At 47.4% G+C, this 126,978-nt stretch overlaps 5 protein-coding genes across 6 annotated transcripts in view; 2 read left to right on the plus strand and 3 right to left on the minus strand.

The window, feature by feature from the left end:
- rhobtb3 (Rho related BTB domain containing 3) overlaps positions 1–13,081 on the plus strand; it is a 30,266-nt gene extending 17,185 nt beyond the window's left edge. For both annotated transcript variants that reach the window (XM_079582250.1, XM_079582251.1), the window contains exons 9-12: positions 8,115–8,288; positions 10,195–10,361; positions 10,733–10,829; positions 12,683–13,081. In XM_079582250.1, the coding sequence (XP_079438376.1) occupies positions 8,115–8,288; positions 10,195–10,361; positions 10,733–10,829; positions 12,683–12,801 (557 nt within the window). In that variant the 3' untranslated portion in view covers positions 12,802–13,081. The remainder of the gene's footprint in view (positions 1–8,114; positions 8,289–10,194; positions 10,362–10,732; positions 10,830–12,682) is intronic.
- A 15,904-nt stretch (positions 13,082–28,985) lies between these two features.
- pcsk1 (proprotein convertase subtilisin/kexin type 1) lies at positions 28,986–48,527 on the minus strand. Its single transcript, XM_079582503.1, has 14 exons — positions 48,226–48,527; positions 44,086–44,190; positions 43,900–44,013; positions 39,694–39,840; positions 37,781–37,857; positions 37,074–37,162; positions 36,623–36,795; positions 35,966–36,178; positions 35,791–35,891; positions 34,999–35,232; positions 31,999–32,156; positions 30,986–31,119; positions 30,578–30,727; positions 28,986–29,597 (listed from the first exon to the last, which is right to left on the minus strand). The coding sequence occupies exons 1-14, from the start codon at positions 48,436–48,438 to the stop codon at positions 29,241–29,243; spliced, it is 2,265 nt and encodes a 754-aa protein (XP_079438629.1). The 5' UTR covers positions 48,439–48,527; the 3' UTR covers positions 28,986–29,240.
- A 6,742-nt stretch (positions 48,528–55,269) lies between these two features.
- kiaa1328 (KIAA1328 ortholog) lies at positions 55,270–73,660 on the minus strand. Its single transcript, XM_079582414.1, has 12 exons — positions 73,586–73,660; positions 73,278–73,313; positions 72,769–72,962; positions 70,525–70,607; positions 67,214–67,329; positions 63,343–63,995; positions 58,557–58,702; positions 58,124–58,339; positions 57,382–57,453; positions 57,050–57,120; positions 56,825–56,978; positions 55,270–55,474 (listed from the first exon to the last, which is right to left on the minus strand). Exons 1-12 carry the CDS (start codon positions 73,650–73,652, stop codon positions 55,282–55,284), a joined length of 2,001 nt encoding a protein of 666 aa, XP_079438540.1. The 5' UTR covers positions 73,653–73,660; the 3' UTR covers positions 55,270–55,281.
- A 490-nt stretch (positions 73,661–74,150) lies between these two features.
- On the plus strand, positions 74,151–85,546 carry tpgs2 (tubulin polyglutamylase complex subunit 2). Its single transcript, XM_079582265.1, has 7 exons — positions 74,151–74,318; positions 76,199–76,278; positions 77,879–77,966; positions 79,621–79,752; positions 82,204–82,311; positions 84,674–84,837; positions 85,325–85,546. Exons 1-7 carry the CDS (start codon positions 74,243–74,245, stop codon positions 85,529–85,531), a joined length of 855 nt encoding a protein of 284 aa, XP_079438391.1. The 5' UTR covers positions 74,151–74,242; the 3' UTR covers positions 85,532–85,546.
- Positions 85,547–90,649: 5,103 nt separating this feature from the next.
- aqp7 (aquaporin 7) lies at positions 90,650–104,608 on the minus strand. Its single transcript, XM_079582115.1, has 6 exons — positions 104,413–104,608; positions 98,942–99,068; positions 98,636–98,773; positions 98,446–98,564; positions 97,961–98,178; positions 90,650–90,862 (listed from the first exon to the last, which is right to left on the minus strand). The coding sequence occupies exons 1-6, from the start codon at positions 104,533–104,535 to the stop codon at positions 90,661–90,663; spliced, it is 927 nt and encodes a 308-aa protein (XP_079438241.1). The 5' UTR covers positions 104,536–104,608; the 3' UTR covers positions 90,650–90,660.
- Between the last annotated feature and the right edge of the window lie 22,370 nt (positions 104,609–126,978).

Genomic DNA, 126,978 nt, shown 5'->3' on the forward strand with positions numbered 1-126,978 from the left:
CCCCACCACACAGTCCCGGTCACACAGTCCCCACCACACAGTCCCCTCCACACAGTCCCCTCCACACAGTCCCCTCCACACAGTCCCCGTCACACAGTCCCCTCCACACAGTCCCCTCCACACAGTCCCCGTCACACAGTCCCCTCCACACAGTCTCCTCCACACAGTCCCCTCCACACAGTCCCCACCATACAGTCCCCGTCACACAGTCCCCGTAACACAGTCCCCGTAACACAGTCCCCGTAACACAGTCCCCGTCACACAGTCCCCTCCACACAGTCCCCTCCACACAGTCCCCGTCACACAGTCCCCTCCACACAGTCCCCGTCACACAGTCTCCTCCACACAGTCCCCGTAACACAGTCCCCGTAACACAGTCCCCGTAACACAGTCCCCGTCACACAGTCCCCTCCACACAGTCCCCTCCACACAGTCCCCGTCACACAGTCCCCTCCACACAGTCCCCGTCACACAGTCCCCTCCACACAGTCCCCGTCACACAGTCTCCTCCACACAGTCCCCTCCACACAGTCCCCGCCACACAGTCCCCTCCACACAGTCCCCTCCACACAGTCCCCGTCACACAGTCTCCTCCACACAGTCCCCGTCACACAGTCCCCTCCACACAGTCCCCGCCACATAGTCCCCGTTACACAGTCCCCTCCACACAATCCCCGTCACACAGTCCCCTCCACACAGTCCCCGTCACACAGTCCCCTCCACACAGTCCCCGCCACACAGTCCCCTCCACACAGTCCCCTCCACACAGTCCCTGTCACACAGTCCCCTCCACACAGTCCCCGACACACAGTCCCTGTCACACAGTCCCCTCCACACAGTCCCCGTCACACAGTCCCCTCCACACAGTCCCGGTCACACAGTCCCCTCCACACAGTCCCGGTCACACAGTCCCCGTCACACAGTCCCCTCCACACAGTCCCCTCCACACAGTCCCCGCCACGCAGTCTCCGCCACACAGTTCCCGCCACACAGTCCCCTCCACACAGTCCCCTTCACACAGTCCCCTCCAGACAGTCCCCGCCACACAGTCCCCTCCACACAGTCCCCTCCACACAGTCCCCGCCACGCAGTCTCCGCCACACAGTTCCCGCCACACAGTCCCCTCCACACAGTCCCCTTCACACAGTCCCCTCCAGACAGTCCCCACCACACAGTCCCCTCCACACAGTCCCCGTCACACAGTCCCCTCCACACAGTCCCCTCCACACAGTCCCCTCCACACAGTCCCCTTCACACAGTCCCCGCCACACAGTCCCCTCCAGACAGTCCCCGCCACACAGTCCCCTCCACACAGTCCCCGCCACACAGTCCCTCCACACAGTCCCCGCCACACAGTCCCCGTCACACAGTCTCCTCCACACAGTCTCCTCCACACAGTCCCCTCCACACAGTCCCCACCATACAGTCCCCGTCACACAGTCCCCACCACACAGTCCCGGTCACACAGTCCCCACCACACAGTCCCCTCCACACAGTCCCCTCCACACAGTCCCCTCCACACAGTCCCCGTCACACAGTCCCCTCCACACAGTCCCCTCCACACAGTCCCCGTCACACAGTCCCCTCCACACAGTCTCCTCCACACAGTCCCCTCCACACAGTCCCCACCATACAGTCCCCGTCACACAGTCCCCGTAACACAGTCCCCGTAACACAGTCCCCGTAACACAGTCCCCGTCACACAGTCCCCTCCACACAGTCCCCTCCACACAGTCCCCGTCACACAGTCCCCTCCACACAGTCCCCGTCACACAGTCTCCTCCACACAGTCCCCGTAACACAGTCCCCGTAACACAGTCCCCGTAACACAGTCCCCGTCACACAGTCCCCGTCACACAGTCCCCTCCACACAGTCCCCTCCACACAGTCCCCTCCACACAGTCCCCTTCACACAGTCCCCGCCACACAGTCCCCTCCAGACAGTCCCCGCCACACAGTCCCCTCCACACAGTCCCCGCCACACAGTCCCTCCACACAGTCCCCGCCACACAGTCCCCGTCACACAGTCTCCTCCACACAGTCTCCTCCACACAGTCCCCTCCACACAGTCCCCACCATACAGTCCCCGTCACACAGTCCCCACCACACAGTCCCGGTCACACAGTCCCCACCACACAGTCCCCTCCACACAGTCCCCTCCACACAGTCCCCTCCACACAGTCCCCGTCACACAGTCCCCTCCACACAGTCCCCTCCACACAGTCCCCGTCACACAGTCCCCTCCACACAGTCTCCTCCACACAGTCCCCTCCACACAGTCCCCACCATACAGTCCCCGTCACACAGTCCCCGTAACACAGTCCCCGTAACACAGTCCCCGTAACACAGTCCCCGTCACACAGTCCCCTCCACACAGTCCCCTCCACACAGTCCCCGTCACACAGTCCCCTCCACACAGTCCCCGTCACACAGTCTCCTCCACACAGTCCCCGTAACACAGTCCCCGTAACACAGTCCCCGTAACACAGTCCCCGTCACACAGTCCCCTCCACACAGTCCCCTCCACACAGTCCCCGTCACACAGTCCCCTCCACACAGTCCCCGTCACACAGTCCCCTCCACACAGTCCCCGTCACACAGTCTCCTCCACACAGTCCCCTCCACACAGTCCCCGCCACACAGTCCCCTCCACACAGTCCCCTCCACACAGTCCCCGTCACACAGTCTCCTCCACACAGTCCCCGTCACACAGTCCCCTCCACACAGTCCCCGCCACATAGTCCCCGTTACACAGTCCCCTCCACACAATCCCCGTCACACAGTCCCCTCCACACAGTCCCCGTCACACAGTCCCCTCCACACAGTCCCCGCCACACAGTCCCCTCCACACAGTCCCCTCCACACAGTCCCTGTCACACAGTCCCCTCCACACAGTCCCCGACACACAGTCCCTGTCACACAGTCCCCTCCACACAGTCCCCGTCACACAGTCCCCTCCACACAGTCCCGGTCACACAGTCCCCTCCACACAGTCCCGGTCACACAGTCCCCGTCACACAGTCCCCTCCACACAGTCCCCTCCACACAGTCCCCGTCACACAGTCCCCTCCACACAGTCCCCTCCACACAGTCCCCTCCACACAGTCCCCGTCACACAGTCCCCTCCACACAGTCCCCTCCACACAGTCCCCGTCACACAGTCCCCTCCACACAGTCCCCTCCACACAGTCCCCACCATACAGTCCCCGTCACACAGTCCCCTCCACACAGTCCCCGTCACACAGTCCCCTCCACACAGTCCCCGTCACACAGTCCCCTCCACACAGTCCCCGTCACACAGTCCCCTCCACACAGTCCCCTCCACACAGTCCCCTCCACACAGTCCCCTCCACACAGTCCCCGTCACACAGTCCCCTCCACACAGTCCCCATCACACAGTCCCCTCCACACAGTCCCCTCCACACAGTCCCCACCATACAGTCCCCGTCACACAGTCCCCTCCACACAGTCCCCGTCACACAGTCCCCTCCACACAGTCCCCGTCACACAGTCCCCTCCACACAGTCCCCGTCACACAGTCTCCTCCACACAGTCCCCGTAACACAGTCCCCGTAACACAGTCCCCGTAACACAGTCCCCGTCACACAGTCCCCTCCACACAGTCCCCTCCACACAGTCCCCGTCACACAGTCCCCTCCACACAGTCCCCGTCACACAGTCCCCTCCACACAGTCCCCGTCACACAGTCTCCTCCACACAGTCCCCTCCACACAGTCCCCGCCACACAGTCCCCTCCACACAGTCCCCTCCACACAGTCCCCGTCACACAGTCTCCTCCACACAGTCCCCGTCACACAGTCCCCTCCACACAGTCCCCGCCACATAGTCCCCGTTACACAGTCCCCTCCACACAATCCCCGTCACACAGTCCCCTCCACACAGTCCCCGTCACACAGTCCCCTCCACACAGTCCCCGCCACACAGTCCCCTCCACACAGTCCCCTCCACACAGTCCCTGTCACACAGTCCCCTCCACACAGTCCCCGACACACAGTCCCTGTCACACAGTCCCCTCCACACAGTCCCCGTCACACAGTCCCCTCCACACAGTCCCGGTCACACAGTCCCCTCCACACAGTCCCGGTCACACAGTCCCCGTCACACAGTCCCCTCCACACAGTCCCCTCCACACAGTCCCCGCCACGCAGTCTCCGCCACACAGTTCCCGCCACACAGTCCCCTCCACACAGTCCCCTTCACACAGTCCCCTCCAGACAGTCCCCGCCACACAGTCCCCTCCACACAGTCCCCTCCACACAGTCCCCGCCACGCAGTCTCCGCCACACAGTTCCCGCCACACAGTCCCCTCCACACAGTCCCCTTCACACAGTCCCCTCCAGACAGTCCCCACCACACAGTCCCCTCCACACAGTCCCCGTCACACAGTCCCCTCCACACAGTCCCCTCCACACAGTCCCCTCCACACAGTCCCCTTCACACAGTCCCCGCCACACAGTCCCCTCCAGACAGTCCCCGCCACACAGTCCCCTCCACACAGTCCCCGCCACACAGTCCCTCCACACAGTCCCCGCCACACAGTCCCCGTCACACAGTCTCCTCCACACAGTCTCCTCCACACAGTCCCCTCCACACAGTCCCCACCATACAGTCCCCGTCACACAGTCCCCACCACACAGTCCCGGTCACACAGTCCCCACCACACAGTCCCCTCCACACAGTCCCCTCCACACAGTCCCCTCCACACAGTCCCCGTCACACAGTCCCCTCCACACAGTCCCCTCCACACAGTCCCCGTCACACAGTCCCCTCCACACAGTCTCCTCCACACAGTCCCCTCCACACAGTCCCCACCATACAGTCCCCGTCACACAGTCCCCGTAACACAGTCCCCGTAACACAGTCCCCGTAACACAGTCCCCGTCACACAGTCCCCTCCACACAGTCCCCTCCACACAGTCCCCGTCACACAGTCCCCTCCACACAGTCCCCGTCACACAGTCTCCTCCACACAGTCCCCGTAACACAGTCCCCGTAACACAGTCCCCGTAACACAGTCCCCGTCACACAGTCCCCGTCACACAGTCCCCTCCACACAGTCCCCTCCACACAGTCCCCTCCACACAGTCCCCTTCACACAGTCCCCGCCACACAGTCCCCTCCAGACAGTCCCCGCCACACAGTCCCCTCCACACAGTCCCCGCCACACAGTCCCTCCACACAGTCCCCGCCACACAGTCCCCGTCACACAGTCTCCTCCACACAGTCTCCTCCACACAGTCCCCTCCACACAGTCCCCACCATACAGTCCCCGTCACACAGTCCCCACCACACAGTCCCGGTCACACAGTCCCCACCACACAGTCCCCTCCACACAGTCCCCTCCACACAGTCCCCTCCACACAGTCCCCGTCACACAGTCCCCTCCACACAGTCCCCTCCACACAGTCCCCGTCACACAGTCCCCTCCACACAGTCTCCTCCACACAGTCCCCTCCACACAGTCCCCACCATACAGTCCCCGTCACACAGTCCCCGTAACACAGTCCCCGTAACACAGTCCCCGTAACACAGTCCCCGTCACACAGTCCCCTCCACACAGTCCCCTCCACACAGTCCCCGTCACACAGTCCCCTCCACACAGTCCCCGTCACACAGTCTCCTCCACACAGTCCCCGTAACACAGTCCCCGTAACACAGTCCCCGTAACACAGTCCCCGTCACACAGTCCCCTCCACACAGTCCCCTCCACACAGTCCCCGTCACACAGTCCCCTCCACACAGTCCCCGTCACACAGTCCCCTCCACACAGTCCCCGTCACACAGTCTCCTCCACACAGTCCCCTCCACACAGTCCCCGCCACACAGTCCCCTCCACACAGTCCCCTCCACACAGTCCCCGTCACACAGTCTCCTCCACACAGTCCCCGTCACACAGTCCCCTCCACACAGTCCCCGCCACATAGTCCCCGTTACACAGTCCCCTCCACACAATCCCCGTCACACAGTCCCCTCCACACAGTCCCCGTCACACAGTCCCCTCCACACAGTCCCCGCCACACAGTCCCCTCCACACAGTCCCCTCCACACAGTCCCTGTCACACAGTCCCCTCCACACAGTCCCCGACACACAGTCCCTGTCACACAGTCCCCTCCACACAGTCCCCGTCACACAGTCCCCTCCACACAGTCCCGGTCACACAGTCCCCTCCACACAGTCCCGGTCACACAGTCCCCGTCACACAGTCCCCTCCACACAGTCCCCTCCACACAGTCCCCGTCACACAGTCCCCTCCACACAGTCCCCTCCACACAGTCCCCTCCACACAGTCCCCGTCACACAGTCCCCTCCACACAGTCCCCTCCACACAGTCCCCGTCACACAGTCCCCTCCACACAGTCCCCTCCACACAGTCCCCACCATACAGTCCCCGTCACACAGTCCCCTCCACACAGTCCCCGTCACACAGTCCCCTCCACACAGTCCCCGTCACACAGTCCCCTCCACACAGTCCCCGTCACACAGTCCCCTCCACACAGTCCCCTCCACACAGTCCCCTCCACACAGTCCCCTCCACACAGTCCCCGTCACACAGTCCCCTCCACACAGTCCCCATCACACAGTCCCCTCCACACAGTCCCCTCCACACAGTCCCCACCATACAGTCCCCGTCACACAGTCCCCTCCACACAGTCCCCGTCACACAGTCCCCTCCACACAGTCCCCGTCACACAGTCCCCTCCACACAGTCCCCGTCACACAGTCCCCTCCACACAGTCCCCGTCACACAGTCCCCTCCACACAGTCCCCTCCACACAGTCCCCACCACACAGTCCCCGCCACACAGTCCCCTCCACACAGTCCCCTCCACACAGTCCCCGCCACACAGTCCCCGTCACACAGTCCCCTCCACACAGTCCCCGTCACACAGTCCCCTCCACACAGTCCCCTCCACACAGTCCCCTCCACACAGTCCCTGTCACACAGTCTCCTCCACACAGTCCCCGCCACACAGTCCCTTCCACACAGTCCCCTCCACACTGTCCCCTCCACACAGTCCCTTCCACACAGTCCCCTCCACACAGTCCCCGCCACACAGTCCCCGCCACACAGTCCCCTCCACACAGTCCCCTCCACACAGTCCCCTCCACACAGTCCCCGCCACACAGTCCCCGCCACACAGTCCCCTCCACACAGTCCCCTCCACACAGTCCCTGTCACACAGTCTCCTCCACACAGTCCCCTCCACACAGTCCCCTCCACACAGTCCCCTCCACACAGTCCCCTCCACACAGTCCCTGTCACACAGTCTCCTCCACACAGTCCCCTCCACACAGTCCCCTCCACACAGTCCCCTCCACACAGTCCCCGTCACACAGCCCCCCGCCACACAGTCCCCTCCACACAGTCCCCGTCACACAGCCCCCCGCCACACAGTCCCCTCCACACAGTCCCCGTCACACAGCCCCCCGCCACACAGTCCCCTCCACACAGTCCCCGCCACACAGTCTCCTCCACACAGTCCCCTCCACACAGTCCCCTCCACACAGTCCCCTCCACACAGTCCCCTCCACACAGTCCCCGCCACACAGTCTCCTCCACACAGTCCCCGTCACACAGTCCCCTCCACACAGTCTCCTCCACACAGTCCCCGTCACACAGTCCCCTCCACACAGTCCCCGTCACACAGTCTCCTCCACACAGTCCCCGTCACACAGTCCCCTTCACACAGTCCCGTCCACACAGTCCCCGTCACACAGTCCCCTCCACACAGTCCCCTCCACACAGTCCCTGTCACACAGTCTCCTCCACACAGTCCCCGTCACACAGTCCCCGTCACACAGTCCCCTCCACACAGTCCCCGCCACACAGTCCCCGTTACACAGTCTCCTCCACACAGTCCCCGTCACACAGTCCCCGCCACCACATCCCAAAATAATGATTGACATTACTCATCCAAAATAACTTGAGTTACAATGATAACCAAAAGATCGGGACATTTTCATGACATTGTTTGGAATATTAAGAATGAGCCACCTTCAAGTACAGAAAGGGGCGGGGACTTGGATGTTGCTCTCTCCATGGAGATAATAACCCTCTGTTTGTCTCTCCTGCTCTGTGGCGCCTCCTGCAGGCAGCGTGCTCCCGGCCCACAGGGCGGTCCTCGTGGCTCGCTGTGATGTCATGGCAGCCATGTTCAGCGGGAAATATGCCGAGGCACGCAGCCGTGTGGTCCCGATCCATGGAGTGTCTCCCGACGCCTTCCTGTCCTTCTTAGAATATCTGTACACTGACTCCTGCTGCCCAGGTGAGGTACTACACTCTACAACTACTGTTACTACTGCAATAATACTACTACTGCATCTACTACTGTTACTACTGCATCTACTGCTACTACTGTAATATGACTACTACTACAACTACTACCATCCTTGCCAACATTGGGATGTGAAAACTAGGGAGATATTTTTTCATTGGTGTATTGGCCCAAGGAACAAAGTTCCTTTGCCAGGAGTTCATGTAATACAATGTTTCTTGCCTTGTACCTGATGAAGGAAACTTACTTGATATATAATATAAACTATTCTGTTTTTGCCATTGAGGACAAATTGTTGAAAAGAGCACCTGGTGGTGAGCTAGATCCCAAACATTTGGAGGCCCAAATGTTTTGTGAGGGTCTGTTGGGAACGTCTGGTGGATCCCTCTGTCTGTAGGGTCTTCAACTCCCATCTTTGGTGACATGGACATGTTCTCCTCTTCCATTGTCGATGCAGTTGCTTGCAGTTGTGGCTGTAAGGTCTCTGGTGCCTGTCGCGGCGGCGGTGGTGTCGCCCGGAAGTAAGGGATGCCGTCAAGCTGAAGAAGGAGTCCTACCTGGCCAAGCGTGCTGCAGCTTGTGCGGTCACAGAGGCAAAAACTTGGGTCTGGGAGGAGTTCGGTGAAGCCATGGAGGACTGTTGGTTGGCCTTGAAGAGATTCTGGCAAACCGTCTGGCGGCTCAGGAGGGGGAAGCCGTTTCCAGAGCGTGTTGTTGGTCTCCTCCAGGGCTGTCCTTTTTCACCGGTTCTGTTCATTACTTTTATGGACAGAATTTCTAGGCGCAGCCAGGGGCCGAAGAGTGTCCGGTTTGGGAGCCTCAGGATCTCATCTCTGCTGTTTGCGGATGATGTTGTTCTGTTGGCTTCAACAAACCAAGACCTTCAGCTGCTCTGGGGCGGTTTGCAGCCGAGTGTGTAGCAGCCGGGATGAGGATCAGCACCTCCAAATCTGAGGCCATGGTTCTCCACCGGAAAAAGGTGGCTTCCCCTCTTCAGGTCGGTGGGGAGTCCTTGCGTCAAGTGGAGGAGTTCAAGTATCTCGGGGTCTTGTTCACGAGTGAGGGACGGATGGAGCGTGAGATCGACAGACGGATCGGTGCGGCGTCAGCAGTGATGCGGTCGCTGTATCGGTCTGTCGTGGTGAAGAGGGAGCTGAGTCGGGGCAAAGCTCTCGATTTACCGATCGATCTACGTTCCCACTCTCACCTATGGTCATGAGATTTGGGTCATGACCGAAAGGACAAGATAGCGAATACAAGCGGCCGAAATGAGTTTCCTTCGTAGGGTGGCTGGGCGCACCCTCCGAGATCGGGTGAGGAGCTCAGTTACCCGGGAGGAGCTCGGAGTAGAGTCGCTGCTCCTTCACGTTGAAAGGAGCAGCTGAGGTGGCTCGGGCATCTGTTCCGGATGCCTCCTGGTCGCCTCCCGCGGAAGGTATTCCAGGCATGTCCTAGTGGGACAAGGCCTCGTGGGACTGTCTCCGAGTTGGCCTGGTGTCACCTTGGGGTCCCCCCAGAACAGATGGAGTGACGTGCGTGGATCGGGAAGTGCCTCGGACCTGGCCCCGGATAAAGTGGAGGAAAATGGATGGATGGAAATGGATATTCTGTTTTCCATTGAGGACAAGTTGTTGAAAAGAGTACCAGTAGAAGAGAGACCAGTGAAAAGTCGGACACTTGAGCTCAAAAGTGAGGACAAAGTGTAGGAAATAGGCTACAACTACTTTTACTACTGCAATACAACTACTACTACTGCAATACAACTGCTACTACAACTGTTACTGCTGCAATATTGCTGCTATTACAAGTACTGTTACTACTACAGTACAACAACTACTACTAGCAGAGGGACAGCTTTATTAAAGATTGCAGGATCTGAACCCTGTCCCGTGTGCAGCGTCTGTGCTCCAGGCGATGGCGGTGCTCGTCTGCGCAGAGATGTACCAGGTGAAGAGGCTGCAGCACCTGTGCGAGGTCTGCGTCTGCGCATATCTACAGAGCATGCCCAGTCGTGAGCTGGCGTCTACGGGCATCAGCGTGGTGCGGCTGCTACGGAGAGCCAAGGTCAGTGCCCACTCCTGAGATACTCATTCAGGTTCTCTTTTTAAAACGTGTAAAAACATTGATATCTCAACATTACATTTTTATCCCCATATTCCCCTATAGCCCTGTACCCCATGGGTCCCCATACCCCTGGTTGGGAAACACAAGTTTATACAATTTAAAATACTGTGTTATTGATTAAAGCTTTGAAGAAACATATAAAGCAGAAACCATTTTTATCAGAGGGACAGAGCGTTTTCATACTGTCCTGCACATATATCGACTGAAATGTTTGGTGGTAAAGGCATGTGTCCCACCTGTTGAGAACCACTGCTGTAACGTGATATAGAAATGGTCATATCTCTGTATGACATGAGTGTTTCCTGTTCCAGTGCCATAATGCGGAGCAGCTGTACATTTGGCTGCTGCACTTCATTGCCAACAACTACCTGATCTTCAGCCACAAGCCGGACTTCATGGAGCTGTCAGGTCTGGCAACCCTCCCTGCCCTTTAAAGGGACTAAACCGAGTTTAAAAATGTTAAAATGATGTATTTTCCTCCCCCTACATGTTCCAGCCATGTCCTGATGTGTAGAATGAGCTCAGACCTGTTCACCACAACTGCCTCTAAAATCCTGCACTGTCACTCAGAAAGGTGTTACTTCAGGTCTGAAGCGCCGTCATGCACGAGCTTAATATAGAAGGTGCAGCTACACATATGACCTAAGCTGGCAGTAGTGAGTACAAAATGGTGAACTTGCATCTAGCCCCTTTAAGTAAGGCCAACTAGGGCCTATTCTGTATTGCGTTTTCTACAGTGTTGAGAAAAAGTAAGCACACCGTGTGGAATTTCTCACATTTCTGCCTCAATTGGTCACTCAGTGTGGTCTGATCTTCATTAAAATCATAATAATGAATAAATAAATGTTCAGAACACATTTAGGCAGAAATGTGAGAAATTCCACACAGTGTACTTACTTTTTCTTGCCACTGTAAATGTCAGTGCAGAGGATGACCTGTGTGTGTCTCTGGTGCAGAGGATGACCTGTGTGTGTCTGTGGTGCAGAGGATGACCTGTGTGTGTCTGTGGTGCAGAGGATGACCTGTGTGTGTCTGTGGTGCAGAGGATGACCTGTGTGTGTCTGTGGTGCAGAGGATGACCTGTGTGTGTCTGTGGTGCAGAGGATGACCTGTGTGTGTCTGTGGTGCAGAGGATGACCTGTGTGTGTCTGTGGTGCAGAGGATGACCTGTGTGTGTCTCTGGTGCAGAGGATGACCTGTGTGTGTCTGTGGTGCAGAGGATGACCTGTGTGTGTCTGTGGTGCAGAGGATGACCTGTGTGTGTCTCTGGTGCAGAGGATGACCTGTGTGTGTCTCTGGTGCAGAGGATGACCTGTGTGTGTCTGTGGTGCAGAGGATGACCTGTGTGTGTCTGTGGTGCAGAGGATGACCTGTGTGTGTCTGTGGTGCAGAGGATGACCTGTGTGTGTCTGTGGTGCAGAGGATGACCTGTGTGTGTCTGTGGTGCAGAGGATGACCTGTGTGTGTCAGTGGTGCAGAGGATGACCTGTGTGTGTCTGTGGTGCAGAGGATGACCTGTGTGTGTCTGTGGTGCAGAGGATGACCTGTGTGTGTCTGTGGTGCAGAGGATGACCTGTGTGTGTCTGTGGTGCAGAGGATGACCTGTGTGTGTCTGTGGTGCAGAGGATGACCTGTGTGTGTCTGTGGTGCAGAGGATGACCTGTGTGTGTCAGTGGTGCAGAGGATGACCTGTGTGTGTCTCTGGTGCAGAGGATGACCTGTGTGTGTCTGTGGTGCAGAGGATGACCTGTGTGTGTCTCTGGTGCAGAGGATGACCTGTGTGTGTCTCTGGTGCAGAGGATGACCTGTGTGTGTCTCTGGTGCAGAGGATGACCTGTGTGTGTCTCTGGTACAGAGGATGACCTGTGTGTGTCTGTGGTGCAGAGGATGACCTGTGTGTGTCAGTGGTGCAGAGGATGACCTGTGTGTGTCTCTGGTGCAGAGGATGACCTGTGTGTGTCTGTGGTGCAGAGGATGACCTGTGTGTGTCTCTGGTGCAGAGGATGACCTGTGTGTGTCTGTGGTGCAGAGGATGACCTGTGTATGTCTGTGGGGCAGAGGATGACCTGTGTGTGTCTGTGGTGCAGAGGATGACCTGTGTGTGTCTCTGGTGCAGAGGATGACCTGTGTGTGTCTGTGGTGCAGAGGATGACCTGTGTGTGTCTCTGGTGCAGAGGATGACCTGTGTGTGTCTCTGGTGCAGAGGATGACCTGTGTGTGTCAGTGGTGCAGAGGATGACCTGTGTGTGTCTCTGGTGCAGAGGAGGAGCGGGACACGGTGGAGAGGCTGCGCTGGCCGTCCAGAGGTTACCTGCAGGAGCTCAGCGAGTATCAACAGAAACGGCGGAAACTGAGGCGGACGCGTTGCTGCATCATGTGACCCCGGACTAGCCAATGGGCTGCGAGTGTCCCGGTCAGGTGGACGCGGCCACAAATCGAACCACGACCGCCTCAAGATGGGACTGTGTCTTTTTAGCGCCTCAAAGACTGGAACATTATTCAGACTGAGACTTATCAGTGACTCACATGGTCATGTGACTTCAGGGGAACAAGGAAGAGGGACAAGAGGGAAGCAGGCAGACCTGTAGGGGGCGCACTGTGGCTCACAGACCTGTAGGGGGCGCACAGTGGCCCATAGACCTGTAGGGGGCGCACTGTGGCTCACAGACCTGTAGGGGGCGCACAGTGGCTCACAGACCTGTAGGGGGCGCACAGTGGCTCACAGACCTGTAGGGGGCGCACAGTGGCTCACAGACCTGTAGGGGGCGCACAGTGGCTCACAGACCTGTAGGGGGCTCACAGTGGCTCACAGACCTGAAGGGGGCGCACAGTGGCTCACAGACCTGAAGGGGGCGCACTGTGGCTCACAGACCTGTAGGGGGCGCACTGTGGCTCACAGACCTGTAGGGGGCTCACAGTGGCTCACAGACATGTAGGGGGCGCACTGTGGCCCATAGACCTGTAGGGGGCGCACTGTGGCTAACAGACCTGTAGGGGGCGCACAGTGGCTCACAGACCTGTAGGGGGCGCACAGTGGCTCGCAGACCTGTAGGGGGCGCACAGTGGCTCACAGAACTGTAGGGGGCGCACAGTGGCTCGCAGACCTGTAGGGGGCGCACTGTGGCTCACAGACCTGTAGGGGGCGCACTGTGGCTCACAGACCTGTAAAGAAATGTAAATGTGGAGATATCAATATTATGTTTCCATATAAACATGAGACATTTTATGCATAAAAATGGCCCAAATTGCTGATATTTTCAGCGATGAAATCTAAATAATGGACAGAGCATTTTAAATGTTCGATTTTGGGACTTTAGTTACAAAGATTTGCTCAGAGGGATTTTGGAATGAGCTATTTATGACTGGGGAAAAACATCTGTAAACATTGAAATTTCTCCTCTGTTTTGGCTACAAAGCTCCGTGACTCCGAGTCAGGGCCTGCAGAGTTTCTGAGGTGGAGCTGATGTTGAGAGATGGAGAAGCAGCCCGAAAGTTTAGGAATATCCGCACATACATGTGGATCTCCTTGGCTGCAGGCGGAGCTTTCACAAAGGAAATGACCATATTTGGATTCCCGAGTGTCACGTGGATACCAAACATGTCAGTATTTGGTTGAGTCAGTGCCTTCTGCTCCGTGTGAACTACCTACTACCGTGTTGTGGAACTCAGGGAGGCGTGTGCAGTGCACACGCATCAACCCTTTAGTCACGGAAGACATTTCCCAAGAATCAAAGACACGGGGAGGATCCTGGGGTTTGGAGATGATCTGAGACGACTGGATTTCTCAATACATAGATCGCAAAACACCTTTATCGCCATCAGACGTGACCAAGGGGCAGCTGAGGTGGTCAAGGGGACAGGCGAGGTGGTCAATGGAACAGGTGAGGTGGTCAATGGGACAGGCGAGGTGGCCAGAGGTCAAACAATACAATGGAACAGGCGAGGTAGACAACGGGACAGGCGAGGTAGACAACGGGACAGGCGAGGTGGCCAATGGGACAGGCGAGGTGGCCAATGGGACAGGCGAGGTGGCCAGAGGTCAAACAATACAATGGAACATGCGAGGTGGCCAATGGGACAGGCGAGGTAGACAACGGGACAGGCGAGGTGGCCAATGGGACAGGCGAGGTGGCCAGAGGTCAAACAATACAATGGAACAGGCGAGGTGGCCAATGGGACAGGCGAGGTAAACAACGGGACAGGCGAGGTGGCCAATGGAACAGGCGAGGTGGCCAATGGGGCAGACGAGGTGGCCAATGGGACAGGCGAGGTGGCCAATGGGACAGACGAGGTAGACAATGGGACAGGCGAGGTGGCCAATGGGACAGGCGAGGTAGACAACGGGACAGGCGAGGTGGCCAATGGGACAGGCGAGGTGGCCAATGGGACAGGCGAGGTGGCCAATGGGACAGGCGAGGTAGACAAAGGCAGAAGAGGTGGCTAACGGGGCAGACGAGGTGGCCAATGGGGCAGATGAGGTGGCCAACGGGACAGGCGAGGTGGCCAGGAGCGTAAATACCTCTTCTCATTGGATCATGGAAACCTCCGGCTCCTCCACCAGGAACCGCTGTTCTCCTTGTGTCACCGCGGGTCCTCAGTTTCCCATGTTTTGCTCTTTACCACATTTACAAAAGTGCTCCTCTGTCTCCAGGACACAGCCGAGAGGAGGAGCATCAGCCCACCCCAAAAATGTTCAACTCTGTAATCGCTCACGTCACAGAGCCACTGTGCGCCCCGGGAGAGGAGCAGAGGAGGAGGAGCAGAGGAGGAGGAGCAGAGGGGGAGGAGCAGAGGGGGAGGAGCAGAGGAGGAGGAGCAGAGAGGGAGGAGCAGAGGAGGAGGAGGAGCAGAGAGGGAGGAGCAGAGGATGAGGAGCAGAGAGGGAGGAGCAGCAGAGGAGGAGGAGCAGAGGGGGAGGAGCAGCAGAGGAGGAGGAGCAGAGGGGGAGGAGCAGAGGAGGTGGAGCAGAGGGGGAGCAGAGGAGGAGGAGCAGAGGGGGAGGAGCAGAGGAGGTGGAGCAGAGGGGGAGCAGAGGAGGAGGAGCAGAGGAGGTGGAGCAGAGGAGGAGGAGCAGAGGAGGTGGAGCAGAGGAGGAGGAGCAGAGGAGAGGAAGAGAGGAGGAGGATAAGGAGAAGCAGAGGAGCAGGTGGAGCAGAGGTAGAGCAGAGGAGAAGTAGCAGAGGGGGAGGTGGAGCAGGTGGAGCAGAGGAGAAGGAGCAGAGGGGGAGCAGGTGGAGCAGAGGGGGAGGTGGAGCAGAGGAGAAGGAGCAGAGGGGGAGCAGGTGGAGCAGAGAAGGAGCAGAGGAGAAGGAGCCGAGGGGGAGGTGGAGCAGGTGGAGCAGAGGTGGAGGAGGTGGAGCAGGTGGAGGACAAGCGGTAAAGTGTACATAGGAGGTTTTTCAGGTTGAACTCAATGCAATAACTTCCCTGTGTAATCATCTCCGTGGAAACGCCTCATTGTAGTGGTGGAGACACCTCGTCGTTGCCGTGGAAACGCCTCAGTTCCTCATTTTTTGTGTCAATGCTTTAAGCCTGATTTTTCTGGTGCTGTTTCCGCCTCAAGGCGGCGTCGCGGACTTCGCCCCACCTGCAGGGGGCGCTCTGGGCCGGGTCAGTTCACAGACACACAGTCGGCTCTGTCGGCCTGTGCCAAACCAAAACATGAACAATATCAGCCCAAAACATGTAAAATATCAGCCCAACCCATGCACAATATAAACCCCAAAAACATATCCAATATCAAACCAAAACATGTAAAATATCAGCCCAAAACATGCACAATATAAACCCCAAAAACATATCCAATATCAAACCAAAACATGTAAAATATCAGCACAAAAAATGTACAATATAATCCCCAAAACATGTACAATATCAACTCAAACAAAAGGGGATAGCAGTGCTCTCCTCTGACCCCAGGGGGCAGTAGTTCCGACTGTTGGTCTGTGAATATTCCTTACAAATGTCATAAACATGGATTTATAATAAAACTCTAGACACGATGTTGCCATGGAAACCCATAGGCTCTAATTCTAATTCTTCTGGCGGCCATGTTGTGATGGTCCGTTCTGTTTCAGAACTCGTGAAACTCTGTTATTGATTAGGATTTTCATTCATTGATTTTGATCATGTGACTTTTATAAATGAGTAGCTGAACCCTATAATAGCACGAAAATATATCGGAAACAAAGTTAATAAAGTCGTCCTTTTTTACCTTGATGTAAAATAAATGTCTTCAAATTGATGGATGAAACTTCTCTTTAGAGTTGTACGACATGTAGCTTAGCAGCTGTAGCTTAGCAGCTGTAGCTTAGCAGCTGTAGCTTAGCAGCTGTAGCTTAGCAGCTGTAGCTTAGCAGCTGTAGCTTAGCAGCTGTAGCTAACGTCCACACTGTCTGTGCTCCGGTCAGTGACTCGGCAGGGACTTTGGAAGGATCACATCTGCTCTGCTCATCTGCCCGAGCGGCTCTGACCTCAGGATCTTGACCTCAGCATCTTGACCTCACCATCTTGACCTCAGCATCTTGACCTCAGTCAGTGGAGAGGCAGAGTTTGATATGATACAGAGTATTGTATAAAAGTACATTTTCCATGAGAAATTCAATTCAAAAAGTGAACACACAGGTATTTGTACCTGAAATACACACAGTAAAACACAATGTGTTTTCTCATTTAACAATGATACAAAAATAAAAATCAGTACAGTATTCACAAAATTAAAAGAATACACAGAACAATTAAGTGTAGGTCACTTAGGTCGGTGTTTCCCAACCCGGTGTGCGGGGCCCCGGGGGGCAGTTAGCAGGGGGTATCGGAATTATCACAGATTAAAAAATTATTATCTTTTTCAATATTTTCCACAGGAAAGTTCATTTTGATTGATGTTTTTCAGTAACAGGTTTGAATTTGAGATTTAGTTTAATTTTGAACCAAACACTCGACTAACCGCTGAAAAATCTTGAGTTTCATTCATGACTTTGTAAAAACAGTGACAGGAGGTCTGTCCAGTGACTAACATGGCGGTTAGCCATGGGATGTTTCAAACTGTCTATTATAAGTACAATTACCTGTTTAGCTTTTTGAATTTATTTATTTTAATTTTTGGAGAACTTTTACTTTTTGTACATTTACAAAATATTCTAATTTTCTAAGATGTACACCAGCCAGAGGCCACATTTCTCAAAGTGATTTTTCCTAACACTTCTTTTTATTCATGTTAAAGAGACAGTCACAAGATGGCTGCCACAATTGCTACGGCAACAGCATGTCGTCTCTAGAGCTTTATTATAGATGTGTGTTGTAAACACTTGAACATCTGCACCTTTAATGGAATATTATTCAAAACAAACGCTGAAAAGTGAAATAAACCACGTTTTTGAAAATGCTGTGGCTTCTTTCTCCAACTCATGCCTGATTTTTTTTTTAAAGGATCTGTATCCTGCTATTTTAGCCATCCCAAAGTAAAGTATAGGCATTTATATGATATGTTGTACCTCTTCCGCTATGGACCACTATTTTTTGTGAGAAATATATGTATTTTCTGGGGGTATTTTCCAAACCCGGAAGACAAGACGCTTTGATTCAGTTAACTCCGCCTCCTCTCTCCGAGCTGATCTGCCCAAAATAAATATAAATATCACAGCAACAAGTGAAGTTACTTCACAATACAGTTATAAGGAGTTGACATCTGCAACACAGCTTCATAAATGGCTAACACACAAGCTAACACACAAGCTAACACACACGCTAACACACACGCTAACACACAAGCTAACACACATGCTAACACACACGCTAATACACAAGCTAACACATGCTAACACACAAGCTAACGCACAAGCTAACGCACATGCTAACACACAAGCTAACACACACACTAACACACACGCTAACACACAAGCTAACGCACATGCTAACACACAAGCTAACACACACGCTAACACACAAGCTAACACACAAGCTAACACACAAGCTAACACACACGCTAACACACAAGCTAACACACAAGCTAACACACACGCTAACACACACGCTAACACACAAGCTAACACACACACTAACACACACGCTAACACACAAGCTAACACACATGCTAACACACTAGCTAACGCATAAGCTAACACATATGCTAACACACAAGCTAACACACACGCTAACACACACGCTAACACACAAGCTAACACACAAGCTAACACACACGCTAACACACAAGCTAACACGTGTTTTGACTCACCACCGCTCTGTCCCGGCCTCTCCATCACATTGGTATGGAAGCCCGTTTCCGCCATGTTAAAAAAATAAAAGCCCAACAGGAAGTCGAAATTTCGAGATTTAAACTCGTAATTTCGAGATTTAAACTCGAAATTTCGACATTTAAACTCGTAATTTCGAGATTCAAACTCCTACTACAAGTTTAAATCTCAAAATTACGAGTTTAAAGCAGTACTAAGTAACTCTTCCCCCTAGAGGCCATAAGCGCAACTGCAGGTGTAGTAGCAAGTTACGATTTTTTAACTTATTAATTGTCTTGGAGAGTAAATACTACGCTGACAGGAAAGGCGAAGGGAGAGAGGGTTACTGTGCATCCAATTATACAACGGAAATATTTTTTTTCACTCTTGGCTGTAAATACTGTTTAAAGTGACGTTAGCCCGCAGCTAGCTTTGCCCGTTAGCCTGTTTGCTTCTTTTTCGTGATTACATTAGTGTGTATTGCTTTCTCCGCACCGGGGGCAGTCAAGTTGCAAACATGGTTTTCTGGCCAGAGACACCAGGGGGAGATGAAAGACCCTCCAATCATCCCATAAACACTTGTATTACCCCCACAGAGACTACGAAACGGATTTATTAAGGTAAATAAGTTACTTAGTACTGCTTTAAATCTCGAAATTACGACTTTTAAACTCGTACTACGAGTTTAAATCTCGAAATTATGAGTTTAAATCTCGAAATTATGAGTTTAAATCTCGAAATTTCGACTTTTAAAACTCGTAATTACGAGTTTAAATCTCGAAATTACAAGATTTAAACTCGTAGTACGACTTTTAAAAGTCGTAATTACGAGTTTGTTGGAGTCCATGATGGTCCAAATTATGTTGCCCATTTATAACAATAGGTGGCAGCATTACGTAATCTAGCACTACACTTGGCGGAAATTTAAAAGAAGGTTGACATCCTGTTTTGTTCAATAACATGGCGCGCGAGTTGGCGAAGAAGTACTTTGCAGATGCCTTTACGACAAACGAAATACTGCATTTACTTGAACATTCTCATGGAATCAACTTAAGCAAACGCAGTCTCGAGTGGATTTCGAGCAACAATGGCCTGTGGAGACATAAAAATAAAACAGATGTGGCTGAAGTGGCCGCATTCATTGAGCAGCAGCTGGAGACATCTGGACAATATCACGGCTATCGATGGATGCACCAAAAATGCTGGGTAAACAATATTGTGACCGACAGGGAGACTGTTCGTATATTGATGCGGTTATTGGACAGTGAGGGTGTTGATCTCCGGTCAAGAAACAGGCTACGAAGGAGAGTATACCACAGTAGGGGGCCAAATTATGTCTGGCACATAGATGGCTATGTCAAGATCAAGCCTTTTGGAATAGCAATCAGCGGTTGCATCGACGGCTTCTCCAGGAAGATGATATGCCTTGAAGCCTACAAAACAAACAATAACCCCAAAATAATAGCTGGCTACTTCATGGATGCAGTGGTCGCTGCGGGTGGCTGTCCAGCTCGAGTCAGGCTTGACTTGGGAACAGAAAATGGCCATATAGGAGAATTTGTGCGTTTTTTGCATTATCCTACAAACCATGAGACAGACCCTGTATCATTAGGTCCAAGCACGGGAAACCAACGCATTGAACGATGGTGGCTCACCCTACGAAGTGAATGTGTTCAATATTGGATTGAGCTCTTTGACAAACTAAGAGAAGATGGGCATTTTTCAGACACGTTTTTGGATAAGTCATTGATCCAATTCTTATTTTTGGTCATCATGAGTATTCACGTTCAACATTGTTTTGTCCTAACTCTTTTAATGATATGAGACACTGTTATTATTTTCACCCCATAACAGGTGTGTTCCATTCATATGTGTAAATCTATACTCATGTTGTTGTGTTTTATCTGTCATAGGACGAACTTAATGAGGTTGCACTGACTTGGAATAACCACCGTGTCCGTCAAGTCAACAATTCAAGATCACCCCATGGACGTCCATACATTATGTATGCAGTTCCACATCTGTATGGGGGTAGAGATTATTTGCACCCTGTACCTATGGAGAAAGTCTCGCTCTGCCTTGAAGAATGCTCCTTCAAAACATTTCCATGTGATGAAGATGTCTTCAAAATCTGTGTAGACTTGATGTGTGAGCATAATTTATATATATCAAATGTGTACAAAACTATCGACGTCTACATTCGGTTAAGAGAGCTTATCAATATTGAATTACAGCAGTGAATTACATTTTATGACACACTATACTACTGTAAGACCAAAAAATAATGCTCAAAACTGTTAGTGTGTGATTTGCGCAAGATACATGTTGTGAGTGGCAGATTAGCTCATCAATAAATGCAAATACAATATTTTGGTTTTTCATGTATGATTGCAAGGGAGCTAAAACCTCAGACAAGATCTCAAGAGACAGGATACAGAAAATGATACAATTCTGATCAGAATGACCACACCAAACAGAAGTACAGTACTTTTTTTAATCAAATGTTTTTAGGCTTCCTGCACATTTTAAAATGCATAAACATTGCCTACAAAAGATGTTTGTGCCTGAACAATGTCTTCAAATGTAGGCAAAATTGAAATGAAAACAAAGAGAAAAATGGACCAGCTAATGAACAGTGCAACTTAATGAAAACAATGACACTTTGTAGGTCTGTGATTCTCAAACAGGATATTTGGCTTACTCAAGTACCAATTTTTTTGGGGTCATCTGCAAATTACACAATTTTAATTGGAGAAAGTTAATAAATAATGATAAATAATACATTTATCTATGCTTTAAACAAGTCTTTCAGGTTTACAAATGGTCCAATTTGGGTCTATTTTAGACCCCTGTTGTCCTGATTGGATCTTGGTCTAGGCCTGAAATGGCACTTGGTGTGACAAGTATGAGAGCCACAGTTTTAGGCAAACTTAAACAGTGTTTATTAATGCAAAAAGGGTCATTTTATGTACATGGAAAAATTAGTGCACAAATGCTTTAAATGGTACAGAACGCTGAACATTTAAACCTCTTAACTTTAAGTTTGAACCAGTCATATACACAATATACTGGTTGGTTTTGGCTAAAGTTATGCAATATCCATAATCCAGATGTTGCTCTCCAACACACTGTTCATTTCATGGCGAAAATCAGGGTAACTGTCATAAGTGACCGGCAGCTCTAAAACACAACCACAAGTGTGAGCAACAGGTCTCCTCTGAAAGCCATTCATTTCTGTGAATGACACGGTAATGGCCTTTCCTGTGAACGCATCTGACCCTGTACAAAACCTGAGAAAACTGGACAGGTGCACCGGTCACACTCTCGAAGATATGCACTGACATATTTCATCATTTGTTTTTCACTGGCTTTTGGGTTATCTGGGTAAGTTATTGAGCTCATCATTTTTCTTGATGTTGGCTGTAAGGCAGCATAGGCACCTGCAATCCCTTTCAACTCGGACTTCACATCCTCAAGCACACTACTCCACTGCTCAATTATAAAAGCAGGCTCCTGAATAAGTTTCTGATGAGCAAGCTCCTGTAGTATTTGCTGTATGTTGCCTTCTGTTGGTTGTCTGCGACAGTTATGCATGTCAAGAACTTCGACTAACTCCTCCAAGTCAACATTTCCAAAATCTGAACAACATGACTGAAACATCACTCGCTCTGACTGTGGCACATACTTCAGAAAGGTATTTAATAGGTTGCTCTCAACACCACCAGTGATGGCTTGCTCAAGAATAACAGGAGCAAGTTTGACTGGAAGGTACTTTACTTTTTTCCAACCAAAAGCAATGATCCGACCAACGCTTTCCCATTCCTTTTGACCAAAGTCATGTCGTATGATTGGCACTTTGAAGTCCGTCCCCATGGTGCACTGCTCATAAAAGTCATTCCAAAACTCTGACAGCACATCCCTTAAAACACCGCCATCATCCATTGCTTTTTCTAGTTTTCCATCAGGAAGAATTACTTTAAACCCAATGGTTTTATCCACAAAACTTTCCTCAGAAAACACTTGGATTAGCTCTTTAAGGATCTGTCCTCGATGAACTGCAACAATAGTTTTAGGTCTTTCAGGTATGTATAAAACAGAGGGCAACAATTCATCATCAGTAAGAGGCAAAGTATCTTCAAGATCAGGTATGGCTTCCGTTTCTAAAAGACCCTCAGTGCGGACAGTAACAATCCCACTGTCCTCCAAGTCATTCACGATAAGTGTTATTTCTTGTTCTTGCAAAGTTTCACCATCATTATGACTAGGCTCAGTGGTAGCAACATAAGTCACATCCAATGTATTGACCTCCAAAGGAAAAGTATTGGCAGTGTCTGAGGAGTGTGGTTGCACCTCAGGATGAATAATGGAGTCAGAATCTGTGCTGAGGTCCTCCTCAAGAAGCAGGTCTGTGTCTGTCTGCTTCTTTTTGGTTTTCAAGTAAAACCTCAGTACAGGCAATTTGGTTCTTTCACACAGTTCCTCAACAGTAACATCATCAGGCAAAGGATGTTCCTGGAAGTCAGTTAAATCTATTTCAAAATCTGAACAATTGCCTTCTGCATTTACTCCACTGGGAAAAAACAGCTGTAGTGCTCTTTCTATAAGGTCTTTCTTTGTACTTTTCTTGGCCACACTCTCCTTTCGGGTTCCACCCCCCTTTTTAGTGCACATATGCACATAAGCCTGTTCTTTCTCTCTCAAATTCAGCCAACCCAGCTCAACTTTTCTGTTGTTTTTCCTACCACTATTTTCACCTTGCTTCTCTTTGTTTGCTGTAGTGTCTTTTAAGTTCTTAGTAAGCTTTCCTTCAAGTCTCTCAAAAAGTTTGGACCTGCGACTGCTCGGGTCTTGCTCTTGGCGACGACAGTATCCAAATACAGCCACTCGATCTCCATACGATGGTAGGTACTCCTTACTGGACTGGTCCCACAACACCAACGCCCTGTACAAGAAGGGCCAAAGTCGCCTCCACCTTCTGAGGAGACTGAGGTCCTTCTGAGGAGACTGAGGTCCTTCTGAGGAGACTGAGGTCGTTCGGAGTGAGCAGGCCTCTGCTCAGGACCTTTTATGACTCTGTGGTGGCCTCTGCTCTCCACTACGCTGCCGTGTGCTGGGTCCCGGGCAGCACAGAGCGGGACAAGAACAGACTGAACAAGCTGGTCAGGAGGGCCAGCTCTGTCCTGGGCTGCCCCCTGGACTCTGTGGAGGAGGTGAGGGACAGGAGGGTGTTAGCCAAGCTCACCTCCATCATGGACAACACCTCCCACCCACTGCACGGGACTGTAGAGGAGCTGAGCAGCTCTCTCAGTGGCAGACTGAGACACCCTCAGTGCAGGACGGAGCGCTACCGCAAAGCCTTCATCCCCACTGCTGTCAGACTGTACAATAAGACTGTGAAGTAACGCCGACTGTAACAAGTGAATTTCTCCTTTGTGAGATCAATAAAGGTTTATCTTATCTTATCTTATCTTAAGTTCTTCATCAGACATGAGCTTTATTACAGTCTGATCAATCTATAGAAAAATACAGAGAAAAAAAATAACAATGCTTATCGATTCTATCAGTGTTTGTATATGATTGTTCCGTATCATAATAGAATGTTTTGCCTACCTTCTCTTGTTCCATTCGCTGGATTATTTCCTCAGTCACATGTCTTGACCTTAAATAATCAGAGAGCTCTTCCATCTTCTGGCCTGTGTTCTCCTGCTGTGAAAAGTGGGTGAAATGTGAGCTTATTTAATGGCACTTTCACAGTTACATAATGCAGAACCATTGATTCTTGTACCGATTCAAAATTAATATGGAAAACAACTTAAAATGTAGAAACGGGAGAGTAATTACTGAAGTTTATTACCCACGTAGAACTTCCCTAATGATAATCTAGTTTGTAGTGTAAATAAACTGGGCTTCCTCCGACGGGTTCCCACCCCATACGTTATGTTTCCACCTTCCTATTAATTATTATAAAACAGTGACACCTAGAGGACGAAGTGTACAATTACCAGCAAAAGGCTCACGGACCATGTCTAATATTATTGTGGTTACCAAATACATGTGCTTGTTAATTTATAGTAGAACGTGTACGTATACTCTCAAAAAGTGTGTGCCGCATATTTTCTCGGTAAAGTGATGGCTTTGTAGTATGAAAGCTACATGCTATGCTAGCTCGCTACTCCGCATGTGGCGATCTTTGGGTTACTAAATACAATCACAGAATTTAACACAGGAAAATACAGCTATTTCCATATATAATAATAATAATATATTCAACATGCGGGTAATTCAGCGTTTGTTTTGCCGAGGTTGTCCACGTCCGTCTACGTCGTTGAAGCGGCAAAATTTGCGCATGCGCATTATGGTTTAAAAGTTGTAAATACGACATTACAACTCTTAAAAACTCGTAATTTCGAGATTTAAACTCATAGTTTCGAGATTTAAACTCGTAATTTCGAGATTTAAACTCGTAATTTCGTGATTTAAACTCGAAATTTTGTGTTTTAAACACATAATTATGACTTTAAATCTCGTAATTTCGACTTCCTGTTGGGCTTTTATTTTTTAACATGGCGGAAACGGGCTTCCATACCTTGTTGACTCGCGTTGGTTATAAAAGTTAATCCACTTTGAGAAGATTCACCGAACATCCATCAGAGACAGTCACAGAAAAACACTATTTTGGTGAAAGTGTCCTCTTCTTTAGGAAGGTTGAATAAAGTCCTGCACCTCTCGTAGCCAAACGCACTTTTCTCCGCGACATGATCGTTAGGTAAGAATAAAGAACAGGCGTGTCCAGAGTAGTTTAGAAAGAGCTCCATCTTCACATCCTTCAGTGCAAACATGACGTCTGTTCAGACGCTCAGGGGTGCGTTTGTTTTCAGCCTTGACCTGGAAGCGCTTCCTTTTTTTTTTTTTTAGGCAAGGCAACTTTATTTATACCGCGTATTTCGTACACAAGGCAACTCAATGCGCCTCTTTATTATTATTATTATTATTATTTTTTAAGCTGTTTTATAGATTAAAATCAGACTGTAAGGCACTACATTACAGAAGTTGTGCTCTTCCACGTCAGAGTGTCACAACAGGATTACTGAGAGCTGTGTAAATGAAGCCAAAAAACACTCTGGGGGTGTTTTTGATAAGGTACGGCCATAAAATCACTGGACTTTCATGTTTTTTTGTATTTTTAAACTCTAAAAACTCATAGAACCTTGGCTGGTATGCTTACTGGTATGCTCGGTAACTTTGGCCGTAAAAGTATCAGAAAATCTAATTATTACTATTTATTATGTCTAGTACCTGTGAAATGTATTTCAATTGAATTTCAATTTACTATTTAAATTATTATTAGTTTTTTCTAAAATACTAATTCACATCAGTAGGAGCTAATTATAGACTACCACCAGTTTGGGGATAGCCAGATGTTTTCCTCCTGAATCAGTATATTCTCATGTACATGTACACATGTATCTGTATAGACATAATATAATGATAAACCTTGTGCTCACTCCTCCCCTTTTATATTCATAACACCATTCAAGAGAGAAGCAGTGATGCAGCTCAGTCTCAGCGGAGCATGTTCCGTGTTCCGTGTTCCGTGTTCCTGCGGGCTGAGCAGCAACACGCCTCCTCCGTGCTCCAGGGCCTGTCAATCAAAGTCAGAGCTCTGATTAACAGAGGCTTTGAAAGCCTTTTTGTGGCTGGAAAAAATCTGTCCTTGTTTATTTGCCATGTTGTTTTCGATGTAAAATAGGCGATTTATAGCTTTTTCTTGATATAAATCACTATTTTGAATGACAAAATCTCAAATCGGTGCTTTCTCAGTAAGAGAGGGGCGGTTTCTCATCATCACATGTAAAAAAGTTCTAAACTGTGCTGAATGTCCACGGATTTTGGCTGTTTTTTTCAGACATTCTTGGGTTTGGCTACTGAAACCAGGCGACCCTGGGCCGCCCTGGCCTGTTGGCACCCCTCCCATTAAGAGTAGGACAATTCTGTTCATTTGCCCACCTGCAGGCATAAGGCCACAGTTGCAGATTGCTCCTTGGAAGTATTGATGGGCAGATGATTCCTCAAAGTGTGTCATAGACTTTCAGAATTGTGTCACAATGTATTGAGAGGCAAATCTTATCACACAGTTTTGGTGAGCTACATATGGTGGTGAAAAAGCATGACAGCAGTGAGCCTGAAAAAAGCTAACTCAACACTGACTGAGCTCATTTATTCTTGTTCAGAAAAGTGAACCCAGTCGTCATGGATGAGCTTGTTTTACAGCTGAAAGTGATCATTTAGAAAGAGGAAAACTAAAACAAATGATCTCCAAATGAAACCACTGCCCATGGTTTGATAAATAGAGCTTGGGCATTAGGCATATTTCACCTGACTCGAGCTCGTTCCTCTGGTTACAAACCGGGTGCTCTCTCAGACCTATGCGTATTTGTATATGTATGTTTTTGTGCTCATTTCAATATCTTACAAACTTATATTTGTAATCAGGGCAGATTCGCCTCATGTTCAAAGATTTGGGCCCAGGGAAGGTGCTCGAGACCGTTTTAAATCTATAAAACACTTTGCATTACATGTTAAATCAAGTTTGATTAGCTGTACGCTCTTATGCTTTGAGCTGGCCTCCTAATCACCAGTGCCATCAGTGCCTTCAATCTGCTTTTATCAAACCACTTGACTTGAGTCCGTTTTTACAGGAAACAGACCCTTGTCCGAGTTTGTCATGAAAAACCCATAGATTTTCTGTTTGCAGTTTATTTATTACGATAAATCTCACTTTTGTACAATAATAATCATCATTTACAGTAGAACAGATACAGAAACAGAAGTATTTCAAACAACTTTGGACCAAAATGTTAAAATCAAACAGAAAATGACAATAAATGATCTGAAAATTCACTTTTCAAGCTTCAGACTTAGAAACACGTCTGGGTTAAGGCTCTGACAGAACGATGTGCTTCAGCAGATTCAGCTGTTTGTAGTCCAAATCACAGAAATAAACTACAAACGTAGCCGTTAGCACAGTCATGAAAAGTGTGCACTAAAAAGTTCAGGCTGATGCTGTCTGTGATATTACCATAATATACTGTGTCTGTAATATTACGGTAATATACTGTAGTCTATGATATTACCATAATATACTGTGTCTGTAATATTACGGTAATATACTGTAGTCTATGATATTACGGTAATATACTGTGTCTGTAATATTACGGTAATATACTGAAGTCTATGATATTACCATAATATACTGAGTCTGTAATATTACGGTAATATACTGTAGTCTATGATATTACGGTAATATACTGTGTCTGTAATATTACGGTAATATACTGAAGTCTATGATATTACCATAATATACTGAGTCTGTAATATTACGGTAATATACTGTAGTCTATGATATTACGATAATATACTGTGTCTGTAATATTACGGTAATATACTGAAGTCTGTGATATTACGGTAATATACTGAAGTCTGTGATATTACGGTAATATACTGCAGTCTGTGATATTACGGTAATATACTGCAGTCTGTGATATTACGGTAATAAACTGTAGTCTATGATATTACGGTAATATACTGTAGTCTATGATATTACGGTAATATACTGCAGTCTGTGATATTACGGTAATATACTGTAGTCTGTGGTATTAACATAATGTTCCTAAATATGCCTTGCATACAAACTCATGCTACAGCAGTGAACATATCTATTTTACTGTTGAAACAAGTCCTTTATCGACAAACAAAAGACTTCATCTAAAACATAAATAAATAAACAAATAAATAATTGGCAAAAGAGGAATGAAAATGTGCAGCATTTGGAGCTCTCCGTGAGGCGCCTGGACAGTAACTCTCCGTGAACAGGCTGGACATAGACGTTCACTCACTGGCCGTGTGGATATTCAGTTTCAGTCAAATATAAGTGCTTTGTAAAGAAAGTGTTCCAGATCCCTCATACATCCACGGCTACAGCGCACATGCTGTGTGCTTCTCGGGGACCGGGGGAAAACGTAAACTCTAGCTGTAAAATGCACATGAACGCAGCTCAACTGGGGAAACATCTGGGGGAACTCGGGTCAAAACGAGCTTCCCGACGTCCACCTGACGCAGATATCAGCTGCTCTGTTCATTTATCGTCCAATGTGAATGCGAGATAAACACTGATATTTTCTAGTGTTTAGTGCAAGCTGTCATCAGAGAAACACAATTGTGAACCGGAAGGAAATTTCACATGATTTTTTACTAAGATCAACAAGCTAATGATTAGCTTTTGAAACGCTTAACCCAAATTTAAATGGTTAATAACGTTAAAACAATCACTAATCGGTAAGTTTTTTGATGACATAAAAATCCAATTTTTTCCATGTAAACAACGCATGACACAAACCAACTGGGACAACAGTGTCCCATCGCAGGAAAACGGGCTCCCAGGTCACAGGAACGCAGCATTAATCGATATTTTTGCACCACATTATTGAGTTAACGTCCATGTCCACTCCGTCCACACGTCTCATGAATTCATTTACATTTTTTTCCATAAATATCTCTTTAAACATCTTTATAAATCTTGGCCGTGTGGTCACATGTCGTCTCCGCCCAGCAGCCCGAGCAGCGCGCTGAGCAGCCGGTCGTCACGGTGACGGTAGCCGCTCTGGTAGAAGCGGTCGACGTAGCGGCCGTACATGGGGACGTAGCGCTGGTCGGGGGGCGTGTGCAGGCGGTTGAGCAGGTCCAGGGCCTCGTACAGCGCCTGAGGGGGGAGAGAGGAGGGCCGGGCGGACGCAGCCTCAGCGGGGGACTGTTGGCTGAAGGCTGCCTGCAGGAGGCGCTGTAGAGCCGCGGAGGGGGCAGAGCGCTCTCTCTCGGTGTTGGAGGAAGGGGCGGTCTGAGGGGAGTGGCTCTGGGGGAAGGCCTCTGGGAGGGGCTCGGTCGGCTCCTATGGGGGAGAGACACAGTTTATATATGGTCATGTCAAACACATCTGTATCACTGTCTTACATTATTATTCCTATATTAGTTCATCAATTTATAATACATTTGCTTTTTCATGGTCTCAGCATGAGTTCACTTCTCCAGAGCAAGTAGTTCCTTCACAGTTTATCCCTTTTCCTGCCAAGATGTAGCCCTCCGGTCACTCCCTATTGTAGCAGCGGGGTAAAAGCTGTCAACTTTCCGACTTTCCGATAAACCAGGGCAGAGCCAAGTCCGTACCCTGTTATCAAGAGTCCAAATAAGCAAATATCATTCTCCACCTTTGATTTTTCCGACCGACCGGACCGCTAGACAAACAATCCAATAACTCCACACATCCACCGAAGCTGTGAAAGTCCCGTCAGGGAAGACGACCTCCTCCCTGGCCTCACTTTGTGAAAAAACCTTATCAATTGCGCTGAGATTCCAGTTAATCAATTCCATAGTCTAGTGGTTCGAGAGGACAGCGAGCAGGTGGCCCAACAGAAACAAAACTCAAACAAAGACACTCGCAGAGGCAGGAAAAAAGCACGAAAGCCAGTTATAAAGCATGTCTGCGCTCGACAGAGACAGGAAGTACGAGTGAACGGTGTGTGTTTTTACTCCACAGTGAAAGGATTCAGCTTAGCAAGAGATGTAGCGATGAAGAAAGCATTTCCGACCTCAGGAGGAGCTGTATGGGCAGGGAGTTATTATTTTGTTGACTAGGTCGGGAATGGGGCCTCGCCTCAACCAATCCACTCTCCTGCAGTCAACCACAGTGTTCGCTTAGCCACACCTCTGTGCCCTGGTTATACCAGCCTTCCCATTCAACACGCTGCTAAGAACGCAAGGACAGTAATTCAAAGGTCATTCAAAGAAACAGCTCCAGGTCTGGTTTTGATGAGAACAACATTGTAACTTGGTGAAAAGTTTAAATGGTTCTGGCCTGTGATTGGCCCTCACCTCCATGTGCTCCACCCCGCGGCGATCGTTTTGGACGGGGTTGTAGGGTGTGTAGACCCGCGGGGTCTTCATGTGCTCCGGTGTCTCAGCGGTGCCATGGAGGATCAGCTTCCAGCTCAGAATACGGCCCTTATTTTCCATCCGGCCGGACTGGGGAGAGAGAAAGCAGTTAACCTCTGCTAGGAACCTGTCAGCGTTTGTTAGCCTGTATACATGTCTTTAAGTAACGTGAGTGTGTTAAGGCCGCCATCTTGGAGACCTCTGGCTGGTGTATATCACATGTCATGTATATCAGAATGTCAGCATGAAATTCCGCCATTGCCGTTTTCATCTGTATCTGGACTCAGAGCACTCTGATCATCTCTGAGTTGTGTTGAAATGACCACTTTGAGTGGGACCAGAACTGACCGTGTCTGTGACCTTCAGGCTCCAGGTGCCGCTGGGATCTTCTCCCCAGGTGTGGACCGACATGAAGAACCAATTCTTGAAGCCGCTGGATGAGGTGTCTCGCTCCCGCTCCGCTAGCAGAACTGTGGGAGTACCTAGAGGACACCAGGAGAACTACAGTCAGAACACCTAGAGGACACCAGGAGAACTGCAGTCAGAACACCAAGAGGACACCAGGAGAACTACAGTCAGAACACCTAGAGGACACCAGGAGAACTGCAGTCAGAACACCAAGAGGACACCAGGAGAACTGCAGTCAGAGCACCTAGAGGACACCAGGAGAACTGCAGTCAGAACACCAAGAGGACACCAGGAGAACTGCAGTCAGAGCACCTAGAGGACACCAGGAGAACTGCAGTCAGAACACCAAGAGGACACCAGGAGAACTACAGTCAGAACACCTAGAGGACACCAGGAGAACTGCAGTCAGAACACCTAGAGGACACCAGGAGAACTACAGTCAGAACACCTAGAGGACACCAGGAGAACTGCAGTCAGAACACCTAGAGGACACCAGGAGAACTGCAGTCAGAACACCTAGAGGACACCAGGAGAACTGCAGTCAGAACACCTAGAGGACACCAGGAGAACAGCAGTCAGAACACCTAGAGGACACCAGGAGAACTGAAGACAATCAGAAAGAACAATAATACTGAAGTGCTGTTACTTTGCCTCTGCCCAGGGACAACAGATGAAAACTAGCTAGTAGCATGTAGCTTGTAGCTTGTAGCTATCTCTGGTCTGTGCAACACATTTGTTATGCAATGTCCCTGTCAAAAAACTAAATAAATAAAATAAGTGAAATGCACAGTCGTACTCATCGTATGGAGGATGGGATAAATAAATGTTTAAATCTGTTGAGTTTGCACATTTGCTCCTGAACCTGCAGCAGAAGAAGCATCTCAACCTCTGTGTTCGGGAGGTTCAGAAGGGGTGAAGTGAGGGGGAGTACCTGCTCTTTTTTTTTTTTTTACCTGAGGGAGAGGTCAGCGTGATGTGCAGGTCACCCCGTCGCGTGTACTCGATGCTGGCTTCCACCTGAACATGCTCCAGCGATAGCACAGCGTTCTCCTGCCCCCTACAGGCGCGCGTCGGGATCTCAATGGTGATCTCCCCCGCTGCTTTCAGCTCCCTGCAGGCAGAAGAATGATGAAACTGTGGATAACCGTCTGTGTATGAAGCTGTGGATCACCACCTGTGTATGAAACTGTGGATCACTACCTGTGTATGAAGCTGGGGATCACCACCTGTGTATGAAGCTGTGGATCACTACCTGGGTATGAAGCAGTGGATCACTACCTGTGTAAGAAGCTGTGGATCACTACCTGTGTATGAAGCTGTGGATCACTACCTGTGTATGAAACTGTGGATCACCACCTGTGTATGAAGCTGTGGATCACTACCTGTGTATGAAGCTGTGGATCACTACCTGTGTATGAAACTGTGGATCACCACCTGTGTATGAAGCTGTGGATCACTACCTGTGTATGAAACTGTGGATCACTACCTGTGTATGAAGCTGTGGATCACTACCTGTGTATGAAACTGTGGATCACCACCTGTGTATGAAGCTGTGGATCACCACCTGTGTATGAAGCAGTGGATCACTACCTGTGTATGAAGCTGTGGATCACTACCTGTGTATGAAGCAGTGGATCACTACCTGTGTATGAAACTGTGGATCACTACCTGTGTATGAAACTGTGGATCACTACCTGTGTATGAAACTGTGGATCACCTGTGTATGAAGCTGTGGATCACTACCTGTGTATGAAGCTATGGATCACCACCTGTGTATGAAGCTGTGGATCACTACCTGGGTATGAAGCTGTGGATCACCACCTGTGTATGAAGCTGTGGATCACCACCTGTGTATGAAGCTGTGGATCACTACCTGTGTATGAAGCTGTGGATCACCTGTGTATGAAGCAGTGGATCTCTACCTGTGTATGAAGCAGTGGATCTCTACCTGTGTATGAAGCTGTGGATCACCTGTGTATGAAGCAGTGGATCTCTACCTGTGTATGAAGCAGTGGATCACTACCTGGGTATGAAGCAGTGGATCACTACCTGTGTAAGAAGCAGTGGATCACCACCTGTGTATGAAGCTGTGGATCACTACCTGTGTATGAAGCAGTGGATCACCACCTGTGTATGAAGCAGTGGATCACCACCTGTGTATGAAGCTGTGGATCACTACCTGTGTAAGAAGCTGTGGATCACTACCTGTGTAAGAAGCTGTGGATCACTACCTGTGTATGAAGCAGTGGATCACTACCTGTGTAAGAAGCTGTGGATCACTACCTGTGTATGAAGCTGTGGATCACTACCTGGGTATGAAGCTGTGGATCACTACCTGTGTATGAAGCAGTGGATCACTACCTGTGTATGAAGCTGTGGATCACTACCTGTGTATGAAGCTGTGGATCACTACCTGTGTATGAAGCAGTGGATCACTACCTGTGTATGAAGCTGTGGATCACTACCTGTGTATGAAGCTGTGGATCACTACCTGGGTATGAAGCTGTGGATCACTACCTGTGTATGAAGCTGTGGATCACCACCTGTGTATGAAGCTGTGGATCACTACCTGTGTATGAAGCAGTGGATCACTACCTGTGTATGAAGCAGTGGATCACTACCTGGGTATGAAGCAGTGGATCACTACCTGGGTATGAAGCTGTGGATCACTACCTGTGTATGAAGCAGTGGATCACTACCTGTGTATGAAGCTGTGGATCACTACCTGTGTATGAAGCAGTGGATCACTACCTGTGTATGAAGCTGTGGATCACTACCTGTGTATGAAGCAGTGGATCACTACCTGTGTATGAAACTGTGGATCACTACCTGGGTATGAAGCTGTGGATCACTACCTGTGTATGAAGCTGTGGATCACTACCTGGGTATGAAGCTGTGGATCACTACCTGGGTATGAAGCTGTGGATCACTACCTGGGTATGAAGCAGTGGATCACTACCTGTGTAAGAAGCTGTGGATCACTACCTGGGTATGAAGCTGTGGATCACTACCTGTGTAAGAAGCAGTGGATCACTACCTGTGTAAGAAGCTGTGGATCACTACCTGTGTATGAAGCTGTGGATCACTACCTGTGTATGAAGCTGTGGATCACTACCTGTGTATGAAGCTGTGGATCACTACCTGTGTATGAAGCTGTGGATCACTACCTGTGTATGAAGCTGTGGATCACTACCTGTGTATGAAGATGTGGATCACTACCTGGGTGGATCACTACCTGGGTGGATCACTACCTGTGTATGAAGCTGTGGGTCACTACCTGTGTATGAAGCTGTGGATCACTACCTGTGTATGAAGCTGTGGATCACTACCTGTGTATGAAGATGTGGATCACTACCTGTGTAAGAAGCAGTGGATCACTACCTGTGTATGAAGATGTGGATCACTACCTGGGTGGATCACTACCTGGGTGGATCACTACCTGGGTATGAAGCTGTGGATCACTACCTGGGTGGATCACTACCTGGGTATGAAGCTGTGGATCACTACCTGGGTAAGAAGCAGTGGATCACTACCTGGGTAAGAAGCAGTGGATCACTACCTGGGTGGATCACTACCTGGGTGGATCACTACCTGGGTAAGAAGCAGTGGATCACTACCTGGGTGGATCACTACCTGGGTGGATCACTACCTGGGTATGAAGCAGTGGATCACTACCTGGGTATGAAGCAGTGGATCACTACCTGGGTATGAAGCTGTGGATCACTACCTGGGTAAGAAGCAGTGGATCACTACCTGGGTAAGAAGCAGTGGATCACTACCTGGGTGGATCACTACCTGGGTGGATCACTACCTGGGTATGAAGCAGTGGATCACTACCTGGGTAAGAAGCAGTGGATCACTACCTGGGTGGATCACTACCTGGGTGGATCACTACCTGGGTAGATCACTACCTGGGTGGATCACTACCTGTGTATGAAGCTGTGGATCACTACCTGGGTATGAAGCTGTCGTCCTTCACAATGCACTCCCTCTTCTCGGGGACGTGGCTCCAGCCCCGCGGGTCGGCGAGGTCGACCAGCGCCTTGGCGTTGAGGAGGCCGAAGCCGAAGCGTGAGTTGACCATAAGCCCCGCCCCGTTCCTCTTCCAGCCCGGATTGGACGCCAGGGGATCGAACTCTGATGTCCACACGATCAGGTGCTGCAGGTCGCGCCATGTCAGCTCAGGGCTGAGGAGAGCGTACTGTTACTACTACAAATACTACTACTACTTCTACGTCTACTGCTAACACTACCACTGCTGCAGTTACTACTACTTCTACTATTACTACTTGTACTACGACTACATGTCCCACCAGGTCAGGGCTGGGGAGAGAGTACTATTACTACTATTACTATTACTACTACTAATATACAAAAATCAAGTTGGTTTGTATAGCCAAATATCACAACTACTACTACTACTACTACTGCTTCAATGACTGCTACTACTACTACTAATGCAAGGTTCCTCAAGCAAGAGCAAGGCTATGACAAAAATGTTAGTTTACCTGACATGCTTTGACTGTGTGGAGAAATACTACTGCTGCTGTACTACTACTGCGACTACTGTATTACGACTGCGACTATGACTACTACTTCTAAAGGGAGAAGTACAGTTACTACTACTACACAGGGATTTGCAGAGCGAAGAGCTGTACTACAGTACTGTCCTTCAGTTGAGTGTTTTAGGATCTAAAGTCATGCATCTCTGTAGTAACACAGTACTTATAAGTTGTACTTCTTACTTCATTTCCAGGGCCAGGGCGAAGATTCCAGCGGCGAGTGGCGCGGAGGCCGAGGTGCCCGTGTGCGTCTGTGTGCACGCGTCGTGGAGGTCGGCGCTCGTCTGAAACGTGACAGGAGAGACTGAGGTGACGGTGTGTGACCCAGCAGCAGCCGCAGGGCGTCGGGGGTACTCACGATGCGCTGGTCGCTGTAGTCGCCGCTGCTGTAGGCCGTGGCGAGCGTGCTGGAGCATTTCTCGGCGTACCATGGTGACAGGCCGTGCTGCGACGCGGAGGAGATGGACACGGTGTAGATGCTGTCTGTGTAGCCGTCGCAGTCACAGTTATCGCCCTGACGACCGCCGTTCCCCGACGCCCACACGAAGATCGAGCCTTTCCCGCCACGGCCCTACGTACACGGGGGAGGGGGTTAGCATGTCCGACAAATACTACTGTCACTGCCTTAGATCTTACTGCATCATCTTTTAATGCAAGTAATCCAATGTAATTGCTATGTCCCTTTAAATAAATAAAGAAGAAGAAGTAGTCTAGTAGTGAAATACACTGTTTATATCAACCTGAACGACGTTTACTAAGTAAACAGTTAACTAATAAGTTATTAGCTAACTGGTTGTATAACATTAGCTGATTTGTTATTCAGCTGGACACAGTTACCGGGAACGCAAACTAGTTCTAATTTGATCTGTTTGATAATGTCAGTAACAATGAAGCTGTTACTGAAACAGTTCCAGCTTCAGCCTCTGCTTCAGTCTTCACATTACAGTCACATGTGTTAGACACATGTCAGACATGTCTAGTTCTAGCTAGTTCTAGTTAGTTAATAAAAGGCTACCTTTTGTATGCCGTACTCAAAAGCCTTCTGCGCCAGCCGGCCTGGGCCCTCCACCGTCTTGCCGTCATCGTTGGGGCCCCAGCTGGCACTGTAGATGTGCACATGGTCCGGGTTAAAGCCGATGGAACTGGCCTCGATGGCGTCGGTAACAATCCCGTCCAGCATCCGGATGCCTGCGCCCAAAACATGTACAATTATTGACAACACCTCCCAAAACATGTACAATTAAAAAAGAACACTGCCCAAAACATGTACAACTATAACCAACACCCAAAACATGTACAACTATAGACAACAACATCCAAAACATGTATAATTATAGACAACACCGCCCAAACATCACCCAAAACATGTACAATTACAGACAACACCGCCCTGACCACACTCCGACATGCCCGGGCTGAATTAAAGCTGACACTTCGGTTCTAAAAGAGAGCAGAAATGTTCAAACCTCCCACTTTGGCGTTGTAGGCCACACCCACTCCGCACTTGTTGTTGTCGGCCTGCATGGCGATCTCTCCGGCGCAGCGCGTTCCGTGTCTGACAAAGGCACACACATGATGTCACTTCAGTGGTGAGCACAGAAAGCACACGGCCAAGCCCTTTCAATAGATACAATAATCATTATATATTATCATATATCGGTGCCGTGTTCAGCCGCTCATCCTCAAGGTCAGACTCTGGGCTGTGTCCAGAGGCGTCAGTAACAAAGTAAATGTACTCCAGAACTGTACTTCAGTAGAGCTGTTGATGATGTGTACTTTACTTGAGTAGTATTTGTGTTCAAAACGTATTACCTTTACTCCACTACATTTCTATAAAGGCTCCAAAGTAAGATGCCCATGTATTTGGTTTATTTGAAAGATGAACACTCTATGAACAGAAGGTGGCGCTGTGCAGATATGCTGTCAATGCCACGGACTCACAACAAGGAAGAAGCTTTGTTGCTTATTTAAACTGATTTATATTTTCTACTTTGAAGAGTACTCTCTACAGAAAATACTTTCACCTAAGTAATCATCTGACAAAGCAATGTTTTACCTTTATTTGAGTAACATTAGAGCAGTAGAATCTGTACTTTTACTCGAGTAATGAAATCAAGTACTCTGAGCAGCTCTTTGTGTCGCTGGTGTCAAAGCTTGTGTGAATGCCACTCACTTGTTTTCGTTGGTGGCGTCGTAACGAGGGAAAGGGTCCGGGTCGTTGTCGTTAAAGTCGTAACTCGCTGCCGGGTCCTGCACAAAGACGACACATGAACAACGGTCAGACGTCAGTGTGAACCAGAACCAGCACAGAACAACACCTCAGCTGTAAAATCAAAGCTCACAAAGCACAGAGCTCTGGAAACAACGCTGTCCTGAGTGAGACACACTAAAGACAATCCAGTCTTCCTCCATTTGTCTGGATTACAGATCAGGTTTTGGCTCATTCAGGTGAAAAGGTCAGTTTCCTTTAAGGCTCTAGTGATGGGTTTGAGTCACATGATCTTTTCCTGTTATGCTTAGAAGTAAGTAAGACTGACTCGAAAGTCTAAATGTAATTTCAAATAAAACGTCACTTTGTCTTTGAACGTATTTCTTCAGGATAGTCTTTTTGAGGCCGTTTATCTGAGATGGTGATGGTCTTACAGGCTTGTATTTGATGAAGTCAGTAAACAGTCTGTGTCCTCAGACTGCATGCCCGTTGTCTCCTCTGACTGCATGCCCGTTGTTGACTTGCTCTGAGGGAGATTGACTCCGGCCTCTGTTTCCTGTTCACTATTACGCTCTATTGCCCGTCACCATAGCAACCGCATCCCCACCCGTCTCCGTGGAAACAGGAGCGCCACAGTCTCCACGTCAACCCACTGGACTGCCACACTGTCCCTCTGTTTCTGTGTGTCAAGGCTGAAAAAGTCCGGGAATTTTCAAAGTTGGAAATTTGCAGTAAATAATGGGAATAAATAGGCATCAACAGGGAAGGAGTACAGCTGAAACCCGTTTCTGCACAGATATGTATAGCATAACAACATGATTGAGTGGTTATGGATGTTAGTTACTTGAGAAGGACAGCACCCCCTGTGGGTCGGTCTTGATTTTGTCTGTTTTCTTTGAATTGCCCTGTGTATGAATTGTGCTCTACAAATAAACTTGCCTTGCCGTACGTTACGTAGTTGGTGTAGATGTTGGTGTGCTCTACAATGTTTTGCATAAGTATGGGCCTCCCTTTAAGCTTTTGGCATTTTGCGATGCTATGGACCATAAACATATGTATTTAATTGAAATTTTATGTAAAAGACAAACACTAAGTGACACTATTGACAGTGGATTGCTGGACAGAGGGAGCAATGGCCGCCCGCGCGGGTAAAATGAAGCCATTCGAGGCTAGTCCTATAGCCGTTACTGCTGCCGCGCTGTTGTATTTAGTTGGAGCCAGCTTCCATATTTGGAATTTCCGAGTCACGTTTCCAAGGACACCAAAGAGCCAATCAGTGACAGAGTGATCAGAGTTTGTTCCCTCGGTGTCAGACGGAGAGAGAGAACGCGGGGAAGGCCGCTGCTCATTTCGTAGTTAGCGTAGACGTCTGTGTGCTCAGACTTACGTAGTTAGCGTAGACGTCTGCGTGCTCAGACTTACGTAGTTAGCGTAGACGTCTGTGTGCTCAGACTTACGTAGTTAGCGTAGACGTCTGTGTGCTCAGACTTACGTAGTTAGCGTAGATGTCTGTGTGCTCAGACTTACGTAGTTAGCGTAGACGTCTGCGTGCTCAGACTTACGTAGTTAGCGTAGACGTCTGCGTGCTCAGACTTACGTAGTTAGCGTAGACGTCTGTGTGCTCAGACTTACGTAGTTAGCGTAGACGTCTGTGTGCTCAGACTTACGTAGTTAGCGTAGACGTCTGTGTGCTCAGACTTACGTAGTTAGCGTAGACGTCTGTGTGCTCAGACTTACGTAGTTAGCGTAGACGTCTGTGTGCTCAGACTTACGTAGTTAGCGTAGACGTCTGTGTGCTCAGACTTACGTAGTTAGCGTAGACGTCTGTGTGCTCAGACTTACGTAGTTAGCGTAGACGTCTGTGTGCTCAGACTTACGTAATTAGCGTAGATGTCTGTGTGGTTCCACTCCAGGCCGTCGTCCAGCACAGTGATGACCACGCCGCGGCCCGTGATGCCGCGCTGCCACACAGGGATCACATGGAGGTCCAGTTTCGGTAGCGACGGCGACGTCCGAGTATCCTGCTGTAAAACAAACAAATATACAGAGTTTTAATGAAATCAGTCTGAAACTTCTGCTGCAAATCTGGACAGGAATAGGAGAGTAATCCTTTATTGTATCATACAGCCAAATATGAATGTGCAGGAATAATCCATGTTTTCACCTGCAGCGTCTGGCCTTAATTGAAAAATGTTATCAGTTCTGATGGAGAAGGTCACAGTACGGCTTTCTCTGTGATATTTCACCAATCACCTTATCTCCGTCTGTCCCGGGGTGTAAAGGCCACTCGGGACCAGACAGTCCAGACGAGGATCTAAGTGTGTGGCCTTCCTTTCTCCACGGAGGAGCGCACTGCGGCCCTATCTCGCACTGACACCAGGACAAAGCAGCGGAGAAGGTCGAGGCTTTGTGTTTCTGGGGTTCAGCTTAAAACATCCACAACAACCCTCCAGTGAGACACTCCTGACCAGTGGCCCTAAAGGTCAGAACTTCACAACGACCCTGTGAAGTGACCCTGGTCTGTCCCGGGGAAGGGATTTGTGAGGATGTTTATGGCACTTTTAGACGGCTCTTTGATGTGAACTGTTCAAACTGCACCTCATTTATGGAGAAAGTCGGCTCTTTGATTCTGTTTCCATCCAATTTTTACACAGATTTACATAATAATAATAATTGATCAATGGAGTGTCTCTCAGTAAATTCAGTTTCAGATGAGTTTTCTCGCAGACTTGATAGAACATCTATTGAACAGCTCTTTGAACTGATCCTAAAGGTCACTCAGAAGAATCCCATCACTCAGAAGAACAGTTCCCTTGGCTCTGTCTTAAATGTTGCCCCAGGCCCAGAGTGGTTCACACCGGCCCTGGCCACATGTTTACCATCTGCCTTTTACCCTTTTACCAATCAGTGAAAGCTAAGAGCTCTATTACTGTGCTGAATTTTGGACTTGGCTTATTGTTAATACTGTATCTCTGTTGTGGCTGGACCTATCCACATGAAACAAAGACTGTCCCAGAGTCCAGTGTCTTCTCTCCTAACTAAGGTCACATGACTGTCTCATAAAGGCGACCAGAAGTGGAGACAATATTTCAAACAATGAAAGGACTTTGAGATGAATGTGGCAGGTTTGGGAATCCAATCACTTCCAAATGATGATCAGGGGGACGTTTCATTCCAAAAAGCTCGCATTGTCACGTGGCGCCAACAGTGCATTTACCCGCATCATCAGACGCTGGGGCCAGTGTAAGACTCCGTCACGAGCAGCTCTGCATGTGCTGCTTCAGAGGATGACTCATAGAGAGAGGGGAGGGGGGGAAGAAGGGGGAGGGAGGATCATAGCTTCATCATCAGGAGCAGAATAAACACATCGAAACAAACGCAGCTGCAGCCACAGGAGCTTCCCGAACAAGCACTTTCTGAAAGCCCAGGTTAATGAGCGCCGTTTTTCTTTGACTGCAGTACAATAAATGTAACAAATGGATTGACTGCACAATGGAAATGTAACCACATTCAACACAGAAACTCAGCATCGACAACGTTACAGCAGAAACGGTTGAGCAATTTCTCCTTTTGTGCGATCAACACAATCTTATCTTCTGTTAATGCTGATCCCGCCGTTCACTTCGTCTCCGAACAATGTCCCATAACCATAACCTCTTGAGCTTTAGCTGCAGCAGCTAAAGTCATGGGTCTGACCACTCCTCATAGTTACACACACAACACGCCTCGCCGTGATATTGGGCTGTACAAGAACGACTCCATTTGATTTGACAATAAACTAACCAAGACCAACCAAGATTATTCACAATTTCCTTTACTGTCAACCTTTCAAACCGAAATACAGGGCGACTGAAAACGGGTGAACTGATTTCATGACGCATTGCTCCAGTTCTCATGCGTCGTTGTGGAACGAGTCTGTGAGCATTTGAAAGAGGAGTTTTCAAAGTTTTGAACACGATGGACTGGACGGAATGTGCCCCAAAACCTCAATAACCTTAGAGAGAAAATAACAACAACAATCAACTCTACTGGATCGTGATGTGCTGATACCAGTCTGGGATTCTGACTTGGCTGAAATCCAGGGGCGCAGATAGGTTTTTGAAACTGGGGGGGACAAAGCTGCTCAGGCATGACAACCTATCAAACTTAATTGCCCATCATTGCAAGACAATAATGCGTATTGGTACGGTTTCTAATCACTCACCAAGCATGCCACATGACGTATGAAAAAGCAGTCCTGACGTAGGCTACACAGTCTGATAACCAAGTAAACCAACAGCTCGCGTTTCGCATTTTGACACACGCACAGCCCAGTCAACACAAACACATGAGCGCAATACCGTTTCTCGCCGCATATCAAAGTGAATGGTCAAGGGAGGCGCTGTTTCGCACATTGCAAAATGCTTGCAAGATATTTTTCTTCATAAAAGTGAGGGGGACGGATCCAGGTGAATGAAAATCTGGGTACGTCATGTCCCCCCCGTCCCCCCCGCTATCTGCGCCCATGCTGAAATCGGTTCATTCTCTTTCAATTGCTCCGTACCTTTTCTGCTCCCAAGAGACAAGAAGCTATGTAAAAGACAGGAAACTATATAAAATATAAAAATGCAGGATGTATGTTAGTGCTTATTCGGGGGAAGTGGAGCAGATCATTCTCCCAGCCTGGAAACGATGTATCTAACATGTAGTGAATACCTGGACGTTTGAATCTCTCCGCTGTGTGTTTTTCCCTGATCATTTCTCTGACCTCTTCTCTCCCTTTGGTGCAGAGGATGACTCACTCTCCTCTGCTCTGATGGACACAGGAAATTCGACGCTCTGTCTCCAAACAGCGACAGCGTCAGAGAGCCATGACGGGATGTTTACAGAGTCAGTCATTAACCACGCTCGCTGAAAACTGAACTAACGACTCTCCGGCAGTCCCTGAGATGAAACGCTCTTCTCTCCCACAGACTGCTCTTAAACGGATTTTCACCTGTAAATGTCACTGAGGATTGAGGTGATTCACCATGCTTCCTCTGCGTCACTGACGAGAGCAGCTCTAACGGGCTTTAGAACAGCTCTACTGGTTCCAAGTTTTAGCGGTGTCTGCGGCAGAACATGAAGCAACAAAATGCTGTTTATAGTTTCAGGCCAGAGAGAACTTTACATCCTGGAAATGTATTACAATTTGCAATAAAGTCCTACAATTTTCTGAAAACCTTGCATCTAGACTGACAATATCCAGCTGTTTGTTTTAATATGGCATCTGTTTACACAGCCAGGCCTGTTGTAGAGGACGTTTGTGACCCAGTGCACACGTTTGGGATCTGCTCATAGCGACTGGACAGATTGGGATTTTTCCGTAAAAGTGATTATTCCCCGGTCACAGTGGGTAGCCTGAGACCGGATGGATTTATTGTCGGCGGCAGATTAACCCTTTAATCCACAGATGGTGATTATCAGATTAATCCAACATTTCCTCCAGATGTAACTCTGTGTCACTGACCACCCTATCTCTCCCTCCGATAACAGAACAATGACTCATTTATTTAAAATGACGCACAGAGGACTCCGCTGTGTTCCCCACGCCTATCCATTCACAAATACTGACACGCACGGAATCCCCCCGACAACACTCTGTAATCTACATATGGTCATTTCCTTCATGGAAGACGCCAGCCGCCAAAGTCGATGTTTCAATATCTAATTCCTTACCTGAATTATTGAGCTTTGAACTAAACCAAACCAAACTCTCTCTGAGCAAATCTTTGTTAACTAATATTTCAATCTAGCTCTGTCCATTATTTTGATTTTGTCGCTGAAAATATTGACAATTATGGTAATTTTTTTTTTCTATATCAAAAGACAAAAACTTACAATACATTTATTCCTCATCCATTCACCAAAAGTTTCACATAAACGTGCTTCAGTTTTGCCAAGATATGTAGTACTAGTTCCTCTTCACTGCAGAAAGGTAGAGGACTTATTCTGCTGAGTGAAAGGAGGTGTTATCGAGAGCTTCAGATGAATCTCTTCTGCCGTACTCAGTGAAGTTTCTGATAACTTCTAAGACATTGTGTTGTAGTATTTGCAGAACTTACCAGGTACCACTGCTGGCTCCACATGGGGTCACTGAAGAGCGTATCCACCGACTCCTGCCTCAGAGCGGCGCGTTTCGTCCGGCGCTTCTCGTACTGCTGCTCCGCCCACAGGACCTGAACACAAGGACCAGGCTGAAGCAGCAGTAGCAGAACAAGTATTCGTAGTATTTGCAGTGCAATACTCACTCGGTCGTCCTCAGACAGTCTCTTTGTGATGTGGATAGCGCCACGTTTCATTCGTCGCGGATGTTTCCGATGTTTGAACAGATAATGGTCTTCCAGGGCCCCAATCTGGAACAAGAGGTGCATAATGGCAACATATGTAAGATAGAGGGAAAATAACGAACAACCGCTACACTGAACGACCGCTACACCGAACAACAACCGCTACACCGAACAACCGCTACACCGAACAACCGCTACACCGAACAACCGCTACACCGAACGACCACTACACCGAACAACCACTACACCGAACAACCGCTACACCGAACAACCGCTACACCGAACAACCGCTACACCGAACGACCACTACACCGAACAACCACTACACCGAACAACCGCTACACCGAACAACCGTTACACCGAACGACCGCTACACCGAACAACCACTACACCGAACAACCGCTACACCGAACAACCGTTACACCGAACGACCGCTACACCGAACAACCGTTACACCGAACGACCGCTACACCGAACGACCGCTACACCGAACAACCACTACACCGAACAACCGCTACACCGAACAACCGTTACACCGAACGACCGCTACACCGAACAACCGTTACACCGAACAACCACTACACCGAACAACCGTTACACCGAACGACCGCTACACCAAACAACCGCTACACCGAACGACCGCTACACCGAACAACCGCTACACCAAACAACCGCTACACCGAACGACCGCTACACCGAACGACCGCTACACCGAACAACCACTACACCGAACAACCACTACACCGAACAACCGTTACACCGAACGACCGCTACACCAAACAACCGCTACACCGAACGACCGCTACACCGAACGACCGCTACACCAAACAACCGCTACACCGAACGACCGCTACACCGAACAACCGCTACACCAAACAACCGTTACACCGAACGACCGCTACACCGAACAACCGTTACACCGAACAACCACTACACCGAACAACCGTTACACCGAACGACCGCTACACCGAACAACCGCTACACCGAACGACCGCTACACCGAACGACCGCTACACCGAACAACCACTACACCGAACGACCGCTACACCGAACGACCGCTACACCGAACAACCACTACACCGAACAAGCGCTACACCGAACAACCGCTACACAAACAACCGCTACACCGAACAACCGCTACACCGAACGACCGCTACACCGAACGACCGCTACACCGAACGACCGCTACACCGAACAACCGCTACACCGAACAACCACTACACCGAACAACCACTACAACCGCTACACCAAACAACCGCTACACCGAACAACCGCTACACCAAACAACCGCTACACCGAACGACCGCTACACCGAACGACCGCTACACCGAACGACCGCTACACCGAACGACCGCTACACCGAACAACCGCTACACCGAACAACCGCTACACCGAACAACCGCTACACCGAACAACCGCTACACCGAACAACCGCTACACCGAACAACCGCTACACCGAACAACCGCTACACCGAACAACCACTACACCGAACAACCACTACAACCGCTACACCAAACAACCGCTACACCGAACAACCGCTACACCAAACAACCGCTACACCGAACGACCGCTACACCGAACAACCGCTACACCAAACAACCGCTACACCGAACAACCACTACACCGAACAACCGCTACACCAAACAACCACTACACCGAACAACCACTACACCGAACAACCGCTACACCAAACAACCGCTACACCGAACGACCGCTACACCGAACAACCGCTACACCAAACAACCACTACACCGAACAACCGCTACACCGAACAACCACTACACCGAACAACCGCTACACCGAACAACCACTACACCGAACAACCGCTACACCGAACAACAACTACACCGAACAACCGCTACACCGAACAACCGCTACACCGAACAACCACTACACCGAACAATCGTTACACCGAACAACCGCTACACAAACAACCACTACAACCGCTACACCGGACAACCGTTACACTGAACACTGTAGAAGTAGAACGTGGTTTCCTTGCACACTCTGGTCTTTGGGTGTTGACACAGTGGAATATCATCTGCATGCCCACTCCAAAGCCTTTGCTCTCAAACACCTGTCCAGTAGTGAATGATTGACTGGCGGCACGTTGGCCTCAAATGCATGTCCAGGAAAAGCTCACAGACGTCACTCCGGGCTCCGCCTCAGAGTACACCGCTCTGGGGGAAAAGCTCCAGGAAACAGGCTGCTCCACCGGGAAGCGCCGCGTCACGGAGGCTCAGGTAACGACCTCATTTACGCCGATACACTTTCTGTAAATCACACCACGAGTCTGGAGTATTCAGACTCGTGGGCGTATCATGAGGCGGGTTTTAAAACTATCCAGACTCACTTTCTCGGCTGTGACGTATCGTTCATTTGCTTGTCAGACTTCTGGTGACACAATCAGCAGATCCCCCAATAAGCCCCAATGTATGTAAAGAAAAACCCATCAACAACAATCTCTTTCAAATAGATTACGTTTTTTTCATCTTTGATTTACCTTAAATGCATGAAGACGTTGAATAAATGATTTTGATTTGATCAAATACTAAAACTTTTTTTTACTGTACGGACTAAAACTGAACAAAGAAGATCACATTTAGAAAAGACTAAAATGTAACAGACTAAAAAGCATTTTCAAAAAGACAAAGAGACAAAAACAACATTGACAGATTTATTGACATTAGTGTCTCAAATCAAAGACATTTACCTATTTCAAAAACATTTAACTTGTTTTTTTTTTGCAGTGTGGAACTTCAAAAATGTGCCTCAGTTCAGTTTTATCCTGATTTTTTTTTTTTTCTTTTAAGTTCCTTTTGGCCTTGTTCTACCCAGGTTTAGGAGGTTTTAAACTGGTGGAATGTTACTCTGCTTAATCTGCTTTAAGTTCACTTAATAAAATGCGTGTCCAGAAGACATTTCACTGCAGGTTTGGTGGAAGGTTGTTATTATTCTTTGAGTTTTAAAAGAGTTGTTTTCTTTTTTGTTTTTTTGACCTTTATTCAACCAGGGATATCCCACTGAGATCAATAGTGTCTTCTTCAGGGGTGTCCTGGTCCCAGAGGGCAACCTGTTGTACATGTTTTTAGTGGTAGGGGAAGCCTACACAGACATGGGGAGAACATGCAAACTCCACACAGAAAGGCCCCGTCCAGGTGAGAATCGAACCTTCCAGCTGTGAAGCACGAGCGCCAGCCACTGCGTCACCGTGTCGCCCATCGTCGGAATGTGCTGGAGAAGGCAATGCACAGCGGTCGCACTCTCCCATCATCAACACAACAGAGAATGAGCTGTGGCTGGGATCAAAGCTACAGGCGGAACACCCAAATATTACAGCTGGGAACTTCTCTTTAGAACGTGCATGTAAGTCGTGTTGAGGCTGACTTTACCGGACTGATCCTCGGGCGGGATTTAAAAACACTGATCAGATCTCGATTGTGTGATCCCAATTATAATAATAATAATTAAAATTCATTTGTTTCATATAGTGTGTTTCCGGACACTCAAAGATACTTTACTTTGCAGTCTTCGTTCACTCCATACTCGGTGGTGGTAAGCTACTATTATAGCCGCAGCTGCCTTGAGGTAGACTGACGGAAGTGAGGCAACCAGTCTGCGCCATCGGCCCCTCCGACCACCACCACTCACTCCCTCACTACATTCGCCCGGCTTCCTGGTGTTACCAAACGGTCTCCCATCCAAGTACCGACCAGGCCCTTCCCTGCTGAGCTTCCGAGGTCTGAGGGATCGGGCAGAGCAAAGATGATGTGGCCACGTTATGACGTTTCAACCTAAAACTTTTAAAGCACTATTTCATTTGAGTTTGAACCTCCAAAACACTGTGAAAAAAACAATTGTTCCGAATACTTTTTTGACGCAAACATCCTCAAGCTTCTGTTCCCTTTTGTGTTTAATACTGTGTTTACACAACAACCACCAAAGACTCTACTTTTAGCCCTGAAAAGCTCGGATCATGTTTCCTTCAGGAATAAAAGACCGACACATGTGGACACCGCCTGGACCCTGGAGCGCGGCGCTTCACCTGTTGATCCTCTCCAATGTGAGTGCATGAGTGCATGAGTAGAGTCGTCACTCACCCGTCGGACCAGGTCGTACTCGAGCTCTTTGGCGAGGGCCCGCGCCACAGCGAGGCCCCCGGGCACCTCCACGGCCCACTCGTTCAGGTACTGCCGGTCCGCCAGCGAGAGAGCGCGCGCGGGCTGAGGCAGGGGGGAGAGGAGCGCGGCCAGGAGCAGCGGCACGAGCCCGGCGAGAGGCGACACGAGCGCGGCGCGGCATCTCACTTCCATGTCAGGGACGGACGGACCAGCGGCGGGGGCGCACGTTCTATGCGCGGAGCGGGAGCGGCAGGAGAGCGCGGAGAACGACACCGGAGAGAGAGGCGCGGACCGGGAGCGGCGGGAGAGCGAGGTTCCGAAGCGTCGGTTCGGTCCGGTCGCAGAGCCAGGAGCAGCTGTGATGTACGTCCGTGTGCGAGGGCGCGCGACTCGAGAGTGCGCGTCTTGTGCTCGAGACGGGGGGGGGGGGGGGGAGTCACACGTCAAACTGTACGGAGGCGCTGACGTCAATCTGCGTAGCGCATCGATAATAAGTGAAGAGCCGAGGAGAGAGGAGGGAGGGGGGGCGCGGGCTAAAAATACCCCGGACAACCTCTGGAGAAGCTGCTGCTCCCGCTCAGAGGAGGCTGTGACGGAGCGCGACGCGTCAGTCCGGACAACTCACAGGTTTGAGTGAAGCGAACAGGCGGAAAACTGTCCATAAAACACAAACAATCACGGACACTTCCTTCATTAGGGTTACTTCTTTGAGTCGCCTAATGAAACACAGCATCCGCACTTAGGTTTGGGGAGGATTTGAGAGCATAAACTGAACAAGCTTCAGGCACACACAGCAGGGGGGTGGAAGGGCATCTGGCACAACAGGAGTTTCCCTGTTTTTAATGGAGTCACCCTGTGGTTTCCTGCAGTGGATCGATATCTCCGCCTCCTCGCCGACACTTCAGCACTGGACAGCTCCTGCGCACGTCACTGGAGCTGGAGCTGTGACCGCCGTGAAGCTGGCCCCACATCAACCGTACAACATAGGGCTTTTCCACCAAGGTGCTGGTTCTGGGCTGGTTCTGGTGCCGGGTTGGTTCCACACTGACTTGGTTTTTTCACCAAAATGAGAGCTGTGCCTATTGTCATAGCAACGCTTTGGGAAGTCAACATCAAAAATGGATAGTAACATCCAGGGGCGGGACTGGGACTGAAAAACAGCCCTGGACTCTGGTCAGCCTGGCCCAGATTAGCGTAAATGCGACACTTCCACAAATACATATGTGAACCTCTTACCCCCCCGCCTTAACCCAGAGCATTTTCTCCAGTTCGGCTTTTCCCAAATCTAAAAGCTTCTTGTCTGGAGAGCAACACTGTAACGCCTCATTTTATTGTTGCTTTTTCATTACTTTTTAGTGGCTTTTTTGGTGCGTTTTCGTCACTTTTTTGTCCCTTTTTCATTGTGTTTTCGTCTCCTGTTTTTCGGGGGGGGGGTTTCATGCTATTGTTGTTATTGCTTTGTCGTCACGTTTTCGTCACATGTTGTTTTTTGTCACTTTTTTGTTGCTTTTCCAGCACATTTTTGTTTTTGGATGCTTTTCTTTTAACCCCTTAACTCCCACCTGAACCGAGCACATTTTCTCCAGTTTGGCTTTACCCCAATCCAAAAGCTTCTGGAAAAAGCTGTGAAAATAGCAACAAAACTGAGACGAAAACAATGATGATGTGACAAAAAAGTGCCAAAAAATCGATGAAAAAGTGACAAAAATGTGATAAAAAATGGACCAAAAAATGACAAACAAAAAAAAGTTACAAAAATGCGTTATGAATTGTTCTTTTTGCTCTTTTTTGAAGGATGAATATTGGTTGTAAAGTAGTTTTATAATTATTAACCCACATTTCAGCACAATATGTCATGTAAGGCGAGAGAAGAGAAAAATAAAGTGTTTGTAAAGCCCTGGAATTTAAGACATGCTTTGCCTTGCTTAAAACAGCTGTACTTTTTGCTACTTTTTTATCCATTCATGATACATGAAAAGTCAAAACAGTTTCAACACATTGTTTTTCAGTAACAGGGTATTTGACCCAGTGAAACCAAAACGGATTTTATAAAATGAAAGCATTTTTAAAGTTATAATTATGATTTTTTCCCCCAAAAATCTTTTCAGGCATTTACCCCAGTCACCCCAAACCCATTCATTGTATTCCACAGCTGGGAGCCAGTAGCTGTTTGGTCGTGTTGTATTGGTGACTTTGGTTTGTAGTCAGCGTATGAAGGGTCGTATGAAGAACCGTCTGGGCGGCGGCTCACAGCCAATCATTTCACCATTTGACCGACATCGGTCCAATCACGCACCAGGAGACGGAAGCCGTCACTTGTCAACACCACACACTCCTCCATAACCTTAAAGATGCACTGATTCTTCTGCTCTTTCGTCTGTTTTCAATCGTTTGGAAAATATTCAATCCCTAAAAGGTTGTCATAAAGTGGGGTTGGTTGACATCCTGACCAGCTCCATCACTGTGTGGTTCTTCTACAGAGGGACTATAGAGAGCACCCTGACCAGCTCTATCACTGTGAGGTTCTTCTACAGAGGGACTATAGAGAGCATCCTGACCAGCTCCATCACTGTGTGGTTCTTCTACAGAGGGACTATAGAGAGCATCCTGACCAGCTCCATCACTGTGTGGTTCTTCTACAGAGGGACTATAGAGAGCATCCTGACCAGCTCCATCACTGTGTGGTTCTTCTACAGAGGAACTATAGAGAGCACCCTGACCAGCTCTATCACTGTGAGGTTCTTCTACAGAGGGACTATAGAGAGCATCCTGACCAGCTCCATCACTGTGTGGTTCTTCTACAGAGGGACTATAGAGAGCATCCTGACCAGCTCCATCACTGTGTGGTTCTTCTACAGAGGGACTATAGAGAGCATCCTGACCAGCTCCATCACTGTGAGGTTCTTCTACAGAGGAACTATAGAGAGCACCCTGACCAGCTCTATCACTGTGAGGTTCTTCTACAGAGGGACTATAGAGAGCATCCTGACCAGCTCCATCACTGTGTGGTTCTTCTACAGAGGAACTATAGAGAGCACCCTGACCAGCTCTATCACTGTGAGGTTCTTCTACAGAGGGACTATAGAGAGCATCCTGACCCGCTCCATCACTGTGTGGTTCTTCTACAGAGGGACTATAGAGAGCATCCTGACCCGCTCCATCACTGTGAGGTTCTTCTACAGAGGGACTATAGAGAGCATCCTGAGCAGCTCCATCACTGTGAGGTTCTTCTACAGAGGGACTATAGAGAGCATCCTGACCAGCTCCATCACTGTGTGGTTCTTCTACAGAGGGACTATAGAGAGCATCCTGACCAGCTCCATCACTGTGAGGTTCTTCTACAGAGGGACTATAGAGCATCCTGACCAGCTCCATCACGGTGTGGCTCCAGCACTGCCTCCTGCTGAAGGAGCCTCCAGTGCATCGTTAGAGCAGCAGAAGATAATAAAAACATGTCGAAATAAGACACTACGTGTAATTATACATGTATGTATGAGATGTTTGTTTACCATTTCATTAAACTTGTAATATTTCTTTATTTCTCCTGTAGAATTTAATATTTTTTGTAATATAAACTGCAAACAGTTATTGCAAACGACATAATGTATTTGATTACTCTTCCTTGTCTCTGTATGTATTAATAACTCCAAGGCTGGACTTAATGATGTGTATGATCGATCCAGAGGGATTTCTGGACTTTGCAGCACGAGCTCCAGTGGAGGATCAGGAAGACCAAGAAGAAACATGGGGAGAAGCTGGAGCAGAAGCTGGAGCAGAAGCCGGAGCAGAAGCTGGAGCAGTAGCTGGAGCAGAAGTTGTAGCAGAAGCTGGAGCAGAAGCTGGAGCAGAAGCTGGAGCAGAAGCTGGAGCAGAAGCTGGAGCAGAAGCTGGAGCAGAAGCTGGAGCAGAAGCTGGAGCAGAAGCTGGAGCAGGGCAATGCTCGGGACATATGGAGAGGACTAAAGGTTTCCTCCGGGTACTCTGGTTTCCCCTACCACGAAAAACATGTACAATAGGCCAGGATGACTGATGTGTGTGAGTGAATGTATGGTGGTGTCAGAGGGACCGTAGACGTGTGCTTCTGTCAGTCTCCCCCAGGGGAAACTGAAGCTGCAGACGTAGTTTCCACCAGCGAGTGTGGAGTGAATGTAATTGTCTCATGTAAAGCGCTTTGTGAACATGTCTGTGAAAGGCGCTGTATAAATAAACTTCTTCTTCTTCTTCTTCTTCTTCTTCAGAACATCTCCGGATTTGTACAGAGTGCCAGGGGGACAGCTGATGCTCCCTCCTCTTCACACGTCCCCCACTGCACGGGACTGTAGAGGCGCTGAGCAGCTCTTTCAGTGGCAGACTCAGTGTAAGAAGGAGCAGGTCCTTCATCCCCTGTGCTGTCAGACTGTATAAGACTGTGAAGTAACATGTGCAATACTACGTGCAATAATCTCTGCATCTGCGTCCCTTATCTCAGGGGTGTGTGGACAGCAGCGCCTGGGTACAGCGATGTGACAGGACAGAGGAGAAAGTAAATGAACATTGTGACGTACGTTCCTCCCAAACTATTCAACTTTGAGGAACACACAACGTCATGTGAGGGGGACAAATGGAACAGCACCAACATCAAACCCCTCTCCTCACTGTGAGGTCTGGAGCAGGAGAGTCATGGTGTGGGGCTGTTTTGTTTCCTCAGGGCCTGGACAACGTCAATAGAAATTAGAAATAAATGAATTCACAACAGCATGTGAATAAGTAAGTGAACCCCTGTCATAAATCTCTGCTGATCCTTCTTCTGCAGCAGTAACTGCTTTCCTGTAGTTGCAGATCAGACGCTCACAACCATCACAATCTTGGACCATTCCTCTTATTTTTTCCTCCCTGTCCTGTGAATGTTTACATGTTTTGGTCAATGAAAGTAAATAAAATGTAAATGTATGGGTGGTAGTAGTTAAAGCAGACGCTGTTTACTCATTCTTATTTTAATAAAGATCAGAACACATTTTATGAGCAAATTAGGCGTTCACATACTTTTTCCTCGTGCCGCCGCGGCTGCTGGCCTGAAAACAGCCCAGGTGGTAAGAAGTTGGGACTTTCCCACAATGTTTCTGGCGCATGAGGAAACATCCCTTACAGTAGTGTAAGTCATAGATCAGAGGAGCGTCTACATAAGGGCACGGTCCGAGCACTCGGAGAGCTCCCTCTGAATGGGCCAGGGACATGCATCGCTCTGACAAAATGATGGATTATGCTTAAACAACTTAAAGGGGCAATGAAGAATGCACAAGATGATCCGGGATGGATATATTTCTGACAAAATAAGGATTATGTTCTGACCATTTGAGGAATTCTGCATTGGCTCTTCTTCGACTGGACTGGTTGCGGTTCTTCTGATTTCACGTGTTACCCATTGGGAATTGGGAGGTCATTTGTTTTCCACAACAGTATCTGACCAGACCACCTTTCTTACCTAGAGCGGGAAGAGGTGTGCTTGCTTAGACGTTATGACGGACTCTTAAAGAGCTCAGACCCCGCCCACTTCCGGTTCTTTGCCGGGATCCGGAAGTCAAAGTCCCATTCATATTTAGCACTGACTGTTCCAAAAATGAAATGGTAGTTTATAAAGTTTTAGCACAGAGCTGACTAGTTACTATTTTTCTTTTAAACCATAGATATCCTTCTCCCCCCCCCCCCCCCCATCTCTCCTATTAGTTTACATGGGACTGGAGAAGTCCAGATAAAATCTTTTACTACACGAAAACAAGGCGTTTTTAGGCCTCGCAGATACTGTGCAGTGTGGACTTGTTAGTGCAAATGAACGTAGTACATTTCACACAAATCTGTCTCTACACATCACATTTTAACGGCCAACATTTTCCCTTGTTCTCCGCGCTCTACCGGAAGTGTCAATACAAAGGAAGTGCTGATCCGTAGCTAAAAAGAGATATGGGGAGATTGTGGTTTAAGTTCTAGCCATGAGGGGGCAGTACTCACACGCTTTTAGACTGTTTTTGAAGTGTGACATCACACACAATAATAAGCTACTTCCAGGTCCAAACTATTGAGAGTTCCATTGATACAGACAAAAGCACAACTTTTCTTTACCTCCTGATGAAATAATAGATAAAAGGTGAACTGTTTTACACCAAATTAGTAAAATATAGCACACAATTTCTTCAGGCAAAATGGAGATACTTTAATATTTAAAATAAGTCTTCATTGTGTGTGGGAAAAATGTATTTGATAATTGATGTCAGAAAAGCATCACTAAAGAAACTCCAGAGTAAATGTAATATTTCATCAGATGTTTAAAAAGAGCCTATAGTCGGCTCTACTGCAGGTTACGATCAGATAAATCCCACTACAGTGAGGAGGGCTAAAGCTCCTGAACCCGGAAGTGAAGTGATGACATCATCACTTAACATGCAGTGGGCTGCATTAACTTTAACTTTAACATTTTGCCACGCTATGGACCACAAACATATATATAATTGAAATTTTCTGTGAAAGACCCACACTAAGTGACACCCAATCGTGAAGTTTATACATGATTTTAACCTTTTTTTTTAAATAAATAACATTTTAGTGTAACTAATTGCCTTCAGAAGTTTCCTGATGATTTCTGAATGATCACATGTTGACCTAATGACTAAATAGTCTACCTGTGTGTGATCTAATGTCAGTTCAAACACAGCTGCTCTGTGATGGTCTGTTAAAAGGAAATACACCAGCTCACACTAAAATGACCATAAATGTCAATACAATACTCTAAAAACTTCATACAGTTTATCAGCAAAACACTCGGTTTGTTCTTTATTTGCTCTTTAAAAGCTTCAAAAATCATGTAAAGACAATGCGGGCTCAGGAGTTACACAAATATTCTGTGGTCTGGGGTGATTGGGTCCAAAGCCTTAATAACAGAAGTTGTTTTGTGTAAACAGTGTCTTAGTGGAAAAGTGGGAGACGTTTACAAAAGAGTAAATATAATCTGTCTGTCTATATAATCTGTGTAAAAAATGCTAGTTCAGTTCATGAAGTGCCGTCTCAGCAGATGAAGAAAATGTCCTCCAGGATACGGCTCTCCTCATAGTCCTGAGGGGCGGGCTTTCTGAAGGAGCGAGGGGTGGGGCCAGACGGGCGAGGTGCAGTTTTCTCTCTGTAGGTGGCGCTCTTCTGTTTGGTACTTGGACAGACGGGACTGAAGATCCCCAGTATCTGGGACAAAGACAGGTCCAGCCTGAAACGCACATGTTTTATTTAGTATTTAATATGTTGTTTGAATATCGTCACGGCTCCTGACACATTTAGACAAACTGTCCTTCCGGATGTTTCTTTCGTGCTCCTCCACCCCACCCTAATCCAAACCGCTGACCAGAGATCATTTTTCTTTCCTATATTGCTTGAAAATGATGGTCTGCTTAATGGTGAATGTCCTTCAGTAGTTTTTCCCTTCACTGGGTTTATGGGCTCGGAGATGGTGGAGCGGTTATAAATTCCTGGGGGTGACGATAGCAGAGGACCGATCCTGGGGCACTCATATTGCCTCAGCGGTGGGGAAGGCCCAACAGCGCCTCTACTACTTAAAGAAGTTGAGGAGTAGCCACATCTCCAGACCTCTGATGATGAACTTTTACAGCTGTGCCATCAGCAGCGTCTGACATACGGATTCCTAGTGTGGTTCAGCAGCTGAACTACAGACCAGCAGGCTCTCCAGCGAGTGGGGAAATCATCGGGACTACTCTCCCATACTGCATCACACCATCTACAACACATAATGTTTGAGGAGAGTGCCTGTTCCACCTGTTCCACCTGCTGCCTTCAGGTAGGAGGTGCAGGTCTATACAGGCCCAGAAATCCAGACTGTCCCCATGCTGTGAGACTGCTGAACACTGCCCTCCAGTCCTCTCTGCCTCCCTCCCATGGACAATAACCACATCCACCGGAACAATAGCTCTGACCTGGACTTTGCATTGTTGCACTATTTTACTGCCTCCATCTGACAGTATGTCCTTTACAATGACTTGCCCGACACTGTGATAACTGTATTAATATGTTGCACTGATGTCAGTATGAGCTAACACTGCACTGGGGGTATTTGGGGGTTTATGTGGCACTTTACATCAAACTATGACAGTGTTGATGCTCTAAACATGATTTCGTTGTTCTCTGTGACGATGACAATGAATCTCTTCCCTGTGCTTCCAAGCGTCTCTCCCCACCCTCCGCTGTACAACAAGGATGAGAGAATCATCATTTCAATTCATTGACAAATTAATCGACTAATAAAAAATCTTTATTCTTTAACCAAATTTCATGAACTAAAATAATACAACTTTAGTTATTTCATTCTTAGTTTCAGTCCCAGCCTTAATTAGTTGCTGCTTGCATTAGCATGCCCCTTCTAGCTTTAGCATGCTGTTGCAAGCCGCAGTGATCAAATAAAATACCTATACACCGGCCCGATTTATGGATTGGCCTCTAGATTTCACCCCAAACTGTGTGAATGAACAAAAAAGTCACAAAAGTTGTTAAAAGCTCAAAAGACTGAAGAATGTCATGTTAACTTAAGCCGCCCTTGCTGTCTCACCTGGACTCGGGGCGGGGCTCTGGGCGGGACTCGGGGCGGGGCTCGGGGCGGGGCTCGGGGCGGGGTTCGGGGCTGGCAGCGGCACTGGGCTGGTGAATGTCTGGAGAAGGATGTGTGGAGGTTCCTGCGTCTCGCTTGCAGCGGCTCGTGTCGTCTAAAGGTCAGTGTGACAGATCAAACACAGAAAAAAGAACGTTGGGCAGGTGTTCTGAGGGGGGGGCTCACCTTTGCTGCTGCGGCGGAGCTCTGGAACCGGCCTCTCGGCGGCAACTCTCTGCTCTGAGTGTCTGAGCTCTCTGAAAAGGGGAAAAAGAAAATAAAGAAATGTAGAGATATCACTTTGACACTTAAGCTGTAGATTTTTCATATATTTAAGGCATTTTATGCATGTATGCAAGAATGTTATGCAAGAATGGCCAGAAAAATTGAATAAACTAGTTGTTAGTGAAAAAAAAAAAAACTGTAAAAATATCCTTTGGGTTCTAAGCTCAATAAATCTGTCAGGAACTAGATGAAGCAGACACTAAAGTAAAAACTGAGCCCGTTTTCCACTTTACCTGTGGACTGATGGACCTGGTGTCTCTGCAGCTCCAGCCGGAGTGTGAGATGAGAGCTCCGTCTGAGCACATCTGCAATAAACCACAAGAACAGAGGAAGTGCGAGTGCTAGAGTGCTCCACATAATCCAGGGTTTACAGCAGCAGGTCACATCTCATTTTGACGCACAGAAATATGACTCTTTGAATGGTTTATTGGTGTTAAAGGTGCATTATGCAACTTTTTATGAGAAAAAAAAGAATGTGTGTGTATTTGACCTTGTAGTGACAGTGACAGGTCAGCATGGCGCATTTGCTTTCGATAAGGGTGGTCTCTACAACGCTCCAGGATCAATTGTTTTTCAGGTTTTCTGGTGGGAGGAAACCCAACAGAAACTCCTTTGTGGTCAGGAGTGAAGACCTTCCAAACAACCCGATCCTGTATTGTCCTAGAGACCACTGTGATGGGAAGTAAAGGCGCCATGCTGACCACTCATGCTGGGTCACAAATATCAACTTGTTTTTTCTACATAAAAAGTTGCATATTGCACCTTTAATGAGTGCACATGACCAAACAGAGCACAGACCTGTTCATCTGGCAGCCAATTGAAATGATACGAGGCTCTTTCAAACATGTTTTAGTCTCTTATTCCACCCTTACCAAACCTTTTAGGAGTCAACTGAAACATCTGCAGATTTTAGTCACAGTTTTAGACAGAGAAAACATGACTGAGACTAAAACTAGGACTGAACATTGTTTGTACCCATTGCTGTGGAGACCCTGCTGCCTGCTCATCCTCTGCTCCTGGTCGCTCAGCCGCCTCTGCAGCCGCTCTCGCTCCTGCTGCAGCTGCTTCTTCTGCACCAGCAGCTGGCTCCTCCTCTGCTCCCAGTCCTCAGCTCGGACGGCAGGACTGCTCCTCCTCCTCCTCTGCTCTGGTGATGTAGAGGAAGAGGGCACTGGACTCCTGAGCTCTGACCTGGAGGATGGTCAATGGCGCTCGATCAGGCCCAAAGCGCTTTACAGCAAAGAACCACATTTACACCTGGCTCTGTCAATTATTTAGAGTTTTCAATATAAAACCTAAAATGACATAAAACGTGCAGTACATTTTTTCTCATACTCATGTCAGTAATCTACAGCACAGGTTTTAATACGTTATATAGTTTATAGAGCGTGTAAATTAAGTGTTTGACCTGTGAACCGCTGAACAGGAGGCGCAGGGGCCGCTCTGGAGCGAGGGCTGGGTGGGCGGGGCTGTGGGAGGCTGTGGGCGGAGTTGCTGAGGAGGAGCAAGGCCAAGGTAGGAGCCGTCAAACAGCGATGAGGCGCCGTGAGGGAACTGTGAGGGAACAAACAGGACACACACACACAAGCTGACCTCAAAGGATGGAGGAACACCACACTTATGAAAAGCCACGCCGCGTCAAATTTTACCCAATACATAAAATTTAAATAAAAGCATTTCTTTGATGACAGATATTTTCATAAATGTACAAACAAACATGAGTCTTTGCTGTGATTGGCTAATCTCTCTAAGACATGACTGTAACTGTAACAGGAGTGGGACGTCTCCAGCTCGTCTCCATGGAGATGTTGACCAAATTTGAACAGGTTAGGTTCTCATCCAAATCTATAGATACAGACGGCATCTCTGGAATCACCCATATATGGTCATTTTTGAAAACAGTTAAGGGGGGAAACAATTTTGAAAAAATGTAAATTTTCTCTAATTATTCAAAAACGACTGTAACAATCGCTGAATTGTGAATATAGTTTTCTACTAAATAATGATGCAAAAACATGGGGAGGAGCAAAGTGGTTCAACAGCCCAGAATTACATGAATAACGGAGAATGCTAACTTGATGCTACATGTTAGCAACGGGCTAATGCTAACGGTTAGCTAGCGCTTGCTACAACTGCCGTTTTTTCACTTCTACTGAACAATCTGCTGTGAGAAAATATCCATATGGACCCGATTTACACTTGACTTTATTTATGTGTGATAAATAAGTTGATATTCCACCAGAAAATGGCTAAAAAGAGGAAATTGTGTTTCTTTAAAGATTCTATTTTCCCCCTCGGCGAAGCCACGCCCCCTTCTATGACGAGATGTCGTCTGTATCTATTCTTTGATTACCCACTGCAAAAATAGCAATTTCTGTGTCGCAGCAGTATAATCCAAAATGTTACACAGTGTGTCTTTAAAATCTAAAAAAAACACAACTTCCCTCTCTCCTGGTGCAGTGGCGTTTTTTGCCTTTTTCTGCAAATTGCATTTGTGACGTCTGTGCTCTGCATTGTTTTACTTGATACTTTTGTACATCTTTGCTGTGTTTTAGTGAGGTTCAGTCAGGGCCAGCCCTCGCCAATTTGGCGCCCTAAGGCAAGAACTTGAGGAACCAGTACTTCTGAAGCTCCTCCTGTGACGCCTCCACTGTGCTGCATGAGCTGAGCAACACTAAAAGACCTGGAAGACAAATGTGGTGGATGACCAAAGAATTCTTTTCCTGGTGAAGAAAAACCCTTCACAACAGCATGTCAGATCAAAAACACTCTCCAGGAGGTGGTGGATGTGTGTTAAAGTGAACAATCAAGAGGAGGCTTCACCAGAGAAAATACAGACCATTAACCACAAGGTGTAAACCACTGGTGAGCCTCATAAACAGGAGGCTGCTTAGTTTGCCAAATAACATCTAAAAAAGCCTTTACAGTTCTGAAACATGATCCTAGGACAGATGAGACAAAGATCAACTTGTACCAGAGTGATGGGAAGAGAAAAGTATGGAGAAAGAAACATGGTGGTGCAGCATCATGGCGTGGGCGTGTCTGGGCCAATGGAACTGGTTCACTTGTATTTATTGATGATGTGACTGTTGACAAAAGCAGCAGGATGAATTCTGAAGTGCTTCAGGCAATATTATGAGCTCATATTCAGCCAAATGCTTGGACGCCGCTTCACAGTGCAGATGGACAATGACCCAAAGCTACTGCCAAAGCTTTTTAAGGCTGAATGTTATTCAATGGCCAAGTCAATCACCTGACATGAATCCATTTGAGCTGCATTTCACTTGCTGGAGGGGAAAATGCCCCAAGAACATCAGGAACTGAAGACATTTGCAGCAGAGGCCTGGCAGAGCGTCACCAGGGATGGAACCCGGGCAACGTCTGTGCCTTCTAGACTTCAGGCTGTAATTCACTGCAAAAGACTTGCAACCAAATATTAAAAAGGAAAAAGTTTGATTCATAATTGTTACTTTGGCCCATTACTTTTGGTCCCTTAAAAAGTGGGAGACACAGATAAAAAGGCTTGTAAATCCAACACCGTTCACATGATTCGGATGTAAAATCAAAATTAAAGGTTGGTTGTTTCATTTCAAATCTTTTGTATTATTATTTATTAGATGACGGGAGCATGCGGTTAAAAAATTAAAGCACTAAGCGCTTCCCAGAAAATGGTGAAAGAGCGGAGGGAGCAGCAGGAGGAAGAGGAAGGAGCTCACCAGTGCAGGACACCACGCTCTGAAACAGGGACAAACCCAGGGGGCGGTGCACCGTTTCAGAGGAGACAAAAGACAGTGCTACGGTTTCCCTGACCTCCAAAAACATGCTGCTCAGGTCGGCCCACTAACCCAACACCTGAATGCATTTTCGTTTGTTTGCTGGGTTTCAGGTGACATCACAGCGTTCTCAAGGCCTATAATATTATATAAAGGTGAAATTGTTTTTTAGGAGATTTTTGGTTTTGTACAGAGAGATCATGGAGCCATGACTGATATTAATGATATTTGTAATTCATAAGTTTTCATTTTAAATACGAAAGTGTAATGCAGTTAATAGGAAAAACAGGCTCCTGCCCCCACTCAGTCCTGTGACATCATCACATTCTAGAACCTTAATAAAAAAACAGAAGCTACATTTTCACAGTAAAGCTGTCTCTAATGTTGGAAATGGAAAGGCTTTCATTTTGTAAGGGCAGCATCAAAATTCACATTTGTTCCATGGTTTGTCCCGACTTTGTCTTCCTTTTTTCTCAGGACAATGTGTTTCATTCCCGATCAAACACAGTAGCATCATGTCTGTTATGAGACTGACATCTGGTAAAACAATGAAAGAAAGTTGTGCTGTTAATTAACGATCTAAAAGGGCTCAGGGCTCTCTGAATCACTCACATCAATCTCAGACGCCTGTGATGATTAGTTGTCAGGTTAAGCCCAGTTATGGGAAAAACGAATGAAAAAAAGGACGTACCAAATAATTAAGCAGACCACCATTTTCAAGCAACAAGGGAAAGAAAAAGGATCTCTCTGCTGATGAAAAGCGTGAAATAGTTGAATGCCTTGGTCTAGGTATGAACACCATTGATATTTCACGAAAGATCAAGCGTAATCATCCTCTTGTTAATTGTGGATGATTCAGACACACTCGGGTTTGTGCAGATAAAGCCACAATGACCCCCCCTCCCTGAAGGTGTGAAAATGACCTCCGAAAAATATGTGGAGTTTCTGACTGACCACAGTCTTCCACGGCACAAAAAGAAGAGCTGTGTTTTCCCAACAAGATCATCGTCATCATGACAACGCACCATGTCATACTGTAGAGAAAACCTCTGCATCACTGGCTGCTATGGGCATAAAAGGAGAGAAACTCATGATGTGGACCCCCTCCTCCCCTGACCTCAACCCTATTGAGAACCTTTGGAGCATTCTCAAAACTTAAACACTGAAATAACATGTTGATGAATATTTTTTTGTCCTTGAATTTCAGACACTGAATATTCAACACATAATTCATTGTTTAAAATTCTAAATGACAAATCCACATTTAATATATTAGTTGTATTGTTTTCAATTCATGTACTTCAAATTCAACAGTCTAAATTTAGAGTGAAAATGTTGCCGTAGAAAAATATTCAAATGGGAAAAAAAATCACCCCTAAAATAATCAATATTCATCATCATCCATCAAACAGTAGAAATTCAGAGCCAACATCCTGGACACCAAGGCCTGAGCAATTGATCCAGAGTGAGTTGAGCCAAATTCTGGTTCATCAGCAAACAGTGCAAGGGACCAATCAAAATTCTTAGATTTGACTCGTCAACTCCCGTTTCCTCATCTATAAGTCCCGCCCCACTAAAGACACAAACCAATAGGAAGCATCCTGCGTCTCGGCCCTCAGTCATCCAGGATCGATTGCTCAGGCCTGGATGTTCTATGTCAATGTTTTCAGTACAAATTTCAGTCTGGATTTCAACTGTTGAATACTTTTTACATTGAATATTTTAAAGGGTGAATTTATGTATTTGAATTTTGTTATTGCAAATTTTACACTCTGAATGTAGACTGCTGAATTGGATGTGTTGAAAAATAATACAATGAATATTTAAAAGTGAAATTTAAAAGTTTAATTTAAAACAGAACAATTTGTAATGATTAATCAATGGCTGATTTTTTTTTGGTCCTATAACTTCAAACATGTTATTTCATTGTGAAAAAGATTCAAAGCATAAAATTCACATTTTGATGACACAAAGTCTTCCAGACTCTGGGAGGCTATTCTGACATCCTGTTAACAAATCCAAGCAGAAACTCTCCTAAAAAAACTTACAATGCAAACATTTTGAAGCTGCTATCAAATAATGGGTCGTATGTAAAAATATAACTTGACTTTTGATTGAAACGGCTTTTGATTTCAGTAAATATGATCTCCTAATGCTGAAAAAAACCCTTAGAAATCATTTCATCAAATAATTCACATAATAATTTTGAACACAGTGGATCTATAAACCAATAGCCTGACTACAGAAGGCTGAGAGGACATTACAACAATACATATATTTCTAGCATAGGCCCAAGCAGTTTTCTATTGTTGGTTTAATTCTGTAGGCTTTCTATGTTCATCTATCAAAGGCATACTTGGAATGAAGTTGAAATAGGCGCTAAATTATCACTTTTGATGGCTCTTTAATCGGTTTTCATACCTGGCTTTGATGAGTCCAGTGGGAGTCCAGGCTCTCCTGCCTTTGTCTGAGGGACTGTGGTAAGATGGCGGAGTCCTGCGGCTGTCTGAGGGACTGTGGTAAGATGGCGGAGTCCTGCGGCTGTCTGAGGGACTGTGGTAAGATGGCGGAGTCCTGCGGCTGTCTGAGGGACTGTGGTAAGATGGCGGAGTCCTGCGGCTGTCTGAGGGACTGTGGTAAGATGGCGGAGTCCTGCGGCTGTCTGAGGGACTGTGGTAAGATGGCGGAGTCCTGCGGCTGTCTGAGGGACTGTGGTAAGATGGCGGAGTCCTGCGGCTGTCTGAGGGACTGTGGTAAAATGGCGCAGTCCTGCGGCTGTCTGAGGGACTGTGGTAAGATGGCGGAGTCCTGCGGCTGTCTGAGGGACTGTGGTAAGATGGCGGAGTCCTGCAGCTGTCTGAGGGACTGTGGTAAGATGGCGGAGTCCTGCGGCTGTCTGAGGGACTGTGGTAAGATGGCGGAGTCCTGCGGCTGTCTGAGGGACTGTGGTAAGATGGCGGAGTCCTGCGGCTGTCTGAGGGACTGTGGTAAGATGGTGCAGTCCTGCGGCTGCCTGAGGAAGAGCTGGTACAGTCCCAGCAGCTCCTGACACTCTCTGTACTGCTGCTGGAGATCTGGGAATGAAAGGGTTAAGGGCCAAACAAGAGGAGAGACGCTGTAGGGGAACAAGGAAATAATAAATGTAGACATATCAATGAAATATTAGTTCTAAATATCTGCTCAGAGGGGTTTTCCATCCATCCATCCATCCATTTTCTTCCGCTTTATCCGGGGCCGGGTCGCGGGGGCAGCAGTCTCAGCAGAGATGCCCAGTGGAGAACCATGGCCTCAGATTTGGAGGTGCTGATCCTCATCCCGGCCGCTACACACTCGGCTGCAAACCGCCCCAGAACAGCTGAAAGTCCTGGTTCGTTGAAGCCAAAAGAACAACATCATCTGCAAACAGCAGAGATGAGATCCTGAGGCTCCCAAACCGGACACCCTCCGGCCCCTGGCTGCGCCTAGAAATTCTATCCATAAAGGTAATGAACAGAACCGGTGACAAAGGGCAGCCCTGGCGGAGACCAACACGCACCGGGAACAGGTCTGACTTATTGCCGGCAATGCGAACCAAGCTCCTGCTGCTCATACAGGGAACGGACAGCCCTTAGCAGAGGGCCCCGGACCCCATACTCCCGGAGCACCCCCCACAGGGCACCACGAGGGACGCGGTCGAACGCTTTCTCCAGATCCACAAAACACATGTGGACTGGTTGGGCGAACTCCCACGAACCCTCAACACCCGATAAAGGGTATAGAGCTGGTCCAGTGTGCCACGACCAGGACGAAAACCGCATTGTTCCTCCTGGATCCAAGGTTAGACTATCGGCTGGATCCTCCTCTCCAGCACCCTGGAATAGACCTTACCGGGGAGGCTAAGGAGGGTGATTCCTCTGTAATTGGAACACACCCTCCGGTCCCCCTTCTTAAAGAGAGGGACCACCACCCCGATCTGCCAGGGGCACTGTCCCCGACCGCCACGCGATGCTGCAGAGACGTGTCAGCCAAGACAGTCCTACAACATCCAGAGACTTAAGGTACTCAGAGTTTTCTCACCACCTCAGTGACTTCAGCCCCGGTGATGGGCGAGCCCACCTCCGAGTCCCCAGCCTCTGCGTCCCGATCGGAAGATGTGACGGCGGGATTGCGGAGGTCCTCAAAGCACTCCCTCCACCGCCTGACAACATCCCCAGTCGTGGTTTGCCAGAATCTCTTCGAGGTCGACCGATAGTCCTCCATGGCTTCTCCGAACTCCTCTCAGACATGAGTTTTTGCCTCCGCGACCGCACGAGCTGCAGCACGCTTGGCCTGCCAGTATCTCTTAGCTGCCTCCGAAGTCCCACAAGCCAACAAGGCCAGGTAGGACTCCTTCTTCAGCTTGACGGCATCTCTTACTTCCGGGCGCCACCACCGGGTTCGGGGATTGCCGCCGCAGCCGCATCGACAATGGAGGAGGAGAACATGGTCCACTCGGACTCCATGTCCCCAGCCTCCCTCAGAATCTGGGTGAAGTTCATCCGGAGGTGGGAGTTGAAGACCCCACTGACAGAGGGATCCGCCAGACGTTCCCAGCAGACCCTCACAACACGCTTGGGCCTGCCAGGTCTGACCGGCTTCCTCCCCTGCCAGCGGATCCAGCTCACCACCAGGTGGTGATCGCTTGACAGCTCAGCCCCTCTCTTCACCCGAGTGTCCGAGACACGCGGCCGGAGGTCAGACGACACAACTACAAAGTCGATCATCGACCTCCTGCCTAGGGTGTCCTGGTGCCACGTGCACTTATGGACACCCTTGTGCTCGAACATGGTGTTCGTTATGGACAAACTGCGACTAGCACAGAAGTCCAATAACAGAACACCACTCGGGTTCAGATCGGGGAGGCCGTTCTTCCCAATCACTCCCTCCCAGGTCTCACTGTCGTTACCCACGTGGGCGTTGAAGTCCCCCAGTAGAACAATGGGGTCCCCAGTCGGAGCACCATCTAGCGCCCCTCCCAGGGACTCCAAGAAGGCCGGGTACTCTGCACCGATGTTGGGCCCGTAGGCCGAGACAACGGTGAGAGACCTGTCCCCGACCCAGAGGCGTAGGGACGCGACCCTCTCGTCCACCGGGGTGAACTCCAACACGTGACGGCTGAGCTGGGGGGATATGAGCAAACCCACCCCGGCCCGCCGCCTCTCCCCGCGGGCAACTCCAGAAAAATGGAGAGTCCAGCCTCTCTCCAGAAGTTGGGATCCGGAACCCAAGCTGTGCGTGGAGGTGAGCCCGACTATATCTAGTCGGTATCTCTCAACCTCCCGCACAAGTTCAGGCTCCTTCCCCCCCAGCGAAGTGACGTTCCAAGTCCCGAACGCCAGAAGCTGTGCATGTGGACCAGGTCGTCGAGGCACCTGCCTCTGACTGCCACCCAGTCCTCTTCGCACCCGACCCCTGGTGCTCTCTGCTGGTGGTGAGTCCACAGGAGTGCGGGCCCACGTCATCCCCGTGGGCAGAGGCCCGGCCACCAGACGCTCGCGTTCGGGCCCCAACCCCAGGTCTGGCTCCAAGGTGGGGCCTCGGCTGCGCCATGCCGGGCGACGTCACGGTCCTTGTAAATTGTACGTCCATAAGAGTCTTTTGAATTGCTCTTCGTCTGACCCGTCACCTCGGACCTGTTTGCCATGGGAGACCCTACCAGGGGCATAAAGCCCCAGACAACATAGCTCCTCGGATCATTCGGGCACTCAAACAACCCCACCACGTTAAGGTAGCAGTTCATGGGGTTTTGGTTTGAATAAACTAGTTATTATAGAAAAAAAATCTGTATCTGTTTTTTGGGTTCAAAGCTCAATAACTCTGTCAGGAATCAGATCTATAAAAATCCCTGTGAGAAGAGCCTGTAAAGCCTGTAAAGTCTGCTGTCTGTAGGAGCGACTACAGTGCAGATTGTTCAAGAGTGGAATGAAAACGGTCCTAAAGTTTAGCCACATGCGCCCTGTGTGTATTCCTTCCTTTGTTAGCTGCTGCTGTCTCCCACGAAGGAAATGACCATATTTGGATTACAGAGTGTTGTCGGGGGGTTCCGTGTGTCACGTGGATATCAAACATGTCATCATTTGTGAATGGACAGGTGTGGGAAACACGGCCACGTTGGAGTGATGTCAGATCCCAAGTCGACAAAATGACGTAAATAAACATTGTCTGTTTTTACTCAGACATTAAAACTAAGACTTTAAGGACTAAACCAGACATAATCCCTAAGTTGACTTGTTTTGACCCTCAGCGAACACAAAGATCAGTCGGTGAAGGATACTCTCTCGTTCCTGGGCGATGAGGACGTTCTGCTCCTCCAGCTCCAGAATCTTCTGCTCGAAGTGGCCCTGTTCGTCCCTGAAACGCAGAGTGGTCTCTTCCTTCTCCTCGCTCACTCTGGAACACGGACAGCAGAGGGCGCAGTGAGTACAACTCCACAGAGTGCAATGGAAATCTCTGGGCCTTATTTGCAGAAAACACTCCAAAAGAACTGCTCTGGTGAACTCAAAGACAAAATGACATCTCTGTGTAACAGGAGCATTTACAGCCAGGAGCGAGTCAAATGTTATGCTTTAATGCCATTTTAATGTCCAAAAAACACTTTTTAATGCCTCAAATGCATCGAAAAAAAACAAAAAAAACTTTTCTATCGTGAAGTCTCACTGACAGCCGAGAACCAACGCAGACAGCACAGCTGTGAGCAAGTATTGTCAAGAAAATCCTGATTTTGAGATCGCTAAAGAGTGGATTTCACCCATAGATCTGTTATAATGCCTGGACAGCGAGTACAAAGAACTGGAAACTTCCCACAAACTCTTCAAAGAAAGACAGAGACAGATCTACGCCAAGCAATGACTCATAAAACGGCAGCCAGGTGGTTGTCCTACTTGTGAGTACATTCTAATTTATTATGAAGTCTAATGTCAATGCAAATAATGATTAAAAAAAATCAGTAGGAGTTGTTGCATGTTTGCACCAAAGAAAATTCCTAGTTTGTGAACCTGCTCACGGTTTCTGATTCTGGTTGTAGTTCCCCATTGTCTGATTTTATTTAGGAATGAAAACATCAAACTAAATTTACCAGTTAGCCACACCAAAACAGGGTTTAAGCATGTACATGACATTTGTATGTATCAAAAGTTATAAAATGTTGCGCTGACCCTGTGGTTACAGGCTTTTCTAACCCCTGACCCTGTGGTTACAGGCTTTTCTAACCCCTGACCCTGTGGTTACAGGCTTTTCTAACCCCTGACCCTGTGGTTTCAGGCTTTTCTAACCCCTGACCCTGTGGTTACAGGCTTTTCTAACCCCTGACCCTGTGGTTTCAGGCTTTTCTAACCCCTGACCCTGTGGTTACAGGCTTTTCTAACCCCTGACCCTGTGGTTACAGGCTTTTCTAACCCCTGACCCTGTGGTTACAGGCTTTTCTAACCCCTGACCCTGTGGTTTCAGGCTTTTCTAACCCCTGACCCTGTGGTTACAGGCTTTTCTAACCCCTGACCCTGTGGTTACAGGCTTTTCTAACCCCTGACCCTGTGGTTACAGGCTTTTCTAGCTGCTGACCCTGTGGTTACAGGCTTTTCTAACCCCTGACCCTGTGGTTTCAGGCTTTTCTAACCCCTGACCCTGTGGTTACAGGCTTTTCTAACCCCTGACCCTGTGGTTACAGGCTTTTCTAACCTCTGACCCTGTGGTTACAGGCTTTTCTAACCCCTGACCCTGTGGTTACAGGCTTTTCTAACCTCTGACCCTGTGGTTACAGGCTTTTCTAACCGCTGACCCTGTGGTTACAGGCTTTTCTAACCTCTGACCCTGTGGTTACAGGCTTTTCTAACCCCTGACCCTGTGGTTACAGGCTTTTCTAACCCCTGACCCTGTGGTTACAGGCTTTTCTAACCGCTGACCCTGTGGTTACAGGCTTTTCTAACCTCTGACCCTGTGGTTACAGGCTTTTCTAACCCCTGACCCTGTGGTTACAGGCTTTTCTAACCCCTGACCCTGTGGTTACAGGCTTTTCTAACCGCTGACCCTGTGGTTACAGGCTTTTCTAACCCCTGACCCTGTGGTTACAGGCTTTTCTAACCCCTGACCCTGTGGTTACAGGCTTTTCTAACCCCTGACCCTGTGGTTACAGGCTTTTCTAACCCCTGACCCTGTGGTTACAGGCTTTTCTAACCGCTGACCCTGTGGTTTCAGGCTTTTCTAACCCCTGACCCTGTGGTTACAGGCTTTTCTAACCCCTGACCCTGTGGTTACAGGCTTTTCTAACCCCTGACCCTGTGGTTACAGGCTTTTCTAACCCCTGACCCTGTGGTTACAGGCTTTTCTAACCCCTGACCCTGTGGTTACAGGCTTTTCTAACCCCTGACCCTGTGGTTACAGGCTTTTCTAACCCCTGACCCTGTGGTTACAGGCTTTTCTAACCCCTGACCCTGTGGTTACAGGCTTTTCTAACCCCTGACCCTGTGGTTACAGGCTTTTCTAACCTCTGACCCTGTGGTTACAGGCTTTTCTAACCTCTGACCCTGTGGTTTCAGGCTTTTCTAACCTCTGACCCTGTGGTTACAGGCTTTTCTAACCCCTGACCCTGTGGTTACAGGCTTTTCTAACCGCTGACCCTGTGGTTACAGGCTTTTCTGACCCCTGACCCTGTGGTTACAGGCTTTTCTAACCCCTGACCCTGTGGTTACAGGCTTTTCTAACCCCTGACCCTGTGGTTACAGGCTTTTCTAACCGCTGACCCTGTGGTTACAGGCTTTTCTAACCGCTGACCCTGTGGTTACAGGCTTTTCTAACCCCTGACCCTGTGGTTACAGGCTTTTCTAACCCCTGACCCTGTGGTTACAGGCTTTTCTAACCCCTGACCCTGTGGTTACAGGCTTTTCTAACCGCTGACCCTGTGGTTACAGGCTTTTCTAACCGCTGACCCTGTGGTTACAGGCTTTTCTAACCTCTGACCCTGTGGTTACAGGCTTTTCTAACCCCTGACCCTGTGGTTACAGGCTTTTCTAACCCCTGACCCTGTAGTTACAGGCTTTTCTAACCCCTGACCCTGTGGTTACAGGCTTTTCTAACCCCTGACCCTGTGGTTACAGGCTTTTCTAACCGCTGACCCTGTGGTTACAGGCTTTTCTAACCGCTGACCCTGTGGTTACAGGCTTTTCTAACCTCTGACCCTGTGGTTACAGGCTTTTCTAACCCCTGACCCTGTGGTTACAGGCTTTTCTAACCCCTGACCCTGTAGTTACAGGCTTTTCTAACCTCTGACCCTGTGGTTACAGGCTTTTCTAACCCCTGACCCTGTGGTTACAGGCTTTTCTAACCGCTGACCCTGTGGTTACAGGCTTTTCTAACCTCTGACCCTGTGGTTACAGGCTTTTCTAACCCCTGACCCTGTGGTTACAGGCTTTTCTAACCCCTGACCCTGTAGTTACAGGCTTTTCTAACCTCTGACCCTGTGGTTACAGGCTTTTCTAACCCCTGACCCTGTGGTTACAGGCTTTTCTAACCGCTGACCCTGTGGTTACAGGCTTTTCTAACCTCTGACCCTGTGGCTACAGGTGGTTGAACCCTGTGACCCCGTGTTTGTACCTGGCCAGTTCCTGGATGAGGTTGGCGATCCTCTTTTTGTCTTCCGGACACAGATCTTTCAGACTGATCCGGTCTCTCTCCGTCTGAACACAGGGCAAACACAGTACAGTTCAGATTGTCTCCAAGCCGACGCCCAATTAGGGATGTCACAGTTACCGGTGTGGCGGTAAACCCTGCTAAAAATGTTGACTAAAACAATTACCGTTTAAGTTATATTTTTAAAAGTATTATCTCGGTGGATTGCCGCGCGGTGAGCCTTACCAGCCACCGTCTCATCTGCTGAAGTTGCCGCGCAGGCGCACTTCATAATTTACTTCATAAAACTTTCTCAAAGCTGGAATCATGTCCGAAGTCTGGGCATATTTTAGGCATTTTAAAAAAGGACAGGTGACAGAAGGGACAGGTGACAGAAGGGACAGGTGACAGAGGGGACAGGTGACAGAAGACAGTTATCCGTTTGCAGAACATGCAGAAAACAATGTCTGCTACTTCAAACGCAGCAATACTCCGAACCTCATGACTCATCTGCGTGACCGTCACCCACAACTCTATAGCCAATGCAAGGTATGTTAAAGGAATAGGCCTCCGTTTTTCAATAATAATACCTTTAGAGTACTTTGACTTTACTGTGCGGATGTCGAAGTGCTCCTAGGGTATTTGTAGGAGTCACTTATGATTTGTTTTTACCCTCTGCCTCTATGTGGCACTATTTCTCTTTTTCCTTTCTGGGCCTATATAAGGCACGTAACCAGGTGCTGCTTATGTGGATATTGGGTTTTGAGCCAAATAAATAAGTTTATAGAAATGGAACACGTGTCTGGGAACCTTTCATTTTAGCAGCCACAGTGTCAGTATGCTTGGTGTATACTACTACTACAGTATTATTACACCTTACAATTAAGTATCCCTATTATCTGCTGAGAAAATCGACATGTTTCATTTTGTGTAACTATACTTGGATCGTATAACTACTCACGTAACCGTATTTAAATAGGGGAAACGTGGAAGAGCTTGGTCCCTTCTAACTTTACCCCCGTTTGACCCCATACAGGAGAGGAGGAGAGGCTGAATGCTAACAACAGTGTTTTTGTGTGACTGAGCACACCACACAGGTACACATCAACTCGTCTAAGCTCAGGTAAAAACATTTGTCAGTTTGCAAAAATGGTGGCCTGGTCCTTTAACGTTAGCGTTTTAGCTGCGCAGCGCCCACTGCCAGCATTTAGAGAGGGGCTGTTATGCAAAATTGACTTTTTCAAGCTTTCCATCATGTTATTCTGTCACTCCCTCATTAAAAACATGCCTGAAGTGTTGCCTTGGCACATTCACGTATTTCTGAGTAATCTGTAAAAACTCTGATGGCGGCCATTTTAGGGATAGGTTTGCCTGAGTCCTCCTAGGAACGCCCCCACCTCCTGGAGACGCCTCCGAGCTTTGGTCACCAGCCGAGTAACCAACCACTGCTCCTCAGCAGAACCCCCTCCCCACTGATGCCACAGACAGCGTGTGGAGGGGGCGTGTCTAAAGGCTCAGAGGTTCTTAAAGAGACAGAGGCCTATTTCAAGACATTCACTACAGCCATTTTGAGAGAGACATTTTATACAAGGCAGTTATTCTGAATTACTGCATTTACAGACCAACAGAAGGTTTGGTCATCATTGTAGTGTGATATAGACTGGTGCTATGGGACTGAAAAAAGCATAATACCCACTCTTTAAGCCGTGTCGCGGATACCTCCATATTGAAATGGCACAATGCATTATGGGGCAGATTGCATAGATTCACTCTCGCCACATTATTATGATTATTTTTTTGTTTTTTTGTTTTTTTAAACAATGATCTACTGTCTGATGACATTTTCCGAAATCACCCATTTGTGTGAGAGTATAAATGCTTTCTGAACATATTTAACATACTTTAAAAAAAAATACCGCTAATATACCGAAAACCGTGCCAATTTTGGTCACAATAACTGTGAGGTTAAATTTTCATACCATGACTGTAATGTCGCCTTGACATCTAAAGAACGCCACGAACACGCACTGAACAAGAGCTGGTGGTTTATTGTACATCTGTTAGTCAACTGTTCGAAAGATACCTCAGTACATCTCGCGTAGGTATATGGTGCATTCACGGACCACCTCGTGTAGGAAATAACACCATTCATTACAATCACAGCCCTACTCAATACAGTAATTTATATTTGGTAAAACGAGGTTCCCCTTTGACATGGTGGATCGTTACCTGTGCCCCCGGGGGGAAGGTGGCGGCTGCAGGGACAGGCACCACGTCCGTCTCGCTGCCCGCCGAGCTCTCCTTCCACGCGGCGCTCGGTTTACGGACCGCTCTCTTCACCGCAGACTCACCGCCGCGGCCAGGGCCTCTTCTGTTGGTCCCGGCCCGGACACCAGAGGCGAAAGGAGCTCCACGGTTTGAACCTGAACATAAACATGAAGACAGTGATGGTTGAGAAATGCGCGTTTGTTTCAGTCTCATTCGGAGCAGGTTTTGTATTCCTGCAAACAGTATAATCCAAAATGTTATGTAGTGTGCGTTTGACAATATAAGTTTATTTAAAATCTATCAAAATCCCCCTGAATCTTTCACTCACAACTTAGACCCTTAAGTTTAAACCTGGCTCCATGATTATTCAGATAAATTAAAGTACTGTACATCGAACAATTAACTAATCTTATGTACTTTTCTTTGCTCTTTAAAGCGCTGTGAATTACTTTCTGTGCTTTAACACTTACCAGGAACAAAAGCCAGATGTTGATCTTCATCCGATACTAAAACAACACAAACAATACAGATCAAAATCAGTTGAGCAACTATTTGTCTCCATAATTTCTACTGCTAGAACGTTCAAGACAAATAATAAAGTAGTAACAAGGGCTAAAAGTTTGAAATCTGACCATAAACATTGCGCTAACAACTTCGGAAACTCCTCAGGATATCGCCCCAAATACGTTAAAACATTAGCACACAGACACGTATTGAGGGAGACATTATCAACTAAATGCTGCACCACAAAATACGAGTTTATCAAAGTGAAAAGTACCGTCATTCTTCCAAAATATCCCAGTTTTTCGGAGGTTTGTGGCATGGTTCGCTGTCGCCGCCGCCATCTTGAATTGACCGCCTCCTCCCGAAGAGCCAAGCAACCGTTGCTAAGGGCTGCAGGTCCCGCCTCTTTTCCACAGCTCACGCACTGATTGGCTGAAAGTCTTCAGTCCCATGTTCTGATTGGCCAAATGGGGTTGTCTGTCGTAAATGTACGTCTTTTTGACAATTAAAATAATTATCTTACACCATTTCATGCCGATGATGTTAAAGCAGTTAGTCTAGTTCAGTAGAAATGTTTTTGTTTTATTTTATATTTTTTTGTTTTTATTTTATTCGGTCTCGGACGAGAGGCGGAGCTACAGTCTAGCTAGGCTAACCGTTAGCATTGTCGAATCTTTGAAATACAGAAGAACCTTTTCGAAGACTGACTCAAACTTATAATTGTTGCTCTGATAAGGGACTCAGGGGACGTTTGTGAATGACAGAACGTTTTCACAAATTAGAGCATCCATGCGATTGTAATTGGATTTACCCACGATTGTGTTTCCGTACGCTATCGTGTCAACACTGTCACTTCCGCTGTTTACATGCGGCAGAAGAAGGATGCTGCAACTGGCCGCAAAATCCTAATATTTTCACAAGTTTAACAAAAATGGACGAGGCAAAGGACGATTTGGCGTTTAAAGGTGTCGCCGAAAGGTTGACCCTCGGGATTATACGCATTCTCGGTACGTGTTATACCGTTTTTACTGTCATTGTAAGGCGAGACGCTGCAGGTGGTGAGGAGGCACCGCTTAGATATGTGTTAAAATGTATTGTAATTTTTATTTGGAAGCAACATAGCATTCATGCATAATAATCACCAAAATTACCATTTGTAATAGCTAGAGTACAATTTATTTTTGACACATTTTTGTTTGTTTTTCTATATGGGGATATTGGGTATCTTGTTTATACTTTGATTAAGCTATATTACAGGGAAAAGTCTGATATGACGAAAGTGACCCACTAAACTTTAAGCAGAGGTGGGTAGAGTAGCCAAAATGTTGACTCAAGTAGGAGTGCTGTTACTTTGCAATAATTTTACTCAAGAAGAAGTAGTGACCCAAACAATTACTCAAGTAAAATTAAAAAAAGTACTTGGAGAAGACGAAACATAAACAGAAAATCCTGTGGAAAATTCCCAGAAAATGTAGAAAAAACAAAATAATGATGGACAAAACATCCATCATACAATATATAGGTTTCTGAAATCATTTTTTGTTTGGTTTATTGAATATATCTCCATAGTGTCATCGAGACCATCCAGATCAAGATATAGATGGGTGGTGTTGAGCAAAGTATGCTGTTGAGCTCTATCTGTTCAGACAGTGAGTAGCTTTATATCATACAAATATGAGTGAGATTTAGGGCAGGGCAATGTGGCCTAAAATCTATATCACGATATAGGGCTGTGCAATTAATCGAAATTCGATTACGATTTCGATTACAACAGTAAACGATTACGAAATTAACATAATCGCAAAAAAAACGATTATATATATTTTTTTCAATTATTATTATTTTTTTTTTCAAATTTTCTTTTTTTCAATTTTTCTTTTTTTTCCTAATTTTTGTATTTTTGTCGCTTTTTTGCTGGATTTTTGTCTTTTTTTGCTGGATTTTTGTCACTTTTTTGCTGGATTTTTGTTATTTTTTTTATAGATTTTTGTCACTTTTTTGCTTTTTTTCTGCTGGATTTTTGTCTTTTTTTGCTGGATTTTTGTCACTTTTTTGATGGATTTTTGTCACTTTTTTGATGGATTTTTGTCTTTTTTTCTGCTGGATTTTTGTCACTTTTTTAATGGATTTTTGTAACTTTTTTGATGGATTTTTTTAAAGGCAACAAATAATCATTTGAATAATCGTGATTTCAATTATGACAAAAATAATCGGGATTATTATTTTTTCAATAATCGAGCAGCCCTATCACGATATGAGAAAGAAATATCACGATGACCATATATTTGACGATATAATTGACAATGGACAAATTACTTGAAAATCCCAGCCTTCCGCCTTTTAGGGAGATTAATTCAGTAATATTTTATTCTTTTTCTTTTAACGGCATACTAATTTCCTCGCAAATATGATCTACTCAAGCAGTTTACATCCTTCATTTCATTTGACCTTTTAAGAACCTGTTATGGTGTTCTACAGTCAATGCTTATGCTGCTCTGATGGAGCTGAGCGTAACATAAATTATATCGCGTCCACAACGATATAAGATATTACAATCATATCAAAAAATGTACTGAGCATGCCTGTGAGGTTGTCAAAGGTATAGGAAAAAGACCAGCAGTGAGCTACTGTCTTTGGGACGTGTGCATGTTGCCCACTGGCATGTAACATTATGCCATTTGTGTGAGTTTTCAGGCTAGGAATTAAATTAGAGTGTAAAATATGTGGTCGGCTGATGATGTCTCAGAGTGTGAGAAAAAAAAGTCTACATTTGGAGAAAACAGCCTTTGAACTTTGCAAAGTGGACTACATTTCGATGTGTTGCCTGGCTGTCTCCCCGTAAGGTCCTCAGTGGAGCGCCTGTTTAATTGTATTTTCTCTCTCACAGAGAACATGCCTGGTGTGGCCGACGTGAGGTTCGCAGAGAGAGAACCCGCGGACAAACGGAGCCTTTTGTCCTGGGAGCAGGTATGACCATAATATTTACACCGCGTTCCAAATGATTATGCAAATTGTATTTCAGTGTCAAAGTTTTTCCAGGAAACTCATGGATGGTATTGTGTCTCAGGGCTTTTTGAATCACTGACATCAATTTCAGACGCCTGGGATGATTAGTTTTCATGTTAAGCCCAGTTGAGGGAAAAAAACCTACTGAAAAAAGGTGTTCCACTTTATTAAGCAGATCATCATTTTCAAGCAATATGGGAAAGAAAATGTTTTTTAGTTTATCATTAGGATCCCCATGCGCTGTGCTTTACAGCCAGCTAGTCTTCCTGGGGCCCTTGAAAAAGGGTCTCTCTGCTGATGAAAAACGTGAAATAGTTGAATGCCTTGGACTATGTATGAAAACCTTCGATATTTCATGAAAGATTAAGTGTAATCATCATGCTGTTAAGATTTATGGCTGATTCAGAGCACACCTGTCTGTGCAGATAAAGGCACAATGAGGACGGTTTCTGCCAGACAAATACATTAGATTAAGAGAACAGCTGCTACAACGCAGCATACAGGTGTTTGAAGCTGCTGGTGCCTCTGGAGTCTCCCGAACATCAAGGTGTCGGACCCTCCAGAGGCTGCAGTTGTGCATAAACCTTCTCTCCGGCCTCCCCTAAACTGTTCATTGAAGCTGAAGCAGAAACGGCTGCAGTGGCTCAGAAATACATGAGGACTCATTTTCAAACAGTCTTGTTCACTGATGAGGCCGTGTAGCCCTGGATGGTCAGATCATTGGAGTAGTGGATGGTTGGTGAATGGCCACAATGTCCCAACAAGGCTGTGACGTCAGCAAGGAGGGGGCGGAGTCATGTTTTGAGCCAGAATCATGGTGAGAGAGCTGGTCGGCCCCTTTAGGATCCCTGAAGGTGTGAAAATGACCTTTGAAAAATATGTGGAGTTTCTGACTGACCGCTGTCTTCTATGCTAAAGAATACCTCTGCATCACTGGCTGCTATGGGCATAAAAGAAGAGAAACTCATGATGTGGACCCCCTCCTCCCCTGACTTCAACCATATTGAGAACCTTTGGAGCCTCAACAAGAAAAACATCTGAGGGTGGGAGGCAGTTTTCATCCAAACAGCAGCTCTGGGAGGTTATTCTGACATCCTGTAGATCCAAACAGAAACTCTCCAAAAACGCCCAAATAATGGATGAAGAATTTTGAAGCTGTTGTCAAATAATGGTCCTATGTTAAAATGTAACTTGATCTGTTAAGATGTTTTTGATTGTAAATAGCTTTTGACTTCAGTAAATATGACTTCCTAGTGCTGCAAATTCAACAAATGACAATTTTACAACCTTTCAAATGTATTCAAACATTGAGCTGCATATTCATTTGGAACAGTAGATTTTGAGTTGTTTATTAGTTATTTTTGAATAAAATACTGTTATTATATATATATATATATATATATATATATATATATATATATATATATATATGGAAATTATGCTGACTGTCATTTAACTTGATGATTTAAAAAATCTTAGATAATTATTTGCATAATAATTTGGAACGCCATGTTTGAAGCGATGGATGTTAGAAAATCCAAATGTTTGAACTGTTTTCCAGAGAAACACCTGCATTCTTCCCGAAGACCTGCGGGATTTCTACCTCACCACAGATGGCTTCACGCTGAACTGGAGCGTCAAACTAGACAGTGGGTTTTAATCTAAGAATTATTTGTATTTTATGTTGAAATAGCCTTTATGCCAATGGTTCTCAAACTGTGGAATGGGTCCCACAGATGACCCCATCTGACCCCATTTATTTATTCGTATCGGTCCAGGTTCAGCCAGGTTGATTGGCTTTAATGCCTGCTCCTGTACTTGGTCCCATTCGAACTGTGCGTCTTAGCGTAGCAGTTGTCTGAGTTGTGGGCTCATTTCTGCCAGTTTGAGCGCACATTTTGCACGGTCATTTACCATGCTGAGGATTGTCTCTTGCCCTGCCGCTGTTTCACGGGGTTTCATATCCCCGATAGCTTCCACCAGGTGGGGATCTGACTTCAATCCTTAGGCTGTGATGCAGCATTTCTCTGGACTGAGTTTTAAACCTGTCTCTGGTGCAGATGAGCATGGCCATGAGGTTTCTGTCGTGTTCTTCCTGTGTCTGTCCGAACACAATGATGTCATCAACAATGCCTGCTCAGGCCCTCGTACGTCTCATGAATCCTCCTCTGGAACCCATCCTGGGCAGATACAATGCCATCCTCGAGACTGGTTAGTGAGTTGTTCAGTGGCCCTGGATCTAGGCACAGGCATGTTTTTTGTGTTTAACCTATTTGACGGGCTCTTCAACTCTGTTTTCTGGTCCCTGAGCACAAACTGTACTGGTTATACGACTGGTGTGACACGTAGGTCTACTCTGAAACTGCACTCGCCTTGAAATACATCAGTGTCATCCCAGCACATACTGGCTCACGTCTGTGACTTTGATAAGGCCAGTGTAAAACCTGAAGGTTAGTTTTACTTTGTCTGGGCCTAGCTGTATATTTTCATTGTGCTTGCCTGCTGCTGTAGTGTCTATGATCAGAATCAGTCTCTTGGACAGTGTGCGCCTCACTGTGTCCTGTTTTCATGACTGTTGGGTTTGATCCGCACACTTTTTCAAAGTGGTTAAACTGTGGACCTTTTGCTGGGCACTCTGTTCACTTCTCATGGCTTCCACTGCATGCTGTGCATCTTTTGGGACTTACTGCATGCACTTGGTTGAGCTCGCTGTATGATGGTAGATCCTGATCAAATGTTTACATACCCTGGTGATAATATGCACACAAGTGGACACCAAGGGGTTTGAATGGCTACTAAAGGTTAGCATCCTCACCTGTGTTGTGTGTTTGTGATTATTGTATGTGTATAAAAGGTCAGTGAGTTTTTGGGCTCCTTTTTCAGATGAATAAACCCCTGGACAACACTAAGCTCTGGTTAAATCCAGCACAGACTCTGGTTTAGAGAGCGCAGTCTGTAATAAAGTCAGCTCTATGTGGGATATTGTATTTACACTAAACAATTCTCCAGTTTGTTGCTTCTTCTCTCCTTAGCTGAGAGGTGCGCCTCGTCGGTGCGCTGGCCGCACGTCAAAAGGTATCGGTTTCTGGTATCGGGACCTCATGAATGAGTACAAGCGTGAGGTATCGGCCCGATACCCGATACTGGTATCGGTATCGGTGCATCCCTAGTTGAAGGCTCTAGTGATGATGTGTTTTCTTGTGATACGGATTATTGTGATATAATATTTTTTTATTATATCACAATAGCCCTAGTGGCCAGCCCACTTAAAGCACTGCTGACCGTCCTATCCTTGTGCTTCAGACGAGAGCGTCCCCCTGGGCAGTATGACGGTGAACAGCGTGTCCCGTCTGTCTCCTCTGGTGCAGCCCGTGTCTCTGTTCTCTCTCCCCAATGCGCCCTCGCTGTCTGACCTTGACTGGGACGACAACACAGGTCAGTCGCTCACTCCTGTCCTTCTGATTTAAGGCGAGACCCTGCAGGAAAACGGCCCCAAAGTTTTTTGTGTCCACACATGCATGTTCAAACAGGGTAATAGTAGTAGTCTGTTGACAATGTTAACAGGCAATAAAAGATCAAAACACCACAAAGTGCAGTATTGTATAAGGGGTTAAAGTACATACAAGGGGTTATACAGTTCTGGGTAGTTTACTCAATAGTTAGAGATATGTTCTTGCCTTAGACGAGTTGATACGTACCTGTCTGGTCTTTACCAATGGCCGCTGGCTGCCCTGCTTTTTGACCACAAACGTGGTGGCCGCCATTGCTCCGCCGTTGCTGTAGTACCTCCATATCGCCGCTAGGCCCCCATTGAAAAGCATTGGACTTTAGACACGTTAAAAACTACTTTAAAGCCTGGTTTCAATTGTTTCAACGCTAGACTAGGCTAGATCTTCCTCCTGAGATAACGCTGGGTTAATAACAATATATGAAACCAGGCTGGTTTTCGTAATATGATTTTTTGAAATCTCGTATTTAATGAGGCTCGGACTGTTAGCATTGGAGCAGCGCGAGCTACACGTCACGCAAGGGCCGAGTCTACGGTGAAAATCCCGCCCGTATGCCCTTTTTAGGAACATGCTTCGTCAGAGCTGGGGAGGGGGAGCCTGTAAATCCGCCATGAATTGCCCCACGGCCGTGGTCATTCTGGTAAACGGGGAGGAGTGAGCATAAGACGTCCATTATTTTCTACAGTCTATGGTCTTTACGCGTGCGCTCATACATGTAAACACAGCACAGACGGCGTTAGCGTAGCCTCTCCTCCTCTCATCTATGTGGCCAAACGGAGGTGAAGTTAGAAGTGACCAAGCTCTGCCACGTTTTCACTATTTAAATACGGTTACATGAGCCTAGTCACACAAAATTAGACATGTTGATAAAGTGGATAGGGGAAAAGGGGAAAGGGGAAATTTTTATCCACGCAGGGCACATGTAAAGACCAAGGCAGGCGGCAGTGATGACCCTCCTTGACCAAGGCGTCTACAGATATAAAAAGGCTCATGTCACTATGAGTATAACTTACTGGAATATTAGCAGTGGGACCATGCCACAAACCTGAGCAGGACATTTGCATGACTCGGGGCTTTGACAACAACGTCCGAGGAAACTAGAGCCAATCCACTCAGCGACTAGCATGGCTGATTGGCTGTATATGAATGTTTTCATCCCAGAAATGAAATATCTCATAACACCGAAAAAGCCATCACGCCATGTATGAAGTCCACGATAGCAGTACAGGACAACCGGCGTCGGGTCTTCCCCTGTGCCCTCAGTCACGTAAACACAGCACAGACGGCGTTAGCATTTAGCCTCTCCTCCTCTCCTCTATAGCTCCAAACGAGGAGGTATTATGCTTTTTTCAATCACATAGCAGCCGTCTATAGCACACTACAATGAAGAAAATACACTACAATAAAATGTCTCTCTCAAAATGGCTGTAGTGAATGTCTTGAAATAGGCCTCTGTCTCTTTAAGAACCTCTGAGCCTTTAGACACGCCCCCTCCACACGCTGTCTGTGGCATCAGTGGGGAGGGGGTTCTGCTGAGGAGCAGTGGTTGGTTACTCGGCTGGTGACCAAAGCTCGGAGGCGTCTCCAGGAGGTGGGGGCGTTCCTAGGAGGACTCAGGAAAACCTATCCCTAAAATGGCCGCCATCAGAGTTTTTACAGATTACTCAGAAATACGTGAATGTGCCAAGGCAACACTTCAGGCATGTTTTTAATGAGGGAGTGACAGAATAACATGATGTAAAGCTTGAAAAAGTCGATTTTGCATAATACCCCCCCTTTAAATATGGTTACGTGAAGTGTGATTACACCAAATGAAACAATGTGGATTTTCTAAGCGGATAAAAGGGGAACTATATTGTAAGGCGTAATAACACCAGACGGACACCAGACAGGTACGCATCAACTCGTCTAAGCTCAGGTAAGAACATATTTCAGTATGGAAAAACGGTGAACTATACCTTTAACTACAAAATGGCAGAAAAAAAACCTTTCCCCATTTTTCCCCCCATTTGTAATAAAATGTTGTCCACTTGAGTCCCAGTTTTTTTTTTCACTGTTTCAAGATTTTCCTAATTTTGCCACTTTTTTCAGTTTTTTTTGATGACCAACAGCATCAAAACTTGGATCCAAAGATAATATTTTTTTCAGTACCTACTTTAAGTATTCTTCTGAGACCAGTATCGTAAACAGTACCCAGCCCTAGTCGTAAACAGAGAGTTTGTTTTGTCTTTACTGTTGCAACTAAAGCAGACACAGATCTCTAAAGTGACACTGAGGACACCTACAGCATCTCGCCTTGAATGATATAAATGTTTACCTGCGGTGGATGATAATGAAACAGTCCTTGTTAGAAACCTGTTTGTGTGCTGTTCTCCAGGGGGCGCTGTGTCTCCTCCGCACTTCGACTCTCGCAGTCGTGTGTTTGAGCTGGACTCGTGCGGCGGGAACGGAAAGGTCTGCCTCGTCTACAACAACTGCAGCCCAGGTAACACTGCAAGCCTTTCCCAGCCGATATATCGATACAAGGCCGATATCTGCAGAACCAAAAGTGATAAGAGGAGTGGTGCTAGTTTAGTGATGTTTCTCTGGTTTAGTGATGTTCTCTGGTTTAGTGATGTTTCTCTGGTTTAGTGATGTTTCTCTGGTTTAGTGATGTTCTCTGGTTTAGTGATGTTTCTCTGGTTTAGTGATGTTCTCTGGTTTAGTGATGTTTCTCTGGTTTAGTGATGTTTCTCTGGTTTAGTGATGTTCTCTGGTTTAGTGATGTTTCTCTGGTTTAGTGATGTTCTCTGGTTTAGTGATGTTTCTCTGGTTTAGTGATGTTTCTCTGGTTTCCTGCAGGAGTGGTTCTAGTTTAGTGATGTTTCTCTGGTTTCCTGCAGGCGTGGTGCTGGTTTAGTGATGTTTCTCTGGTTTCCTGCAGGCGTGGTGCTGGTTTAGTGATGTTCCTCTGGTTTCCTGCAGGAGTGGTGCTGGTTTAATGATGTTCCTCTGGTTTCCTGCAGGAGTGGTGCTGGTTTAATGATGTTTCTCTGGTTTCCTGTAGGAGTGGTGCTAGTTTAGTGACGTTTCTCTGGTTTCCTGCAGGAGTGGTGCTGGTTTAGTGATGTTTCTCTGGTTTCCTGCAGGAGTGGTTCTAGTTTAGTGATGTTTCTCTGGTTTCCTGCAGGAGTGGTGCTGGTTTAATGATGTTTCTCTGGTTTCCTGCAGGAGTGGTGCTGGTTTAATGATGTTTCTCTGGTTTCCTGTAGGAGTGGTGCTAGTTTAGTGACGTTTCTCTGGTTTCCTGCAGGAGTGGTGCTGGTTTAGTGATGTTTCTCTGGTTTCCTGCAGGAGTGGTGCTGGTTTAATGATGTTTCTCTGGTTTCCTGCAGGAGTGGTGCTGGTTTAGTGATGTTTCTCTGGTTTCCTACAGGAGTGGTGCTGGTTTAATGATGTTTCTCTGGTTTCCTACAGGAGTGGTGCTGGTTTAGTGATGTTTCTCTGGTTTCCTGTAGGAGTGGTGCTGGTTTAGTGATGTTTCTCTGGTTTCCTGCAGGAGTGGTGCTGGTTTAGTGATGTTTCTCTGGTTTCCTACAGGAGTGGTGCTGGTTTAGTGATGTTTCTCTGGTTTCCTGCAGGAGTGGTGCTGGTTTAGTGATGTTTCTCTGGTTTCCTGCAGGAGTGGTGCTGGTTTAGTGATGTTTCTCTGGTTTAGTGACATTTCTCTGGTTTCCTGCAGGAGTGGTGCTGGTTTAATGATGTTTCTCTGGTTTCCTACAGGAGTGGTGCTGGTTTAGTGATGTTTCTCTGGTTTCCTGTAGGAGTGGTGCTGGTTTAGTGATGTTTCTCTGGTTTCCTGCAGGAGTGGTGCTGGTTTAGTGATGTTTCTCTGGTTTCCTGTAGGAGTGGTGCTGGTTTAATGATGTTTCTCTGGTTTCCTACAGGAGTGGTGCTGGTTTAGTGATGTTTCTCTGGTTTCCTGTAGGAGTGGTGCTGGTTTAGTGATGTTTCTCTGGTTTCCTGCAGGAGTGGTGCTGGTTTAGTGATGTTTCTCTGGTTTCCTGCAGGAGTGGTGCTGGTTTAGTGATGTTTCTCTGGTTTCCTGTAGGAGTGGTGCTGGTTTAGTGATGTTTCTCTGGTTTCCTGCAGGAGTGGTGCTGGTTTAGTGATGTTTCTCTGGTTTCCTGTAGGAGTGGTGCTGGTTTAATGATGTTTCTCTGGTTTCCTGCAGGAGTGGTGCTGGTTTAGTGATGTTTCTCTGGTTTCCTGTAGGAGTGGTGCTGGTTTAATGATGTTTCTCTGGTTTCCTGTAGGAGTGGTGCTGGTTTAATGATGTTTCTCTGGTTTCCTACAGGAGTGGTGCTGGTTTAATGATGTTTCTCTGGTTTCCTACAGGAGTGGTGCTGGTTTAGTGATGTTTCTCTGGTTTCCTGCAGGAGTGGTGCTGGTTTAGTGATGTTTCTCTGGTTTAGTGACATTTCTCTGGTTTCCTGCAGGAGTGGTGCTGGTTTAATGATGTTTCTCTGGTTTCCTACAGGAGTGGTGCTGGTTTAGTGATGTTTCTCTGGTTTCCTGTAGGAGTGGTGCTGGTTTAGTGATGTTTCTCTGGTTTCCTGCAGGAGTGGTGCTGGTTTAGTGATGTTTCTCTGGTTTCCTGTAGGAGTGGTGCTGGTTTAATGATGTTTCTCTGGTTTCCTACAGGAGTGGTGCTGGTTTAGTGATGTTTCTCTGGTTTCCTGTAGGAGTGGTGCTGGTTTAATGATGTTTCTCTGGTTTCCTGTAGGAGTGGTGCTGGTTTAATGATGTTTCTCTGGTTTCCTGCAGGAGTGGTGCTGGTTTAATGATGTTTCTGTGGTTTCCTGCAGGAGTGGTGGCTCAGAGCAGCGAGGTGTGGTTCCTGGACCGCTCTCTGTGCTGGCACTTCCTCAGCTCCTCCTTCACCTCCTTCTACAGACTGATGATCACTCACCTGGGCTTGCCGGAGTGGGAGTACAACTACACGCCCTACGGCCCGTCTCCCGAGGCCCGGGTACGTTCTGCCTTTGTTGCACTGATTCCACTGCAGCCACACTCTCCCTTCACCAGGTTTATTTCATGACCAGTTCCATTGAAAATAAATGGAAGCCGAGCAACTTGGCCTCTGTGTGTCCAGCCCATCATTCCTCACAGGTTTATTAAGCTCTGAACCCAAAAAAAACAGGACAAATGTTAATTTTTATTAATAACTTGTTTATTTACAAACTGAATCATAAACTACTTTGTCACAAAAGGAAACCATTAAACCTGGCTCACACAGTAAAACAGACAGACAGTAAAGAAAAGGCCTTAAATCCTTAACCACCCAAATCTAAAAGCTTCATGAAAAAGTTGTCAAAATCGCAACAAAAAAGGGACGAAAACGAGGATGAAAATGCAACAGAAAAGCCACAAAAGAGTGTTAGAAAAGTGAGCAAAAGCGATGAACATGTCAGAGGTTAAATGGCCGGACTCGCCCTGTCTCTCCTGTGTCTCTGCAGCAGTGGGCGTCGCTGTACCAGCCTCTGATCTTCGAAGACCCCGAGGACCCCCCCGCCGACCCACCCCTGAACCACCTGGACCCGAGCCGAGCCTTCAGGACCAAGGCCAAGACCCCCCCGAAGAAGAAGAGCTCGGCCCAGAGCGGGGCGGCGGGAGGGGCGAGGGCGGGACGGGGTGCCGCCGCGGGGGGCGGAGTCAAGAGGTGACTGCAGAGGAGGGGGGGTGGGGTGCACTTGTCCAGTTAGAGCATGTATCCGGATGTAACGCACCTGGTACATTACTTCACATGTACTGTTCCTGTCCTTCATTGGTTCCAGATCCAACCTGTGCTATTTTTAGTGTCGCCCTGGATCCTAATTACCAAAATCCAAGCTTTAGAGTGCGACATTTGTCATTTGTATTGGTCTTAAGTGGGAAGATCCTGCTGCTCCTTCACAGGCACAGTGGATTAAAGGGAGGGGCCTGGTCTTGTGTTGCTAAACGCAGACTATAGCGTAGCTTGGTAGGAGCACTTTCAGATCCTGCAGCTCCAGACCTGGCCCATTAAGGGGGCAGGACAGACTCCTGTGGCCAAGACTTTTTCCTTCAACCAGACTCCGCGGGCGAGGGAGAGGGTGGAGGGTGGAGGGGGGTGGGGGTGAACACGTGCTTTTGTTTGGGTCACGTTAACGCACTCACTGGCACCACTGTGGGATGGGCGGGACATCTCTGTCTCGGGACACCGGACACGGACAGTGTTTGCTTATAAAACCAGCTTCATTCATTGGTTTTACTACATTCAAACAGACTTTTCTACGTAATTTTGTTTGTTTGTTTTCAATTTGACAATAGAATGAATGATTGATGGATTCTAAAGGAAGAACACGATGTAAATGAGGAAAAGAATGCTTTGGCTCTCAGTGCTGCTTGTAATAAACCACGCCTCTGTCAGCTTCTTTATTCATTAGTGACGCCCTCTCACCAGTAATGTAAGATAACGCGTACCCAACGTGTGTTTGGAGCAGCGCTGTCTTTGCGCCAGGTTGAGGATCTGGCCCATCATGTCCTGAATGGATTTGAAAAAAATCATACACACAGTTCACAGATCTGAAGACAGATTTGATGAATGATGGTGCCCTTTCCTGGATTTGTTTGAACGACCCACGACTACAGCCCACTGACTGGTCACTTATTTCATGACTACTTCTTCATAGCTGTATAAGTTTTGCTGTTTTGTTTCTGTCTGTGTTCCTTTTGTTTTGTTTGGCAGCTGGCTCTCTTTGATTTTCTGATGAATGTTTATGGAGTTAAATGAAAGAAGATTGGCCCTATGCTTATTGTACACTGATACATTGTTCAATAAAAGCCTGGAGGTGTTTCTGGTTGAACGACTGGAGGATTCAGAGATCACTCACAGTCTGTGAGTGATCTCTGAATCCTCCAGTCGTTTAACCATACCGTTGTGGTGTCAAAACAAAACAGTTCTGATGCTGTTGGTCCTGGCACAGCTTTGGTTGTTTCAGCTCAAATGTTTTTTTCTCCCCACAATTCTTCCTCATTCTCCTCCCCACCGTTTTTCTCAAATGCATTTCTTGACATTGTGAATTTGAATATCTTCCAAACATTATTGTTCCGTTTTCCTGTTCTAGATGACAAACTATTCAGATATGAGGCTCGTTCACGTTTTTACTCTCTTCTTTTACTTTAGTCTCAATTTAGCCACAAACATATGACTATAATAATGACCAAACATTTCACTCATGAACCCCTCCTCCTGCACAGGGTCTGGTTGAATGTAATGATGGCAGTGGAAGTGAAGCCTTGACAGAAAACAGCATTTATCAGAGCAGACAGGACACGGCCAGAGTTTGTTTCAGAAACTTTATTTCAAAATGACATTTCTACTGCAGCAAATCAATGAGTAAGAAGTACTTTTACTACTTTGGCAAGACAGAGTGGTACGGCATTTCTGAAATAACATTACAGGCCGAGATAAACTAACATCAACGTCACCGGAGAGAAGGCTCCACGCGAGTTTTGTTTCAGCACATGATTTTCTCTTTTTCCTTAACAGTTCAACATTAAACATTTGGTTCATGATTGTTAACATCATCAGCGTCGCATTGTGTTGAAACCATAAAGGTCCATGAGTGAAGCTGGTTAAACATACGACAGCACCATCATCATCATCATTACTGAGAGTGAACACAGCCTGACTCGTAGTGTTAAACTGAGACTCCGCCCCAAACACACCATGGGACACAGGGCGGTACCCGTGGGTGTGGGGCCATGACAGCGAGACCCATCCCTGCACATGGAGCATCTGGGGGCGACATCGAGGAACCGCGACCACAACGCCGGTTACAGTTAGGGCCAGTGAGTAGTTCCACTAAATGCAATCAAACCTTTGTGTGTCCTTCAGAGGAGAGCGCACGGACACGCCCGCTGGACCAGGAAGCGGGTCACATCAGAGAACCACTACTTTACTACTACTTTGACCGTGTATTCGCTCATTTGTTCATCAGTTCAGGACAGTGCATGTAAACACGTGTCTCACATCGTCTCCTCTTTTACAAGGCCGTCATGTGACCTTCGTTCATTTGTCCTGAGAGAGAAGACTCTGGACTTTGGGACAGTTTTTGTTTCGTGTGGATAAGTCCAGCCATAAACCAAGAGTCACCTTTCTAACCATTGAGATAAACCGATATGGACTTTTGGATCTGATACCGATATGAAGGGTTTGGCCCATAGCCGATATATAAATTCTTCTAAATGTGTCAGTGTTGGACTGTGACAGCAGGGGGCGCTGTCTGAGAGGCACAGGGCTGATTTACTCAGGACAGTCTTGTTTAGTAAGTTCTTCGGAGTCTCTACAGTATTTCCATCAGAGAGACGCGTCCGTCTAAAATTTGCAAAACAAAAGGAAATGTTCATACGTTTCCATCAAAGGGTTTTGCGATTCGAGGCAGTGGTTGCCATGGTTACGACAGTTGGCTGACTGTAACCACTGTGCGTTTTTTATTTCAGTTTTTTTTTTTTTTTGGCCACATTTATTGACCTTGTCGGAATGAGTTGATGTTTTTACTGTAATTCCATTTTCAAAGTTTATTTAGGCGACTGTAAAGGCTGGACAAACGAAAACTATCCCAGAGTGAGTTTACTACGTTTTATAATGAAGATCAGTCTGTATCACTGGGCAACATCTATAGTAACTGTGCACTGTTGTAGCATAAACGCTGCTGCAGACGACCTGCAGTCTACTGTATGTATCCATGTTGTATTGTATGTAATGTTTCCACAAGGGACAACAAAGTTTAATCTAGTCTAATGTTATGGTTCCAACACTACTAGCTACAGTCTACAACATCAGATACAGTGCCTCTCGTAAGTATTCATACACCTTGAACTTTTGCACATTTTGTCATGTTTACAACCCTAAACATAAGGATTTTATTTAGATTTTTTTACTGAACGTTCACACACAAGTAACAGACAACTGTGAAGTGAAAGCAAAATGATACATGATTCTGTTATTTTTCAAAAAATAGAAAAGTGAAAAGTGGGGCGTGCATAAGTATCATACAGCATTTTCTGAGTGCATTAAATTGCCTTTATAACATTCATAATGACTCCAGAATGTTCACACCTTGGCCTAACGGTTAAATAGAGGCACCTGTGTGTAATCTACTCTCAGTTTAATTTCAGCTGTTCTTTTAGGCCCTCAGAGCTGTGGTCGGAGTGTATTGGTCACTGAACAACATCATGAAGGTCAAGGAGCACCAGAGAGGTCAGGGATAAAGCTGTGGAGAAGTTTAAAGCAGCATTAAGTTACACAAAGATTTACCAAGAATTAAACATCTCCCGGAGCAACTGTTCAATCCATCATTCAGAAATGGAAAGAGTAAAGCACCACTGCAGACTTACCAAGACACGGCCGTCCACCTAAACTAACAAACTGAACAAGGAGACACTGGTGAGAAATACAACCAAGTGCCCCAAGATAACTCTGGAGGAGCTGTGAAGTCCTGCCGCTGAGCTGGGGGAATCTGTACATGGGACAACTATAAGTCGTATCTACACAAATCTGGCCTTCATGGACGAGTGGAAGAAGAAAGCCATTATTGAAAGGAGGCCATAAGAAATCCCGTTTGAAGTTTGCTAGAAGTCATATGGAGGACACAGCTCCATGTGGAAGAAGGAGCTTTGGTCAGATGAGACAAAAATTGAACTTTTTGGCCCAAATGCAAAACGTTATGTATGGAGCAAACCTGACACTGCTCATCGTCCTGTGTGCACCATCTCCAGTGTCAAATATACGGGGGGGGCATCATGCTGTGGGGCTGCTTTTCCTCAGCGGGGACTGGGGAGATTGTAAGAATAGTTGTGAAGATGGATGGAGCCAAATACAGAGACATTTTGGAGGAAAACCTGCTGGAGTCACAAGAGAACTGAGGCTGGGGCGGAGATTCACCTTCAGCAGGACAATGACCCTAAACACAAAGATAAATCTACAATGGAATGGTTCAATAAAAACATATTAATGTGTTAGAATGGTCCAGTCAAAGTCCTGACCTAAATCCTATTGAAAATCTATGGAAAGTTCTGAAAACTGCTGTTCACAAACGCTCTCCTTCTAATGTGACAGAGCTGGAGTTGTTTTGTAAAGAGGAATGGGCTAAAATGTCGGTCTCTACATGTGCAAATCTTGAAGAGTCAAACCCCAAAAGACTTGTGCTGTTATTACAGCAAAAGGGGGTTCCACAAAGTATTCATTCATGCTGTATGAATACTTATGCACGCCCCACTTTTCACTTTTCTATTTTTTGAAAAATAACAGAATCATGTATCATTTTGCTTTCACTTCACAGTTGTCGGTTACTTGTGTGTGAACGTTCAGTAAAAAAATCAAAATAAAATCTTTATGTTTAGGGTTGTAAACATGACAAAATGTGCCAAAGTTCAAGGTGTATGAATACTTTCGAGAGGCACTGTATACAAACACATGAACACACACACGAGACGTCATGTGAATGATGCCCAAAATCAAATACTTTCCCAATTAAAAGTTGTATAAATCCTACACACAAAGTGGATTTTCTTCAAATTCTCGCTCCCATAAAATCAAGTCAAGTCTGCAGGTACGGCCTGAGCCCTCGTTTCTAAGTGACTAACATGTAACAGGCATTTACTCACAAATGTCATGGATCTGAGTCTTCAAGTCACATCAGGTCCACACTGGAGGCGACGAGGAATGTGTCACAGCTTTAATCATCTTTAATCATCTTTAATCATCTTTCCCTCAGGTGCAGTTATTTCATCAAACAGATGTTGTGATGATGGAGGTCAGTGTGTCCGGTCACACACAGTAGTCCTGGTGTTTGTCCAGCGGCGCGCTCTCCTCTCTCCCTCCTCCGCTCTCTCTGGGACGTTCCCCTGCCTCTCCACCAGGGGGTAGCAGAGGGTGGTGCAGCTGTACCAGGAGCTTGTACAGGGCCGTCCCTAAGACTGCCCCCACACAGGGCGCAACCAGGGGCACCCACCACCAGCCGTTCCCCGCACTGAAAGAGACAATCCTGATTCAAAACGATATTCTCCGAGCCAAACACTGCAGCCATGTCGACCATTTTAGGTTTCAGAGTAAACAGGAGGTGAAGTCACTCTTTACAATGTTTCCCACACTTATTCATTCACTAATACTGACATGTTTGGTATCCACGTGTGGCAAGAAAAGCAACCGATATTATACTGTAATCCAGTATAGGTATCGAAAACCAGGCATCGTTAAAGTACCGGTATTGAAAACGGTACCCGGCCCTACTAATCTAGCAGAAGTTTGAAATGGCCATCAGTGAATTACATTTTTTGCCCTGATATCCAACTTAGGTATTTTGTGTTGGAAACTAGAGATTCCCTTGTTCTCCTTGTCCAGTGTTGTCCACTGTGCTGAAAAAAGTGAATACATGTGCAGTGGAACTAGCATGTTTGTGCTAACGGTGTATCAAGGATAAACAGCTCATTGCACTAAACCAGGGGTTCTCAACCTGGGGGTCGGGACCCACTAGGGGGTCGCGAGACAAATTTCGGGGGTCGCCAGAGCATATAGATAAAATATATATTTTAATATTATTATTATGGTGTCGTAGCATACATGCTATTTTACCAGGGTGCTATTATTTGTACTAAATTGAATTCATTTTTGTTTTAGCCATTGTTTTTTCTTTGTTTTTTAAGAGTTATATAGTTTAACCTCTTAACTCCCGCCTGAACCGAGAGGATCTTTTTCCTCACATCGTCAGATTTTTTCCCCATCATTTTTTTGTTGGGTATTCAACTCATTTTTGTTGCTTTTTTGTCATTTTTTGTCATTTTTTTATCACATTTTTGTCATTTTTTTTGTCACATTTTGTCAATTTTTTGGTAATTTTTTGGTGATTTTTTCATCACATTTTTGCCACTTTTTCATCAATTTTTCGTCACTTTTTTGTCACATTTCCATCATTGTTTTCTCTCAGTTTTGTTGCTATTTTCACACCTTTTTTCCAAAAGCTTTTGGATTGGGGTAAAGCCAAACTGGAGAAAATGTGCTCGGTTCAGGTGGGAGTTAAGGGGATAATGTCCCTGTTTTTCCCATGGTCTGACCCGGGAGGGGGTCACGATCCTAATTAACTGTTATAATGGGGGTCGCCGCTCTAAAAGGTTGAGAACCACTGCACTAAACCATAGATAATACAGGAAATAAGAGGCTTGTTCTTCTCATTTAGTAAAATACGTATTCCACTGGCATCTTATCACAACGTAGCCTGTGCTCGGTTTTTTACCACGAAGAAAATGGTATAAGACGCCATCATATGCCTTTGTCTTAGTTCTGGTGCTAATTTATATCTCAGGGCTTGAGATGAACATTATGGTCAGCTGCACCAGGAGGCCAAAGTCTTTCTCATTAGAAGCACCACTTTAGGAGAAAGGTTCTGAGAGATTCGAGTCACCTCCAAGACTTAAACATATTGAAAATGTAGCCCTCTGCTGGATTCCACTGTCACACATTCTGAAAACTCCTACACTAGTGTCTGAGCCTGAGCTGAGGCTGGAGAACGCCGCAGCTGCACGTGAGGAGCCATCCCTGTTACGGATCAGTTTGACGGTGATGAGAGTTGGTAAGGGCTTGGCTACAGTTTGGTTTCATTATTTAAGAGCATCACTTTGAAAATGTTCCAGAAACACCCTTCAGCGCCGGTACTCAGGGGCGGACTGGCCATGTGTCCATTCTGGAAGAGCACAGAAGGGCCCCCAGTCCCGCCTCAACCGAGCTTTACCCAAATCTAAAAGCTAAAAAGAAAAGCATCAAAATAGCGAGAAAAAGGGGATGAGAAGTCAACAAAAACATGAGGAAAACACAACAAAAAATGACAGAAAAAATAGCTCAAAAAACAACAAAAATATGACAAAAATGTGGCGACGTGACCAAAAGTTTCCATCACTTTTGTAGGTCTTAGCTTTCAAATGAGGCGTTGCATTGTTGATCTCCAGTCGAGAAGCTTTTAGATTTGGGTAAAGCCCAGTATAAAAAAACATGAATCTAAAAGGAATTCCGTGGAGTATGGTGTACCACAAAGTTGAGTTTTGGGACCACTATTATTTATTATTTATATTAATGATTTTGCGTCTGTTTCTACGACCGTTCTCTTCCGTCAGGAGCAGTGTGCGACCCGTCAGGAGCAGTGTGCGACCCGTCAGGAGCAGTGTGCGACCCGTCAGGAGCAGTGTGCGACCCGTCAGGAGCAGTGGGCGACCCGTCAGGAGCAGTGGGCGACCCGTCAGGAGCAGTGTGCGACCCGTCAGGAGCAGTGTGCGACCCGTCAGGAGCAGTGTGCGACCCGTGGGACAGTGTGCGACCCGTCAGGAGCAGTGTGCGACCCGTCAGGAGCAGTGTGCGACCCGTCAGGAGCAGTGTGCGACCCGTCAGGAGCAGTGTGCGACCCGTGGGACAGTGTGCGACCCGTCAGGAGCAGTGTGCGACCCGTCAGGAGCAGTGGGCGACCCGTCAGGAGCAGTGGGTGACCCGTCAGGAGCAGTGTGCGACCCGTTAGGAGCAGTGTGCGACCCGTCAGGAGCAGTGTGCGACCCGTCAGGAGCAGTGTGCGACCCGTCAGGAGCAGTGGGCGACCCGTCAGGAGCAGTGTGCGACCCGTCAGGAGCAGTGGGCGCCCCGTCAGGAGCAGTGTGCGACCCGTCAGGAGCAGTGTGCGACCCGTGGGACAGTGTGCGACCCGTCAGGAGCAGTGTGCGACCCGTCAGGAGCAGTGGGTGACCCGCCAGGAGCAGTGTGCGACCCGTCAGGAGCAGTGTGCGACCCGTCAGGAGCAGTGGGCGACCCGTCAGGAGCAGTGGGCGACCCGTCAGGAGCAGTGTGCGACCCGTCAGGAGCAGTGTGCGACCCGTCAGGAGCAGTGTGCGACCCGTCAGGAGCAGTGTGCGACCCGTGGGACAGTGTGCGACCCGTGGGACAGTGCGCGACCCGTCAGGAGCAGTGGGCGACCCGCCAGGAGCAGTGGGCGACCCGTCAGGAGCAGTGTGCGACCCGTCAGGAGCAGTGTGCGACCCGTCAGGAGCAGTGTGCGACCCGTGGGACAGTGTGCGACCCGTGGGACAGTGGGCGACCCGTCAGGAGCAGTGTGCGACCCGTCAGGAGCAGTGTGCGACCCGTGGGACAGTGTGCGACCCGTGGGACAGTGTGCGACCCGTCAGGAGCAGTGTGCGACCCGTCAGGAGCAGTGTGCGACCCGTCAGGAGCAGTGTGCGACCCGTCAGGAGCAGTGTGCGACCCGTCAGGAGCAGTGGGCGACCCGTCAGGAGCAGTGGGCGACCCGTCAGGAGCAGTGTGCGACCCGTCAGGAGCAGTGGGCGACCCGTCAGGAGCAGTGGGCGACCCGTCAGGAGCAGTGTGCGACCCGTGGAGCAGTGTGCGACCCGTCAGGAGCAGTGGGCGACCCGTGGGACAGTGGGCGACCCATCAGGAGCAGTGGGTGACCCGTCAGGAGCAGTGGGTGACCCGTCAGGAGCAGTGTGCGACCCGTCAGGAGCAGTGTGCGACCCGTCAGGAGCAGTGCGCGACCCGTCAGGAGCAGTGTGCGACCCGTCAGGAGCAGTGTGCGACCCGTCAGGAGCAGTGGGTGACCCGTCAGGAGCAGTGGGTGACCCGTCAGGAGCAGTGGGTGACCCGTCAGGAGCAGTGGGTGACCCGTCAGGAGCAGTGTGCGACCCGTCAGGAGCAGTGTGCGACCCGTCAGGAGCAGTGTGCGACCCGTGGGACAGTGTGCGACCCGTCAGGAGCAGTGTGCGACCCGTCAGGAGCAGTGTGCGACCCGTCAGGAGCAGTGTGCGACCCGTGGAGCAGTGTGCGACCCGTCAGGAGCAGTGGGCGACCCGTGGGACAGTGGGCGACCCATCAGGAGCAGTGGGTGACCCGTCAGGAGCAGTGGGTGACCCGTCAGGAGCAGTGTGCGACCCGTCAGGAGCAGTGTGCGACCCGTCAGGAGCAGTGGGTGACCCGTCAGGAGCAGTGCGCGACCCGTCAGGAGCAGTATGCGACCCGTCAGGAGCAGTGTGCGACCCGTCAGGAGCAGTGTGCGACCCGTCAGGAGCAGTGTGCGACCCGTCAGGAGCAGTGTGCGACCCGTCAGGAGCAGTGGGTGACCCGTCAGGAGCAGTGGGTGACCCGTCAGGAGCAGTGTGCGACCCGTCAGGAGCAGTGCGCGACCCGTCAGGAGCAGTGCGCGACCCGTCAGGAGCAGTGTGCGACCCGTCAGGAGCAGTGTGCGACCCGTCAGGAGCAGTGTGCGACTCGTCAGGAGCAGTGTGCGACCCGTGGGACAGTGTGCGACCCGTCAGGAGCAGTGCGCGACCCGTCAGGAGCAGTGTGCGACCCGTCAGGAGCAGTGTGCGACCCGTCAGGAGCAGTGTGCGACCCGTCAGGAGCAGTGGGCGACCCGTCAGGAGCAGTGTGCGACTCGTCAGGAGCAGTGTGCGACTCGTCAGGAGCAGTGTGCGACCCGTCAGGAGCAGTGGGCGACCCGTCAGGAGCAGTGTGCGACTCGTCAGGAGCAGTGTGTGACCCGTCAGGAGCAGTGTGCGACTCGTCAGGAGCAGTGGGCGACCCGTCAGGAGCAGTGGGCGACCCGTCAGGAGCAGTGTGTGACCCGTCAGGAGCAGTGGGGGCCCGTCAGGAGCAGTGTGTGACCCGTCAGGAGCAGTGGGCGACCCGTCAGGAGCAGTGTGTGACCCGTCAGGAGCAGTGTGTGACCCGTCAGGAGCAGTGTGCGACTCGTCAGGAGCAGTGTGCGACCCGTCAGGAGCAGTGGGCTACCCGTCAGGAGCAGTGTGCGACCCGTCAGGAGCAGTGGGCGACCCGTCAGGAGCAGTGTGTGACCCGTCAGGAGCAGTGGGCGACCCGTCAGGAGCAGTGTGTGACCCGTCAGGAGCAGTGTGTGACCCGTCAGGAGCAGTGGGCGACCCGTCAGGAGCAGTGGGCGACCCGTCAGGAGCAGTGTGTGACCCGTCAGGAGCAGTGTGTGACCCGTCAGGAGCAGTGTGCGACCCGTCAGGAGCAGTGTGTGACCCGTCAGGAGCAGTGTGTGACCCGTCAGGAGCAGTGGGCGACCCGTCAGGAGCAGTGTGCGACCCGTCAGGAGCAGTGGGCGACCCGTCAGGAGCAGTGGGCGACCCGTCAGAGCTTTGTCCTTGTGTGCAAACGCTGCCAGTGCTGCAGATGCTCAAAGCCCAGTCCGGCCCTGGTCCCACTTTTGTCTGAGAGCGGCCCTGCAGATGGGACTGTCCCAGCAGAGGGGGGCGGTTTGTTCCCTGTCACCCGCAGAGGGGTCCGTTTGTGTAGTGTCACGCTGAACCAGAGGAAACTTTAATCATTGACAGATGTTTTGCAGCAGTGCAGGCTCCTGACCGAGTTCTGAGAAATGTTTGTGTCCGCACTGATCCCGGGTCAGTCACAGTGACCGGTGTCAGACGAAGCAAAGGGGAGACACTACTGCAACTCCAGAGGTTATGGGCCAGTTTGCAATGCAATGATCACTTCACATATACTGTCATACACCATCATGGTCTGAGGCCAAACAGAGCGCTGTGAACCCCTGAGATCATTCCATCACCAGGCCTTGAACATCCTCCAGCAAAAGTCTCGTCGGTACCACCACTGCAATATACTTGAAAAATACTAAATACTAAGCTTCGACAATCTGATCGGGTACTCTGGTACACATAATCCTTAATGATGCTGCCCCCTCCCCGCCCCCCCTTTAAAAAACATATGTACAGCTGCGCTCAACCAACGAGCAGAGTGTTATGGTCTGTATCCAGGGGAGACTGCACTGTAAGTCTATCAGCCTTTTCCTACAAAGCTATCACAGAATGGAATGAGCTCCCAGACAAGCTACAGAACAACTCAGATTTCCACAGACCAGTTTTATGTGTTACAAGGATTGAGAAAAAATAAAAAAGGGCAAAAACTGTTGCACTTCATATATTTCTGCACTTTATGATATTGCACACTTATTTGTAATTTGCACTTTGTATTTGTATATTGCACTTTATTTGTAAACTGCCTTTTTATATTGTAATAAACTGTCTTTTGTTACGTAAATGGCCTTTTGTTATGTACTTTTGGTAAATGGTCTAAACTTACATATCGCTTTTCCACCTACATTAGGCACTCAAAGCGCTTTACAGCAAGGATCCACTCACCCATTCATACTCTCATTCATACACCAATGTACGCAGACACTGGGGGCAATGTGGGGGAAGTGTCTTGCCCAGGGACACAACGACAGTGTGCACTTTCAGGAGGCGGGATTCAAACCCCGGACCTTCCAATCATGAGACGACACGCTCTCCCATCTGCGCCACCCTCGCCCCACTTTGAAGTCTGTTATGTCATTTTATTTGTATACACTGCAAAAACGAATGAACTAGATTAGTATAAAAGTCTCAATTTGAGCATAATAATCCGAATTTGAGATGTTTTGACAAGGAAAGATATAGTTGGGCTTTTGATCCAGATTGTTTTACTTGCTTTGAGATGTTTCTGACTCGTTTCAATACATTTTGTCCTTGTTTCAAGCTATTTTCTTTGCCAATGGGGTAAGAACATGGGGCTTATCTCATTGGCAGTTTTACTTTCTTATTTCAAGTGAGATTTACCTCAGAACTAGTCGTAAACGTCCTCAAAAGAGCAAAGTAAACTTTGATTTCAGATCAGGAAAAAAGTCTAAATGAGTGAAAACTGCAAGTAACATTTTCTCAATTAAGACATTTAAGCCAATGCTTGATATTTACTTTTTGCAGTGATGGAAATTAGCATAGTGCTAAATCTGGTGCAGCCATCTTTTTTAATGTAACTGCACATTAAACTAAACTAAGATATAAACAGAATATCATAACCATGTGGTAAATGGTCAGTCTGCCCCAAGGCGGCTGTGGCTACATTAGAAGCTATCACAGAGTGTGAAGTGAGTGAATAATGAACACAATGTACCAGAGAAACGTGTGACACAGGCTGATAAAGTGCAATACATGTAGGCCGTTGTTATTTATTAGGCCACAGTCCTTTACAACCTGTGACCTGTGACCCCGTGGGGGCTGAAACTCACCTGAACACCTGTGGGCCCCAGCCGGCGATGGCGGTGAAGAGGCGGGGCGCGATGTCCCTGGTGGGGTTGATGGCGTATCCACTGTTGCTGCCGGCGGACATCCCGATGAGCAGAACCAACAGGCCCACGGCCACAGGCTCCGAGCCAGCAGGGGGCGGTGTGTTCCTGCGGTCAGCGAGCGCCGAGAGGCAGAGCAGCAGCATGGCCGTGCCGAACACCTGCAGGAGAGGGGGTTACTACTACAGCTGCTACTACTACTACTACTACTACTACTGTGGCTACAGCTACTGCTACTGCTACTCCTACTCCGGGTCGGGATTGCAGGTAGAGGGTGGGGCTTCTCACCTGGTCGATGAATCCCCCGGTGATAGACAGGTAGGGGGCGGGGTTACAGGTTGGGGGCGGGGTTTCTCACCTGGTCGATGAATCCCCTGGTGATAGACAGGTAGGGGGCGGGGTTACAGGTTGGGGGCGGGGTTTCTCACCTGGTCGATGAATCCCCCGGTGTTAGACAGGTAGGGGGCGGGGTACGTGGCGAAGATTCCCGCCGTGGCTCTGGGCCCGGTCACCGTCAGGTTCCCGCCACAGTAACTCTGGATCGCCTCTGGGGGGGGGGACAACACACTCTTTAAAGCGGGGAATGGCATCAGGCATAACGCAGGAGTGGTTTCTGACCGTAGTAAACAGCGTAGACGGTAGCGGCGGCGAGGAAGGATCCGACAAACTGTGCCGCGACGTAAAGGGGGAGGAGCCTCCAGCTGAGCGTCCCAAACACACAAGAGGAGAGCGAGACCGCCGCATTCATGTGCGCACCTGCGAGTACAAGTACTTTACTACTACTACGACTGCCACTGTTACCACTATAGTTACTACGGCTGAGACGTTAACGACTAAACTAAACTGACAGTGCAGGGAACATCACACTTCTTGTACTTCCTGTACTTCCTATACTTGTGGTGTTATTGTGATGAAGTCTCTCACCGGACACGCCCCCTCCCACGTGCACGCCCAGCGCCACCGCCAGGCCGAAGCTCAGGTTAATGCTGATGTAGTGTCCGAACTCTCCTCGCCCTGTGACGACCTGGGCCACAGAGCACAGCCCGAACGCCTGGACACAAACAGAGACACGTCAGAAAGAAAGGCTACAGGAACCCTTTAAGTGCCTTCTCTGTATAAACATCTGTGAAATAACACAATATCATATCACATTTTACATCAACTAAATGTAAAACTTTTTTAGTGTCAGTAATAAATGTATTGTTATCCTTAGTGTGTGATAAAAGCTCAGGCTGAAGCAGAAAACATGTCTGTCTGTTTTCAACTGAGCCGGACTCAGACTGAGCCTGGTTTGTCAAACCCATGTGTCAGAAGAGAAGCCAGACTTGGCCAAAGAAGCCGAGTTTACAGACTCTACACTGCATTCCAAATTATTTTGCAAATTGTATTTTTGTGTTTTTGAGTTGTGTGTTTGTATTTTTTTTATGAAACTCATGGATGGTCTCATGATTCAGACACACTCGGGTTTGTGCAGATAAAGGCACAATATGGACGGTTTCTGCCAGACAAACACATCAGATTAAGAGAACAGATGCTACAAAGCAGCACACAGGTGTTTGAAGCTGCTGGTGCCTCTGGAGTCTCTGAACATCAAGGTGTAGGACCCTCCAGAGGCTGCAGTTGTGCATAAACCTTCTATCCGGCCTCCCCTAAACGGTTAATTGAAGTTGAAGCAGAAACGGCTGCAGTGGCTCAGAAATACATGAGGACTCAACAGTCGTGTTCACTGATGAGGCCGTGTGACCCTGGATGGTCAGATGGATGGAGTAGTGGATGGTTGGTGAATGGCCACAATGTCCCAACAAGGCTGTGACGTCAGCAAGGAGGGGGCGGAGTCATGTTTTGGGCCAGAATCATGGTGAGAGAGCTGGTCGCCCCCATTAGGCCCTTTTAGGCTCCCTGAAGGTGTGAAAATGACCTTTGAAAAATATGTGGAGTTTCTGACTGACCACTGTCTTCTATGCTACAAAAAGAAGAGCCGTGTTTTCCCGAACAAAATCCTCTTCATCCTGACAACGCACCATGTCCTACTGTAAAGAAAACCTCTGCATCACTGGCTGATATGGGCAGAAAAGGAGAGAAACTCATGATGTGGACCCCCTCCTCCCCTGACCTCAACCCTATTGAGAACCTTTGGAGCCTCAACAAAAAAAAAACTTCTATGAGGGTGGGAGGCAGTTTTCATCAGAACAGCAGCTCTGAGGCTATTCTAACATCCTGCAAAGAAATCCAAGCAGAAACTGTCCAAAAACTCACAAGTTTGATGGATTTAAGAATGTTTAAGCTGCTATCACACAAGGGCTCCTATGGTGAAATATAACTTGACCTGTTAAGATGTTTTTGATTGAAGTAGCTTTTGTTTTCAGTAAATATGACCTCCTAATGCTACAAATATAACAAATGACCATTTTCAGTTAATTACAAGCTTTAAAATGTATTGAAATGATGAGTTGCATAATCATTTGGAACAGTGGATTTTGAGGTTTTTACTATATTTGTATTTGAACAAAATATTATCACTGGGAGATTTTTTCAACCACATGATCCTCTACCAGTTAAAGACTTGAAAATTATTAATTTTCCTTCAGACACACATGCAAACTCCACACTCCAAGTGGGAATCGAACCCGGGACTTTCTTGCTGTGAAGCACAAGCACTAACCTCTGCACCGCCGTGCCGCACAAAGTTATCATCGCGCCGTACTTTCTCCCATGGGGGGGCCTCTACAAGACCCTCCAGGATCAACTGTCCACCACCACTCTAAAAACAATCGTTTGTGGAGCGTCGTAGAGGCCACCATGATGGAAAGTAACAGCACAATAAAAGCCCCTGGGTCACAGAAAGGTCAGAGAAGCACAACTATTTATATTGTTTCAATACAAAGTTGTATAATGCACCTTTAAAGTACGCTAAGCTAAGTTAAGTAGTAACTGTGAGTAACTTGTTGCTGACTCTTCAAATGCTTAAAGTGTCTGACGTTGCTCTTTCGTTTCCCTGTGACACAGAGCTCAGGCAAACACTTCCTGTGGCTCTGCCCTGAACCCTCTGTTTTCTCAGCTGACCCCCCCCTTATACCCTCACTGTATCCCCTCATCGACCCACATTCCCCACCACCAAATCACCAACACCCGCCTCTTTCTCCTCTCCCCCTCTCTCCCACTCTCCTCTCCCCTCTCTCTCCCCCTCTCCTCTCCCCTCGCTCTCCCACTCTCCTCTCCCCTCTCTCCCTCTCTCTCCCGCTCTGCTCTCCCCTCTCTCTCCCCTCTCTCTCCCTCTCTCTCCCGCTCTCCTCTCCCCTCTCTCTCCCACTCTCCTCTCCCCTCTCTCTCCCTCTCTCTCCCGCTTTCCTCTCCCCTCTCTCTCTCCCTCTCTGCTCTCCCCTCTCTCTCCCCTCTCTCTCCCTCTCTCTCTCCTCTCTCCCCTCTCTTTCCCTCTCTCTCCCTCTCTCTCCCACTCTCCTCTCCCCTCTCTCTCTCCCTCTCTCTCCCTCTCTCTCCCACTCTCCTCTCCCCTCTCTCTCTCCCTCTCTCTCCCGCTCTGCTCTCCCCTCTCTCTCCCCTCTCTTTCCCTCTCTCTCCCCTCTCTCTCCCTCTCTCTCCCGCTCTGCTCTCCCCTCTCTCTCCCCTCTCTTTCCCTCTCTCTCTCCCTCTCTCTCCCGCTCTGCTCTCCCCTCTCTCTCCCCTCTCTTTCCCTCTCTCTCCCCTCTCTCTCCCTCTCTCTCCCGCTCTGCTCTCCCCTCTCTCTCCCCTCTCTTTCCCTCTCTCTCCCCTCTCTCTCCCCTCTCTTTCCCTCTCTCTCCCCTCTCTCTCCCTCTCTCTCCCGCTCTGCTCTCCCCTCTCTCTCCCCTCTCTTTCCCTCTCTCTCCCCTCTCTCTCCCTCTCTCTCCCGCTCTGCTCTCCCCTCTCTCTCCCCTCTCTTTCCCTCTCTCTCCCCTCTCTCTCCCTCTCTCTCCCGCTCTCCTCTCCCCTCTCTCTCCCTCTCTCTCTCCCCTCTCTCTCCCCTCTCTCTCCCTCTCTTGTCTTTCTCTCTCTCCCTCTCTCGTCTTTCTCTCTCTTTTCTCCCCCCTCTCCCCCCTCTCTTCCATATATCTCTCTCGTCTGTCTCTCCATGTGGCACACTCCAGACCCTTACCCCACTTTCTACTTCCTGTGTCTCCCCACTGAATTGGCCAATCAGACGCCTGGCTCCTCATCACATGACCCGATGTGACGAGGTCACATGTGCCAGTCACATGTGTCGGGGTTATCTTGGGCTTCTGAAGTTTAACCTCAGACAAAGACAACATGGACAACAGCATCTGTCTGCAGTCCCCACACAGCCACGCGCCTTCAAGCCCCACTGCGGAACTCTCCCCCAGGAAATAGTAACGTTACTCCCCCAGGAAATAGTAACGTTACTCCCCCAGGAAATAGTAATGTTACTCCCCCAGGAAATAGTAACGTTACTCCCCCAGTAAATAGTAACGTTACTCCCCCAGTAAATAGTAACGTTACTCCCCCAGTAAAGAGTAACGTTACTCCCCCAGTAAATAGTAACGTTACTCCCCCAGTAAAGAGTAACGTTACTCCCCCAGTAAAGAGTAACGTTACTCCCCCAGTAAAGAGTAACGTTACTCCCCCAGGAAATAGTAACGTTACTCCCCCAGTAAAGAGTAAAGTGAAGGAAATTCACTGCGTTAATGTGAATTTGAAATGATTTAAAGGTGCAGGGTTTGGGCAGATAGTTAGTATTAATCATAGTTTTACTTCAGGAAAGCTTCACTTTAATGAGGAAACGTTACTTTATTGTTTGTGACACATGCTGCGTTCCATTTGTGCTTGGGAGTTTCAGTGTTCCAGTGTCAAGTCGGGAATTTTACTGACAATGAAACAAATTCAAATAATTTAAATTACGAAGCTGTAAAAATCTGGCAAAATCTGACCCTAATTTGAGAATGATAAAAACCCGAACAGTGTGGTTATGTTCATAATCTACTGAATAATGTTGCAAATCTGTTGGAGAGAACAACCTGTGGTGGACGTTAGCCACATTAGCATCGTAAACCTCTGCAGACAGCAGGGGGCAGCAGAGTACAACGAAAGGAACCTGGGCTTTGGGAGGATTTTCCCACTTTTAGGAAATCTGTCACAGACCGAGTCCCAGGAGTCGGGAATTCTGACCTCAAATGGAACACATGATTAGGCTGCGTTCACCTGATGTCACAACAGTTTAAAGAGCCTATAGATAGATACAGACGGCATTATGTCATAGAAGGGGGCGTGGCCTCGCTAAGGGGGAAAACAGAATCTTTTGGGAAACACAAACTTTCACTCTTTTTAGACGTTTTCTGGCGAAATATAAACTTGTTTATCACAAAGAAATAAAGTGAAGTCCAAATCGGGCATATATGGATGTTTATTCACAGCAGATTGTGCTAGCTAGCGTTAGCATTAGCACGGTGCAAACAGCAATCTCCATTTTTTATATTCACCTTATTCCGCCCCGCCAACTTTTGTATTGTCAACTCTGCAGTGTTTCTCTGCGCGGCCGAAAACGGCTTTGTTTTCGTGTAGTGACTGATTTGATCTGGACTCCTCCAGTCCCATGTTAACACATAGGAGAAAAGGGGCGGGCACAATTCATGGCAGCGCCCACGCGAGCCTCCGGATTAAGGTGAATAGAGTTTGGGAAATTCCACAGTTACCATGAAGATCCGCCATCTTTTCAGCTGTTAGCATACATTTCCATTGACTAACATTAGCTGAAAACAGTTTAAAAAGTGGAGAAAAAAGCCGTGGAACAGCTCCGTTAGCTCCTGAGTTACTGATGGTAAATACATCTAACTCACTGTGTTTCAATGTGAACAATAACTTCAGTATTTTAACTTTTAAAATCTCCATTAGTTCACAATTGCTGCTAATCCCATAATGCTCAGCGATATGACGTCACACTCCTGAACTCGATTTATGATCTGTTGAACCACTTTCTCTAATTATTCAAAAACTACTTATACAAACGCTGAATTATGAATTTAGTTTTCTACTAAATAAAGAAACAAAGACATGGAGAGGAGCAACAGCCCATAATTGCATCAATAACAGAGAATGCTAACATGGTGCTTCATGTTAGCATTCCGGAATGAGGTGAACAGTTTTACATTGAGGTGGAGCACAGCCTAACTGTTGAACTGCTGTTTTTTTTGTGGTAGTTTTTGGGGAATATCTCCAGCTGTTTGGAACGGTGTCTATTTCAATATAAACCTCAGATGAATGGACAGATCACATCATAATAACTCTGCAGTGGTGGGCGGAGAGAGGGGAAAGTCAGTATAAATCGTGAACTTTTTGTCTAATGTCTGTCTGCAGTTACACTGAGTACCGGGTACTCTGGATCCATGCTGGACTCATGAACTCACCATCATGACGTAGGTGCAGAGGGTCTCGCACAGGCCCAGTCTCAGCAGCGGGTTGTGGATCCGCACTCTGGACCTCAGGGTCTTCCGCTGCGCCTCCGACCCCAGCTCCAGGGACTGCACCATCTCTGCTCCCTTTGACTCACCCCTTCACCTTCTACTCCTCTCTTCCCCTTCACTCTCTCCTCCTATGTCCCCTTTCACTCTCTCCCCTTTCACTCCCTCCTCTTTTCTCCCCCTTCACTCTCTCCTCCTACTGTATGTCTCCTTGCACTCTCTCCCCCTTCGCTATCTCCTCTTATCTCCCCTTTCACTGTCTCTCCCCTTCACTCTCTCGTCCTCTCTCCCCCTTCACTCTCTAGTCCTCTCTCCCCCTTCACTCCCTCCTTTCCTCCACTGTCACACATAACCCTAACAACACGATGGAACTATTACCCTCTGCCATCCCTCCACAATATTGAGTGTTGTAGTACTGGTAGTCCTGGTAGTACTGGTAGTAGTATAGTTGCAGAAGTACTGTATAATATCTAGAAGAGATTTCAAAACTACGTTGTGTTTTCCTGGTTCTGAAGCATGATTCCCGTCTTCATTTCCTAAAATCCAAGTGTCCTTGACTGTCACTTCTATCCTTCCTTCTCTTCCCCCTCGTTGTCGTTTCGCCTCGATCTCTCGCTCCTGGTGCTGCTCCACTGCAGCACCAAGTCAGTCTGTCCAAACTTTGGCTTCATTGTTCCTCCCCCCAAATCCTGACCCCTCCCCCCGTCTCTCTCTCTCACCTCCCACTTTCTCTCTCTCTCTGGCCCTGTCCCAGTCCCCACACTGCGCCCTCCGCTCCTCTGCCAAGTGTGCACATGTTTGAAGTGCACGGGTTCGAGTGCGCAGGTCACAAGTGTGCAAAAACTGCAGGATTGGGACAGTGCGGCTCACGTCATATTCAGACCTAAACTTAATAAAGTTGAAGGTAATTCTCCCTGTGAAAAAAATAGTAGTTGATGAGTTGACGTTAAAACACGTTGAAATAAATATATATTAGATATTAGTCATTTATTTGAGCTTGCTGTATATTTTTTATCCTAAATGTAGAGTGGGTAACTAAGTGGTATCTGGTAGGTTTTATGTTTTTTTACATCCTAAGTTTTGTTGAAGTGAAAAGTTGAAATTGGATTTTAATGAATGACAGCACAAAAAAAAGGATTGAAATTGTTGCATAATGTCCGTAAATACCGGTGCACAAATCATCGTAGTGCTTCATCATATATTTATGCTTCTTTCCAAGTAACATAGCAAACCTTGAGTGTATTTACAGATACAGCATGAGAAAAGTAGAAATATTTAATCAAAAGTAATTTTGTTCACAGCAAGATCCGCGGATGCAGCCATTTTTCTGTCTCTTTGGTCTGTACCGCAAAGAATTATGGGCCATATGCTTTGCCAAAGTCCGCTTGGATGCGGGCTTCGGCGAGGTGTGGTTCAGGGGCGCAAAGGGGCGGAGCAAAAGACCTGCAGAGAGCTGCAGCTCAGGTGGGGGAAACTCTCCACAGAGCAACTATTAGTCATACACTGCACAAATCTGGCCTTTGTGACAGAGTGGCATTTTAAAAAATGTGTGGCCTCGATGCGGCTTCTGGCAAACAGCAAACAGGACTTCTCATGGTTTTCTTTCAAAAATGGCTTCTTCTAGCCACTCTGCCATCTATTCTATTCTATTCTATTCTATTCTATTCTATTCTATTCTATTCTATTCTATTCTACTCTGTTCTTTTCTGTTCTGTTCTACTCTGTTCAATTTTCTTCTATTCTGTTTTATTGCATTAAAATGTCATCATTTCCACAACACAAATAGAAACTCTGCCATCAGATAAACACCTTGAGCTGACACATTTCTGTTCCTGACAGAACAATGGAAGAGGTTATCTCCGGTCTGAGTTCATGTACATGCTGCCTTGATGAATTACCCACTAGATTTCTGAAGTCTGTGCTGACCAGCTTGTTACCACAACTTGCTCAGTTAGTTAACAACTCACTCCAGACTGGAGCATTTCCAAAGGCCTTGAAAACAGCAGTCATTAAGCCTCTTCTAAAAAAGAGCAGCCTTGATGCCAAGGTAATGAACAACTACCGGCCCATATCAAACCTGCCATTCTTAGGAAAAGTCCTAGAGAAAGTAGTATATCTGCGTGGTGATATCCAAATGATATCCTCATGAACACCAACGCAGGGAAGGTCTCAGTTTTAGTTCTGCTGGACCTGAGCGCTGCCTTTGACACAGTGGACCACGGGATCTTACTTCACAGGTTAGAAAACTGGGTGGGACTCTCTGGTACTGCTCTAAACTGGCAGTACCAAAGTACGTCCTGTCCTAATCTATCTCGAGGACAGGACGTACTTTGTTGAAATTGGCAACTGTGTCCCAGACAAAATGGCCATGACCTGTGGAGTGCCCCAGGGGTCAATCCTGGGACCCCTCTTATTCAACTTGTACATGCTTCCATTGGGTCAGCTAATAAACAGTAATAATGTGTCGTACCACAACTATGCAGATGACACTCAAATCTATGTGTCACTGACGGCTGGTGAACATGGGCCTGTAGATACTCTCTGTCACTGATTCAGGTGAACATGGGCCTGTAGATACTCTCTGTCACTGATACAGGAGAACATGGGCCTGTAGATACTCTCTGTCACTGATACAGGTGAGTCTGTAGATACTCTCTGTCACTGATACAGGTGAATGTGGGCCTGTAGATACTCTCTGTCACTGATACAGGTGAATGTGGGCCTGTAGATACTCTCTGTCACTGATACAGGTGAACGTGGGCCTGTAGATACTCTCTGTCACTGATACAGGAGAACATGGGCCTGTAGATACTCTCTGTCACTGATACAGGTGAACGTGGGCCTGTAGATACTCTCTGTCACTGATACAGGTGAACATGGGCCTGTAGATACACTCTGTCACTGATACAGGTGAGTCTGTAGATACACTCTGTCACTGATACAGGAGAACATGGGCCTGTAGATACTCTCTGTCACTGATACAGGTGAACGTGGGCCTGTAGATACACTCTGTCACTGATACAGGAGAACATGGGCCTGTAGATACTCTCTGTCACTGATACAGGTGAACGTGGGCCTGTAGATACTCTCTGTCACTGATACAGGTGAACGTGGGCCTGTAGATGCTCTCTGTCACTGATACAGGTGAACGTGGGCCTGTAGATACTCTCTGTCACTGATACATGTGAACATGGGCCTGTAGATACTCTCTGTCACTGATACAGGTGAACGTGGGCCTGTAGATACTCTCTGTCACTGATACAGGTGAGTCTGTAGATACTCTCTGTCACTGATACAGGTGAACATGGGCCTGTAGATACTCTCTGTCACTGATACAGGTGAGTCTGTAGATACTCTCTGTCACTGATACAGGTGAACATGGGCCTGTAGATACTCTCTCTCACTGATACAGGTGAACATGGGCCTGTAGATACTCTCTGTCACTGATACAGGTGAACATGAGTCTGTAGATACTCTCTGTCACTGATACAGGTGAACATGAGTCTGTAGATACTCTCTGTCACTGACACAGGTGAACATGAGTCTGTAGATACTCTCTGTCACTGATACAGGTGAACATGGGTCTGTAGATACTCTCTGTCACTGATACAGGTGAACATGGGTCTGTAGATACTCTCTGTCACTGATACAGGTGAACATGAGTCTGTAGATACTCTCTGTCACTGATACAGGTGAACATGGGCCTGTAGATACTCTCTGTCACTGATACAGGTGAACATGGGCCTGTAGATACTCTCTGTCACTGATACAGGTGAACATGGGCCTGTAGATACTCTCTGTCACTGATACAGGTGAACATGGGCCTGTAGATACTCTCTGTCACTGATACAGGTGAACATGGGTCTGTAGATACTCTCTGTCACTGATACAGGTGAACATGGGCCTGTAGATACTCTCTGTCACTGATACAGGTGAACATGGGCCTGTAGATACTCTCTGTCACTGATACAGGTGAACATGGGCCTGTAGATACTCTCTGTCACTGATACAGGTGAACATGGGTCTGTAGATACTCTCTGTCACTGATACAGGTGAACATGGGCCTGTAGATACTCTCTGTCACTGCATCCAACAGATCAGTTTGTGGAGGCAAAACAACTTTCTCCAGCTAATTTGATGTTGATGTTTTTATTGATTCTCTTTGCTTTCCTGTATTTATGCAACTGTGATGCACTTTGAATTGCCTTGTCTACAAATAAGCTCTGTTCTAATCCACTCTGTTCTGTTATGTTCTATACCAGTGGTTCTCAACCTTTTGGAGCCGCGACCCCCTTTATAACAGTTAAAGGGGTTTGTGATCCCCGCCCAGGTCACACGTCGTGAGAAATCAGACCATTAGCCGATATAATTCTTAAAAAACAAAGAAAAAAACAAATGGCTAAAATAAAATTCATCAAATTAAGAACATATAATGGCACTCTGGTAAAATAGCAAACACATGCTACAAAAAATATTATGATATATGCTAAAAAGAAGTATGTATATTTTATCTACATGATCTGGTGACCCCCCAAATTTGTTTCGCGACCCCCTTGGGGGTCCCGACCCCCAGGTTGAGAAGAACCACTGTTCTATTCTGTTCTGTTCTGTTTTATTCTATTCTATCCTGTTCTATTCTAATCTATTCTTTTCTTTTCTTTTCTATTCTGTTCTGTTTTTATTATTATTTATGTTTATAATTAGCTTTTTATATTGGTTGTTAGTTAGTTTTTGTATTTGTTTTTATTTATTGTATTTTAATGTTATCATTTGCAAATTGCATTTTTTGCATTTTTAGCATTTTTTTTGTGTTTCCTCTGAGGGAGCCCTCTGCCCCGGGAGTGGTGGTTGGCTGTGTGGGCACTGTCCTCTGGGTGCCCGGGTGGTGGTGTAGTGTTTCTGCTGCGCCTCTGCTGGGTGTGCTTTGGCTGTGCCCTGTGGTGGTGCCCTGTGGCGGTGTCCTGTGGCGGTGTCCTGTGGTGGTGTCCTGTGGCAGTGTCCTGTGGTGGTGTCCTGTGGTGGTGTCCCGTGGTGGTGTCCTGTGGTGGTGCCCTGTGGTGGTGTCCTGTGGTGCTGTCCTGTGGTGGTGTCCTGTGGTGGTGTCCTGTGGTGGTGTCCTGTGGTGGTGTCCTGTGGTGGTGTCCTGTGGTGGTGTCCTGTGGTGCTGTCCTGTGGTGGTGTCCTGTGGTGCTGTCCTGTGGTGGTGTCCTGTGGTGGTGTCCTGTGGTGGTGTCCTGTGGTGGTGTCCTGTGGTGGTGTCCTGTGGTGGTGTCCTGTGGTGGTGTCCTGTGGTGGTGTCCTGTGGTGGTGTCCTGTGGTGGTGTCCTGTGGTGGTGTCCTGTGGTGGTGTCCTTTGGCTGTGCCCTGTGGTGGTGTCCTGTGGTGGTGTCCTGTGGTGGTGTCCCGTGGTGGTGTCCTGTGGTGGTGTCCTGTGGTGGTGTCCTGTGGTGGTGTCCTGTGGTGGTGTCCTGTGGTGGTGTCCTGTGGTGGTGTCCTTTGGCTGTGCCCTGTGGTGGTGTCCTGTGGTGGTGTCCTGTGGTGGTGTCCTGTGGTGGTGTCCTGTGGTGGTGTCCTGTGGTGGTGTCCTGTGGTGGTGTCCTGTGGTGGTGTCCTGTGGTGGTGTCCTGTGGTGGTGTCCTGTGGCAGTGTCCTGTGGTGGTGTCCTTTGGCTGTGCCCTGTGGTGGTGTCCTGTGGTGGTGTCCTGTGGTGGTGTCCTGTGGTGGTGTCCTGTGGTGGTGTCCTGTGGTGGTGTCCTGTGGTGGTGTCCTGTGGTGGTGTCCTGTGGTGGTGTCCTGTGGCAGTGTCCTGTGGTGGTGTCCTTTGGCTGTGCCCTGTGGTGGTGTCCTGTGGTGGTGTCCTGTGGTGGTGTCCTGTGGTGGTGTCCTTTGGCTGTGCCCTGTGGTGGTGTCCTGTGGTGGTGTCCTGTGGTGGTGTCCTGTGGCAGTGTCCTGTGGTGGTGTCCCGTGGTGGTGCCCTGTGGTGGTGTCCTGTGGTGGTGTCCTGTGGTGGTGTCCCGTGGTGGTGTCCTGTGGCAGTGTCCCGTGGTGGTGTCCTGTGGTGGTGTCCTGTGGTGGTGTCCTGTGGTGGTGCCCTGTGGTGGTGTCCATGGTGCCCTGTGGTGGTGTCCTGTGGTGGTGTCCTGTGGTGGTGTCCTGTGGTGGTGTCCTTTGGCTGTGCCCTGTGGTGGTGTCCTGTGGTGGTGTCCTGTGGCAGTGTCCTGTGGTGGTGTCCCGTGGTGGTGTCCTGTGGTGGTGTCCTGTGGTGGTGTCCTGTGGTGGTGTCCTGTGGCAGTGTCCCGTGGTGGTGTCCTGTGGTGGTGTCCTGTGGTGGTGTCCTGTGGTGGTGTCCTGTGGTGGTGTCCTTTGGCTGTGCCCTGTGGTGGTGTCCTGTGGTGGTGTCCTGTGGCAGTGTCCCGTGGTGGTGTCCTGTGGTGGTGTCCTGTGGTGGTGTCCTGTGGCGGTCCCCTGTGGTGGTGTCCCGTGGTGGTGTCCTGTGGCAGTGTCCTGTGGTGGTGTCCTGTGGTGGTGTCCTGTGGTGGTGTCCTGTGGTGGTGCCCTGTGGTGGTGTCCTGTGGTGGTGTCCTGTGGTGGTGTCCCGTGGTGGTGTCCTGTGGCAGTGTCCTGTGGTGGTGTCCTGTGGTGGTGCCCTGTGGTGGTGCCCTGTGGTGGTGTCCTGTGGTGGTGTCCTGTGGTGGTGTCCTGTGGTGGTGTCCTGTGGCAGTGTCCTGTGGTGGTGTCCCGTGGTGGTGCCCTGTGGTGGTGCCCTGTGGTGGTGTCCTGTGGTGGTGTCCTGTGGCAGTGTCCTGTGGTGGTGTCCTGTGGTGGTGTCCTGTGGTGGTGTCCTGTGGCAGTGTCCTGTGGTGGTGTCCTGTGGTGGTGTCCTGTGGTGGTGTCCTGTGGCAGTGTCCTGTGGTGGTGTCCTGTGGCAGTGTCCTGTGGTGGTGTCCCGTGGTGGTGCCCTGTGGTGGTGCCCTGTGGTGGTGTCCTGTGGTGGTGTCCTGTGGCAGTGTCCTGTGGTGGTGTCCCGTGGTGGTGCCCTGTGGTGGTGCCCTGTGGTGGTGTCCTGTGGTGGTGTCCTGTGGCAGTGTCCTGTGGTGGTGTCCTGTGGTGTTGTCCTGTGGTGGTGTCCTGTGGTGGTGTCCTGTGGTGGTGTCCTGTGGCAGTGTCCTGTGGCAGTGTCCTGTGGTGGTGTCCTGTGGTGGTGTCCTGTGGCAGTGTCCTGTGGTGGTGTCCTGTGGTGGTGTCCTGTGGTGGTGTCCTGTGGTGGTGTCCTGTGGTGGTGTCCTGTGGCAGTGTCCCGTGGTGGTGTCCCGTGGTGGTGTCCTGTGGTGGTGTCCTGTGGTGGTGTCCTGTGGTGGTGTCCTGTGGTGGTGTCCTGTGTCGGTGTCCTGTGGTGGTGTCCCGTGGTGGTGTCCTGTGGCAGTGTCCTGTGGTGGTGTCCTGTGGCAGTGTCCTGTGGTGGTGTCCCGTGGTGGTGTCCTGTGGCAGTGTCCTGTGGTGGTGTCCATGGTGTCCTGTGGTGGTGTCCTGTGGTGGTGTCCTGTGGCAGTGTCCTGTGGTGGTGTCCTGTGGTGGTGTCCTGTGGCAGTGTCCTGTGGTGGTGTCCTGTGGCAGTGTCCTGTGGTGGTGTCCATGGTGTCCTGTGGTGGTGTCCTGTGGTGGTGTCCTGTGGCAGTGTCCTGTGGTGGTGTCCATGGTGTCCTGTGGTGGTGTCCCGTGGTGGTGTCCTGTGGCAGTGTCCTGTGGTGGTGTCCTGTGGTGGTGTCCTGTGGTGGTGTCCTGTGGTGGTGCCCTGTGGTGGTGTCCTGTGGCGGTGTCCATGGTGCCCTGTGGTGGTGTCCTGTGGCGGTCCCGTCGTGGTGTCCTGTGGTTGTGCCCTGTGGTGGTGTCCTGTGGCGATGTCCTGTGGTGGTGTCCTGTGGCGGTGTCCTGTGGTGGTGTCCTGTGGCGGTGTCCTGTGGCGGTGTCCTGTGGCGGTCCCGTGGTGGTGTCCTGTGGCGATGTCCTGTGGCGGTGTCCTGTGGCGGTGTCCTGTGGCGGTGTCCATGGTGCCCTGTGGCTGTGCCCTGTGGCGGTGTCCTGTGGCGGTGAACTGTGAACTGTTTTTAATAAATAAAGTTTGGATTGATTGATTCTATTCTATTCTGTTCTGTTGAGTCAACAATGAGTTATTTATCTAAATCCAGAGCCGTTAACCCTAACCCTAACCCACAACTGCACAGCTGCATTTCTAAAGCAGCAAACTGACAAAGGAGTTTGGTGTGTGTTTTGCTGCCCTCTGGTGGACATAGCGCAGAGTCACACAGTAATGAGGCAGTGCCACCAAAACCGTATCGATCACGAGCAGATGTGGATATTCAAGTATATTTTGTTTTTTTTACTTTTTGAAGAAATTGAAGAGTTTTATCAAGCAGTACTTTTTACTTCTACTTGATTAAAATTAATTAATTACTTTTTCCCCTGAGAGTAAATATTTAAGCGGCAAAAGCTTCATTTTGATCACATAAAAATCAGATGTAGATCATCTCGTGCTCCTTGTTTAGTTTTTTCATTATTTTTGACATTTTCTTCGAGGTTTCTGGCGTCTTTCAAAATGAATCAGACTTTTTCCCTCAAACCATTACTCAGTTACTCACATTAGTTTTAGTATTTTTTTACTTTTACTTGAGTATTTATTGGGTCACTGCTTTTGATTTATTTCACAGAAACGTTCCTCTTACTTGAATACTTACTTTCTTAAATATTTGGCCCACTCTACCACCTCTGCGAGTGACCAATGTGGCGGATCGTGGATCAGCATGCGGGCCTGGGGGGGCTCAGATGGTCGCTGGTCCGGATCAGGCCCCCGCAGACGCACACTGTGCTTGTGTCCTTGGGCAAGACACTGGGCTCCCTCAGCGTCAGACAGAGGAGAGGCCATGTTTGTAACAGTGTGTGTGGAGTGAAGGTCAAGAGCGTTCAGGACGGTCACATCGACCTGAAAGCGATTGTGCCCGACCTGAGGCCTCGGAGAGAACTGTCAGGAAACTTCATCTTACCCCTGAAGTGGCTGCACATTTTATTGATGTTTTAGAGAAATGTCCTCCTGTTTTACCTGCTCCCCCTGATTTCATTGGTGAAAATTTTAACAGCAAATTACGGTTTACCCTCGACACAGTTGCTCCACTTAAAACAAAAAACATTAACATAAATAAAACACATTCCTCCATGGAGAAATGAAGAACTAACAATGTAGGGCGGCGGAGAGGAGATGGAGGAAGGACAAAATAACTATAAATTATAAAATATTCTCTCACCTTAAAAAAATATACAACAACGCAATAAGAAACGCACGCAATAACTACTTTTCAAATCTAATCAGTATCCATAAAAATAACCCCATTTATTCAATTTAAAAAAAACACATTTCAAAGTGTCTGACTCCCTCACATAATGTCTTTGTGAATTCCAGTCAGGCTTTTCCAGACTGGAATTTAGGGTAAACCACAGCACCGAGACCGCCCTCTTAAAGATTTAAATGACTTTAGATTAAATGATGACTCACAGAAGGTCACAGTGTTGGTTCTTCTGGATCTGATCTTTGATTCAGTCGACCACACTATTCTTTTAACTCGTTTAAAACACATCGGCCTCTCTGGTGCTGTACACAAATGGTTTACTTCCTCCCTCACAGACAGGACGTTCATGGTGAGTGTGGATACTTGCTCCTCTAAGGTCCATGGAATTACATGTGGTGTGCCCCAGGGTTCAATTTTAGGCCCAGTGCTTTTTAATCTGTATATGCTCCCTCTTGGTGATGTCATCAGGAGACATGGAGTCAACTTTCACAGTTACGCTGATGATACACAGTTATACATCTCCATGTCTCCTGATGACACCAGGCCAATAGATGCACTTTTTAACTGCATTTTAGAATCAAATTCTGGATGGCAGAAAACTTTCTCCAGCTCATCCAGGACAAAACTGAAATGTTAATCATCGGCCCTGAGGCCCAGAGAGAGAGACTTTTACCCAAACTACAGTCACTGTCTTTTAATCCTTCCTCACAGGTGAAGAACCTGGGTGTGATCTTTGACTCTGAGCTGACTTTTATTCCACACATTAAGAATATCACAAAGATAGGTTTTTACATCTAAAGAACATAGCCAGAGTCGCCCCATTCTCTCTCGGGCCAACACGGAGACGCTCATGCATGCTTTTATCACCAGTCGTATCCACTACTGTAATGCCCTGCTTTCTGGTCTTCCCAAAAAGAGGGTCTCAGGTTTACAGCAGCTCGTGTCCTGACGAAGACCAGGAGGCGGGACCACATTACACCGGTTTTAGAATCGCTGCATTGGCCCCGTGTGTTTCAGGATCGATTTTAAAGTTCTTTTAATGGTTTTTAAATGTCTTAATGATCGTGGTCCTTCTTATCTTTCAGAACTGCTTTGACCTTATGAACCTTCACGGCCCCTTCGCTCCTCCGGCAGGGGTCTCCTAGTTATTCCTAAACATTACAGCCCTCGCCTCTGGAACCACCGGAGGAGGAGCTCAGGGCTGAGGAGGAGCTCAGGGCTGCAGAGAACCAGAATGTTTTTTTAGAGCAGCTCAAGACCCACCTTTTTAGCTTAGCTTTTAACTGACTAATTAATTTATGTAATATGTATGGAGGGTGTGCCAGGCGTATCGTTTTCAATGTTGTAATCTGTAAAGCACTTTGTGATACCTTTCGGTATGAAAAGTGCTTTATAAATAAAGTTTGACTGATTGATTGATTTAAACAAAACTGAAACAGAAAACCTTAAAATAGCATTTTTAGTGAGAAAATCCTAACATTGTAAGGTGTCCTCACTCCTGTAAAAATCCTCAGATCTGCTTCACTCGACCTGCAGCTGAAGCAGAGAAGCCTGTGACCTGATCAATAACCACTCGAACATGAAAAGGAAATGGTTCGTTTTCTATTCAGCCCTAACTGAAGAAAAAATTAGCCCAATTAGACGAAGCTGCGACAGGTTAAACAGTGACCCGTGTTAAAGGGACTATAAGGAGTTTAAAAATGTTAAAATTAAGTATTTTCCTCCCCCTACATGTTCCTCCATGTCCTAATGTGAAGAATGAGCTCAGACCTGTTCACCACAACTGCCTCTAAAATCCTGCACTGTCACTCAAAAATGTGTCACTTCGGCCCGAATTGCCGTCATGCACGAGCTTAATATAGAAGGTGCAGTTACACATATGACCTGAGGTGGCAGTAGTGAGTACAAAATGGCGAACTTGCTTCCAGCCCCTTTAACACAGGCATCGATCACATATTAATCATGTCATTAGATATAAATGAATCTGTGGAACCAGTCATGTCACTTTGGTTGTGGCTGAGGCGTTTGGGGCCTGTCTGTGAAATACAGTCCTTTTTACACTCTCACTTAAACTAAAGGCTGCTAACGCCCCGCCCCCTCTACTCTTACTGTGAAATACCCGAAAGGAGAGGCAGAGAGACAAGTTCTCAGTTTTAGTATATTGACTTAATAAGGAGTGTCAGAAAGTAATGCTAAACAGTGAAGTAACTCGCATCGGTAATGCTTTAGAACACAGCCCGCGTTCCAGGTGTATGTATACGGGTAACAAGAAAGTAATTACACATGTAAGTACAGGTACTCTTACATGTGTAACAAGGAGGAAGGCAACAGGAAGACTCTTGTAGTGGAAAACTACTGAGAGAAAGACGCTGCATGTTGCTACAATGTGATTTAGTTTTGTGTTATCTTTCGTCGACTGCTCACAGGAATATTTGTTTCAGTAACTTGTCGCAATTAATACATTATTGTGTTTTACTTTCACACGGTGTTTAGTTTCGAGGCCAGATATCAGCAAAGGTTTTTCCTTAGGTCTATTACAACTGACATTTGTCATGTGCACGATTATAGCATTAGACAAACCTTGTGCGTGATACTATAGAAGTCAGTAACGGGACAGCTTGGGCACCGCGTGATACTATAGAAGTCAGTAACGGGACAGATGGGCACCGCGTCATACTATAGAAGTCAGTAACGGGCCAGCTTAGGCACCGTGTGATACTATAGAAGTCAGTAACGGGACAGATGGGCACCGCGTGATACTATAGAAGTCAGTAACGGGCCAGCTTGGGCACCGTGTGATACTATAGAAGTCAGTAACGGGCCAGCTTAGGCACCGTGTGATACTATAGAAGTCAGTAACGGGCCAGATGGGCACCGCGTGATACTATAGAAGTCAGTAACGGGCCAGCTTAGGCACCGCATGATACTATAAAAGTCAGTAACGGGACAGCTTGGGCACCGCGTGATACTATAGAAGTCAGTAACGGGCCAGATGGGCACCGCGTGATACTATAGAAGTCAGTAACGGGACAGATGTGGCACCGCGTGATACTATAGAAGTCACTAACGGGCCAGATGGGCACCGCGTGATACTATAGAAGTCAGTAACGGGCCAGATGGGCACCGCGTGATACTATAGAAGTCAGTAACGGGCCAGCTTGGGCACCACGTGATACTATAGAAGTCAGTAACGGGCCAGCTTGGGCACCGCGTGATACTATAGAAGTCACTAACGGGCCAGATGGGCACCGCGTGATACTATTGAAGTCAGTAACGGGCCAGCTTGGGCACCGTGTGATACTATAGAAGTCAGTAACGGGACAGCTTGGGCACCGCGTGATACTATAGAAGTCAGTAACGGGCCAGATGGGCACCGCGTGATACTATAGAAGTCAGTAACGGGACAGCTTGGGCACCGCGTGATACTATAGAAGTCACTATCGGGCCAGATGGGCACCGCGTGATACTATAGAAGTCAGTAACGGGACAGCTTGGGCACCGTGTGATACTATAGAAGTCAGTAACGGGACAGATTGGCACCGCGTGATACTATAGAAGTCAGTAACGGGCCAGATGGGCACCGCGTGATACTATAGAAGTCAGTAACGGGCCATATTGGCACCGCGTGATACTATAGAAGTCAGTAACGGGACAGATTGGCACCGCGTGATACTATAGAAGTCAGTAACGGGCCAGATGGGCACCGCGTGATACTATAGAAGTCAGTAACGGGACAGCTTGGGCACCGCGTGATACTATAGAAGTCAGTAACGGGACAGCTTGGGCACCGTGTGATACTATAGAAGTCAGTAACGGGACAGATTGGCACCGCGTGATACTATAGAAGTCAGTAACGGGCCAGATGGGCACCGCGTGATACTATAGAAGTCAGTAACGGGCCAGCTTAGGCACCGCGTGATACTATAGAAGTCAGTAACGGGCCAGATGGGCATCGTGTGATACTATAGAAGTCAGTAACGGGACAGCTTGGGCACCGCATGATACTATAGAAGTCAGTAACGGGCCAGCTTAGGCACCGCATGATACTATAAAAGTCAGTAACGGGACAGCTTGGGCACCGCGTGATACTATAGAAGTCAGTAACGGGCCAGCTTGGGCACCGCATGATACTATAGAAGTCAGTAACGGGACAGCTTGGGCACCGCATGATACTATAGAAGTCAGTAACGGGCCAGATGGGCACCGCGTGATACTATAGAAGTCAGTAACGGGCCAGATGGGCACCGCGTGATACTATAGAAGTCAGTAACGGGACAGATGTGGCACCGCGTGATACTATAGAAGTCACTAACGGGCCAGATGGGCACCGCGTGATACTATAGAAGTCAGTAACGGGCCAGATGGGCACCGCGTGATACTATAGAAGTCAGTAACGGGCCAGCTTGGGCACCACGTGATACTATAGAAGTCAGTAACGGGCCAGCTTGGGCACCGCGTGATACTATAGAAGTCACTAACGGGCCAGATGGGCACCGCGTGATACTATTGAAGTCAGTAACGGGCCAGCTTGGGCACCGTGTGATACTATAGAAGTCAGTAACGGGACAGCTTGGGCACCGCGTGATACTATAGAAGTCAGTTACGGGCCAGATGGGCACCGCGTGATACTATAGAAGTCAGTAACGGGACAGCTTGGGCACCGCGTGATACTATAGAAGTCACTAACGGGCCAGATGGGCACCGCGTGATACTATAGAAGTCAGTAACGGGACAGCTTGGGCACCGTGTGATACTATAGAAGTCAGTAACGGGACAGATTGGCACCGCGTGATACTATAGAAGTCAGTAACGGGCCAGATGGGCACCGCGTGATACTATAGAAGTCAGTAACGGGCCATATTGGCACCGCGTGATACTATAGAAGTCAGTAACGGGACAGATTGGCACCGCGTGATACTATAGAAGTCAGTAACGGGCCAGATGGGCACCGCGTGATACTATAGAAGTCAGTAACGGGACAGCTTGGGCACCGCGTGATACTATAGAAGTCAGTAACGGGACAGCTTGGGCACCGTGTGATACTATAGAAGTCAGTAACGGGACAGATTGGCACCGCGTGATACTATAGAAGTCAGTAACGGGCCAGATGGGCACCGCGTGATACTATAGAAGTCAGTAACGGGCCAGCTTAGGCACCGCGTGATACTATAGAAGTCAGTAACGGGCCAGATGGGCATCGTGTGATACTATAGAAGTCAGTAACGGGACAGCTTGGGCACCGCATGATACTATAGAAGTCAGTAACGGGCCAGATGGGCATCGTGTGATACTATAGAAGTCAATAACGGGCCAGATGGGCACCACATGATACTATAGAAGTCAGTAATGGGCCAGATGGGCATCGTGTGATACTATAGAAGTCAGTAACGGGACAGCTTGGGCACCGCATGATACTATAGAAGTCAGTAACGGGCCAGATGGGCATCGTGTGATACTATAGAAGTCACTAACGGGCCAGATGGGCACCGCGTGATACTATAGAAGTCAGTAACGGGACAGCTTGGGCACCGTGTGATACTATAGAAGTCAGTAACGGGACAGATTGGCACCGCGTGATACTATAGAAGTCAGTAACGGGCCAGATGGGCACCGCGTGATACTATAGAAGTCAGTAACGGGCCATATTGGCACCGCGTGATACTATAGAAGTCAGTAACGGGACAGATTGGCACCGCGTGATACTATAGAAGTCAGTAACGGGCCAGATGGGCACCGCGTGATACTATAGAAGTCAGTAACGGGACAGCTTGGGCACCGCGTGATACTATAGAAGTCAGTAACGGGACAGCTTGGGCACCGTGTGATACTATAGAAGTCAGTAACGGGACAGATTGGCACCGCGTGATACTATAGAAGTCAGTAACGGGCCAGATGGGCACCGCGTGATACTATAGAAGTCAGTAACGGGACAGATTGGCACTGCGTGATACTATAGAAGTCAGTAACGGGCCAGATGGGCACCGCGTGATACTATAGAAGTCAGTAACGGGCCAGATGGGCACCGCGTGATACTATAGAAGTCAGTAACGGGCCAGCTTAGGCACCGCGTGATACTATAGAAGTCAGTAACGGGCCAGATGGGCATCGTGTGATACTATAGAAGTCAGTAACGGGACAGCTTGGGCACCGCATGATACTATAGAAGTCAGTAACGGGCCAGATGGGCATCGTGTGATACTATAGAAGTCAGTAATGGGCCAGATGGGCATCGCGTGATACTATAGAAGTCAGTAATGGGCCAGATGGGCATCGCGTGATACTATAGAAGTCAGTAACGGGCCAGATGGGCACCGCGTGATACTATAGAAGTCAGTAACGGGCCAGATGGGCACCGCGTGATACTATAGAAGTCAGTAACGTATAGAAAAATGTGCATGGTATTAAATTGTGTAGCTCGTGGTATTAAGTATTGTGTGAAAACTTTGAAATTGTGTAACCCGTGGTACCAAGTATTGTGTGAAAACGTTGAGTGAAAATGGATGATGAATATGAGAGAGAGTGTGGAAGAATATGGATGTTAATTTACCGGATGGATGTGTGTAAGTATTTGTATAAGTCACCGTGTAAAAGAAAAACACAAAAATCTATTAATTGCGACAAGTTACTGAAACAAATATTCCTGTGTCGACGAAAGATAACACAAAACTAAATCACATTGTAGCAACATGCAGTGTTTCCCCGACCATTATTTACAAGCAGAACAGAATCAAATAGAGCAAAGCATTGGTGAGAGATGGTGAGTGTGGGACAGTCTGGATTTGAAAAGCAGAGAGTTTATGGTACGTCGGTCAGGGGGGGGCAGAGCGGCTGAAGGCTCACCCCCTGGTGACCGAGCTGGAGAGAAGGAGGAGCCGAGTGTGAGGGCACTCTGTGAGGACAGATATGTACGGAGGAGCCAGGTTAGGAAGTGCTTTGAATGTAAGGAGTATTTTGAATTAGATTCTTTGTTTTATGGGAAGCCAGTGAAGTTGCTGGTGAGAGGTGAAGGTCCGTGTGATGTCCGTGGGATGTCCGTGTGATGTCCGTGTGATGTCCGTGTGATGGCGTGTGATGGCGTGTGCTGTGCGGTTTTGAAAGAGCTGCATTTTCTGGAGGGAGTTGTCTAAATTGAACTGGATATTTATCATGAGGGAATTCAAACAAAAATGGTTGCAATATTATCTACAGGCTAGATATTTTCCCCGGCAGTGCGCACATTTTGGTCTTAACTTCTTAGTCAAACCGGTAAACATATAAGGGAAACACTGACAAACACAAACTGACATGGGTTGAAAGAACTATATAGAGTTATAGAGTTTTTATAAAGTTTGGGATAAAAATATGCCCCCTTTGCCAGGAAAATGAAATGCTACTGATCAAAATATTACATAGATATATACTTTAGACCAGGGGTCCTCAAACTTTTTTCTCTGGGGGCCACATTATCGTTCCTGACAGTGATGGGGGGCCGGGCCAGGTCGACTGCAACATAGAATTGCATAACCCAAACCAAAGGCCTCACTGTGAAGTAGAGATGACTCGCCTGGCACAATCATCACTCCTACTATATCCACAAGATCAACACTTGATTCCAGGCACATATTTGTTTAGCTGTAGTGGTTTGCAAAAATAGTTATCAAGTCTTCACTCTTTGTTTTAAGTTGAAATACCACAGGTATTCCATTTATTTTTATTTTTAAATAAAACATCATTGCATAATGTGACCAGAGTTCCCTGTGGCGCACCCCCCGGCCTGGCCCGTTTCTGTTGGCAGCTACAATACCTCACTATCAGGTCACAAAAATTACAATCAAACATATCCTGAAGTAACTCTTTTGAATCAGTGTTGTGTGTAGGCAAACTATTCCACTGTCAAGCACAAACAGAATCAGGTAACTATTTTCATTCATTTCTTTATGCTTAGCAGTAACAGTGCAGAGGTTTATATTTCCCGACAGAATGGCGCAGCAGTGGCTCCGCCTGAAGTGAACACAGGCGTGCGGTCAGGGGCCTGTCACAATTGGCGCATTGACCGCAGCGAGTTTGTCCCTCATTTGTTCTGCGCCAAAATGTGAAGTTGCCATCATCTTTAGGAGTGTTTCCTGTGGTCATAAGTCACACTTTCCACCGCTTACATGCCTCGTTTGAACTACTCTGATGGCCTGGGTCACCCCAGTCCAAAAGAGGGAAGATTGGTAGTGTAATAATTATGGGTATTATAGTGCCGGGATTTTTTCTTTTTCACAAATAAACACCTGACACACCACAACATTCACAACAGTAAACATACACCACAATAATAGCAGCATGTACAGACCTTACAATCTCAGACTATTTTAATGTTGGCGTGATGCCACGAGACAATATGGCACACTTACTCTAACTCTGTGGTCGTGACCCGGACCGGGAGGTGGGGCATACACATAATGGCAACTGCCGTGACCACATGCAATCACACTTTCCAGTTTATGGTATGTGACCAGACCTTTTAAAAATCTTATTGACCCGAATGGCATGACCAGGGACGTAGCACCAAATTCTGGGCCCTGGGTACAAACTATCTTGGAGGACCCCCCCCACAGGCCTGAACACAAAACTCAAGGGCTTCAGTCTGATTTAGTCTCACCATATTTGAAGTGTGTTGTCAGTAAATTGTTGTAAAAAGTTAGAGTGGCCTGTCTTCGCAGCATGCAGTCTAACACGATAACCTCGATGATGGACCAGGAGGATCGTACATGCTGGTGCCGGTGTCAGCGGAGGCTGCGGAGACAGCGGACGCCACAGAGACTGATGAACTCCTGGCATAACAGTATGCATTGAATGCACGCACACAAACACGCACACACACGCACACACACAACGATATATACATTTGCATTGTAAGTTTTTTTAATTTAAAAAAAATAAAAATATTTTTTATACACAGCATTGTTTGCTTTTGCCATTCATGTGATCTCTGGTTAGAGATCAAAAGAGGGAAAGTGGGAAATTGATGATTTCTAGTTAATGTTATATTTTATAATCAATCTTTTCACATGCACATTGCTGTAACAATACCCCATTTCTTGCTCTTGCATTCTTGAAGCTGTGAAAAAATAACTCTAAATAAGGCAACAGGAAGACTCTTGTAGTGGAAAGCTACTGAGAGAAAGGCTCAATCCGAAACCATCAAATTGTAGCCTCTAAGCACAAGCACTATAGCAACTAACTCCTTAACCTTTCATGGGCCGACTGTTAGATCTGTGCAGTTCGGGAACTAGAGCTTCAGCAGCATTTGAACAATCTGTCCGTCCTTAAACAGGGGAAAGGGAAGTGACATCACCAACAGCTGTTTTTCTTCTTCTTTAAAGTTATTGGTGGAGTGCAGGTCAAACATAAGTGCATGTCGCCCCCTACTGTACAGTGTCAACAACAACAGAGTGTCCAAACAAAGACATTTAAGGAGAAAAATAAATCCAAATGATCCAAACATTTCCCTTTAGTGTTATTTTATTTCAGCAGCTGTTTCATAAAGCTTTATGCAAATGATCCATGTGGCTTAAGTTTCTACTAAATGAAAACAAAAGCATTTAATCCGTTTCCTGAGTTTCCTCTTTAACACTGACATGTGACTGAGCTGTGGGGACGACAACATGGATTTATCACTTTTATAAAGTTTGGCTTGTGCAGAATCTTATTTTTTAATTATTATTATTTTTATTATTAAATGTGCTCCTGTATGGAGGACCATGGCTGCCAAAACTATAAATATATACATAAATAAATAAATAAATAAATAAATAAATAAATAAATAAATAAATAAATTTAAAAATGCGTGCAATTATGAGAATAAGAGCATTTATTTCTGTATTTATTTATTTATTTATTTATTTCTGTATTTATTTATTTATATATTTATTTATTTATTTTTATATTTATTTATACATTTATTTCTGTATTTCTCTATTTATTTATTTCTCTATTTATTTATTCATTTCTCTATTTATTTATTTCTGTATTTATTTATTTATTTCTCTATTTATTTATTTATTTCTCTATTTATTTATTTATTTCTGCATTTATTTATTTATTTCTGTATTTATTTATTTATTTCTGTATTTATTTATTTATTTCTGTATTTATTTATTTATTTCTGCATTTATTTATTTATTTCTGTATTTATTTATTTATTTCTGTATTTATTTCTGTATTTATTTCTGTATTTCTCTTAATGAGATGCAAATCATGGGGTGGGTCGGGATGCCTCTGCTGTAAGCTCATTGCCTGCTTTTTGACCACAAACGTGGGGGCCGCCATTGCTCCGCCGTTGCTGCAGTACCTCCATATCGCCGCTAGGTCCCCATTGAAAAGCATTGGAGTTTAGACACCTTAAAAACTACTTTAAAGCCTGGTTTCAATTGTTTCAACACTAGACTAGGCTAGATATTCCTCCTGAGATAACGCTGGGTTAGTCACAATATAAGAAACCAGGCTGGTTTTCGTAATATGAATTTTTGAAATCTCGTACTTAAGGAGGCTCGGACTGTTAGCATTGGAGCAGCGCGAGCTACACGTCACGCAAGGGCCGAGTCTACGGTGAAGATCCCGCCCTTATGTCCTTTTTAGGAACATGCTTCGTCAGAGCTGGGGAGGGGGAGTCTGTAAATCCGCCATGACTTCCCCCACAAGCGTGGTCATTCTGGTAAACGGGGAGGAGTGAGGAGAAGCTGTCCATTTATATATACAGTGCCTCTCGTAAGTATTCATACACCTTGAACTTTTGTACATTTTGTCATGTTTACAACCCTAAACATAAAGATTTTATTTTGATTTTTTTACTGAACGTTCACACACAAGTAACAGACAACTGTGAAGTGAAAGCAAAATGATACATGATTCTGTTATTTTTCAAAAAATAGAAAACTGAAAAGTGGGGCGTGCATAAGTATTCATACAGCATGAATGAATACTTTGTGGGACCCCCTTCTACTGCAATAACAGCAGAAAGTCTTTTGGGGTCTGACTCTACAAGATTAGCACATGTAGAGACTGACATTTTAGCCCATTCCTCTTTACAAAACAACTCAAGCTCTTTTCAATAGGATTTAGGTCAGGACTTTGACTGGGCCATTCTAACACATTAATATGTTTTTATTGAACCATTCCATTGAAGATTTATCTTTGTGTTTAGGGTCATTGTCCTGCTGAAGGTGAATCTCCGCCCCAGCCTCAGTTCTCTTTCTGACTCCAGCAGGTTTTCCTCCAAAATGTCTCTATATTTGGCTCCATCCATCTTCACAACTATTCTCACAGTCTCCCCAGTCCCCGCTGAGGAAAAGCAGCCCCACAGCATGATGCTCCCCCCCGTATATTTGACACTGGGGATGGTGCACTCAGGACCATGAGCAGTGTCAGGTTTGCTCCATACATAACGTTTTGCATTTGGGCCAAAAAGTTCAATTTTTGTCTCATCTGACCAAAGCTCCTTCTTCCACATGGAGCTGTGTCCTCCATATGACTTCTAGCAAACTTCAAACAGGATTTTTTATGGCCTCCTTTCAATAATGGCTTTCTTCTTCCACTCGTCCATGAAGGCCAGATTTGTGTAGATACGACTTATAGTTGTCCCATGTACAGATTCCCCCAGCTCAGCGGCAGGACTTCACAGTTCCTCCAGAGTTATCATGGGGCACTTGGTTGCCTTTCTGACCAGTGTTCTCCTTGTTCGCTCTGATATTTTAGGTGGAGGACCACGCCTTGGTAAGTTGGCAGTGGTGCTTTACTCTTTCCATTTCTGAATGATGGATTGAACAGTTGCTCCGGGAGATGTTTAAGTCTTGGGAAATCTTTAACTTAACACTGCTTTAAACTTCTCCACAGCTTTATCCCTGACCTCTCTGGTGCTCCTTGACCTTCATGATGTTGTTTAGTGACCAACACACTCCGACCACAGCTCTGACGGCCTAAAAGAACAGCTGTAATTATACTGAGAGTAGATTACACACAGGTGCCTCTATTTAACCGTTAGGCCAAGGTGTGAACATTCTGGAGTCATGAGGAATGTTTTAAAGGCAATTTAATGCACTCAGAAAATGCTGTATGAATACTTATGCACGCCCCACCTTTCACTTTTCTATTTTTTGAAAAATGACAGAATCATGTATCATTTTGCTTTCACTTCACAGTTGTCTGTTACTTGTGTGTGAACGTTCAGTAAAAAAATCAAAATAAAATCTTTATGTTTAGGGTTGTAAACATGACAAAATGTGCAAAAGTTCAAGGTGTATGAGTACTTACGAGAGGCGCTGTACCCACATGTATGAACTGTACCCATTTCTCAAATGGCACCGACAGCTGACAAGTCTGCTCTGACTGAAGTATGCCATCACTGTCACTATGCTGATCGGCTGGTGGCTCATCTTCACTATTTTCAATTGCACTGGTGTCATTCAGACCCAAAATGGTCCAGATGTGGTGCCTGTTTTGTTTTACTAAGGTATACAGTCCCTTGGCAGATATTCTTTCATCAAGTTGATGGCTGAGTTCTGTCCAGATTTGTTCAGCAGGTTTAGCAATTTCACCATTTCTGATTATCGTCTCTTTTGATGTTGAGAGGATGGCAATAACAGTGTGGGTGTCCACTCCTGGATTTTTTGGCATCTATTAAAAAAAAAAAGTAAGTAATGTAATGGTTGTTTTTTATGCCATTTTGTTTAGACTAATCTTCATATGTTTCAAACAAAATATAGCTGAACTATTCCAAAATCTGTTCTGTCATAAATTGTAATATTGCTTTGGTGTGACCTCCTCTAAAGATTGTACAAGTTCTTTAAACCTTGTCTTAAGTGTTTACTTCAGTTTATTTCTGTGGATGTTGTCATTACTATAATTGAAGCAATGTATACAGTTATGCAAAATTCATATATTGGATTTTTGGACTTTCTTTTAAATTAATTCTGCACAGTATTTCACATTGAATGCCTAGCAAAAAAAGCTAGCAAAATTGTGTATACGTAAAATTGAATTACTTACATTGATGATCCTCAGACTATGCAAAGGTCCACAAGGGTACAAAAAAAGTGAAAAATACTGAAATAATTAAGTACTTGAAGTGAAAATGCAGCTGCTTAATTAGCTCTTTGAGGGAAAATGTTTCAATTTTAGCGGGTAAAATTCATGGTTGGCGCCACCCAG

The sequence above is a fragment of the Gobius niger genome (genome assembly GCF_951799975.1).
Source record: "Gobius niger genome assembly, chromosome: 24".
Classification (NCBI taxonomy): Eukaryota; Metazoa; Chordata; class Actinopteri; order Gobiiformes; family Gobiidae; genus Gobius; species Gobius niger.

What these genes read in the sequence shown, in the direction of transcription:
- aqp7 (XM_079582115.1), bottom strand. Translation starts at nt 104,535, where the DNA reads ATGGTGCAGTCCCTGGAGCTGGGGTCGGAGGCGCAGCGGAAGACCCTG. An exon ending in CGTCTACGCTGTTTACTACG is followed by an intron (nt 98,565 to 98,635) that starts GTCAGAAACCAC and finishes CCCCCCCCCCAG; the next exon opens with AGGCGATCCAGAGTTACTGT. An exon ending in TGGGGCCCACAGGTGTTCAG is followed by an intron (nt 90,863 to 97,960) that starts GTGAGTTTCAGC and finishes TGTCTCTTTCAG; the next exon opens with TGCGGGGAACGGCTGGTGGT.
- tpgs2 (XM_079582265.1), top strand. Translation starts at nt 74,243, where the DNA reads ATGGACGAGGCAAAGGACGATTTGGCGTTTAAAGGTGTCGCCGAAAGG. An exon ending in GCCTTTTGTCCTGGGAGCAG is followed by an intron (nt 76,279 to 77,878) that starts GTATGACCATAA and finishes ACTGTTTTCCAG; the next exon opens with AGAAACACCTGCATTCTTCC. An exon ending in GCCCGTCTCCCGAGGCCCGG is followed by an intron (nt 84,838 to 85,324) that starts GTACGTTCTGCC and finishes GTGTCTCTGCAG; the next exon opens with CAGTGGGCGTCGCTGTACCA.
- pcsk1 (XM_079582503.1), bottom strand. Translation starts at nt 48,438, where the DNA reads ATGGAAGTGAGATGCCGCGCCGCGCTCGTGTCGCCTCTCGCCGGGCTC. An exon ending in GCCCTGGCCCTGGAAATGAA is followed by an intron (nt 35,233 to 35,790) that starts GTAAGAAGTACA and finishes CGCTCTCCTCAG; the next exon opens with CCCTGAGCTGACATGGCGCG. An exon ending in GCCTGAAGGTCACAGACACG is followed by an intron (nt 30,728 to 30,985) that starts GTCAGTTCTGGT and finishes CTCTCTCCCCAG; the next exon opens with TCCGGCCGGATGGAAAATAA.
- kiaa1328 (XM_079582414.1), bottom strand. Translation starts at nt 73,652, where the DNA reads ATGGCGGCGGCGACAGCGAACCATGCCACAAACCTCCGAAAAACTGGG. An exon ending in CATCGCCCAGGAACGAGAGA is followed by an intron (nt 63,996 to 67,213) that starts GTATCCTTCACC and finishes TTTCATTCCCAG; the next exon opens with ATCTCCAGCAGCAGTACAGA. An exon ending in GCTCCGCCGCAGCAGCAAAG is followed by an intron (nt 56,979 to 57,049) that starts GTGAGCCCCCCC and finishes ACTGACCTTTAG; the next exon opens with ACGACACGAGCCGCTGCAAG.